Here is a 144179-nt window from a genome sequence, read left to right as displayed (position 1 = left end):
TGGGCTGTGTTCCGCACCTGCCACATTTCAAAGGATGATGGGCACTGTTTTATCTGACTTGAAGTGGCAGACGTGCTTGGTTTATCTCGACGATGTCATCGTGTTTGCACCCACATTTGAGGAACATTGGCGACGGCTATCTTCCGTTCTTCACGCTATTCGATCGGCCGGTCTCACGCTGAAATCGAAAAAATGTCATTTTGGATACCAGGAGCTACTTTTCTTGGGCCATGTTGTCAGCCACGCCGGTGTCAAACCCGATCCGGAGAAGATAGCAGCGGTGACCAAATTCCCGACCCCTGCGGACAAAAAGGCTGTTCGATGATTTCTAGGCCTTTGTTCCTATTACCGGAGGTTTATAGAAAACTTCTCAAACATCGCGGCCCCGTTAACCTCCCTCACCCGTAATGATGTCACCTTCCGTTCGACTAGGGAGCACCAGGCTGCCTTCGAAGAACTCAGGTTTCGCTTACAAATGCCGCCGGTACTCGCCCACTTTGACGACGAAGCTGTGACCAAGGTCCATACAGATGCTAGTAACGTCGGTCTTGGAGCTGTACCTGTACGCGTTTGCGTCGTTGTGTACGCTTTGATTCCTTTTCCTTGTTAGGCGCTCTGCGTTCCTGGGCTCCATTCGCTCAATTTTTCTTGTCTTTTGCTTAACTTTATTTCGAGTTTTTCCCTTGCACTACATTGCGTGCCATTTTTATTCAACTTTGTTTTCTCTCTATTGCTGCTTTCCCGATTTCTCACATTCACTTCACTGCATTGTAATCATCCCCATCTGGCGTAGCAAGCACTGCCGCTAGCAGAGCTGACCTCTCCAGCCCACATTAAAGAGCTCTCTCTCTCTCTCTCTCTTGTACAGTCGCAAGACAGTACGGACAGAGTCGTCGCGTATGCAAGCCGAAACCTTTCTCGGGCGGAGACCAACTATTCGGCAACAGAAAAAGAATGTCTGGCCGTTGTATGGGCGGTCACGAAATTTCGCCCCTACCTCTACGGCCGCCCTTTCCAAGTAGTAAGCGACCACCACTCCCTGTGTTGGATGGACAATTTAAAGAACCCCACGGGACGTTTAGCTCACTGGTGCCTCCGACTTCAGGAGTTCGACCTAACGGTGATTTATAAGTCCGGAAAGCAACACTCTGACGCTGACTGCCTTTCAGGAGCGCCAGTCGAGCACGCCGACAATGAAGATGATGATGACGACACGGCCTCCTCGGAGCGCTGGACGCTACCATCTTGTCTCAGCAACAGATGGAGGACGAGGAGTTGCGGCCCCTTTTAGACTTTTTACAAGGCCGGAATAGCAACGTTCCGAGGCCCTTCGCACGTGGGTTGAAGTTCTTCTGCTTGCGCAACAACATTCTTTACAAGCGAAACTTTGCTCCTTGCGGAAGGGACTACCTCCTAGTTGTCCCCCCGTGTCTTCAAACTGAAATACTACGGGCGTGCCACGACGACCCAGCGGCCGGCCACCTGTGTTACGCTCGGACGACGTCCAGGATAAAACAGAATTATTACTGGCCGAACCTTGCCGCCACCGTGAAGCAGTACATACGGACGTGCCGTGAATGCCAACGACGCAAGACTCCGCAGGGCCGACCAGCTGGATTACTACAGCCGATTCAAGTACCGAAAAGACCATTTGAGCAGATAGGCATGGATTTCTTGGGCACCTCTCCAACCTCTCACGCAGGCAACAAGTCGATAATTGTCGCCACCGACTATTTAACGCGATACGCAGAAACGAAAGCGCTTCGGCGCTGCACAGCACTCTCCGTGGCCCAGTTTTTCATTGAAAACATCGTTCTGCGCCACGGCGCCCCGTCGATTCTTATTACAGACAGGGGAGCCGCGTTTAATGCCGACCTTGTACGCGCCATAACGAACCTCACAGGTACCTCCCACCGGCAGTCAACCACTTACCACCCGCAAACTAACGGCCTGACCGAGCGATTGAACAAAACCCTTGCTGACATGCTGAGCATGTACGTTGATGTGGAACACAAATGCTGGGACGAAATTCTTCCTTATGTGACATTTTCTTATAATACCGCCCGGCAAGAAACAACGCGCATGACACCGTTTGCACTTGTCCATGGACGCGAGGCAGAAACCATGCTTGATGCAATGCTGCCTCACGATGACGGCGACGGCGACGAGGACGTCCAGAGTTTCATCCAGAAAGCCGAAGAAGCGCGGTAGCTAGCGTACCACCGAATCACAAATCAGCAGCTGCAGGATTCTCTCCAGTATAACGCCCGCCGCAGGCACGCCGCTTTCGAACCTGGCGACCGTGTATGGGTGTCGACCCCAATAAGACGTTGAGGGCTGTCGGAGAAACGTGTAAAGCGTTGCTTCGGTCCCTACCGTGTCCTTCAACAACTTAGCGACGTCACTTACACCGTGGTTCCCGAAGACTGCACTTCAACGAGACGGCGTCGCTTGCGCCCGGACGTAGTGCGCATGAAACCTTATTTTTCAAGGCCATAACACACCCGCGCCGGTTGTCGGTATGTTCACACAAGCATCGAGACGATGCTTCCTTTGGAAGGGGGGGGGGGGGTAAATGTCACGTGTTTCATCGGCGCCAAGAGACGACTGTGAGGAAGAAGTGCTCGAGTGCGCGTGCTCTCTTATCATTGTCATTCAGAGCTCTGGGGCTTGCGCTGGGAACCGTGTGCTCGAGCTATCCCACTGAAGAGGCTCTGGCTGCTTGTACTCACCCGGTCGTCTCCTTCAAGGACCCCGGCTCAGCATCTGCGTGTTTATAGTACGCGACAATATGCTAATGAAGTGGCTGAAGTCGCTGCCATATGGGTCCGTGCCCAAACCCCACGTAAGACATGGAAAGACAACTGCAGAACCAATAGCCAAGTCAAGTTTCGAGTATGTATTGTGTCCTAAGTTAAGGTACAGAGGCTGTTTTTCGTTGAAAAGGCATGCTCCAGAGGATGTTAGAAACTTCTCTATCAGGCGACCTCAGGCATTCGTTCGGGAGAAGCCCCAGAGTTCTGCGCATTAAGGTTGCCTGTGACTATGTATGCTCCGGTAGCCGGTCAACCAATGCCTCGAAATCGGAGCTCGGAAGTGCAAAATCGGCAGAGATGAAAATGAAGCATACCGTTATTAACCCATTAAAAATTATTGTACGGATTGCTACATCCTCAAGGACAGTGTTTAAAGAGAGAGGGTGGCATGCTAATGATTTCTGGGCGACTATGGCCACACCGCCCGAAGAGTGTGTGCAGCCAACCCTGACCTTTGATTACCATGTACCCATTTAAGAAATTTGTTTGTTTGTAATTGAGGTGAGTTTCTTGGAGACACATGATACTTGGCTCATTGGCATGCAGCATCTATTTATATCGTCAAGGAGGCCTCTGCAGTTCCACTGAATGATGTTTTCTGTTCCCATTTTTTACATTTTAGGATGACTGGAGTGCGTGCGTGCGTGCGTGCGTGCGTGCGTGCGTGCGCGTGCGTGTGCGTGTGCGTGTGCGTGTGCGTGTGCGTGTGCGTGCGTGCGTGCGTGCGTGCGTGCGTGCGTGCGTGCGTGCGTGCGTGCGTGCGTGCGTGCGTGCGTGCGTGCGTGCGTGCGTGCGTGCGTGCGTGCGTGCGTGCGTGCGTGCGTGCGTGCGTGCGTGCGTGCGTGCGTGCGTGCGTGCGTGTGTGCGTGTGTGTGTGTGTGTGTGTGTGTGTGTGTGTGTGTGTGTGTGTGTGTGTGTGTGTGTGTGTGTGTGTGTGTGTGTGTGTGTGTGTGTGTGTGTGTGTGTGTGTGTGTGTGTGTGTGTGTGTGTGTGTGTGTGTGTGTGTGTGTGTGTGTGTGTGTGTGTGTGTGTGTGTGTGTGTGTGTGTGTGTGTGTGTGTGTGTGTGTGTGTGTGTGTGTGTGTGTGTGTGTGTGTGTGTGTGTGTGTGTGTGTGTGTGTGTGTGTGTGTGTGTGTGTGTGTGTGTGTGTGTGTGTGTGTGTGTGTGTGTGTGTGTGTGTGTGTGTGTGTGTGTGTGTGTGTGTGTGTGTGTGTGTGTGTGTGTGTGTGTGTGTGTGTGTGTGTGTGTGTGTGTGTGTGTGTGTGTGTGTGTGTGTGTGTGTGTGTGTGTGTGTGTGTGTGTGTGTGTGTGTGTGTGTGTGTGTGTGTGTGTGTGTGTGTGTGTGTGTGTGTGTGTGTGTGTGTGTGTGTGTGTGTGTGTGTGTGTGTGTGTGTGTGTGTGTGTGTGTGTGTGTGTGTGTGTGTGTGTGTGTGTGTGTGTGTGTGTGTGTGTGTGTGTGTGTGTGTGTGTGTGTGTGTGTGTGTGTGTGTGTGTGTGTGTGTGTGTGTGTGTGTGTGTGTGTGTGTGTGTGTGTGTGTGTGTGTGTGTGTGTGTGTGTGTGTGTGTGTGTGTGTGTGTGTGTGTGTGTGTGTGTGTGTGTGTGTGTGTGTGTGTGTGTGTGTGTCGTCTTTCGGGGCTTGTACTCTGGGAAGGGGCTTTTTGGGCCTCTTTGTTGGCTTGGACGTCGGGGTCCGCTATTTGCGCTACATTGCAGGCAGGAACGGCCCGACATCCATTTCCTCGTCAGATATCAGAGGGGTGCCCGACGCACCGGGCCCACGGGAGTTCGCCCCCCTGCGGGGGCCCTTCGTTTCAGCCGCCAACGCCGCGGGTGTCGGGGTGCCAGAGGTGGCACAGGCGATGCGGTAACGGTGGCAGCCGATGCGGGGCCCCCGGTGTCCATCCCCTCGACACCCTTTAACGCACTGGAGGACGGGGAGGCAGGAGCGGCAGCGGCAGCGGCCCCAACGGAGGCGGTTGACACCACAACCGCTGCTGCCTCAGCAAGCGGCGTGCTGACGGGTTGGGCTACCTAAGGCAACCCATTGGGGGGCCGGAGAGGGACCAAGTCAGACTCCCTGAACTGCGTCCCTGCTGAAACCAGACGCCGATCCGCCTCCGGCGAGCTGCGTCGGCGTACATCCCCAGGGGGAAAGAGGCGACCCTCTTCCGCGCCTCTGGGAAGGTGATGTTCTCAGTGACCTTGATGTTTATAATCTGTTTTCAATTTGAAATTTTTCACATTTACGGGGGTGCGCTGCATGCGGCCCCCCGCAGTTCACACAAGTGAGTGTGGTGGATGTACAATTGTCGCTCGCATTATCTTGCGCCACGCATTTCGCACAGGTTGTTCACCACGGAAGAGGATTGTACCATGCCCGAACCACTGGCACTTAAAACAGTGCCGTGGCTTCGGTACGTACGGACGGATGGAGCATCGGATAAAGTCGGGAGTTATATGTTGCGGAAGCGTTGAGCGGTTAAAGGTCAAGATGATGTGCTTGGAGGGAATCTCCTTGTCATCTCTTCGGATGGTGATGCGCCCCACGGCTGTGATGCCGTGACCCTTCAAACCCGCAAGGAGATCCATATCCGTTTCATTCAAGAGATCTGGTTCAGAGATCACACCCTGGGAGCTGTTGAGGCTCCGGTGGGGTGTTACACTGATGTTCAGATCAGCCAGTCGAGTTTGAGCTAGAAGCTTTGTGGCCTGCTTCTTGTCGTTTACCTCGACAAGGACCTCACCAGTCCTTTTTTTTTAGACTTGTAAGATGTTCCAATTATGCCTTCAATATATTTTGCAATCAAGAACACTGACGGTGATGCAAGAGGTTGGGCTGGATTGAGGGATTCCCAGACAACAAATCAAGAAATATTTTCCGGTTCAGGAAATCTTAAGAATGGCAATGGTAGAAAAAATATTTCGGTGTGGCCCCTTTTCAGGAACCGATCACGTTTGGAGGGGGGGTTGAAAATATGATATGCTATAGTATAGAAGCAAGGGATGGGGGTACTTTTTTTGCTCAGGTTACCCTGATACCGAGAGAGGCCCCAGTACTCCCTGCATGGTAAGCAGATAGGCAGACCACCCGCCGGAGCTTGACCTGTGCTCCGACGGTCACCGTTTGAAGTTTCTACCCTACACCTTAAACACATCGCCATGGTTGGTTCCAGCTTATGTTTGCGGGCTCGGGGTCTGCGGTGTCGCCAATACCGTCATCAAGATTACTCAAGGTGCCCCGTGCAGGGTAATTGGAATGCTCAAATTACTCTCGTTATCCAGCGTACATGTCCTTTACGCAAGTTTCGAAGTCACGGACACAGCGCATTGACTCGTTCCACATTTAGTTAGCTTCGTAATTCGTAGATCCAAGGAATCGGCCCTGGTGCAGAGAGTGCATGTGGGACTCGCAATCCGCAGGCCCCGGATTTGATTACCAGACCCAAATCGGCAAAATTTTGTTTTCTAAATTACTTGTATTTTCTTTGCCCAGCCAGTCATTACTGGGACCATCCTGAGGCAACAACTAAGTTATAAGCTTGGGCGTGTTCGTATAGCATTCTCGGAACAGCGCAAAGGGACGAGGACGAGGTGTAGACGGCACACAGCGCACACTAACAACAGATGTTTATTGCACAAAATTGCGTAAATACAGAATTCTGTTGCAACAAATGTGAGAAAGAGGGAAGATGAAAGAAACACATTGAAATATCAAGCCGTCCCTGCAGCTCACGTGCTGTCACCAGATGGAAAGGCAATTTCTTTGTCAGTTAACAACACCGAAGGGTAGCTGACACACGTGTCTTTGTTAGAATATAGCTCGTACGCTTCAACAATCTCCCGCATCATTTATGTTGTTACCTTTATTAATTATGGAGCATTTTCTGAGCTCAGGATAACAACCACAATCTTTACACTGTGCGCCTAGATGTCCGTTATCTCCCTTTACCACGTTATTGCGATGCTCGCTCGATCTGTCATTGACACATCTTCCCGTCTGTCCGGTTAACTTTTTCTTGCACTTGTTCAGCGGTATCGAATAAACCACGCCATCCGAGCAGGCCACGAATGCGGCGCCACTTTCGTCCGCGAGATTCTCGGTGCTCCAACTTTTCACGGTCCCGGTTGTTGCGGGGCTCATCATGCGCATGCATCAGCGGTCCTCACGAACGCATCGCTTGTGACCATTACATTCGCCCGAGGAATGCGGCCTCTACCTGAACGGCTGCCTTCAGCCTTGAGGGTTTGCCACGCGGAGTGAAGGAAGAGTGCACCGACCCACTTAGCCATGTCTTCATCCATGTCTTCATCTTACTTTTCCGTCTCCGCCGCCGCAGTCGGATGCGACGTTATCGGTGGCAGAAACGGAGGAGGATCAGGAAGATGAGTAGGAAATACTTCTATTCCGATTTTTGAACCACCCAGAGTGTGACCCAGGGAAGTGGTTCTTTCTTAACAGGTCAAGCTCCATATGCAGCCCGCGCCGCCTGAGCTCTGACCACCAGCTGAAGATAGGTAGGCAGAGAGGGGCTGGACAGCAGCATCTCCCATTTCTTTTGTTGGGTAGTTGACGGAAAGAGAGGAGGGTGGTCAGGGCTACAGTCGCACACCCCGATTATGTGGCAGAGTGTTCCTACTTCTGAGCAAAATTTACTTTCAGAGTCGTAGCGATTCGGGTGCATCAGGTGAAGACGCGTCGGGTGAAGGAAGGAGCCGGATTGATAGTTTGTTGTTCTCTGTAAAGGTCAGGGTAAGGCAAAGGTAGTGTCTGTCGCTGAAGGCGATAATGCTGGGTTATGTCCTTCAACGAGACAAGCTGGTGACGGTCCTTATGCAGCTCCATAGTACGGGGGGGGGGGGTAAAAGTGCAGGTTTGGTGGGCGTATTCGTTGCCCTCTATAAAAGTGTGAGCGGATGTCCAGATGAGATGAATGGAACCGGTAGGGGAGTGGTTTTTTAGCCCACGCAGTGCAGGTCGGGACACGTAACCCGTCTGGTAATTCCAGTAAGCTTGTTGGGAATTGGTGACTACCTTCCGAACGCCTGGCTGAGTGATAACCAAGGCGATGGCTGCCTATTTTGCTGCCGTCATGCCTTGGGTCTTGAGTGAGGCACTTGTACGGAGGTTGGTTCTGGAGGTAGCCACGATGATGTGTACTGCTTCCTTCGATGTTGGGAGGCGTCTGTGTAGATAACTGCGTGATCCCGAGCGATAGTGGTGTTGAGTGCTTGAGCCCGTGCTTGTCGGCGACCCTCATGTGTGACAGGTTCATATTTCTAAGCAAAGGGTGCATCTTTAGTTCTTGTCCCCAAGACTCCAGGGGGTACATCAAGCGGAGTGACATATGGGCTTCCCGGGCAATCTGGTGAGGAATGCGGCGACCCGCCCCATTTCTGCTCAATCGGAGCTTCTCGTTAGAAAGATTGTGGAGCCCCGTGCTAAGCAGCCTCTCTGTGGACGCACTCATGGGATGACCAATGGCCGACTCAACCGCCTTTCTAACCATTATATAAAGCCTCTTAATTCGTCCTTTCTGAGAAGAAGACAGGGGGTTGACGTAAGTGATTCTTGAGAGGACAAAAGCTTGAATTAATCCAAAGGTTTCAGAATCCTTAAGGCCTCACTTCTTGGTGGCAACTCGCCTGATCATGTGTATGCTTTGATTGATGCTGTGTTTGTGGCGGTACAAGCATACGTCACACTTGGTGTTGGCCTGGAGCTGTAGGCCAAGGATCTTGGTTCTGGGGCGTGGAGTGATGGCCTGGCCATCAAGGAGTATCTGAATGTGTTCCTTAATGTGCCAATTGGCGCTTGGGGGGACGACAAGGAGCTGTGATTTTTGGCGTGAACACTGGAGGCCACAGGGTTTAGCCCACTGGCGTGCTAGAAGTGAGATCGCATGCGTTGGTAGAAGTTTACTTTAATGGTTGTCTCTCCTAGCTCATGCGCAAGGTGCGCACAGGGCAGCTGGACGTGCCGTGGGTGGAGCGCGCAGCGGCGCGAGAGGTCGCGTGACGCTATCACGTGGCATTCAGCCCGTAAACCCCTGGGTGTGCTTGGTGAGTGCACCACCTGTCTTCCCGTGTCCACGTGGACTTTTAGGTAAGTCGGTAAGACGACTGTTTCTCACTTTTTTACTCTAATAGTTCCTGGTTCGATTCCTGCGACGCCAGTAAATTCTTTTATTTGTTCACGGGAGTTTTCTGTTGACACCAACCGTCGCGAAAGAACCCTTGGAGGGCAGAGGTAAAAAGCTTTGCTTTAAAATAACTATTATTCCATAAATTCACACGCTTTCGCATAATATGAGGAAGATTTGAAAACGCGCTAATATCAACGTCCTGGTCTCTGCTCCTAAGCAGCTATCCAAGCTTTGCAACAAAGTTAGTGAGGGCCGCGTCAAGTGTGTTACGTGTAGCACTAAACATAGCACGCCGTTCGTGGCCTGCTCGGATGGCGTGGTTTATTCGATACCGCTGAACAAGTGCAAGAAAAAGTAAATCGGACAGACGGGAAGATGTGTCAATGACAGATTGCGCGAGCATCGCAATAACGTGGTAAAGGGAGATAACGAACATCTAGGCGCACAGTGTAAAGATTGTGGTTGTTATCCTGAGCTCAGAAAATGCTCCATAATTAATAAAGGTAACAATATAAATGATGCGGGAGATCGTTGAAGCGTACGAGCTATATTCTAACAAAGACACGTGTGTCAGCTACCCTTGGGTGTTGTTAACTGACAAAGAAATTGCCTTTTCATCTGGTGACAGCACGTCAGCTGCAGGGACGGCTTATTTCTATGTGTTTCTTTCATCTTCCCTCTTTCTTACATTTGTTGCAACAGAATTTTGTATTGACGCAATTTTGTGCAATAAACATCTGTTGTTAGTGTGCGCTGTGTGCTGTCTAGACCTCTTCTTCGTCCCTTTGCTCTGTTCCGAGACTGAAACAATCACCGAAGACACAGTACAACAGACGGAGCGCCCGTCTGTGGTACCGTGTTCCTTCGTCCAGTCTTTCGCGCTATTGTTTCTTCAGCGTGTTCCGCAGCTCGCCAACATCAAGCTTTTGTTGCTGGGACCATCGCTCGGTCACGCTCACACCGGACGCTCTAGACTTTCGCGTAATGGAGTATTTTGTGCTCATGCATTAGGAAAGTGATCATCCTCATCCCTGCGGACGTGCCAGGCCGGTGTAGCTGAGGTGCACCCCGCACCGTGACTCGATTCTGTGACCTGATGTTAATGGCAGGACGACAATATCACCGTGAACAGACGACACCACTTGGCGGTGGTGACGGCGCCACTCTCGTCCGCGAGATTCTCGGTGCTCCAACTTTTCACGGTCACGGTTGTTGCGGGGCTCATCATGCGCATCAGCTGTCCTCACGAACGCATCGCTTGTGACCATTGCATTCGCCCGAGGAATGCGGCCTCTACCTGAACGGCCGCCTTCAGCCTTGAGGGTTTGCCACGCGGAGTGAAGGAAGAGTGCACCGACCCACTTAGCCATGTCTTCATCCGACCCTGAAAAGGACGGACGGAATGTCGTCCAGCCTTGATGGCGTGTCCCTACAAATATTTTCGCTCGTTAAATCATCGCGTCATGAGCCATGGTTCGGCAAATTTGTCGAGCCGGAAAGTACCATGTATCAACCTCTCGCACTCCACATTTGCCGCGGCCTCAACCGGCGTGGTGGGCGTCGTCAGGCGGCGTATGTGACGCCATGGAGAAATAAACGGTGGAAGAAAACACTACGTTCAACCACATCCGAGCAAGATGAGCGCATTGTCGAGCAAAGTTTTTTGTCCACGGGTGGCTGACGGACAATGGCCTCTTAGGAGGGAAAGCATATACAGTGGCAATATCTGTCTGCATTGTTTTCGAAGTGTGATAATCAACTGCTGCTGCGATGAGGCAACTTCTGTCTACACTTTGTTTCCTCCAATTGTGGTTGGTGTGATTAGTTTGCGCCGTTTCCCCCCGTTGGTGGTGCCGTTGGGTGTAGCGCCGAGTTCCGAAGTTTCTGCGTAAGACTTTGTCTTGTTTGATTTGGGATGCTGTTGTGGCAACGAGTGTGCTTTCGGATTTCGCAAACATCGCCTTACTTTTGCGCGGAAATGTCGAGCGACAATATCGCAGTCCACCTCCAGGATGTACGCGTGGGAATACTCGTGCCAAGTGTGTCACTCCTGCACAGACAGCGGACTCGACACCATTTCCTTGTCTGTTCAAATGAATGCCCCCGCGCAAAGTGGCTTGCTGGGTGAGCAATAAGGTTTGCTCCCACACAAGCATTTTGAGACCCCATTAGACGCCTAGTAGTGGCGCTGCTGTAAGTAGGGGGAGGCAACAGCGACCCATTTATCGGAAAGACATAGAGTTGTGAAATGCAAGCTGCGGGCTGATACCCATTTTTCGGTTTCCGTATCACGTAAAAAACTGATGAAAATGCGCATGAACTGGATTGCCGCGAGTAGTTTGCTAATAAATTCCTTTTAACTGCGTGTTTGTAATGCAACACTGACCCACGGGCTCAGCATTTGTGAGTTGAAATGCTGCAGACTCACCTTCGGAAAATATTTTTTGACGACGCGTTTAGGGGCTGAGTATTTTGGAAACGCCTTGCCTGCTAGATTGAAGCACTTCAATTGTACTATCGGGGTTTCCGCTGGATGGCATGATCCCTACGCATTGAAATGGAAGTACAACACAGCCACTCAGACGTGGCACAGCGAGACGCTTCGATTTTTCCGAGGCTTACCGAATGCCCCTGGCCGCCCAGTCGTCGCCCTCTGTCTCGGCCATGCCGATGACGGGCGAGTCGGCCGTCAAGACGATGGCACCGAAGCCCAGCTGCTCGGCGCGCTCCACCTGTGTCCTTGTTATTTCGCGATTCTTGTACAGGTATACCTGTGAATGGTGCATCCCACAACCCCAACGTGATTTCAATGCCCGATGACTTGTTCGAGTGGTCTTCTCAAGTCGTGAAAACCGGACTTTCTTCGCAACTCTCGGAACAACACAAGTTGAAGGCCATCGTGAGTTCAGCTAACAAAATCTTCATCTGAAAGACACTATAAAGACGGAGCACACAGCAGTTCAAAGATTTTTTCTAATATGACCGCCAAAACAATGACAGCCTCAATAAAAACAAACGCGGAAATTCTTACCGTGAAATTGTGCCCGCAGAACTGCTTACTCGAGCCCAACTACCGCAGATCAAAATCCAAGTGCATTTCATAATTTAGTAGAGTATTTTCATTTAACACTTGCAAGCATAAAACGAAAATGTTGATGAAGTTTGTCTCACACAAAAAATTTTGGAATAAACTCAAGTGTTCATTATTTTCCCAAAGATACAACATATCAAATAGTCGTAAAGACAAAAAATACTGCTTATGCTTTTAGACTCCCTTGCTTCAAAACAACACCCACCGCCTCAAAATTTTATGAACGTGTTTGTAACGTCGCCACCTGACCGCCGGTAGCGCCCATGATCACGTTTGACCGTCCGGTAGGCCAAAAACAACATCTTAGTGGCCAACCGGACGGTCAGACTTGAACAACGTCTTCGTGGCCCAACCCTTCAAGATTTGAGGCGCCAGAACGCTGCTAACCCTAGCCTGCTACCAGGCCCGTTCGGGACGGGCCTCCGGGCCCGTCCCGAACCGCAGCTGCAGCATCCTCATCGGCTCCTCAATACTTGCTATGGATGAATCCAACCACCAGCGCACGATCCCGCCAGTGGAAGCACGCTCCCGCGCTGTGTCCCGTGTTATCAAGTACTCATGTGCACACCCGCCACCAACGCATGAGACTCGATCATCCACTTCCCGCGACTCTTGCCCGCACTCCCCAAGTTGCCTGCAGACGACTACCAAGATCATCGTTCGACCACGAGCCGGCCTGCGGGTCGGCGTTGGCCACCGGCGTGCGGGATGTTTCCCGCTAGTTGTACGCAGAAGTCATCCTCTTGCCACAACCCGTACACAACCTGATCACGGTCAGCGGACCCGACGAAGCCTGCGCGGGTGCACTCGGCAAGCTTACCAGCATTCACCTGGGCGCCAGCGACCGCGAAATCCAACGTATCTCAATCACCCTCCGCGCACTTGCCGATAGCGTCATACACGGCATCGATTCGACCGCTCTCCCGAGCAGCTCCTCACGCTTATCACAACCACAGGGCCTCCCACTCGCCTGCTCGGTATACCGGGCACAGCGACCGTGTACTTCCGACAGCCCCCACGTCTGCAAACCGTACCGCAACGCTGTTCAAGGGGACTGGGAGTTGAGCATTTTGGTGTATATTCACCTGTGACGATGAGCGCACAAAAAACTGGACATAAAAGGAAGAATTGGCGAGGCATCGCTGTCATGACAGTTACTGTCTGTGCCTCGTCTTTTGTGCGCTGGTCGGTAATGATGAACCTATCAACGTTGTGTGCGCCGAGATGAACTGAGGCGCCATTTCCCCGCCTCCATCCAGTGCCACACACTCGATCCTACTTCAACTACCCTTTCCGGTTCAGAGTAAGTTCTACGGACTATAGAACACCTCAATGCTAGCAGCAAAAAATGCCGCCGGAGAACCTCCGATCAACCCCACCCCTGCAGACATACGCCTCCTTCAACAAGTACAAAAAATTCGACACCCTGCCCTCTCTACCGCCAAAAGTCCGAAGCGGGACACTTGAGTGAATTTAGCTGAGCTGCATGCATGTCATCCGTCGCCAAACCACCGCCTTCTACTCCCGCCCCTCAGAACCCCACGAAAGCTCCACAAACAGACACTTTAACTCGTGTAAATGCCCAGTTGAAAGCGCACTTAGCTGCTGTTAGTAAGCTCCAAACAGCCTTCCTTCAAGAGAGTTGCTTACACTATACGACACAACATACACACAGGCCCCCTCGCCTGCCGACCCTCTGACAACCCTTACTTCTGCCAGTACCGACCTTGAAACCAGTGAGCTTGCAGCCAGAACCCATGCCTTCGAGGACAAAGCAACACACGGCGCCGTGTGCCTCTCCCACCTTTTCCTCTCTTCGTCTCTTTCGGTGTTGCACTGGTATTTAGTATGTGCCAACCAGCCCAAGTTACACTTTACTGCAACTGACTCCGCCAAGCTTAGAAAACGACGCAGTCCGGGCCGTAGTCTCACCACTGCCTCATTCGCCGCAATCATTATGGACGACGATGCTTCCCAAAGCCTCTCCACGAAAACACGCACTCTTGCTCAACCTCTGAAATTGTGGTACCCGACCTTTCCGTAGCAGGGCCTCTCCCCGACCATGTACGTCGCAACAACTTAAAGGGAGACAACCGATTTTTGTGGAGTGCATGCCATCTAGCGCAAATGAAAACCAGCGTTTCTATACTTGGGTAGCCGCAAGGAAGTTCCAAATAAAAAGCTGCAAATAAGTTTAATTCGGCACTGAACTTCCTAAAGTGGGAAAGGTGGAGCCGTATATTGTGTAAAAGTGGCCCTACCTACAAATCCATCGATTTGAACGCGTGCTCCATAAACCGCATGAAGGAATTGGAAAGGTTGCACAATATTGTCATTTTAGCCAAGGACAAGTTTTGAAATACCTCTTTTTATCTCACGTGCAGCTAAAAGCGTCTTGCCGCACGACTCGCTGTCATGGCGGCCAGAATTCCTCCTGCTGGTGAGATACGTACGGCTGGTACATCCAAAAATTCCAATTTCAAAATTCTGGGGCACTTGATTGAAACCGTTTAGGGTTAAGGTGTTTTAAGTGATGTTCTTTTATTTAATACAGAGAACATACTCGGCAAAAATTGGTTGTCCGTCCCTTTAATTCGACAGAGCACTAGTAACACGAGTAGCACTTCCAAGGCTAACCAGAGATTGTTATTTTTACGAAGGACTGTAAGACTTTCACCTACATATGTTCACATTCTTGCACACGAATCGATACTGCTGCCGCTGTCATCTTGGATCCTTTTACTCAAGCTGACATCCATAATTTAGAAAGAATACAACGAACAGCAGCTCGCTTCGCATATAACATGAGTGGACGAACTTCGGTAAGTGAAATGTTAGTCTAAGGTATCTATATCAATCAATTATTACAAGATGGATACTGTTAAACCTGGATGTGACGAAGTTGACAAAAGTTCACAATTTTTTCGTTAGATGCAGCTTTTCGTTCCATGGAGGTCTCGAGTTAAGTGTCGCAGGAATGAAGCAGAAACGAAGCCAAAGTGTTGAGTGAACCTCTGAACTCGCCCATGAAGGATTTATTTTATACTAAAAAACTCCATGAGTTGCGCCTGCTGCTTTCGCACGAGCTTTGTAACTACACGGCACTCCAGCGAAGCAAACTGACTTACCCCCTTATTAACAAACGTAACTTATGTATCACATTCGCGTTCTGACATTTTTTTTTCGGTGCCTTAAAGCGTTTCAAGAGCCAAACGTGTGCTTAAAGGGCGTCTTTTTGCGAACTTGATGCCATTTACCGCACTGAAAATTGATGACGGGGTGCTAGCTGGGATACTCTACCAGGCGTCGGCATTCTTTTTTCTCGCCGTCGGAGACGCCATTGAAAATTGTCAGCTTGTCTTGAAAAGACAACTTTTCGTTTTATGGCCGCAGAACTGATCACCGACGAGCGGATGCAATAGACAGCAGTAGATGTGCGACTATACGCCTCGAGCGCTGTCTGTAGGGGCGCCACTGAAATTGTCCTAGCGGCCTGTTTCGAAAGCAGCTGCCGGAGATACGGCCTGCTCCCCACTGTCACCGCTGCTTTTGCGGCACATTCACGATTGAGATTTACCGTTTGTAATCGTTGGCGCTGTATCCGCAAATATGGAGTATTTACGAGAGCATAAATATTTTTGACGCGAACTTAGTGCAGTTAATTCGGTCTGCATAAGCGTCAAGTGTATGTCATAGGCCGGCGTCGCGAAACCGGCATATGCATGGAGCTGATTGCAATTCCACGGCCCTAAAATTGACTAACAGTGTGTGCGCAAGCAGCGTTTCCTCGGATGGTCATGCTACGGCTATGTAAATCGGTGTTGTGAGCTTACATAACCTAGCGGAGCGCTCATAACTCATGCCAGTTACTTGTCGACACCTCAGATATTGATCACTACCCTTGACAAGCCAAGGTGGCCTAAATTTCACGAAAATTCTACGGAATACGTACTATGAACAATGCAAACTTATACGCGGGGATCCGCACACGACAAAGCATTTAATGCTGGGTCATTTGTTGTGAGGTGAGCGCCAGCAAACATCCATTATCTTTCTGGAACAGCGCGAAAAACGATATGGATGAAGGGAACAGACGGGACGAGCGCTCGTCCTGTCCGTTAGGAGTGGTGAGCTGCGCAAGTTGGTGTGGCGTCATTCTGGACAACGGCGCGAAAACAAAGTGGACGAAGGGAACGGAGAGGACGTGCTCGACCACTTTGATCCATTATTTGCTGAATATATTCTCCGCGACTCAACGCCTCTTCGAGACATAGTCTTATGACACAGGTAGTCTGCAGAATCTATAGCACAAACATAAATAACAGGACTTTATCAGACACCACACTCTTTCAACACCTTTTAACGCTTGGGAACTACCTGCCTTATCATCCGAATAATCAGCTATTAGTTTAAGTCGAAAATTTACACCATCTTCCCGCGAGGGGAACTATGGGGTAGATGCGACGCATCGGGGGTTGCCGTTGCGTTATTCAAATCATCGGACGATGTCATCGGAGCGCCGGCGGCGGAACGACTGAGCAGAGAGGCGCACTTACCGCGTTTATATGCAGCGGAATGAGAGAGAGCAGCGCATAGCAGCGGATAGCAGCGCATGCACATGTGTTAACCGAGAGCAAGCTGCGCGCTAACGCACAGCTGGTGCGGCGACGGGAGCGAGCTGACCGCGCTGACGCACAGATGGCGCTGCGGTGAGAGCGGCAATGCATTGAAATTGCGAAAGCACAGAATAGACCACTATGGATTACGTTCTTGGACATTAAAGGGGCATATGACATCGTAAACAGAGAACGGCTGTGGAGAATGTTGAAACTCCAGGGATTAGATGACGAGTTAGTACAGTTCCTTATAACAATCTATAAAGACAATAGAGTGCACCTTACTTGGGAAGGACAGAAATGCTCCCAGCAGGTCACCCTCCATCAGGGACTGAAACAGGGATGCCCCTTGAGCCCAATACTGTTCATGCTTTACATGGCGGGGTTAGAAAAGAAACTGGAAGGAAGTCAAGTAGGGTTTAGCCTAACCCATATGCTGAAAGGCGAAGTGGTACAACAGCATATTCCGGGAATGTTATACGCAGACGACATTGTTCTTTTAGCTGATAACCAAATCGATATGCAGCGGCTAATAAATATTTGCGGCCAGGAAGCCACTGACCTCGGGTTAAAAATTCAGTGCAGAAAAATCAGGAATAACGGTTTTCAATGACGCTGCCACCGACGTAGTGTCTATCCAGCAAGGCGAATTACCTAGAGTGAAGGAATATAAACATTTGGGAGTGTGGATAAACGAAGGGGATAACTTCTTAAGTACTCACGAGGAGCAACTTAAGGTTAAGGGAAAGCGAAACGCAGCTATAATGAAGCATAGAGCTCTGTGGGGGTATAACAAATATGAAGAAGTAAGAGGAATGTGGAAAGGAGTAATGGTTCCGGGTTTCACGTTTGCGAATGCTGTACTCTGCTTAAAATAAGACGTTCTATCAGGCCTTGAAGTAAACCAGAGAACGGTAGGACGTTTGGCCTTAGGCGCGCATGGAAAAACAACTAACGAAGCAGTTCAGGGAGATGGGCTGGGCGTCGTTTGAAGTTACAGAAGCTCAGAGTAAAATATGCCTTGAGATGAGGTTGAGGGCAATGGATCAACGAAGGTGGGCAGCTAAGGTTTTTAGGTACCTATACTTGAAAAGCGTGGACACGCAGTGGTTACGAAAGACTAGAAGGCTAACGATGAAATACGGAAAGAACAGTGGGGAATCCAAAAACAGCCAAGGTAACCAAAAAAGAGGCAAGGCAGATTGAAACGAATAAATGGAGGGGAAAAATGGAAGCTAAAACGTCATTAGAGATGTACAGGGCTGAGATGAACATCAGAAAGGGAAATTTCTACGATAATTCCCAGGGCAGTGCTTTGCTTTTTGAGGCTAGAGCAGGTTGCCTGCGAACTAAGAGTTTTGTGAGGAAGTATTCACAAAATGATGGCGTATGTGTGGTCTGCGGAAAAGAAACAGAAACTATGCGGCACATAGTGTTAGAATGTGAGGGTATCCATCCAAATATACATGATGGGAATATTGGGCTTTCAGAAGCCCTAGGATTTAAGGGTATCAGAGAGGAAGTTAACTTCAAGGCTGTCGAGGGGACGAAAAGAAGATTAGAATGCTGGTGGACGAAAAGCAGAGAGGGGAATATTGCCTAGGACAGTTACCACCTGTAACAGGGAAAAGAATGTATTTCGGGCCTAATAAGCTTCAGTGCCTGCCCTAAGCAGCGCTAGTATTAAACCAAGAGTGCAAAACATGGTTATATTAGTCCTCTTTGGTAAGATGACATGTCATCACCCCGCTTCAAAGGGGAAACCAATAGTAATCATCATCATCATCGGAGCGCACAGCTGCCGCGCCGAGGATGCGGACTACGCCGCGAAAATGACGCGGGACAAGGCGAGTTAAGGAGATTCGACGCATCTAAAAACCAAAATTAATTCAACGCGCAGCTTCTTTGTGTGATTACTAAAACGCTCATTTCTTGATTTCGCTGCACATTCGAACACGACGATAGTTAGATGTCCCCTCCTCCTCCTTCGTGTCCTCCTATAGAGCAGTGCATTTCGCATCTAATTGCTCTGGTTATTCCTACCTGGCTTACGTTTAGGCGAACTTCTTTAGCAGTTCCGAAGCCTCAGTACAAGCTATTCTGTTTCTTCCCGACTTGTTGATTTATTTTTACGTGGTTTCACTAGTGCTTGGCTCTTGCTTTACTTGGTTCTTGAACGTACTTAATTACGCAGAGCCTTAGAATTTACTTAAAATTTTTGTGTAGCTGATATTACCATAAAGGCTAGCACAAGATATTCTCAGGTTTTTGGTAATTACATAAACAAAACAGATTTTTATACGACGTATTTATTCGCAAGCAAACCAAATTTGTTCCGCGCTACAAAACAAAATCAACTTCTCACTGTGCCAGTATCAGGTCTAAACGAGGCGACAATAGAATCCACTTGTGCCTGGTGTGTTCGGAGGTGACACTGGTGATGTGGTGCTCCCGTCGCCGACGACCGTAATAAGGGCGGCCAAGTCACACGCAGCACCGCGTCCCCGGATAGTTCTTATTGGCCTTCGAGCACTCTACCAAGAGGCAGCTCTTTTTTTATGTGCCCTAAACATACTATTTCCTAAGAGACGTGGCCATATAGCAAGTTGCTTAGGGCGTGGAAAGGAGCGAAACGAAAAAGAAGCGAAACAGAACCTAAACACTGCATGAGCCCCTATCAGCCATGCAGCACCCATCCCGCAAACGCCGCGGAGAAGCGGCGGCAGGCGGCGCAGCGATCGCGAAGCTCGAGGCGTATACGCCGCACTCACATATCGAAACGCGCGGTAGTTCACGGTGCGGGCAAAAAAAAAACTGAAGTCGTACAGAAATGTGAAGTGCAGTTACTTTTGTTACCTGGTCTGGTGTCACGCTTCACAAGCAAAACCAGAAGAGGTTAGCCACGGGATAGTGTTAGCCGCTTCGTTCATTATCATCATCATGCCGAAGTCCAATTAGGCGATTTTAGACGTTGCCGATGCTGCTGGCTCCTTATAGTAGTTCTAGTACTCGCTGGATTCGTTCATTTCTACAGCCCATTTCTCAGTAACAGTACGAAAAACAATGACTGACTCTGCTAACAGACTTAGTTACATCGACGTTAACCGCCGCAACGCGTTACATAGAGGTCGCAAACAAATGAGCTTCAATGGGGGTGGCAATGGAGAGTTGAAAAACTTCGTTAAATTCAGGAATTTGTTGCATAGAAGTTTGTTACATCCAGGTTTAAGTGGATAGGAAAAATTATTTCCTTTTCTTTAGGTTACGCCACGTATACACAACTCAATTCCCGCGCAAGAACTCCGTTCCAACCCACAATTATTGCTTCAAATATTCTTTTTTCAGTAGAACCACACAGGATTGGAATAGTTTAAATAACCATCAAGATACAAAACAATCTTGAGCAACTTTTGCCTCAGGCCTGGATTAAAAGAGAAATAATTTTGTTTGTGAATTTGCTTTGTTTTCTTTCGTAAAACACGAGTGATGTTTCGTCTGTATGGTTTTGCTACGTTCGCTCAGTTTTTTAAAACGCAAGTAATGATTCTTTTTTGCGTATGGTTATATGGCTGCTTATTTATTTATTTATTTATTTATTTATTTATTTATTTATTTATTTATTTATTTATTTGTACCCTCAGGACCCTAAGGTACTACAGAGGGGAGTGTTTGTTTGTTTGTTTGTTTGTTTGTCTTTATTCGCATCTTGAACAAACGTACATGACGCTGGGAGCAAGCAGTAAAAGCTGTCAGAAATTGACAGCTTGACAGAGCTGCAAGCCCCCAAGTCGTTATAAACAGAAACAGAACAAAAGTAGTGCATTATACGATACAAAAAAAAAACTTTTCTTGCTCATACAATGTTAAATAAGGCGTTCTTAAATAACTGGGCCCGCTTGCACGAACACACGTTCTTATTGGCAGTCTTATTCCCAGTCTAGTCTTATTCACGGACTTCAATAAGACCGCGAATAAGATGCAGACTAGTGCGCTTGCCCGAAAGCACTCGGGCCAGGCTACAGAGCGGTCTTAATGAAGACTATAGGGACAGCGGGTACCTAGATGAGCACGAGAGAGGCCCCTAGGGAAAAGCGGGCAATACGCCGCAAAACTGCTTGTTGCCGTCGCCGTCATTGGGCAAGCGTTTATTTTGAAGCATGACTGGATAATTTCAAGGAATACTGATCATCAGACGGCGTATTTGGGCCTTGTCACAAATACGTTACAATGATCCGCCATCCTTGGTAAGCCAACTCACGCGGCCGGCCCTCGGCCGCGTAAATGAAGTCATACACAAAGATCGCCTGCTCGAAGCGTGGGCCCGAGAAACCCACTGCGCTGACGCAAAAAGCAGCGACGTTTCCTCGCGTTGTCGCAACACGAGTCGTGCTTTTCATCTCACCATGAATTAGAAAGTTGCGAATTGACTTGGGGTTCATCGTGGTAGACTCGGATGCAACGAGCACTCCAGCGGCTCCCGCCGCCTGTAACGGCGACACGATCGCCACAACCCACTGATCTCCACTAGAGTTACTAGATGGCGCTTCGAGCTCTACGGCGCGCGGCCACGGGAAGTTCGAGTGCTCGTCCCGGAAGTCGGGCAAATAGCCGCCGTTCCAGCATAGCGCATGCTACGTGTTGGCTGGTTTCGCGCACATTCCGCCAAAAATGCCAGCTTGTTGCGCCGTCAACTGCACAAGCAGACAAGAGAAATCGTCTGGGAAGACGTTCCACTTAGAAGTATTACAATATTCTGTACGACGTGCGTGATACGCAGCGAAACGCAAATGTCAAATCAGTGTCATTTTTAATGGATCTTGTTACGCAGATTCCCTCGCTCTAAGCCGGAGTTATACCGGCGCTGGGTGGCAAATTAAGAAGGGATAAATGGGCTCCATCCCCAGGCAGCAGGCTCTGCAGTGACCACTTTACTGACAACTGTTTTGACAGCACGGGCGCATGAACTCGGCTACGGTGGCTAGAGGGCCTGACGCCGTGCCCACGTTGTTTTCTTTCCCCAAGCATCTGGACAACGTATAGTGCGACATGGCTCGGCATTTTGGTATAGCGGCCCTGAAAAAAAAAGAAAAAGAATACTGTTCCGCCATCGCAGTTCGTTCGTTTAGCGTTCGTATAACTTCCCCTGCAGTTGATGCTACTTTTATTAGACACTTAAATCGCCTGCATGGGCGCTACCTTCTTTCGTAGTATATTTGCAGAGTCACTTTAAAAATGACGCCCTACAAATTAGCTCGGAGCACCATAAAATCTACATGGAGCTGTGAAAAGCTGTGGTTTGCTGCGCTTTGCACATCGCCACCTCCGGCCCGCGCCCCGGACGTCCGCCAGATTTCATAGCGAGGATGCAAGGATCACATCATGGCCCCCTGCTCCGATTCCTTCGCGAATCCGGAGTATATCTGTACATTTAATTTCCCCTTATGCTGACTAGCAAACTTCCGCAATAAAAAAAAGAATTGTTTTGCAAATTTACTTTAAAAACCGTGTACTGTAAGCAATGAAGCGTAATTGAAAAAACATCTCCATTACGTTACAAAGCGCGAGGTCTTAAACTTTAAGTACCCAATTTTTTCTTTCCAATTTTGAAATGCTGCTATCTCCGTTCTGTATCTCAGTGGTGCTATGATAGCTGTCTAAGATGCTAGTATTCCCAAACACACATATGCTTGAATTCATACTGTAAAGGGTCCGATGTACTGACCTTCCAAGGCAAAACAGGAGCAAGCTGCGCACAGTCATTTTCAGTTGTTTTTTTTTTTTTTTTTTTTGGCACGTAGCAAATCTCAAATCGGTTCTTCTGTTTCAGGCAGCTTCCTCCGTGTTGATATCGAACTCGCTTAGCTAGTTGATTTTCGTATAATCCAAGTCCTTTCACGGCTGTTAATTTATTGTTTTCGACTAATACAAGTCCCTTCACGACTGTTAATTTATTGCAAGATGTGCATCTTAAGACGAATCATAAAGTCCACTCGCTAGCATAAATCCCACTCGAGCTGCGTCGTCTCCTCTAAAACCAAGACCCAAGTGACATTTTCGTTCTCCTTCGCAATTAAATTCTACTTCATTATAACGTCGCATGTTTCGGTATAGCATAAGGTGCGATCTGAACGCGATGTGTATAGCCAAAATGCAATAAAGTGAGAACAAAATGCCAAAATGCGCCAATGGGGACGCTTATCAGTGGGTGAGAATCGTAGCAGACCCTCGACTTCCGGGACGAGCCGTTGAACTTCCGGTGGCCGTGTGCGCGCCCGGCCGCAACAGCGGCAAAGCGCCATCCAGCAACTAAGTGGAGATCAGTGCAACAACCCTCTGCCTAGTCGGCAGAAGGTTAGCGAGGGCTGCAGCTGTAAACCATCGCGCTGTAGAATATAGCCGAATGTTGATAATATGCATGCTGTTTTTACGTGCCGCCTCCGGATCCCAATTGCTCAAGCAGACTGCAGAATCAAACTACAAACCCAAACAATCAAGCTTCGTAACCACCACATTCGAAGAGAAGGACGGAAAGACGCGAAGTCTGCGCAGCTTCTCTTTGAAAACGCGATTTTATTTGACGCTCATGGGCAGAGGTACACACTCTGCTAGCGTTTTGCTGTTGCGTGTAATTTTGTTGTCACACTGCAGTTCTATTCTGACCGCCTATTTGTTGTTCCTGAGTTAATGGGCATGATTTTATAAAATAATACATTTGTTCTGTCCTTTCCGTGCCGCCTTTTCGTAGCTACTGTGGTGACAGCCGACATTGCAGACGATCACAAATTCAAACCGCACGCTCGGCCGCCCGATGCCTGCTCGGGACAAATATCAAGCTGCAGACTATCATTCCTGTCAATCTTTGCTTGACGTGAGGGAGAAAAAAAGCCGCCCTACCCCCCCAAAAAAAGCCCATGCCCATAGCGCGCAGCGCAAGTTGAAAACGGGGGTTGGCTGCAGCCATCGGGGCCATATCAAAGTAGGTAGGCCTTGCGGCTTCCGGCGCCGGCATTGTCTGTCCCTTTCACTCTCTCTCCCGACGGCGTTTCCAACGGCGTTGATCTCCTCGGAACAGGCATCTATTTGTTCCAAGCAGACGGTCGAACGGTCGCCGCTTGGTATCGTTCGCACTTCTACGGCTACTGCACTCGTTTTTCACGGTATGGAGGTCGATCTTTATGATGAAATGACCGACCACGTCAGCATAAGACTGTGAATAAGACTTCTCGGAGCAGGCTTATTCACAGTCTTGTTGCGTTATTATTTAGAGACTTATTCACTGTCATATAAGTTTCCAGAAAGCGTCTTATAGCCTAGGGAACATAAGACCCCGAATAAGACTGCCAATAAGATTAGACTGCGAATAAGACTGTCTTATTGGGCTTCGAGCAAGCGGACCCTAGTGATCTTGGATGGTGGCCGCAAGTGCGGGGAGGTGGATCCATTAAATGGTGGTGCGAGGTATATATGACTGAAAGAAACTGTTGGTTCGGCATGATGGCACTGCTACTTTATGAACATGATCTAAACGAGAAGATGTATACTGTGGAGGCTGAATGAGCTCGTCACGTAGAATTGGATGGGGAAATATTTTATGAAACAGGCTGAGGCGAAAGGTTTTGCGTCGAGATGCTAAAGATGGCAGGTTAAGACTAGATTTCATTGCCGTTATACTGGCTGTTAAAGGGACACTGAAGTGATATGTAAACATTGCGGGATTACTAGCGCAAATTGCAGTCCGGAGTCCCCAGGCCATGTTTCGACCACTCTCGGCGCGTTTACGCGATTTTATTTAGTAGAAAAATTAATTCGAAAATGCTGTCCTCCTCTCTTTACGCTCGCCCATTTTCTGTGACGTTTTCGTGTGACGTCGGGAGGAGCCGAGCTCGCAATTGGCTGCGCTACTGCACGGCTCCCCGGCCTTCAGACAGAGTCAGTCGGCCCAGCGTTTCGTCCGCCGGCCGCCGACGAGTCGTCGCAGTTCGTTCGCTCAGTTGAAACGAAGCCAGGACACGTTTGTGAATGGACGAATGTGCCTTTCTTTACTTGGTTAGTTTGTACACTGTATCTAGCTCCAAGTCAAGGTCGCTTCACACAAACGTTGCACAAGCGACGCTTCGCTGACTGGTACGCCAGTAGAAAAATATAAGGCCTTTTGAAGGCGGGAGAAGAATCAGCGAAGTCAATATAGGTACTAAGGAAATAAAATCAACTATTTTTACCGTACAGCGTAAAACTAGGGTGCGGGAAGCACTTTTTTTTGCGCTGGGAGAACAAGCACAGCGGCCAGCAGCACGACTACGCATGTGCGAATGCTTTTCCGTCTAAGAAATGCAATTGCTAGACGTGAGATATCGTGGAAACTTGGGGGAAGCTTACTGCACGAGCGCAAAACAACAAATAGTCACCTAAGCTGCTGGAAATGCTAAAACTAAATAAAAGTGTAAACTGGTTATACATTATATACCTTATATTTCCAAGGTCGGCAGCGCTCGCCTGTGGCCGAGTGGGACTCTGCTTCCGGTAGCGCTAGCGAGCAGACGCAAGATGTCGAGCTCCCCAGTTGGAGCGGTCGTTGCGGCTTCGGGCCGTGGAAACAGGACAACGGAAAACGAAGCACAGGGCTACCAGATAATTCTGCCTCAACTGCCGTCAGGTCGGTTCGTTTTGAACACAGTATTCTTGCACGCTGACGTCAAAGCGAGGCCTTATCGAGTGGAACATTTTCGAGACGCGCTCGCACGCTTGGAACTGCTCCCCGACGTGATAGCGTTGGGAGCGTTCCAAATGAATCACGCGTGGGCAGTAACATTCAAGGACGCCGAAAGTGCCAAAAAGTTGGTTGATTTTCGCGACGTAAAAGTAAAAGATCTACGCTGCATGGTCATCGACCCGAACAACCAGGTGCTGCGAGTGAAAGTGCACTGGGTTCTTTATGGTGTGCCCGACGACATGGTGCGAGCCGCGTTTGCGCCGTACGGCGTATAGTGACTGACGTCGCAAGAGACCGATGGCGTGTGTCTGGGTGCCGCGACAAGGGCTCGACAACGCGCCTTGTGTCGCTGAAACTCAAGGCTGGCGTCTCCCCCGACGACGTGCCCCACCAGCTCCGAATCGCCGGAGACAACGCACTCGTAGTCGTTCCGGGGCGTCTGCCGCTTTGCCTGCGGTGTCAGCGTTCTGGACACGTTCGACGGGAGTGTCGTGTTCCGCGCTGCACTCGTTGTGGTCGTTTTGGCCACGAGGCCTCACAGTGCGTGCAAACTTACGCCACTGTCGCCGGACCAGTGGGGTGTGACGACAAATCTGAGCACCTCATGGATGAAGCTGAAGCGGAAGAAGTCGCCGCTGGAGGAGGGGGAGACGAGCCAGCGCCGACGCATGAGCTCAAGGACCTGCCGACGTGCAAGTCACCCGCCGTACAAGCTGGCATGGGCCAGGGAAAAGATAATGACCGGCCGGGCCTCAACACAGACGACTTATCACTGCCACCAGTGAACCAAGCTGCCCAAGGAGGAGCTATCCTGGAAACCGACCAAGCGGACGGTGGGAAGGAGTCTGACGATGACACCATCGATATGGACACGAGCAAGGACCTCGCTAGCAGCACCTGCGGAAAGCGTGGACGCGAGAGCAACGCCGAAATGACAGAAGGCGACAACGCGGCTTCCGACGAGCCGCCTTGGAAGGCGGTGCTGGGGCGGCGTTCCACACAGAAGCCCAAGCGTAGCCCCCCGGACAGGAGGGAGACAGCGTCGACGCCGGCGAAGACGCCGACGTAGTCGCGCGAGTGGTGTTGCGCCGGTGGGCGAGTGAGCCAGCGTCGGTCATCCTTGTGTCTGAGACTCCTGGCCCGTAATGCAGTAGTGTATTCTGCGCTGCTTTTGAATCCACGCCCCGTACCCGTGGTGCTGTCTGTAGTGTATGGGGGGGGGGGGGGGGGGGCAGGACAACGTAAGGATATTGTCGAGGTCGAAACAGGCGCCATAAATTTGTATGGGGCACATGACAGCTTCTATGTCATTTCGACGGCGCATTTGGCTGACTACAGCGATTCGCTCCTCTTCCTGGCATTAATGAAAGCACCATCCTGTCCACACGCTCATTAATGTGAATGGCAACGCATCTCCTTTCAGCACTTAAGGTGGCAACAATCAACGTCAGGGGCCTGTCGTGAAAAAGGAGACAGTACCAGCTTAACCGCCTTTTTCTGGAATACGATATCGACATAATCGCCGTTCAAGAGACGAAAATTGAAAGTCAGGAGCAAACGGACCGGATGGTGCAAACTTTCAGAGCACGATATAACGTTTGCGTGTCCCACTCGGTAGGCGCGTCAGCTGGATGTGCGCTTTTTCTGCGTAATTCTGTGGGAATTTTTGAAGAAAGTGTCAGTGTTTGCGAACGCGGTCGCTTTATTGTGTGCGATTTTTTGTACTCGGAAATGACGTGGAGAGTGATTTGTGTATATGCGCCAAATAAGGAAGTGGATCGCCGCCTTTTTTTTTTGAAAGTTTGAAAGTGTATTTAAACTGCGAAAGGCACGTAATATTTCTTGGCAATTTCAACTGCGTCTGTTCGAGCGCTGATAGAGCAGAAAAACCGCCGACACATGATTTGAGTGCGATGGTTTTAAATAGCCTAGTGCATGAGTTTGGCCTGGAGGACGTCACGTGTGTTCTGTCGAACATGAATTCACCGCAGTACACACATTTTCAACGTGAAAGTCACGCAAGATTGGACAGAGTTTACGTATCACTGGGTCTTGTGCCTCTGTGCGAGGCCTACAACGTGAAACCGCTGTCCTTCAGCGACCACAGCATGGTGACGTTTACAATAGGTCAGAAGCAAAGAAAAACTCGCTTTAGCTGGGATACCTGAAAATTCAATGTAAAACTACTAAATGATGAACCATTCACAACTGGTGTAAAGAAAAGATTAGAGCAGGCAATCGGAACAGAAAGTGGGTCACTTATCACTGTCTGGGAACAGCTAAAAAGTGACGTTAAGATAAGTGCAATAGAAAGATCGTCCGTCATACGTCATAAAGAAAAGGAGGAGGAAACACAACTACAAAGCCAGTTGCACTTCTTTCTAGGCATTGAGGCTCAACAGCCTGGAACTTTTACAAAAGAAATAAGAGAAGTTAAAAATAAGTTGGAGGTCATTGACATCGAGAAGTACAGGGGTGCCATAGTGCGCGCACGCGCAGAGCGACTCTGGTTGGGCGAAACGCCAACCAAACGTTCCCTGAGTGACGAAAGGGGTTATGCGCAAAAGAATGAGATTAAAGCTATTCGATACAATAATGTGGTTTCTAGGGACTTTGAAGTCGTGGAGCGCGCGTTTTTTGAACATTATAAGGAACTGCTGGGAACTGAAAAGCAAGGCAGTAAAGATTACGAGCTAACTTTCTTGCCTTCAGTGCCAAAGTTAAGGGATGATGACAGAGCAAGCATAGAGGCGCCGATCAGTTTGCAGGAGATAAATAACGCCGTCGACGAATTATCCATAGGGAAGTCACCGGGGCCAGATGGATTGGGAACCGAGTTTTACAAGTTCTTCAAAGAAGATATAGCAGTGTTGCGACGCTCTAGGGGGCCACGTGGCGATGATCCAAATTGATTTGCAGAAGGCCTTTGACCGTGTTGCGCATAATATTCTTTTCTCAGTGTTAGAACACGTTAACGTAGGATCCGTCATCCTCGAAGGTGTGAAGATGTCGTACACTCAGTGCTCAGCTCGTGTTATTGTAAACAAAAAAGTGGGACGAAGTTTTGATATACTGTCGTCGGTGAAGCAGGGGTGCCCCTTGAGTCCCTTGTTGTTTGCGATTTATCTTGAACCCTTTTGTTTAAAGATTCTTCAAAATGAAAATATACACGGATTCCGTTTGCACTGCAGTGAAGTTAAAATTTTGTCATATGCCGATGACATCGCTGTTTTTTGTAGTGATAGGAAAAGTGTGAGGGAGGTGGTGAACGATCTAAAGCGATTTTGCGAGTTATCTGCCAGTGCTGTTAACTGGAACAAGTGCATAGGATTTTGGCACGGTGACTGGCAAAGTAAGCCAGTGTTTTTCGAGAACATGCCTTGGACGACAACTCCGGCCAGGTATCTGGGCATCCCCCTTGAAAACTACCAGGATGCTAGAGAGTACTGGCACGGAGAAACTGATAGAGTTAGAGAGAAATAACACAATGCCCCCCATTGTGTCAATGAAGGGATCTGTCAATGTTTGCCCGTGCATCAGTATGTAATGTGTTTGCTGTTGCCAAGGTATGGTACGTCCTACAGGCGATTTGTATGTCAAGAAGGAACATACAAAAGCTGCACAGTGTTTGCGGTGTTTTTGTGGGGCTCAAGTTGGGAGCGCTTGAGTCGAACTAATTTGTTCGCTCGGTGAAAAGTGGTGGATTGGGGCTGGCACATTTGTTTATCCGACAAATAGTTTCTAGGTTTATGTTTCTGAGAGATCAGAGAGATTGCTTTCTACGTACTGTGGTACAAGTCCGACTACGTGATGTCATTCCAGACTATGTAGTTTCAACTTCTGAAATGCGATGTGTACGTGTGCGTGGGTTCTTGCGCGAAGTTGTGGATGCTTTTAGGATTTTAAGGGTTAGGTTTTCCTCGGAGTATTTGAGTAGTGTACCGCGGAAACGTTTGTACAAAGATATTATTGATGTGTGTCTGCCTGTTCCGGTTTATCGTCAGTTATATGCAGTGGGTTCAGGAAAAGATGTTCTAAAAAGAGTGAAACGAATGCCAGTACGTTCATCTGTTAAATCTTTCTTCTTTAAACTTCATAGCGGCACGCCTCCGGTAAAACCCTGGCTGCAGGAAAAAGGACTATATGTACACCCATGGCCACTTAACTGTAGACTATGCCAAAAGCTGGAAACAATTGAGCGCATCTTTCTCGACTGTTGGGATGCGGTGTTTCACTGGGACATCCTCCAACGAACCCTGAAAAAAGACTTACCATTAACGCCTTATGGCATTCGCTTTTTGCCCGTAAACAATGATGGAGGCGTGCCCTATGATATGTTCATGGCACTTAGTCTGCATTCTATGTGGAAAACTCGCATGGCGGTTCAAAATGCCGAAGAGGATGCTCGCACAGTGCGAGAGTACTTCATTGAAAGCATGGTTATATAAGAGAAGTTTATCGAGTGATGCCGGAAGAGCCTGAGTGGTTACCCATTCTGGATGTTCTAGCGCAATTTAAGATGTTTTAAGCCACTCCCTTCAGCCGATTGGTGGCTTGAGCTAGTAATTCATGTACTGAACAGTGCGTGTTGTGTTGTCGTCAAGCAGGCAATAAAGAAAACAAAAAGCCTGTGGCCGAGTGGTTTAGAGCGCTAGGTATGTCATCGCAAGTGTTTTGCAAGTCACAAGTTCGAATCCCCGCGAATACGTGCTTTTTTTTATAAGTTAACTTTTTCGTTTTCCGCCGATGTTTTCTATACTGAGTTCACCTTTTTTGGGTCGCAACGTTCATTGCTCCACGAACTAGTTCACAGAACGCGCGCAGGCTGGCACTGGCGCGCTAGCGAATTCTCGTTGGCGTGCTGTTGCCATAACCACCGACTGCTTGCGGGCAGTGGGCACAGGCCAGAATCAACAGACCCTTGGCCTGGTGCGAACACGCTTTTTACGATACAGGCATGAGTGAGGCAAGCTCCGAATATGGGGGAAAAGCGCATGGCATTTGAGCGTCTGCGGGGACGCGGAGGGCGTTCATGCACTGCGTAGGCCTCGGCTAGAGAATGCTACGATTCCAAGCCGTCCTGAGAGGCTTATCTTATGCATTTTACAGCCGACAACATGGCAGAAGCGCGGTACGATGATTACTGAGATATTGAGAATGCCAATCTAACAACGCCATCGGTTATGTTTTACAGAACCGAAACCGAAGCTTGTTTGATTGCTAACCTTGGGTATCGTCCAATCATGGTGCCCCCTCCTCCCAACGTCACAGCCTTAGTTGGTGCGGCCGCCGCAAACCGTGCATTGTAGTTTTTATTCTTTCGCGCTTTGTAAAATAATTACCGATTTGTCAACAGGATAAACGATGAAAATTGTGCTAATTTGAGCCAGTCTACGCAGTGCAAGCAAAAACAGGAGCTTGACAAATTCACTTCAGTGTCCCTTTAAATTATAGTTAGTAAGTACAAAACGGACAGAGTTGTTTGAGATCATTTCAAGTGAATGTATTAGGTTATGTTGGGCTCGAACCCTAACAGAGGCGGCGTATTCCAGTTTCGGACGAATGAGACAAATAAGGGCCTTGGAAATATTACGGCGCAAAACCCAACATCCTGTTAGCATAAGCAGAATATCAGCTAGTTGGATCATAATTGATTAAATACTGGTCAGACTAAATTTAACGACAGAATGTGAAAACCCTAGGCCAGATTGGAGGTTATATGAACACCTAAATATTTATAACTGTTAACAGTACCTAAAGCAACAAAGGAAGTAACAAGGGAGAGTGTTACAAGTTCTCGATACTCTCATGAATTTACATTTGCTTGTGCTTAGTTGCATTGACCAATCAGTACACCATACAGAAATTGTATTAAGGTCTGCTTGGAAGGCGGCTACTTCATCGTTAGAGGTTATTTCATGAAAAAGAAGGAAATCATAAGCAAACAAATGTATGTGAGAAGACATTTCACAACGTGGGTCATTTATATAGATAAAAAAGGAGAGAGCCAAGTAAGGAACCTTGCGGCACCCCCAGAACAAACGAGTGTCTGCGGGGAACAAATGCATTGTTAGCTGACACGTACTGGAAACGATTGCTTAGAAATATTTCGAGCGAAGTAAGAAGTTTGGGGTCAAGATTTAGTTCGTGAAGTTTCAATATAACTTATGGCAAACTTTATCGAACAATTGCGAAAAATGAAGAAATATGCAGTCAGCTATTGAAGAACGGTCAAGGATGATGTTGAGTTTGTGTGTGAAAGATACCAGTTGTGTTTCGCATGAGTAAGTCTTACGGAAACCATTCTGCGTGTTAGTGAAAAAGGAAATGTGAAATGCGAGTTATCGTTTCATCGGTTTGCCTTCTGTTAAATGCCTATTTTTTATAAGTAGCCACCTGGAAAATTCCTCTAGGAAATGGAGTAGCCGTAAATAAAAGAATAAACATGTTTCCGGTATCATCTCCTCTGGAGAAGCTGACGCACCCCACCCGACCCTCTAACCTTGGTCACGCGTAGTGAAACACGCTCTTCAGAGTCGTAAACTGCGTTTTTAGCACCACGTGACTCAAAATACGCGTTGTTTTCTTCCATCCAAGCGTGAAGCGGGTCGAGAAGAACCACATTCGCTTTCTTTTACGCATGATGGAAAATTGTACGGAGCCGGAAAACTCCCGCTTAGGAAAATCCGGCGCCGCCGATCGCGCCTCTCTTCATCACGCATATACATTGACGGATATATATCCCCAAGGCTCCCGTGCGACGTGTTGCTGCATGCTGCTGTGGCTTGCGCTTCCTTTCTTTTTTGTCAGGCAAAGCTATTGAAAGGTGGCGCTCACGTCAGCGATTTTGTCGGGAAAATGGTGTTAGACTAGAGCCATTGGAGGCACCGGCCGAAGCACGCGCTTTGAGCGTCGTGTCTGCCTGCCCTTCAAGTGTGTATTTTGCGAAACGATCGCTTTCTTGTGGTACAAAGTGATGAATTAGGAACAACCTCGGCCGCGTGGAGAGCTGCGCGGTAGGTGCGAGAACAAAGACTGTCGGCTGCGGGTAATTCTCGCGCGACCCGGCGCCGTTCTTACGAATTCCACGTTTCCGGCCGGACGACGTTCTTACAGTGGGCAGTCAGCTGTCATGCACGATCGCTTGGAGTATCCGGGTAAGGAAAAATTATTTCCTTATGTCTTTGCTGATTGTATATTGTTGTACTATTTTCGAAATAACGACTTTTTTCTACTGTATTGTGTACATCTTACTATTGACCTCGGAACTTCGCATTATTATCAGGCCTGTTTCTCCATAGCTTCTGTTTGACACGGGTCATGTGGTCGACCGGGAAAGATGAGAAGAATGAAGGAAGGAGTGCGTTAATCGTTGTCATGGCTGTGGGTCCTTTTTCTCGTTCGCCGCCCGGTTTCCGCCGGTCTCGGCACCTTGCTCTCGGCATCTTTGGCTTGTTGGCAGTAAATGTCGTGGCCGCGCTCGCGGTTCGGATCGGTGGCCATTCTCGGGCGAGGAGGCGCAACAGCGTCGGTGAAGGAGTTGCTTGCTCTCTCCTTCCTCCGAGAGAACCTCCAAAACGACGAAAACTATAGTATACCGCCAATTCACACATTCGAGGCGAACATTACGAAGCGTCGAAAAATGGTGTCCTATTGTCCTAAGCTACCGCTTTAGGGTCACAATAAAAATATGTAGGTTTGTGCTGTACATCGCGGCAGAAGTTCGCGTGTTGTATGACAGAAAACGCATGAGTTTATAAATGTTATATTGAAGCCACTTTTTATCTTTCCACCCGTGGACATGTTTTGCCCGCGCACTGCATGATGCGACGTGAAGCAGCTGGTACGCGGCAGAACCCAGAGAATTCCTGAAGTTGCAAGTGGACACGCCACTGGAAAAAGCCTTGGTGCTGTGTTTGTGTGTGTGCTATACAAAAAGGACGTTAAAGGTGTTGTGCCACCAAATTTTAACTCTGTAAAAAGCCTGCGGTAAGCTTCCTCTGCATGTAAAGACCCTCAACACGAAGTGCTGGGTACAGCAAGCGCTTAATGTATATTTTAATTCGCTTCTAAAAATTACCTAAATGCTCTTCTGGAAATCGGGACCCATCGCTAGCGCCACTAACCATGACGTCAGTGAATTGCCAGCATAACAAAGTTTGTGACGTCATACAACGTTAGCGACTCGAGCGACGTCAACGTGAACTCCAGTTACCGCAGTTTGTTTGGTCGCTTGGTCGTATCAGACACACTATGCTGACACAACGGCGACGACGACGCGACGCCGACGAGTCGCCAAAGCATCGGCCAAATGCCGAATTGCCAGACCGCGTTGTCACACTACGCCGACGGCGACACAAACACGTCGGCCGATGGAAAGGCGCCGTAGTGTGACTGACTCGCCGACCGAAGACGCCAACGAAACCGGGCGCCTGACTGGTCGCCCGACGCGACGTCGGGAATCGACCGAGAAGCGAAAACTGCGCCCCCCAGACAACATTTGTGCCGCAATGAACGCGGCTCTATTTTGTTAGTTTCTGGAGTGTAATAAACTCAGTAAGTTCCATGAAGCCCATACAACTCAACACTAGCGCTAATGCGATCCGTATTTTGGCGTTCGACGCTTCGGCCGTGCTCTTCGGCGACGCCGCTACCCCGGAATGCGTGTGCGATTGGCTCGCCTGCAGAAAATATAAGGTCAGTTTCGTGCAGAAGAAGAGTTACGTGGGGTAATTTGGGTAATGAGAGATCAGTATCGGCAAAGGTTTTTAACGTAAAACGTAAAACCAAAGTACGGCAAGCACTATCCCTTCAGTGCAAAATCGCAGTCGCAGCCGGGCACACTTATTTTTGGGAGCGCTTTCGCAAAAGAGCAGAGTTGATGGCGATAACCTGTTGCGGAGGCTTCGCGGAACCTTGCTGCGCAAGCGCTATTTAGAAATGTGAGTTTTCAAGTCAGGAATTCTGTAAACTAGCTAGTAAACACCGACGTACAGCTCCAAGGATAGGCCTCCATCTAGTACACCGGCTATATCGCCGTGTGAAACCGTTTCTTTGGTGGTTCAGTGGTCTCGAGCGTTGCGCCTGCCCGGTCAACGTTACTGGTTCGATTCGCGGCGGGGGCAACTTTTTTTTTTTTTAGCGGTTTCTTTAGCGTTTTTATGGTTTGCATATCCATGGTTTTCATTTGTCTGCATCCGAGGATACAGACAAAGAATCCGTGTCGAAGCTGTCGAGGCTTCACGTGACGAGTCGGCGTGTTTACTTCCGTGGTGAAGCACGTATGTGGGGGAGCAGACGCCGCAGTAAAGTCGCAACGTACCGCAGCGCCGCATGGTAGACAAACGTGGCAGAGCGCCCTCGCAACACTGTGACGTCACTGCTTGAATCGGCGCCCAGAAACCGAAACCGAATCCTGTTCACATGAATCGTGCGATAATAATTGTTTTACTCAGAATATGTACATGTGAGAGCACGTATCGTGCTTTCTAACGAAATATAATACGTTTGCAGCAAAGAATGCACAAGCAACAAATTTGGTGGCACAACACCTTTAAGTACCGCCTACTTCCGTGCAGTTGCTAGCATTCGTTCGGGTAGTGCTTACACGTGACGGCATCGACGCGATCCCGCGGGCCCTCAAAATGTGCGCGATTCGTTGATGAAACTAAACTTCGTCTGAGTTACATTCATAGCAGAGTTCATGTATTTACAGTGGCATCATCATTCGGAGCCTATTTTATAGTTCCTGTCTTCCTCCGATTTCTCTGTATGAAAGCATTCTTCTTAGTTATAGTGAATAAAAAGTTTCAGACAAATTTAAAGCTTGTTTCGGTTTCTTGTCCTCAGCTTTGACTCACAATTTTAACCTTCGCAGTAATCCTCAGAGACTTACTTAATTTTCATCACAAACGTATAGGCAAAGGCGCCGTAAGAATGCACATCGCAGGTTTAATTGTATGGGATTCACTAGGTGCACTTTTTCTTCATGAAAGTTTGTAATGCACTGCCTTCGAAAGCGCTCGGGTTTATCACAAACGAAATCCTAAACCCCCTCATGATGGTAACACTTGTAAGTTTGCGGCCATGTCTAACGAAGAATAAACGCCGCAGTCGCAACGTGAGGCTTGTCGATTCGTGATTGGTGATCTTACTACCGCTTAGTGAAGGTGAAAAAGAGCATTTGCACTTACCTGTTGCGGCATTCTCCAGCTGCATATAAGACGCACAATTCTGACCGTCAGAATACATTTAAAGCTATCCAAGTCATACATACAACGTAGCAACTATTGCCTTCTTTTAGCTTTCTTTTTAAACGATTTCTAACGGCCAGAGAGGCTTCTTGTGCCCAGCTGGGGAACGCCGTATAAAATAAGTACAAATCCTCTTGTTCACATTCACTAAGCGTTAGGAAGGTCGCCAGTCACGGATGGCGAGCGTGAGCGCTTAGCGTGACAGTTACCACGCCTAAAACAAGCGTGCAAAAAATAATCTGTACTCACGCTTCGCCAGCGTTACGCATCCCGCGAATCACGTTTAGGAAACGTGATTTTTCAGCGTGAATGCACATCACGCTTGGAACAAGCGTGCAAAAAATCGCCGAGACTCACGATTGCAAAACGCGAAAAAGTTTAGAGTGTACGATTGATTGCAGGCTTTACGCGCCGATGCAACGCAGGCGATGAGGCGCGCCGTAGTGCAGGGCACCTGGTTAAATTTGGCCCTACGAAACTATAAGTATGCGCAACCTCCCTAAGCGAATCATCAAGCATATGCGCAGCTACGTGCAGAGCCGGTGTTCTGCTTAGCATCATGCCCGAACCTCCACCATCAATTGCATCCTCGTGGAAATATTAACGACTCGAAAGAGCGACCGGTATTTTTGTGCTTAACGTGTTTAGTCCCCCTGGCCCACCAAATACACAAGTACTTTCCCAAACTAAACAGCACAAATTTCTGATGCAACAGTGTATTACCACGCCAAACCTCACTTCTGTTCGCAACGTGACGAAATACACGTAGCAATGCCTCCCTGAGTTCTGTTAGCTATCATCATAGCATACCGATAACAATCCAAGGTAGGCCTAGACGGACTCACAGACCACAAATTCATCCGCGAACATCTACCGACGCAACAAATTCACCACCACGGCCAGCATTTCGAAAGCCCACACTAAATAATTCCCTCTGGTTGCCGACTGCCCTCCGTCAACCAACGCTTGAGCGACTTCCTCAATCGTTGGTAACGCAAGACTATGCAGAAACTGAAATTGCGTATTGCACACCGTACGCGACAAGCCGAAGAATATGCACAATCCTTAAAACACCACAACTGGGTACAATTGTGCGACCGCCCCTGAGCGCCCTTGAAATATGGCACCTCGTGTGCCATCGCTTACGGGCACGAAAGAGACGAAAGCGACCACTCAACTGCGCGCACGCCTCCTCATTAGCAAGCATCCAGGCAACGAGCAAGGATTAATTTATACCTCACAAAGAAACTCTCTCGTCACCCTGGCAAACCTTCGCCTACCAAAAAGCAACGCATGAGTCAGTGATTAGAGATAAGGCCGGCTCCCGTTAATACAAAGTCCACGGGTACCGCAGAAAACTTGGATTTAACCGAACTCTAAATTAAACAAAAAGAACAAGAACAGCATTGTTGTTCGTCCGCATCACGTGTCTCTCCTTGATTGCGTTCAAAATCTCCACTTTTGTCCCCAAGTCGAGTGTACGACACGGCTCGCCATGATAGCTGGCACTCATCACTAACACCGAAACCTCAAGCGTCCACTGCACAAAGCCCTCGCATGGCGCTGTGCGCAAAAAAAAATAATAATACGAAAAACTGGTGCGGCCTTTCGCTTCATCAACTGTGCGCTGACTGAGTTGACAAAAATTACAGTTAAGCGACTTCGAATTACCGAGATTCGACCGTACCATGTTGTATGTCTTCTAAAGCTCCGAAGATGCCGAAGAGCTGTTTCTTCAGCAAGACAATACGTGTCGGCAATCTGACGTGATATGCTCAGCACACGCGCAAGTACGCTCCAACAAAACGTCCGAGGGACCAACAACCGATTTTTGTTATATAGTGACATAACCCCGATTAATTCCTAAATAAATTAGTGGAAAAATTTTAGTTTAGCACTAAACTTGCTGAAATGACAAAGGTGGCGCCATGTAGTGTCTAAATGTGGCAGCACCGTACGCATACAACCCGCTTCTTAGGTTTCAGAGCGTGATTAAAAAATGGCATAACGGAATAGGAAAGGCTACGTTTTATTATTGTCGTAGCCGGGGTCAAGTTTTTAAATACTCTTTCCTTTTCTTAAACAGCTAAAAGTACATTGCTGCGTAGTTCACTGTCACGGTTGCCTGTTTTGGAAGCATACTTATGCATGGTAGATCTAAAAATTCCTCTTTCCCACATCCTCGCGCCCTATCAGGAAAACCCTTTCAGTTCGATGTGTTTCAAGAAATGCCATTTAATTTCATATAGAGAGCCTATAGTGCCCAAAAATCGATTATGTGTGTGTTCTTCCTTGCCTCTACCGCATGCATGCACCGCATGCACCCGCTCTGTAATCCTCGCCCCACTGGCCCGTTGTGGGGCGCTCCAGACCATGTATAAGCTCCTCTGGCAATGCCCCCACTCTGAGTGCTGTATGGTCTCCTCTATATTGTGCCGTCTTTACCGCGCTACTTAACCGTGTTTCACAGTTCGAAACAACTAACCCACATTTATGCGCTGACCACTCATTTCCCCCATCGAGACGGTGAGCTCTGGGCGAGGGCGCAGGGCAGCTCGGATCGCCACTCGGATCGGCGCTGGAGCCTCGGACAAGCCATCGTCGCACCGACAGCAGCCAGGTCATCGTGGGGACCTCCAGGCCTGGCCTTGGGGCAATAAAAGTTCTCTCTCTCTCTCTCTCTCTCTCTCTCTCTCTCTCTCTCTCTCTCTCTCTCTCTCTCTCTCTCTCTCTCTCTCTCGCGTTCTTTAGGGCGTGACAATATCATCTTAGGTTTGTTCGGGGTATACTTTCAAGACGATCCCTCTCGCCTTTCATAGGTGTATTAGAGCGAAATCCTTAAATTTGCTTTTTCGGATTTATATAGGTACCATTTGACCGAAAACAAAACCATTGGCTATATAACACGGCCAAACATGTATTGAGCAATCCGTAAAAGCAGCCAATTCACCCACAACTCCAAAATCGCTCATAGGGGTTGTTAAGGCGAAAACCCGCCGCGGTGGCTCAGTGGCTAAGGCGTTGCGCTGCTGAGCACGAGGTCGCGGGTTCGATTCCCGGCCGCGGCGGCCGCTTTTTTGATGGAGGCGAAAAGCAAAAACGCCCGTGTGTACGAGATTTCGGCGCACGTTAAAGATCCCCAGGTGGTCGAAATTAATCCGGAGCCCTCCACTACGGCGCGCCTCATCGCCTGCGTTGCGTCTGCGCGTTAAACCCTACAATCAATCAATCAATCAATTGTTAAGGCGAAACCGTGAAACCACATTTTATATATTTGTGCAATGTGTCTCATAGATAACAAGTACCCGAAATACCCAGTAATTCTTGTAGGCAACATCAGTTACCCAGGAATTGATTGCCGGTCAGACAGACCACGTGGCAGCACAAAAAGGCATCAATGTCAAGAATGTCTTGATCTTCGTTTAGGTTTAGGCAAATTTCCACCCTGCCTACACGTGTCTACACGATATTCGATCTTGTGCTGACTACAGAACCAAGCAATATGCTCGCACAGTCATAGGCAAATGAAACGCCAAAACGAAAATATGAACCCACACAAAAAAGGGCGATTTCTTTCCGTGCAAGGCAAAATTGTTGGATGGCTTATAATTACTGTAAGAAATTTTGGAAATGTGGCGTTGCAACTATAACAATAGCGTGCCATTAGTACCTGCCCGAACAATATTTTTCAATTTCACGTGTCTGGCTGTATTTTCGTGTTTGCATTTCAGTTGTCTATGACTACGTGTTTTAGATGGGCTCGGTGATCACAACGTAGTACACTGTGAGGTAACATTACAGGGCTACAAAACCAAGAACAAAAGAAAATTATTTTTGATTACAGACGCGCAAACCGTGACATGTAAAACCGAACTGTTATAATTTTCTGCGCAGTTATTTACTTCCTCTGTGCTCCGAAATGTAAATGATTACTGGCAAATTGTTCGCGATAAGTTTCTGAATCTAAAAAAAAAATACATCCCAAAAATGAGTATCCCGTCATTGACCAAAGCCCGTGATTTAAGACCGGCGTTAAACGTTGCAACAACAAGAAAAAACGGCTTCATTAAAAAGCCGAGTGATCTGATTCAGCCAATTAGTGGAAGCGCTATAACAAAGAATATAAACTGTTCAAAGTAGAAATCGAAGCGGTGAGGGAAAATGTTTTCATAAGCGATATATTAAACTTACTGCAGGCCAACACAAGAAAATTTTGGGGAGTGATAAATTCAAACTGCTCATGATCATCGCACATATCAGCGGAATTCAGTTGATTTTTTCTTCTGTGTTTACGAATGAAAGTTCATTACCTACGAATCTTAACATGCACTTCATAAATTCAGCACTGCATGACCTGCTCATCACTCATGAGGATATTGCCGCAGCCATTGATAAACTACCAACCAACTCTGCACCAGGACCAGACTACGCCAAGCTACCAAAAGTAACTAAAGTAGCCATATCCCCGGTTCTAATTGCTCTATTTCAGCAACCCCTAGACACAAGATGCGTATCATTTGCAAAGTCAGGCGACCCAGTGTGCCTCTTAAATACTGACTGATTTCCTTAACCAGAAAAGTTTGCAAACTTCCAGAACGCGTAATATTATCTGCCATCTAGCTACGCAGCAAAACACAGCGTTTTTTCCTAATCAACATGGGTTTTTTGAGAGATCGTTCCTGTAAAACTCTATTATTCCAATTAATTACTGATCTCCAAATGGTAAATATGCGTTCTACAAATATATGCTATTTTCATAAATGTCACCGAGGCCTTCGACAGAGTCCCAAACACCCGCCTGATAAAAAAGGTTGCTGCTCATAATATCAACACTCAGGTTAATAGGTGGATTAGTCACTTCCTAAGAAACCGGTATCAGAGTTTAGTTAAAAAGGCTAAAAAGCGTTTCGGCTTCCCCACGGAAGCCTTGTTCACTGCGCGGAAAGGCGCGAAGCTCGAAGCTTTTAAGAAGTGCGTCGAATCAATCGCCCCAGGCATCTTGCATACGTATGCGGGAGATTGCGTACATTGTGGTTCAGGTTTTTTTTCTGTAGTCTGAACCATCAGCGACTCAAGATATTGGCGGGACAGCCATTCCCTTTCTCTCGCGATAACTGACGCTGCGTCCCAGCCTATCTTGTGAGTCGTGGCTTCCACCTGTTCTGCAAGCGGATTCGACGCAATCTTCTTGTTTTTCACGCCATTTCACTTCATTTCACGTCATTTCATAGTTTACGCAATCTTCTTTCGAAGTTGCCGCTCTCGCCAATGTAGCAATAGTCGCAGTCGGCGCAGGGAATTTTGTACATCACCGCAGGGAACTTCTATTTCTTGATTCCGTCCTTGACAGCCACCAGCTCGTTCCTCAGCTTACGCGCGAGGACGTGAGCGACGTGCACATCGTACGAGCGCAGAACCCTAGCCAACCCTGTACCCATTGTACCCATTGAAGAACGCCCGGCACGTAATGGATCGCCGCTCGGCTACGGAAAGGAGGACCAGCGGGTTCTGATGGGCGTGATGACTGTCGTAGCACGGAGTCCACGAAATGCTTGGGGTAGCCGCAATTGCCGAGTTCTCTGCGCACTTGGCGTAGATCAGCAGCCTCGTCTTCTGGCCGTGAGCAGAGGTTCTTGGCGCGTTGGGTGAGGGAAGCCACGACAGAGCGCTTATGACAGGCTGGATGAACGGAATTAAAATGGAGGTACCGTACAGTGTGGGTTTCTTTTCCAGAGCCGGAGCTTTACTTTGTAGCCGTATGGCTGCATTTCGGTGGATGTCCAACTTTTTTTCGCAGAATCTTTCACGACCTTGGGTATTTCCCCTAAATCTGGTGAGCAACAAACTAGAAAAAGCTCCTGCGATTTTGCAGCCGCCCCTTCCCATAGGGGTGACTTCCCGTGCAAGCCGGGTGAACTTTCCAAGCGTTGTATTCCCACACAAGGGCCGAGCGCCAGGCCGGGGAGTCGCTTGTACCTATTTTAACGGTAGGTGCCCGGCGTCACCAAGGCACACAAATGCACATGGTGCCTTCCACAGCCACGGTGGACGCTCAACTCGCAACCGCCTGTGGCAGTCCATGCCGCTAGACTCTTTCACCCCCGCCAATGGCGCAGCGCGGCATGATGCCCGGGGGCCCCGCCAGATGGACAAGGGTAAGGGGCCCCTCGCAAGGGTAAAGTCACCTTTCCAGGCGTGGATTCCCCTTTCAAGGGTCCGCACTCGACCAGGAATGCCTGTACCCGTTAAAGAAACCGGTGGGTGCCCGACAGTACCGGGATTCGAACCCAGTACCTACGGCATACGAGGCGAGGGCTGTACCTCCGAGCCATCCCTGTGGTTAAAAGTGCCTGGGTTTTTGCAGCCGGCTTGTACCGCCGGCTTGTTTCCCCCGCTTGTACGGGGTTTTTACAGCCGGCTTGTACCCCCGGCTTGTTTCCCCCGCTTGTACGGGAAATCGCCCCTTTGGGCGATTTCCCGTACAAGCCGGGGAACTTCCCAAGCGTTGTAGTCCCACACAAGGGCCGAGCCTCAGGCCGGGGAGTCGCTTGTACCTATTTTACCGGCAGGTGCCCGGTGCCACCAAGCCACACGAATGCACATGGCGCCTTCCACAGCCACAGTGGACGCTCAACTCGCAACCACCTGTGGCCGGACATGCCGCCAGACTCTTTCAGCCCCGGCAATGGCGCAACGCGGCCTGATGGCCGGGGGGACTGCCAAATGGACAAGGGTCGCGGGCCTCTCGCAAGGGTAAAGGCAGCTTTCCAGACGTGAATTTCCCTTTCGAGGGTCCGCATTAGACCAGGGGCGCTTGTACCCATTAAAGAAACCGGTGGGTGCCCGGCGGTACGCGGATTAGAACCCGGTACCTCCCGCATGCGAGGAGAGTGCTGTACCTCTGCGCCATGGCTGCGGTGAAAGTTCCTGCTTTTTTGCACGCTCCCCGTTCTATAGGGGTGCTTTTCCGTGGAAGCCGAGTGAACTTCAAAAACGTTGTATTTCCACACAAGGGCCGAGCGCCAGGCAGGGGAGTCACTTGAACCTATTTTACCGGTAGGTGCCCAGCGCCACCAAGGCACACGAATACACATTGTGCCTTCCACAGCCACGGTGGACGCTCAACTCGCAACCGCCTGTGGCAGGACATGCCGCCAGACAAGCCTCGGCAATGGCGCAACGCGGCCTGATGGCCGGGGGGCCTGCCCAATGGACAAGGGTCAGGGGCCCCTTGCAAGGTTGGTAATGGCAGCTTTCCAGACGTGAATTTCCTTTCGAAGGTCCGAACTCGACCAGGGGCGCCTGTACCCATTGAATAAATCGGTGGGTGCCCGGTGGTACGCGGATTCGATCTCGGTACCTCCCGCATACGAGGAGAGTGCTGTACCTCTGCGCCATGGCTGCGGTATAGGTTCCTGCGTTTTTGCAGCCTCCCCGTTCCATAAAGGTGATTTCCCGTGGAAGCCGAGTGAACTTCCCAAGAGTTTTATTTGCAGAAAACTGCCGCGCACCAAGCAGGGGAGGCGCTTGTACCTATTTTACCGGTAGGTGCCCGGTGCCACCAAGGCACACGAATGCACATGGTGCCCTTCCACAGTCATGGTGGACGCTCAACTCGCAACCGCCTGTGGCAGGCGGTTGCGATACTTGAGTGAAAGAAGTAATAATACCGTGAGACGTTTGCGGCGTCAGCAACAACTAACAGCAGTGACGCGCTTACGAGGTGCGATGTACGATGTCCAAGATTACAATTCAAACCGGTTTCATTTTCGGTTCTGCGAAACAACATGCTTGACATACGACGTTATTGTTGGCTGGGTGTTCTCGATATCTCAGTAACAGGCAAGCCTCAGTAAAATTCGACAGGTAGGCCTGCCACCACGCCTTGGATTCGTAACGATCACTTGCCGAGGCGTACGAAGTGGATGAACGCCATTCGCTTCACCGAAGACGCTCAAATGCGATTCGCTTTGCCTCCAATTTTCGATCTTGCGGAGCTCGTGCCAGTATCGTAAAATGCGTTTTCGCATCACGCCAAGGGTTGGCGGTTTGAGCAGTGTGCCCGCAAGCAGTCGGTGCTTATGGCACCAGCACGCCAACGAGAACTCAGAAGCGCTTCAGTGTCTCTCTGCACGCGTTCTACACCCTCGCTCGTAGAGCAATGAACGTTACAGCGAAAATGGTGAATTTAGTATAAAAAAACATTGCCTAAAAGCGATAAATCATCACAAAAACATGCGCTGTTGGGGATTCAAGCTTTCCATTTGCAAAACAATGGGCCTGATGTTCCATACCATTCGGGCATACCCCAGCGCTGTCAGGGAGGGAAATATTTTTTTTTATTTGCGATAGAATGCCCGTTGGCGTAAAAAAAAAACTATTTACAGGTAGAGATAGGCACCAGTCTCTCAAAGGGAGGCAACAAGGCAGCGGTGATGGGTCCTTAGAGCCACCGCTGGACGTCGGGGGGTCTTCCAGGATGGAGGCCTGTGACTCTCAGGTGTAGTATTCTAGCTAAGAAAGCGACACCTGAGAAGCGCAGGCCTCCATCCGGGAAGACCCAAGTATATATTGTTTAGCCTATTTACATTTTTATTTAGTTTTAGCATTCCAAGCAGCTTACATAACTATTTCTTGAATAACGCTCCTGCAGGAAGCGTCCCTTAAATTTCCACACATCTCTCATCTTTAGCGACTGCATTGCTTATCCAGAAAAGCGATCGCAAATATGCGGTCGTGCTGCTGACCGCTGTGCTAGCTTGTAGCGCCACCATCATCATCTTCGTCAGCGCCACCATCATCATCGGTAGATGGGCCAACGGGGCACGAAGGACACGCAGCACTCAGCCCCGGGTCTCGGAAGGGCCCCCTCGTTCTATGCGCCTCGTTCCGACCATGGCACAGCCAACTCAACCACAATAAACGTGGGCTCGGCCTCACCGCCTCATCGGCCGCCTACAATTTGGTGACCCGGACGAGCGGCTTCGCCATGGCTTCGCAACGCTGCTTCCCCAGCCAGAACGCGGACGACGGCCCACGAAGAACGTTCCCCGCCCTCCCAGACCTTCCTTTGCTGATTCCGTTTGGCGCCATCAGAAACCACGCTGCATGGTTCGTCATCCTGGAGAGCTATTTTTATGTTCACGACATCCAGTCCCAGGAAAGCAGGTACCGCGTCACTTTAGAGAAGTTACCTGCTGACCTCACTGGGCGCATCCAGCTGCCGGCCACAGGCCCACGTGCATACGACGATCTGAAGGCTGCGGTCCTAAACCACTATGGTATAGCACCGCCTTCGTCCACACCACCACGCCTTTCAACGGCATCACTGGATTGCACGTCGCCGGTCTGTCCACCCTCGCATGACCAACAAACGCGAGCCCCGACTTCGACTTGCGGCGCTTCCGAGTTGGCGTTGCACTTAGTCAACTCGACTCCACACCATGGCGCAGTCCCACACGTTGTTGCGACTCTTGCCCAAACCCACCCGGGTGTGGACTGCTTTGCCGCTAACAACTGGGACACTTCACCGCCTTCTCCGCACGGCACGGCTGAGAATGAACTTTCAGACCCTTCTCCTCCCCGCACATGCGAGCCCTCTCCCCCGTCAGTGGTGGAACAGCTTCCAGCAGTCGACAACAGCTCGAGATCCGCACTCGAAACTGATCAGACTGCCTCCGACAGTCCTGACACCCTGGCTACGACGGAGACACCGGAGAAGCAATTGCGGGACAAACGTCCCAACAAATGTCACCGAAAGAACAATCTCGTGTCCCCATGCAGTCAGACGCGCCTCAAACTGCTAACCCCAATAAAACGGATTGTTGGGCGAGTTGGTTCATGGCTTCAAGAAAATTAAAAAGAGCGCAAAGGACGAGGACAAAGAAACACAGTAGACGGGACGCGCGCTCAGTAGACGGGAGTAGAAAAACACAGTAGACGGGAGCGCGCGTCCCGTCTACTGTGTTTCTTTGTCCTCGTCCTTTGCGCTCTTTTTAATTTTCTTGATGCTAACCCCACCTCGGCCGATTCCCTGCTACAGGAGCGCATTCGGTTTACGGTGTGACAGGCGCTCTGCTCTGCGACCCCGGTTGAAATCAGCGCGAGTGCACTGCACGACAAGAACCCGACCCACCGCTAGTTCGAGAGACGCTTGTCGTTGGCGCCCTCCGCTGCTCCGTCTCGCACGGCGCATGCGCACGTTGCCCAGACAGCAATACATCCCCAGAGCTCACACGACAGCACAGTCAAGCCCGCACTCCGCTCGTCATTCTGCTGCACCACGCTTCACCTTGTCGCTGTCCTTCCAGGTACGCCTGCCGTTCGCGTCACCATCAATTGCAGCAGCCGCTTCGCATCCCGCAATGCGTCCGCGGCTGCACTCCCAGCCTCGTCCACCAGAGGTTCCCCACATCCCGGACGCTACCTCGCCGACGACCAGGACCGTGCCGTTTAGTCAACCCCTGCCACTTGACCACTGACTGCCCACGGATTCTCCTTGACTACGGCCAAAATTGTACATACCTGTACATAGTGCATAGTGTATTTTCGCGCATTGTCATTTACAATCGTCACTTTACCGCGCTCCACGCTAGGGGGGGAGCCCTGTAGCGCCACCATCATCATCTTCGTCAGCGCCACCATCATCATCGGTAGATGGGCCAACGGGGCACGAAGGACACGCAGCACTCAGCCCCGGGTCTCGGAAGGGCCCCCTCGTTCTATGCGCCTCGTTCCGACCATGGCACAGCCAACTCAACCACAATAAACGTGGGCTCGGCCGCACCGCCTCATCGGCCGCCTACAAGCTCAACCAGCACAAAAAGTGCTTCCCGTACCCTGGGTTTACGCTGTGCTATAAACTTTTTGGTTGATTTTAATTGCTCAGTACTTATATCAACTTCGCCGACTCTTCTCCCACCTTTAACTGCCCTTAGATTTTTCTACTGGTGTACCTGCAGTCAGCGTAGCGTCGCATGTCCGCTTGTGTGCAGCTACCCGGTGTTACAGCTTGACACAGTTTACTAACTAACAAACTAAAGGAACATTCTTCCAGGCACAAATTGTGCCTTGATTAGCATCAACTGAGCGAACGAATTGCGACGATCCGCCGGCGGTCGGCGGACTAAACACTGGGCCGCGTATTCTGTCGGAGGGTCGGCGAGCAGCCAAACCAAGCCAGCTCGAGCGAATAACATACGAAACGTCAAAGAAAATCGGCAAGGAGAATGCAGAGAGGAGGAGAGCATTTTTAAATGAAGTCCCGTAAACGCAGCTAGGGCGGGATGAAGCATGGTCTAGAGGCTACAGACCACCGATTTATTCGGACTTTAAAAAAATACACAAATGAAGAGGCTCCTTCGTCCTTTGTGCGAGGTTTTGCGCTTTACTCGTCAGCCATGCAGACTACAATTTCAGCAAGTTATTCCGCAGTGTTTACAAATCACTTCAGGGTATCTTTAATGGTGAGTGCTCGTAAATGTGCCAGATTTGGCAAGCAGTCCTCCGAAATTTTACTCGCCTGCAGCCAAAGGGGACATTCGGGAGCCGCTCCTCGCACTTCAGCCATTGACGCCGAGCTGAAGCTGCTCAGGACCATCAGGCTGCCAGCAGAAGCAGCGGCTGAAACAAGACATGAAGCAGCAGTGGATCAATGGAATTAACAAATGCTGTAGTGATAACAACATCATTGCTTTTACTTCCTTTTACACCTGCGCATGCTTGTGCCCTTGGGAGCAAAAACTGACTCCATATACAGTTTAGTTCTTTCTATTAATAGGTGCGCCGAATGTTAATGTAGGCTATTCGGTTGCCGCTTATGATTACTGTTTGTAATCATAAACATGCTAAGACTTGAAGTATTGTCCTTTCATGCACGAACCGTAAAATAAATGCCTAGTGAAAAACAACGGGGAAGCGCGGGTTGCCAAGTTATTTGTAAAGTATAGGCTGTTGCGACCGAGTGGGGGCACCCGATCCGAGCTCCGTGGCCTCCGACATACGAGTGGTAGCGTGTATGATGCGAGCGGCCAGCCGCTGTTGCAGCCGTGAAGAAGTCCAGAAGCCGTAGGCTGACGTAACTGTTTACTTCATAGCGAGAGGTGAACCGAAGCCAAAGAACAATGCCCCGACGGGCGAGGTTACAATACAGGACTCGAGCAGAGCGACAGCATCGATTCGCTGCTCTAACAGGAATGAGTTACAACGCTTGGGCAGCTCTATTTATACCCAAAAGCGATAACGGTCAAACGCTACAAGTGCGCCTGTTTTCGAAGGAGCACGCAGGGGCTTCGCCGCACAGCCGAGGAGTGATGCGGGACAGTACGGCGGCGCTGGCAGATTCGTAACAAGGCGTGAAGCAATTGCGGGAGGAGTGGCAGAAGACTACTTTAAAATGCAGGGAGTGATGAAAAATGTGTAACGTTGGTTGGATGAAATTACATAATACCAGAGAGGCAATGTAAGCAGCGTCTTTTCAGTAGCTGGTGGCAATACTCAAACACGGTGGCAATACTCTTTTCAGTAGCTGGATACTCAAACACGTTTTGTATGGTACACCAGATCTTGATAACAAAGATGTCTTTCGTGTTTTGCGCTTGCCCGATTTTACCTTGTTGTTTAAACAAACAATTGTACTTGAGTATATTTGGTCTCTGCAATTTTGCCAGCCGTACACTCCTGTGCGGAATTTACGGCCTCGCGATCGTTTTCTTTTGCCACGAACTAGAACTATATTTGGTGAACATGTTCGCGAATACTATGTCCCGATGTTCCTTAATTTTTGCCAGACGACTTCTTTTCGATGAATAGTCGAAGGAAAATTAAAAACAGTCTCATAGAACCTCACTATCGCCTTTAACAGTGCTGCTTTATTTTTTTTGTTCTTTTTTTTTCTCTAAATTATCATTTTTTTACAACTTTTGCCTGTTTGTTGGTTTGAGACGTGTTGCGTGCTGCCGGGAACAGCCCTTCAAGCCCTTGTTGCCTTGGCAGACCCGCATTTGTATTCTGTTTTTATGGAATCAATAAACACTATTATTATTATTATTCACGTGCCTCCAATGTTTTGCTGGCCGGGTGTCATGGCTTCTAACACTACGCTTCCTTTTTTTTTTTTGCTGTTTTGCTTTCTGGGATCTCTGTAACTATTTTTATCTTATTGTTTCTTTCATATATATGGTTTTCTGTGTTGTGTTGTCTTGATTTTAGTTTGTTTTTATGAATGCTTGTATATGGTGTACCAGTACCAAGACCCTAGGGTTGTTCCTGGGCACCAAAAATAAAGGTTGATTGATTGATTGATTGATTATTATTATTCTGGCCGGGTGTCATGGCTTCTAACACTAGGCTTCTTTTTTTTTTTGCTGTTTTGCTTTCTGGGATCTCTGTAACTATTTTTACTTTATTGTTTCTTTCATATATATGGTTTTATGTGTTGTGTTGTCTCGATTTTAGTTTGTTTTTATGAATGCTTGTATATGGTGTACCAGTACCAAGACCCTAGGGTTGTTCCTGGGCACCAAAAATAAAGGTTGATTGATTGATTGATTGATTGATTGATTATTATTATTATTATTATTATTATTATTATTATTATTATTATTATTATTATTATTATTATTATTATTAATAGCAAAATGTGAACTAAGGCATTCCACAGGAAATGAGGACAATACCAGGCTACAGAGGCGTAAAACTAATTATTTAATTTCGGCATTCAGCAGTATCGTTTACCTTGTAAGAGAAAAAGAAACATTTTTTCATTGTTCAATTCCGAATATAGCAGTAACAATAAATAAATTGCGGCCACTGCAGAATTATATTAGGTGAAGGAAGTTTCTCACTCACGAAGCATGCCCACCAAATATAAAAGCGAGCTGAATGTTTTCTATGTGGACACGTTCGCACTACCCGGCCCATGTAGCCTGTGTGTGAGTAAATGTACGGACAGGAAATAACAGTTAAGGCATAATCACCATCGCTGCACCGATGACATCATCAGTATGGGTGACTGTACTCGCGTGAGCAGCTCTAGCTTGAGCTACTTCGTCTTCCTCATACCGTCATTTTGTAAATAGAACCAACACCACATCACCGGGACGTCGCAGTCCTTGGTGTCTCCTACTATTTTTAATTTTGGTGCCGAAGCCCCGGATGAAGGCCCTCCTTTCTGCGATTCGGAGTCTTCCGAACTTCGTCCTTTTGAAGGACGACCCCTACGATGCCGAAAACAGATCCACGGCGGTGCTACCGAAATTCGACCGACGCGTGATGGACAGAGCAGACGATGCACACACTCACCTCCGACAACTTCTCTCTCGATCGGTTGTGGCAGTGATTCCAGAAAGAGCGAGCAGAATTTCGCGGAGGATCGCGCGACGAAAGACGTGCTACCTTTTGAGCATGTGCAGAGTACCAATCCGTCTATGGTGCGCCGTCATAAACGAAATACCGAAAAAGAACAAGAGAGCATAATCGCTCAAAGACTGTTGCACAGACCACAAGCAACATTAGGCTTGCCCCTGGCGACCAGTGATGCTAGCGATGTGCAACGAACTTTCTGCAGGAGTTACGAAAAACAGAAGTTAGATTGAAATTGCTGAAAGCAGAAATCAAACCGTTTATTGGCATTGAACAGTCAAACTATGAATTTGCTACCAGCATTGATTACGAAGACAAAATTCATGTCATGTGCCTAATATATTATCAATTGAAAGGCCAAACATGTGACACCCTGCAGTTGTTTCACATCTTCGAGACATTGAATTTGTCTACAAACTTGGGAGTTTTTGACACTGACTTCGAATAAAGAAGTCTTCTTGCAGGAATCTTCGCCACCATCAGATTTCTTACCAGAAGGAGAACGTGATATATGTCGTCTTCATTGGCTGTAATTGAACTTCAAACAGAAGATGCCTTGCTCTTGTGTGCTTTCCATTAATCCATCGACATGACCACGCGCACGTCAGGCTCCCGTGACGTCGGCACAAGCTACGTCCAGGGAATGTCTCAAGCACGAGGCCATCAATGTTCTGTCAGCAATGTTGAGAGGGCCAGATGAGGCGCACATATAATTGACCGACAGACAAGCGATTCATGAAACTGAACAGCGGGGTCCTGACGGTTCGCTGAGGCATGTAAAGAAGATTGCAGCCGCACATGCACACAAAGTGCACAAAGAAGGCACTTACGAGGCAACGAGGCAGGCAACGTTCAAGAACAAGGAGGCACCTGACAGACAGTCAAATTATCAAAGCGCGAAGCTGGATAAATGGGCGGAAGGTCCGAAGAAACTGTTTTCGGGACGCAGTATATACATTTCAAGAACTCACATCCGTGTAGTGATGACGTGCCTCGCATGGGCCCGCAGATTTCCATTTAGAGACGCGGAATTCCCAACGTATGGACGTTTACAACCAATCCATCGTGTCCGTGAAGTTATTGTGCGTGCGAATATACGAAGTGTTTAACCATAAGTGAATATTACACTAATTCACGCTCAACTTTCCTCATCGGCGAGCTAGGCCTACTTCCACTGGGGTCGGCTTAGCGACGAGTGCGCACAATGTCGAGCTCCGCCGCGTGCTTGGCGCTTTCGCCGAGCCACCTGGACGAAAACTCAAGCGATGCCGAGGACGTCATGGCTTACCAGACATCCGATGAAGGGGATTACACCGCGGAGAACCCGTCTACGGGCGATGCAAGCTCGAAATGGATCGACGTCGTGAGTCGGGCCCAACGATGCCGCATGAAGAAACCACTCAGCAGCCAGACCTAACCCCGACCAAGCTGGCAATGAAGCCTACCGTTCAACCCACCGGGAAGCCGAAACCACCTCCCCTGCCTTTCAACGACTACAAGCTCGTCATAAGACCCCAGGGCGGCCTGAATCTCGTCAAAGTTAGTCAAACGGAGCTCTCAGAAGTCATACTCCGGGCAACAAAGCTCACGTGGCGCAAGGCAGAGTTCCGTCTTCGCATCGACGGTGTTCAAAATACGGCATCGGTGAGCACATCCCACCGCGAGGCAGCGGCAGCGCTCCACCGCCTGAAACAAGTTATGTTTGGAGGGACCATCTACCCAGTACAACTTTACGGTATCGCCCCGGACGATTCAGTCAAGGGGGTCATCCACGACATCCCCCTGCACTACTCAAGCCAAGAAATTCTCGAGAACATCTTCCTCCCTGGATTTGAGTTCATCGCCTGTAGAAGGCTCGGCAATTCAACTACAGTAATCATAACAATCCTGGGAAAAAAGGTGCCGTTGTAAGTGTACCACCTGGGAGCTGAACACCATTGCTACTTGTATAGGAAGACGGTTCCTGCCTGCACCATCTGCCACGAACTGGGCCATCGATCCACGGCCTGTCCATGCCCCAACGTGCAGGCGTGCCCCACCTGTGGAACCAGAGACCCTGTTGATGTCCACGTGTGCGAGCACTGCTCTGCTCCCTGTGCAAGGGGGAGCACCTCACGGCATCTAAGGGCTGCCCACAACGGTTCTGCGAACCGTAGTCAAGCGACAGAAGGAGCTGGTGCGACAACGTGCAGCATCCCAGGCTCCGGTGGACCAACTGCAGCCTGCACCACCGCGTGGCCGCCGTCGAGGGAGACCCGGGATCACCCCGGTCCGCCGGGGCTCCTCCTCTTCATCGCGAAGGAACTCTCGATCGCGGTCCCGGTCCCAGTCAAGATCCCGCAGCCGTTCTTCAAGTGGCGGCAGCACCACTAGGCAGGTGAGCTGGGCTAACATCGCTTCTCCCACTGCTTGCACCTTTCCTATTGCCAATCTAAATCAGCCCGTACATATTAAGCAGCCGTCATGCCAAAACTGTGAGCGCTTAGAGAGAAAAGTTGACGAGATATGTGCCGAGTTAGCCGAGCTTCGTAGGAAATGTGAGCAACCCAATACCGAGAAACGCAAAAGGCCGGGGAAGCGTTTGGCAGAAAGTAGCTCTGCCATGGACACTTCGCCCCAAGCCCCAACGATAACTCCCCCTCCTGTTGCTCAGGAGGCCAGTGCTTGCTCAAGCACGGCGACAACACCCGCAATCCAAGGACAGGCAAAGCCAGTTCCTCCTGAGTCAAATGCAAATCCCAGCCCAAGCCCGACAGAACAAGAAGCCGAGCCCAACTCCATCGAATCTGTTGCAACTCTGCTGAACCAAATTAGTGCACAACTCGCCGAACAATGTCGGCAGATCGCTCACTTTAAGGAACTCGTCACACAACAAGGAGCGCAGATTGACGGACAATAAGCCCGTATAGACCTGCAATCGGCAAAAATAGAACAACTCCAGGCCCGAGTAGAGAATATAGAAAGCAGCTCACTCCGCAAGAGGCAATCGCCATATTCCCGAGCATCGATAGTTGAAAACCAAGACCCTACTTCTGTTAACGATGGGCGCACAAACAATCGGCAGTGTGATACTACAGTCCTGCAATGGAACTGTAGAGGGTTCAAAAACAAGGCCGGTACGCTCCAGCAATACCTGTCAACTTGGAACCCACTCCCGGGCGTGCTCGTAATTCAAGAAACTAATGTCCCCGCAAAATTACCGGAGTATGTATCACATATAGATCCCACAGGCAAATCTACAGCAACTTTAATTCGAAAATCCATCTCGCCCACGCAGCACCTTCTCCCTCAAAAGGAGTGTCACCACACGCTCGCCGAGCTTATCCCTCGTTCCTCCCAAAACAAGAAGAGCCTGTTCATACTTAACATGTACTGCAGGCCAACAAAAATTGAAGACACAATCAAAGCCGCGCTTCAAATCGCTGGCGGTTCCCCAGTCCTCATACTAGGAGACTTTAACGCTGCTCATCAGCCATGGGGCTATTGCTACAGCACTAAAAGAGGTTTGGAGCTTGTAACAGCCATAGAAGATCAAGACCTTTTAATTATCAACGACATAAATACTCCCACAAGGACTGGGAACAGTGTGACGAGGGACACATGCCCTGACCTGTCAATCACTCACAACGTCCAAGAAGCCCCCTGGATCAACACAACAGAATCTTTAGGGTCGTATCATGACATTATCAAAATACAAGTTAAGGGTATGGACTACAATACCCCTATTGGTTCGGCGCATATCACTGATTGGCACACTTTCCGCAAAATCCGGAGGGAGCGCGAGATTCCATCACAGGACCTCACTTATGACCAGTGGGCCCATGAACTCATTCAAGACATGAAGACCTCCACAAAGACTATAACCTCTTCTTACCAAATCCCGTACGTCGACTCCAAGCTGTTGCATATTTGGGAAGCACGACACAGCCTTACGCGTAGGTGGAAAAAGCAGCGACATAACACAAAACTTAAGCTGCGTATAGCACAACTTAACAAGGAAGCGGCGGATTATGCAAATTCGCTATGCAAGGAAAACTGGTTGACAATGTGTGACAGTCTTCGAGGAACATTGTCCACCCGGAAGACATGGCGGTTGCTTCGATACCTAATTGACCCGCTGAAAAGGAAGAGTGAAAGCAGGTGCACTTTAACTGAAACTCTCAATTCTTACCAAGGCACGACGGAAGACCTCATTAGAGATCTTACAACCAAGTACCTCAAGGCCGGGAATGGATCTCCATCTTTACCGTACACTGGGACCCCCAATCCCTTGCTCGACCGGGACATCCAACTGCACGAGGTTCGAGCAGCCATCGCCGAAAGCAAGCGAGCCAGCACACCTGGGCAAGATAAAATCACCTATCTCCTGTTAAACCTTGACGACAGAGCCATGCAAAGCCTCACAGACCATTTTAACTCCTGTTGGCGCTCTGGCAAACTCCCTATCGCCTGGAAAACAGCGGAAGTCCGGATGATCCCTAAACCGGGCAAACCTCCTCACATAGACAACCCGAGGCCGATATCTCTCACTTCTTGTGTGGGCAAAAGTTTAGAACGCATCATACTCGTGAGGCTTCAAAAACACTTGGACCACACAGGTCAGATGACAAACACTATGTACGGATTCCGCCAGCACCTTGGAACACAAGACGTGCTAATACAGCTTAAGGAAGACATCGTAGCTCCAGCCTCCCGCCACTCCCCAAGAGCCATCCTCGCCCTGGACCTCAAGGGGGCATTCGACAACGTGGCACATACTGCAGTCCTACAGCGCCTGGCCGGAACGGGATGTGGACAACGAACATACGACTACATCGCGGACTTCCTCTCGAACCGCGTGGCAGTACTGAGAGCTGGAGACGTCTCCTCAGCCCCTATCCACCTCGGAGACAGGGGGAACCCTCAGGGATCAGTGTTATCCCCCCTGCTTTTCAACCTAGCACTACTCGATCTTCCGAGGCGACTCAACGAGGTTCCCGATATAAAACACGCCTTGTACGCAGGCGACATAACAATTTGGACTGGCTCTGATTCACTGGGTGGCCTTCAACACAGCCTTCAACAGGCAGGCGAAATTGTTAACCAATATGCCCAGGAATGTGGCCTTTCCTGCTCCCCGCAAAAATCAGAGCTACGACTAGTCAGGAAAAAAGGCACCGCCAAGGACTGCAATGACATTCAGATCAAACTGGACGGCCACACTATAAACCCTTGCAAACACCTCAAAATTCTCGGGCTAATAATCCAAGCGGATGCCAAGAACACTATCCTGGTGAACCACCTTAAGCACTCAGCAGAACAAGTAACGCACATGATTCGCCGAATCTCCAACAGACAGCGCGGCATGAAGGAGCAGGACATAATACGACTCGTGCAAGCCTTTGTCATCTCCCGGATATTTAAGGCAGAACTCTAAAAAGTAAACATAATCATCCGAAAAGCCTACAAGCAAGCTTTGCGATTACCCGTGAGTACCTCCACGGCCGGCCTGCTCAGTCTCGGCCTTCACAACACTGCCGAAGAACTTATTGAGGCCCACCCCGCAAACCACAAACTGCGATTAGCCTTCTCCACTGCGGGGCGACTAATGTTGGCTACATATAAATGGCAGGCTCAGGAGAAACAGCAACCGCAGATGCTTCCATCAGAAATCAGAAAGAATGTCTACATCGCCAACCTCCCAAAGAATATGCACCCGGACCATCATGAGGGGAGGAGAAAAGCCAGAGCAGCGGCCCTCGACAAGCGGTATTCCAAAGACTCCTCAGCAGTGTACACTGATGCCGCCCGATACTAGCGTTACCGGGGAGCAGCGGTTGCAGTGGTCACCTCAAGGGATCAACCACTCACCAGTCTCACAATCAAGGCCGGTTCTAACCAGGAAGCGGAAGAAGTGGCGATTGCCTTGGCCATAACAGAAACCACCGCGATTACGATAATCACCGATTGTCAAGCGGCATGCAGAAGCTACGCGACTGGAGCAGTTTCTTCAACAGAATTGCGCCTCCTGAGCAAAACCCTTCCCTCTCGCACGGTCAGAATCGTCTGTACCCCTGCCCACTCCGATCTCCCGGGCAAGGAGGAGGAGGAACAACTTTAATTGCACAGCATGTCAGCGCAAAACGCGCTGGATGAGAGTGGATCCCTCTTCACAGGATTCCATATGCTGTCTTCGCCACCTGGCCCCTGGTAACCAGCCGTAGCTGATCGTCCAAGGCGGGGCTGGACAGCAAGATCTCCCATCGCTCGCTAGGGGTAAGGGTGGGGTTCTTAGTGGAGGAGTTGCTGATGAGGGGTGGGTGTTTTGGGCTGACGTCGCACTCTCCTATCATGTGGCGAAGAGTACCGAGCTGCTTGCATAACGGGCAAGTCTTGTCGTACTGATTTGGGAACATGCTGTTCAGTAAGCGAGGGTGAGGGAAAGATCCTGACTGAATCTGTCGATACAGTACTTGCTGCTCCCGCGTGAGTTCTGGGTGCGGGGCAGGAAGTTTCTGCCTATCCTGTCGATAGTGCCGCACTATCTCTCTGTAGGTCACTATAGCTTCACCTCTGGCCTCCTCCTCAGCCGTTGCCCGGTACGTTAACGCGCGGGCCTGTCGGTGGGCAAACTCATTGCCCTCCACCAAGGAGTGGGCTGGAACCCATACTAATTCAACATGGCTCTCTGGAGGTGTTTTGTCCCTCAGGATGCGAAGTACCCGCCGGGACACCCAGCCTGACTGGAAGTTCCTGTACGCCTGCTGGGAGTCGGTGACAACCTTGGAAATTCCCGGAAGGGTCAGGGCTAGGGCAATTGCCAACTCTTCCGTTTCTTCCACATCTCTGACTTGAAACGATGCGCTTGTAAGCAGCTCGCCCCTAGTTGTCACCACCGCCACTGCTCTAGTCGTCCCCTTGTTTTTCGAGGCGTCCGTGAAGACGACACCGTTTTCGCTCTCCAGTAGCCTGTTGAGGGCACGAGCCCTAGCCTCACGCCTGCCGCCATGGTGAGCCGGATTCATGTTCTTTGGGAGAGGCTTGGTCTTGATTGCGTCTAGCCATTTGTCCGCAAGCTGTTCTCGATCGGTCAGCTCTGCCACGCTCCAGCCGATTCTACCCAGGATACGGCGGCCCGCCTTAGTGTGACTCAGCCTCTGTTTTTGGCTGGATAGGTGGCCCTCAACCAGCTCGTCCACTGTATTGTGTAGAGCCATCTGGAGGAGCTTGTCCGTCGACGCACTTATGGGAACTCCGATGGCTTGTTTCACCGCCTTGCGTATTACTGTGTCCACCTGGCTCTTTTCTCCTTTGTTCATCAGGAGGTAAGGTGTGGCGTACACCACAAAGGCTTGTACCAGCCTCAGGGTGTCGTTCTCCTTCAGTCGTCTCCACCTTGTTGCCACCCGCCGAAGCATGTGCAGGATCTGTCCTGAGGAGTGCATAAGCTTGCGCACAGACGTAGTGGCCTTGTTGTCTGCCTGGATGGTGAGCCCCAGAATCTTAACACTGGGCCCTGGAACGATGTCTTCTCCCTCTATGACCACCTTCACGTCTTCCTTCTGTGTCTTGGGCGCCCGAGGGCGGACAACCACCAGTTCAGATTTTTGAGGCGAACATCGCAGTCCACACTCCTTCGCGTATTTACTAACCACATCTGCGCCTGCTTGCAGCGTATCTTGAATCCACCCTGAGGAGCCCGCCTTCGTCGTCCAGAGCGAAATGTCGTAGGCGTAGAGCGCGTGCCCCAAACCATCGACTACCCCGAGCGCCTTGGGCAGGCCTAATAGTGCCATATTAAAGAGAAGAGGCGACAGGACGGATCCCTGTGGGGTCCCCTTACTTCCCAACACTATGGGTGCAGATACCTTTTCCCCCACCTTGATTCGAGCGCTGCGGCCTGTCAGGAAATCCCGCACATAGTTGTATGCCCGCTCTCCGCAGCCTGTGTCCTGAAGGTTGGCTAGGATGCTAGCGTGGGAGACGTTGTCAAACGCTCCTTTGAGGTCCAACGCCAAGATTGCTCTAGGCGATTGCTTGGTGGCTTGTTTCATGACCTCTTCCTTCAGTTGCAGCAGTACGTCCTGCGTGCTTAGGTGCCTCCGAAATCCGAACATAGAGTCCGGCATCTGATCAGTACTGTCCAGATGTTTTTGCAGCCTATTCAACACTATTCTTTCCATAACCTTGCCCACGCAGGACGTAAGGGAGATCGGCCGTAAGTTATCTATGTGTGGTGACTTCCCAGCCTTGGGGATGAACCGGACTTCCGCCTCCTTCCAGCTGCCTGGCAAAACGCCGCTTTCCCAGGCACTGTTCATGTGTCCAAGGAGCTCTTGTCTGGATTTGTCGCTCAGGTTGTTGAGGAGTCTGTAAGTAATAGTGTCCGGCCCTGGGGAACTGCGTCTATTACTTTCAGAAATGGCCGTTCGTAATTCTGAGTCGATGAAAGGCCTGTCCAAGACTTCATTAGAGGTGCCTCTGTACGGCCCAGGTTGCTCCACACTCTTCTCCGTATTCAGGTACCTGTCTTTGAGGTCTTCCATTAGTTTCTTCGCACCTCCTGCGTAGTTGCTTAATGTGCGCGCCAGGCTTCGGTTGGTAGCGCTTTTGCTGCACCTCCTGCGTAGTTGCTTAATGTGCGCGCCAGGCTTCGGTTGGTAGCGCTTTTGCTGGCCAGTGGGTCTATGAGATGGCGGAGCAATTGCCAAGTCTTACGGGTAGACAGTGTCCCGCGCAGATCGTCACAGAGGCTGAGCCAACTCTCTTTACACAGCTCGGCGGCATACTCAGCTGTTTTCCTGCTAATTTCATTAATCTTCTTCCGCAATTTCCTATTATGTCGCTGCCGCTTCCAACGCTTCGTGAGGCTGCGTCTGGCTTCCCACAGGTGCGCCAGTCGTGCGTCGATGCATGGATTCTGGTGCGTCGTGGCAATCTTCTGCGTGTGCTTGTCCACCAGCGCCAAATGACACAGCCCATGCATTGGCCCGCGCTCTCATCAACCGGGCCCCAGAGGAGGAGCACAGTCCAAGGCCGATTGAGACCTTCCAGGAAATAACCGAATATTATAGATTAGGTAGAAGGACCTTTCCCTCCTGTCCAACGCAGTTTGTCTAAAATGCAGAAAAACACATTCAGACGAATTCGAACAAACACGTTCCCAAATTCAGTACGATTAAATCATCTATTCCCCACACAATACTCCCCGGAGTGTGCTTTTTGCGGCAATTCAGGCACCCTCTACCACATCGTCTGGGAGTGCGACCAAAACCCCCACCTTCCCCCCATTCCCAACCCTTCCCGTGATCGGTGGGAGAGCATGTTGTCCAGCTTGATCTTGGTTGACCGAGCGGACAGAGCCAGGACAGCCCATGGACTTCCGGACTTGGAAGCCACCCGACAATTTATTTTTGCTCATTAAAGTTTCTTCTCTCTCTCTCTCTCTCTCTCTCTCTCTCTCTCTCTCTCTCTCTCTCTCTCTCTCTCCGTGTAGAAGACCGTTCAAAACTGGCTACGAATTTCAGCGTGGCTACGTGCGCTAAGCACACTCTTCGCGTATGTTCAAAACACAGGGCCTGCGGCAGCTTCCCTAACTGATGGCCTCACTGCGTCCAACAGGAATGAACACAATGTCGTTACGGAGGCGGACTGACAACGGCTTCATTTTGGCCGGGGAAGATGGTGAAACTTTATGCACCATCATCATCGCCGCACCGATGAGATCATCATCGTCGGTGTCGAGCTGCTTCGTCTTCCTGATATCGCCATTTTTTAATTGGAACCACCACCGTATCACTGGGGCGTCGCGGCCATTGGCCTCTCCTATTATTATACACCGGGCAGTCAAGACTGCAGCCATCGATACTGCCGAAGAAGCAGCCATAGTTCACATAACAGTGTTAACAAGGACACAGTCATCACAACATCGACGGACTCTCAGGAAGTTTGCAGAGATTATCAACAAGGTCGCATCTACAAAACGGCAGTTCCCCTCCTTCAAGCCAGCGTGGGCGCGGTTCGTGTGCGCAACGAATGTCCAGTGCCTGTCGAAGACGAATTCCAGTAGCTTCAATTCCGTGACGCGTGACCTGCCGCCTAGTTTGATTGTCGGCTCCCGCTGCGCTCCGCTTCTTCACTGGAAATCAGGAGGCTTGCACATTTCGACACTCACTCAAGGGTCTCATTGGCCAGATGGTTGATCGTCCGCCACCTCTTGCCCTCGACTACAACGACCGAGTCGTCAGTGAATGCTTGAATGTGTACATCCGGCGACATGGAGGTGGTGGATGCGGTACTATCTGGATCACAATCTTCCAAACTAGGGGCCGCGCTGCGAGCCTTGAGGGCTGCCTCGTGTGGTCTGCACCCGCACACAACCAGTATGACTGTTATAGTGGACCGTGCGATCTACCCTCTGGGGCAAAAATGATTGGGGCAGGCTGTAAAAGTTCAAAGGGCACCCGTTTGTACGCAAAAGGTGCAACAAGTACGGGTGCCTCCGGTATCAAATGCCCACTAAGAATCCAAAGATATGAGGAGGACCAACGACACTACGTCGCGGCAGGCCTTAAGGCGCCAGCGTGAGGAGCGCAGCGCTGAGGAGTTGCTCTCCAATGCTTGAAGCACGGCGTACTGGTTTACGTGCAGCAGACCCGACGTGTGAGAGGCGTCCATCGACCATGCGCCATAGAAGCTTGACGCGCAGCGATGAAGCACAGATGGTCCTGTGAGATGACAAGTCATGCGGTGATCGTTTCGGCTTTATCGCAAAAGGCCTCGGCCAAGACTGAGGCAAGCAGTGAAAAGGTAAGAAGAAATGAAGAAAAAGCTGGTCCCACCCTAGACGGCCAACATGTTACCAGCTGCACCGGTGCGTGCGAGCTGCCGTTCGAAGTTTATACCAAGTTAAACGACGATCTGGAGTAGTTCGGGCATGCGTAATTTGTCCGGTGAGTGCAATCAAAGCTCGATGAGCGGCAGTTTCATGTTCGTGGTAGTAAGGAGACAGCATCACCGCCGACTTCGAGGTGTATGAGGCAGTTGGCTGGTGAGGGGAAGGGAGAGGGGGCAACACGGAAGAAGTGAATTTTTGAAAAGCAGTTTTGAACGGCATGCGAAATAAGTGCTTCCAGGAGGCCGGGATGAACGTTCTCCCACCGAGTTTCCCCAGTGCACCGCCTGCACTGATCTATCAACGAAGTAGCGAATCGGGACACGTTTGATACCACCGCAAAAATCTTACGGACGAACTCTCCCGCGTAAAATTACCCGACCACCTTGCAATATTGCCCTGGTGTGGCTCAGGAACTTTCCAACCTGTTGTGCAGTCACGCGTCCGTAGTCATAAAGGAATTAAGGAAACTCATAAAGGAAAGGTACAGCCGCCGAGTCCTCCTACTGCGCTCGTCCCTCTCCGCAGCTTTGACAGAGTTTCGGGACGACAACAATTGAGGCATCTCCTGCCGAAGGAGTTTCGAGGTATCCATAAATCGGCAACTGTGCAAGCGGTGCTGTAGTATGGAAGGCCACGGCAGGCAAAGGTATCCTAACACATATCTCCAGCCACTAAAAAGCCGGCAGTCCGGAAGTTTGCACTAGCAGTAGCTCACCCACTTTACTGAAGACTTTCATATTCTTGAGGCGATGGTCGGAAAAAACTGGGAACGGGTGAAATTTCCAAAAGAAGTTGTATCGGCCCAGAGCACAAAATGTCTTACTTTCCTCGCCCGCGTGGGCAGATTCCCAACGCTGCAGCTTCAACTCGTGAAGGGGGCCCGAGCAGCCAGCAAGAACCAGGGTATCCCCGGTCGCGGATTTGACAACCCTGTCTCCTAGACACACCCCACGTTCGCCCCTTTTTCGCGTCGTACCAGAAGACTCGAACAACCATTAAACGTGTCGACAGGCTGAAATAACCTAATATATAGCAAACTATCCTTATTTTCAACACGAATCCCTATAATTCACGAAGGAGCACATGTTGCAGCTAAAAGAAAGGCTCGAACCCAGGCCACTGGCGTAAAAACCCCCGACTCTACCCCTAAGCCAAAGGGACCCAACAGAAAAACAGCAAAGCTGTTGCTTAAAGGGATACTCAAGTGATTTGTAAATATTGTGGAATTACTAGCCAAATTGTAGTCCGGAGTCCATAGGCCATGTTTTGACCACTCTGAGTGCGCTTACGCGAATTTATTTAGTAGAAAAATCAAATAGAAAATGCTGTCCTCCTCGCTGCATCCTCGCCCATTTTCTGTGGTGTTTTCGTGTGGCGTCAAGAGGAGATGTCTTGGCTTGACTGCGCTACTGCACGGCTCACCGACCTTCCGACAGAGTCCGTCGACCCAGCGTTTAGTCCGCCGGCCGCCGACGAGTCGTCGCAATTCGTTCGCTCAGTTGAAACTAAGCCACGACACGTTTGTGGATGGAAGAATGTGCCTTTCTTTACTTTGTTAGTTTGTACACTGTATCAAGCTCCAGGTCCAGATCGCTCCACGCAAGCGCTGCACAAGCGCACCTGCGACGCTTCGCTGGCTGGTACCCTAGTAGAAAATCTGAGGCCACTCGAAAGCAGGAGAAGAGTCAGCGAAGTAAATATAGGTTGCAAGTTGAGCTAGTTGGAAAGACATTCTTGGATAAAACCAGCGCGAACTCAAAGACGAAGGAAGTGCAACCAGCGGCTATCCTTGTGTTGCACTTCCTTCGTCTTTGTCTGAGTTCGCGATGGTTTTATCCAGAAATATAGGTTCTAAGGAAATAAAATCAACTGAAACCTTTACCGTACAGCGTAAAACTAGGGTGCAGTAAGCACTTTTTGCGCTGCGTGAACAAGCACAGCGGTGAGCAGCACGACCACACATCTGCGAACGCTTTTCCGTCTAAGAAATGGAATTGCTATACGTGAGATATTGTGGAAATTTTGGGGACGCTTACTGCAGGAGCGATATACAAAAAATAGTAACCTAAGCTGCTTCAAATGCTAAAACTAAAGTGTAAACTGGTTATGCATTATATACCTTATATTTCCAACGCTGGCTGCGCTGGCCCGTTGCCGAGTGGTCCTCAGCGGTAGGTATGTTATTTTGCAAGTCACAAGTTCGAGTCTCCGAGGGTACATTCTTTTTTTTTTGTAGGTTGACTTTTTTGTTTTCGGCCGAAGTTTTCTACCGTGAGTTCCCCATTTTTTGGCCGTAACGTTCACTGCTCCACGAAATAGTTCACAGAACGCGCGCAGGCTGGCACTGGCGCGCTAGCGAGTTCTCGTTGGCGTGCTGTTGCCATAAGCACCGACTGCTTGCGGGCAGTGGGCACAGGCCAGAACCAGCAGACTCTTGGCCTGGTGCGAACACGCTTTTTACGATACAGGCATGAGTGAGGCAAGCTTCATGTATGGGTAAAAGCGCATGGCATTTGAGCGTCTGCGGGGACGCGGAGGGCGTTCATCCACTGCGTAAGCCTCGGCTAGTGATTGCTACGATTCTAAGCCGTCCTGGGAGGCTTATGGTAAGTCATTTTACAGCCTACAAAATGGCAGAAGCGCGGTACGACGATTACTGAGATATCGAGAATGCCCATCCAGCGATGCCGTCGGATGTCAAGCATGTTGTTTTACAGAACCGAAACCTCAACTTGTTTGAATGCTAATCGTGGACACCGTCCAATCACGGTTCATTGATTGATTTGATTGATTGTCGGGTTTAACGTGCCGACGCAACGCAGGCGATGAGGCGCGCCGTAGTGGAGGGCTCCGGATTAATTTTGACCACCTGGGGATCTTTATCGTGCGCCGAAATCTCGTACACACGGGCGTTTTTGCTTTTCGCCTCCATCAGAAAAGCGACCGCCGCGGCCGGGAATCGAACCCGCGACCTCGTGCTCAGCAGCGCAACGCCTTAGCCACTGAGCCACCGCGGTGGGTCCAATCACGGTTCATCTCCTCCCGTCGTCACCATAGGGTTTCATACTAATATATACTAGAGGGAAATCTGGCGCTGCATTCGTGGGCCGCCTTGGGCGGCGCCATTGTAACTAGCGACGTTCCTCGCCTCCTTGGCTTGGTTAGCCACATGGCTTCTTTTTCGTCTTGAAGCCAAAATCAATAAAAAGGGGTAACATTGTTTTTTTTTGTTCATCTTGCATGAAGCTTGTAAATTATCCCGGACAAATACATATTTATGGAGCTTTATTTTATATTAATAAAACAAAGTGGATTAATCTTTTGCAGTAATATTGTTCTATTTTAGCAGCCAGAGGCAACTTTTCAGCCTGTTCGTGAGCCATGCCAAGGACAAGTGGAATGTGCCTGCCCGGTACATGACGGAACACTCGCTGAAGCGCGGCTCCCCTAGACTGTGGCGCCAGATTTCCCTCTAGTGTATATTAGTATGAAACTCTATGGTCGTCACAGCCTATTGATGCGGCCGCCGCAGACCGCGCATGGTAGTCTTTCTTCTTTCGCGCTTCATAAAATTAATACCCACTTATCAACCGGATAAACCAAGAAAACTGTGTTAATTTCAGCCAGTCTACTCAGTGCAAGTAAAAACGGGAGCTTGGCAAATTCACTTCAGTGTCCCTTCAATAGAATAAAAGTGTTCCAAGTGAACCAGTGGGGGTAAGCGCTAGTGGGGCTGTTCGTCAAGGTAGCAATTTTCTCAATCACGCATCCCGGACTAGGGACTCCTGCACCAGGCTTTATTCACTCACTCACTCACTCACTCACTCACTCACTCACTCACTCACTCACTCACTCACTCACTCACTCACTCACTCACTCACTCACTCACTCACTCACTCACTCACTCACTCACTCACTCACTCACTGTCTAAATTGCACGAAAGCAGCGCTAGTAGAGCAACAGGAAACGAGCGACACACCAGCGCAGAAGTTCTCTACAAATTAATCATTCCACATTGTTTCCTCCCCCATTTCGCTTTATTTCTTAGGGACGATCGAAATCGCTTCACGAGCCGACAAAACCGAGTGCGACCCACGGGCTAGCATAGATGATGACAATTTCGTTGATAGATAAATGATTCAACTTTTTGACACTGGCCAATTCCATTTCAGCTGCCAGCTGAAAACCGTGAGTAGCTTAGCTGCTCACAAAACGCCGTTTTATCACAGCACACCATGAGATACACGCTGATCGGGCCCTTTTTCTGTTAAAACAAAATCGCAAGACAAGTTTGCTCTTAGCGAAATTTGAACGAATTCGCCTTCTTCAATTCTGGTCGCCCTTCAATTGGGACAATTAATTGCGTAACAATCGCCCAGCATAAGCGGTCTGAGCATGTTTGCAGTGCAAATATCCTACCCGGCTGATTGCTGGATGCACAGAGTTCCTCAGGTTGGAGCACTTAAAGGCCAACTGCCTCGAATTTCACATAGGCCAAATTTACTTTGAACGTACAGTATACGTACCACCAAACCAAAGACCTTATGCAAAAACTGGCGCCCTCTCGCGGGAACCGCGTGCGCTTCCGCCATATTGGGGGATTCCCGGATCTCCGGATACCGCAGTATGCATGATAGTCCGGGGTTAGCAACGCACACGTCGGCATTTATCGTTGTCCAAGATGCTTAAGCACTGCCGTGTACAAAGATGATACGATCACGACCACGGAAAAAGCGTACACATCTTTTTTTTTATTTCTCAACGGAAGCGTTCTTCGAGCCCTGCGTGAAGTCGCTTGCGAGTGTCGACTTCTTAGCGCAGTAATATATCTAGATCGCATGAATAGTCACGAAACAAATAATATGTGCAGGACTAAAAATGTGACAAAGTCGGCTATTTTCGAGCCCTGTATTTGCCGCCGAGCACTCCTGCCTGCTGGTAGTTAAGACGCACTGTATCGGTCAGCTCGTACTTTATCGAGATGAGTTTTGAGTCTGCCGTTCGTGCTTTGCGCACCCGTGTTTTCTTTTTATTCTGGACGTTCGCTGGGCTTTTATGGAAGTACTCTGCATTCTTTCATTTGCCAAACGTTACAGGAAATAAGGGATCCGCGAGAGGTGAAACCTTCACGTAGCGCCATGAGTAGCGCAAGTAGCGTACGTAGTAAACCGTGTATCGGTCATTTACCGCTCGTCGCCTGCTGTTCGACCGTAGCCTATTTTCCCAAGATCAAATTCTTCGAGCCTAATTTTCTAAGCGGTAGTGTGCACCCAGTTTTGTTGTCCAGGGCGCGAGCAGAAGACGCTCAGCTGTCGCCGCAAGGCACCCGCTCACGACCGCTCGGAATTTTCTCGCTCTCTAAGGTTTTCGCAGTTTTTTTTTTTTTTGCTAAACCTTTGCGTGTGCTGGGGATGCCCGGCGGTCACCGCGAGGCACGCGCTCACCAGTGCTCGGCAATGTATTGGTAGATTAATTATTCATTGGCAATTTATTGGTAATATATGGGCAATGTTTAACGCGTTACACGCCACACAGGTTACGTGCTACACATTACGGCCAGCTACAACAGCTCCGCTGTTAAAAATGCAAGGTATGCAGTTTATTTCATTTTATTTTTTTTTGTAGGTGTCCTCTGCGTCCCAGAGGACCCTTAGCGTATAGCTATATCGTGGAGTGCCCCCCTCCCCATTTCAACCTCGGGGCAGCCCGCAACGGCTCGAAGCGTTTCAGGAATGACCTCCTGAGAAACGCGCAGGATGCGAACCAACACGGATGTACTTTCCATTTTCGCGTTCTCACATCAAAAAAAAAAAAAAGGAGAACAAACGCGACAGCCTCCAAAAGCTTCCCTGCCGGTGCCTGCCAGACTGTTTTTTCGATGTATAATGCGTATTTACGAAGTCGCTCGCAAATGTGGGCAACAGAGAAAGGTCCACAGATAACTCGTCGCTCATTTTGCTGCGTCTAAATCTGAATATAAAAGGATCGCCAAGCCCAGGAAACCCCTCACACACTCCGTACCAAGCAATCCCACGACCGCCATCCCCCAACATGGCGTCGCGGGCTCGTTTCGTGTTTCTCTCGGTAGATGGCGGCACTTTTGCATAAGGGGAGCTACGAACAGATCCGTTCCGAACAGAGCTACGAACATCGGTACCCCACAAGGATCTATCATATCCCCCCTCTTATTCAACGTCACCATGATTAAAATCGCCAAACAACTACAGGGACTCCAAAATGTCGGACACGGGATCTACGCAGACGACATTACACTCTGGGCAAACCGAGGCTCCCTACAAGAAAAGGCGCAAAATCTTCAAAATGCAGTGAATTGGATATCTAAGCTTGCTTTGGAGAACGGCCTAAAATGCGCTCCAGAAAAGTCGGAATTCCTACGAATCCACTGCACCACAGAAATGTCCAAAAACACCCCAGTTCAACTATATATAGGAACAGCGCCCATACCAGAGAGGAGGCAAATAAGAATACTCGGGATGCACCTGCAAGGAAATGCTCGAGCGGACACCACCATAACGCAACTGCGCGCTAAATCTTCCCAACTGGCACGCATAATCAAGCGGCTAACAAACAACCGGAATGGAATGAGGGAATAAGACACCGTCCGAATAGTACAAGCAATGATTATCCCTCGTATCGGCTACAGTCTACCATTTCAAAATCTCACGAAGTCGGACGAAGAGCACATCAACGCCATAATACGCACAGCGTTCAAAGCTGCCCTCAACATACCCCAGTTCACCTCCAATGAGAAGCTCACTCACCTTGGGCTCACGAACACCATGGAAGAGATAAAACACGCCACCCTTCAAGCACAACGAATACGACTAGAAAAGTCCCGCACGGGGAGGGCGATCCTATGGCAAGTAGGCGATCCACCCGATCGCAGACGCCAAGAGCAGGAAACAGACCTAAACCCTGCACAACGATCCCACATCAAAGCGCTGCCCCTTCCAAAAAACATGCATCCTAATATCCACGTAGAAAGAAGAAAGGCCAGGGTCAATTTCCTGAACAAAAAATTTGAACATCACGATAATACGGTGTACGTCGATGCAGCGAAGTATGACGAAGAAACGGCGGCATTAGTGGTGACCACCCGTGAAGGGGACATCATAGACTGCATCACCATGCGAAACACCACCACAAAGCACGCGGAGACCGGAGCACTCCTTCTCGCGATTCGCTGGGGAGAACGAAATGGCCGCGGCCTCAACATCATCACCGATTCGCCAGCGGCTGTGCGAATGCTAGCGGCAGGAAGAATACCACTTGCACTTAGAAAGGTACTTCCGGAATCCCTCGAGAAAGTTCACAACATTACGTGGACCCCCGGACACGAGGGACTGCCGGGTAACGAGGCGGCGAACAGGCGAGCGTGCGATTTCACTCACCATTCCCCTGTGACTGACGCCTTACGATACCCAAGCACCACAACGTACGGGGAATACCTACAGAATACCAGAAAAGAGCGGGCTACATATCCAATCCCGCATCGCGAACAGCAAGTGAAGCCCAGATGCTACGTAGGATTCAAACAAACACCTTCATACATAAATCTCGCTGGGCGAAGATTTTCCAACAACGGCACCCTGACTACACGGAAGACTGCAGGCTATGCGGAGAGACTGCTACCCTCTTCCATGCCACGTAGGCCTGCCCACACCTCTGGGCAGGGGCCTAACACCAAAAGAACCCGCCACTGACTTCCCGTAAATCATGGGAGGCCGCCCTCGCCAGCCCCGACTTACAGATCCAAAAGGACCTAATCAGCCGGGCGAAGACGGGAGCAGAAGCCACTGGAGCCCTGGACAAAGGGTTCCACCTATGATTCTTTCATCTTTTTCTCCCCTTCCCCTTTCCTCCATCTTTCCTTCAATAAAGTTTATTCAGTCAGTCAGTCTATTGCGACATGACTGGTAAGCTCGTGAAATGCGTGGTTAATGAATTAGAAGCGTTTAATTAGCTCCGTCGCGCTCGACGCTGCACCTGCCGGCAGATCGCCTAAACAATTATTTTCTTGTCCAATATTTCCATCGATTATGGGCATTCTCCTCCTCTTCTAGTCCCGTCTCTCGGCGTTACCACGATGCGGAAGTGACACTGCGGCTGGCCCTGCACCTTTTCCTACGGCCAGACAGGATCTCCGCTGGGCGCATTTCACCCCGGATTGCGGCGAGGGCGAAGCGTTGCCCGCAGGTTTGCCCCGCCCGTCCAGCCGGCCCAGCTCGCCCGGCGGCAGGGCCGGCTGGAACAACACTTCATCCTGGCCATAATGGACGCGCTCTGCTCAATTTCGCTTTCGAAATCTCATATTTTCGATGGTCGTTTGCGCCGCGGATACGCGTAATTCAGGTGTCATAATTTGCACATTACAGTATTTTTAAGCATACTTTACGAAAATAACGTTTTTAAGAGGTTAAACTTTTGAGTGCACTTGGCCTTTAACCAGAAGAGCGACGATGCGTATGGTGCGGACGCAATGGACTGCAGTGTGGGTTATTGTTTGAGACCTCTGGCGGTGGCCAATTCGCCGCCCGGGTTCGCCAGGCTGTGAAGGGCAGTGGGCGCGATGCACACCGGCATGGACACTGGCTGGCCCTGCAGGCTGGTGTTCAGGCGGCACTTCATCACGCTCCTCGGCACCCTCGGCACGAGGCGCCACCTGCGGGGCGGTACGTGCACAGTTGTCGCCGTTTCAGGTGTAGCGGGAGAAAATGCGGCTGAAGCGGCAAGACCTTGCTTGAATTCTGCAGTCATTAGCTTTATTGACGGGATTCATTTGCCCGATCAGAGCTGGCACAAAAAGTCACAAAACTAACAGCAAGCTAGTTTTTTTCTGTTTTTATATTCGTAGCGATTATTAACCATTCACAGCGCAGACACACGGCGGATGAAGGAAGGGCGGCGCACCACGAGCGCCGTTCTTCCTTCGTCCGTCGTGTGCATGGAGGAAAGAAGAGGTTAGGAGAGGCCCTGACGTCACATTTGTGAAGCCGAGTCGCGCCATGACTTGAGCCCACTGAGCCGAGCACTCTATCCTATCATCCTTTGCTGTCTCCGGTTCGATTGGACTAACATGTCGTCGCCCTGCCCTCCTGCTTCGAAGCGAAAACAGCTTTGATTTGTTGATTTCGCCTTCAATTTGCCCATTCTAACCCTCACCCAAAGTTTCAATCGCAAAACGGCATTCGTTTTTGAGATAGAAGGACGATTTTTCAGCTCTTAAGCCTGGCAAAGTAGCGTTTGTCGTCGTCATAGCAACAGGCTGGCGGGATGGCGAACGCAGACGACGGGAGCATTGTTTGGGGTCGTACAGCACTGCGGCCTTTGCGCGCTACGTCTCAGCAGCGATAAATTTCACTTCACTTCACAACGAAGAAACGCAAAGTGAGCAAAGAACGAACTGTGGCTCTCGCCAACGCTGAGCGAAGGGGATTTTCCCGACAGGTCGCCGGCGGCGGCAGGGGCTTGCTCCGCCGATCTCGACGCGACGTAAGCGCCGCTGCGGCCGGGGTACGAGTTAAGGCCGCCTCCGACGGCGGAGTTTTCAAACTGGCCTAATCTAAAAACGTTTGTCGTAGCGACTTCGCTGGTTTGCAAGCGTAGCGAGCCAGCCACATACCAAGCGCCTTAAAAATTTGTCCGTTCTATTCGCCAAAATTCGGCCGCCGCAGTTGTAAACAAGTAAGCAACATTGTCCATGGGCTCAAGAAAATTGACGTCACTTCCTCCACACTTTTCGCAATGCATTGGGATGCTAGGGACCTCTCCTGAGTATTCTTTCCTCCATGGTCGTGTGTCTGCGCTGTGAATTGTTGACATGAACCAAGAAGCCTTAGTGACGAATAGTCCTTAGTGATGAATAATTTATCTCATAAAGGCTCTAACCCAATACGCATTTATCTAGCGATCCCCACAATACTAACCAAGGTATCGGGACAGGACTGGGCAATCAACATTTCGTGGTGAAGAAAACTTGATGTGCGAAACGCAACGAAACAAAAGTGACGGTAACGAATTTGAACTGCGGAGTTTAGTCTAAAACACATCATCAAACATAAAAAAAATGGGATCACAAACTGTACTGACTGCGTATACAAGTACACAAGCAGTAGCGGCAAAAATCCGTGGCTAACAAGGCTGACGTGTTGGTCAGTTGAACAGGCCAGGTGCGATCAGATCTCCACCCTCCTCACATGTGGAGCTCCACCCACTTCACATGTACGCCTCCCCCCCCCACCCCCTTCAGACCGTGGCAACGTGAACGATACCTGTCGGCGATTGACATTGCCCCGCTCCAGTCTGCCTCGAGTCAGCCGAGTGGAGGGAGACTGGAGAGGAGCAATTTCTTACGCCAGGTCTGTCCCTCGGCGCAAAATCTTGTATGGGCATGGCGCAGCAGCACCACCGCTTTCGCGAGAGGCTCATGTGATAACATGGCGATCAGAGGAGCGCAAGGATGCCTGGGACACTGCCGGCGTCACTTGTCGCAGCGGGTTTTCGGCGTGTCTGGGAAGGCGTGTGCGGGCCAACTGGCGTGGGCGGTCAGCAGGAGTAGCAGACGAACAAGGCAATACTGTGTCCAACGCAAGGTTAGTTCCCGTGATTATAATAGGTATTGTCAGGCATTGAAGAACGAAGCAAGGTGGTTGTGGAAATTAATGTCCATTGAAACGAACTTATGCTCCGCAAAAAAAAAAAAAACAAGAAAACAAAGCGGCATACAGGAAATATGGCATGCGCATTCGAGCGCCGGTAAATTGAATATGGCGGTGTTTTCTCGGCATTCATTTATCTTGGAACACTCTTAGAGAACCATCGAATTAAATCAATAACATGGTCTAGGTTAGTGAAGGCAAGGGGACGCCCTCTCCCTCTCTCCCTATACTATACGTGACTTGTAAGGCGCGGCCTTACAAGTCACGACACAAGAAGTCAACGGCCGCATCACTGGAAGCACAGGATAACTTAACCGGGCGCCGCTATGCGCTGGTAACAAAACAAACACTACGAATCCCAAAGCATATGCTGTGGAAATGTTTTGCGTTGTCATGACGGCACGGATTGTGCGTCCAGAATTAGGGTGCCTCGATGCCAGCACCACCGTACAGGATGGAGACACTCTTTGAACAGTCCCGTGCCGCCACTCCTTCCCAGGGTCCCGTTGACCCTGGAAAGGAGGGGCCCGTTAAAACGTAGTTGGCCGCGATTCTTACTGTCCGAGGCCGCTTCTGGTACGCTGTTCTCGCGTGAGCTATACTTTCAACGTGCACTACATGCCCAACGAGCAGTTCCTTATGGGCTGTAGCAACTACAGCAAGGACGACCGGCATTGCATTCCGCTGTGCAGCGGCTCGACAAACAGCTGAGCTGTTTTCGTTTCTCACCAGGCCCAGAAGCGCCAAATGAATAGGAGGATTGACACCTCGCAAGCAAAGGGCATTGCTGAAAAAACTCCCAAGCATTTCCCCGAGGGTGAACATGGTTAAGTGCGAATGCACGGGGTGATGCTATGAGGGGGAGTAAAGTTAAAATGCGTTGGCATTCGCCCGTGAGCGCGCGCGAGCCGACCCACGGAGGTCTGGCAGTTTATCGCTGCATATATAGGGGGGTACGCCGCGCCGAGCGCGCCGAGCCAGGTGGCTGAGAGAGGAGGCGAGCGCTAGGGGAGAGGGACAGCGGCGCACGGCAGCTGCAGCCGAGCGAGGGGGAGAGGAGAGAGTGTGACGTCACGGTGGAGAGAGAGGCGCGCGGCAGCTGCTGGGGAGAGGAGGCGCGCTGTGACGTCATAAAATGACGTCACGGCGCGAGGAGCGGTGCGGGGAGCGGCGCGCACCCGCGCAGCCACGGCGAGGAGGCGGAGCGAGCGCGGTCACGTGGTGAAGTGACGTCACCGCGCCGTTGCTACCGACGCTCCTCTCCGCTCCACGCCGTTGCTAGGGAGAGGAGGACTGCGGACGCCGCCGCCGCCGCCGGCGGTGAAAGGTTTGGGGTCGCTTATAAAGTGCATTCGCACTTAAAAAATTATCGCGTGTGGTCTTGCTGCAGTGTCTTGCTCCGGTGGGTAGCGAGCGACCCAAAAGGGCGACGCCAAGGTATGTACCAATCTCCAGTCAATTCGCCTCGCAAAGGGAGAGGCACGAAGCGGTTTTCATGGATACGTCAACGTGAGATCGTGTGCAGTGCTCTCGAATATTAAATATACCTGGCTTTCCACAAGATTCTGTGATCATCAAAAGACAACAAAATACGGCTCGGACCAAAAAACCCCTTCCGATATTTAAATGAAAACGAAAGCTGCGCTGCTGTTTTGTTTCCTTTACTTTTGTGTAATATCAACGTAAATATAGCGTGAAATAGCGAAGAAAAGCCGTCAAAGAAAAACTATTGGTAAAAAAAGAATTGGTCGCCGTCAAAACTAACAGAAAAATAACAGGAGAATTGTAATATTTCTTAATGGAATACAAAGCAAATAACAGAGTGAATATGCCATAGTCAATCTAATTATAGGAATAATGCATAAAAAAGAAAAAGAAAATTGTGCGAAAAAATAAAACAAAATGAAATTAACATTGCATACGCAACACTAGAAGCAACTAGATGGGAAATTCTGCTATTTCGGCAAGTTATTCGATGCTGCTTGGCTGGCGGACCGAATGCTGGCCTGCTGCTGCTGACCCGAAGGTGCTTGGGTGCTGATAATATTAAAGGGCAAGAACTCAAGTATCGAGAGAGGAAAGCAGATGGAGCGGTCGCTACGCCTTTTAGTGGCGGGTCATGGCCCCTTGCACGGCAATCACGTGCTGCATTCTCGACGGGAGTGACACGTACAGATTCTCAATGAAACTGCTCATTGTTGATGTGCGTCCATTCTTCTTCTACAGCACTCCATAGCTCATCAGCGGATGAACTGTGCAATCCTCTTTTGCATAGACTGACCTTTATTCTGCCCCTAACGGGCTCAATGATGTTAAGGTCTGCCCCTTTGGCGACCCACCTGAGGCACCGCTCCCCTTGCATGTTGAGCAGCTTAATTCTCAACAACCTCTGCAGGTGACAGGATTTGTTGGTGACAGGACAGGTGACAGGTCTTGTTCGATCAGGACGTCCCCGTCAGGGAAAGGGCCGTCCAACGCACAAGGAATCATGACATAATCAAAGATGTCGCAATACTTTGCCGATGTCAGCGGTCTCTCAATGCGGTGCAGAACGCGAAGCCCATCTCGGGATATAGCACCCCAAACATTGACAGCAGTGCAGCCGCTCGATGCCACTTCTTGGACGTAGAGGGGGCCGCTGCGGGCGTTTACAGGGCGTCACACGCGTTGCTTTTCGTCTCACCGTGTTGTTAACCTAGACTCATCGGAGAAAAGCCGTTTTCCAATTGTCCGTGGTCCAGGAGACGTGTTCCCCCGCAAAGTTAAGCCGCGCCGTCTCGCTTGACACGCAGAGGCGCGGCCGCTGGGCCGCAACGTGGCTCTTGATTTCACCGTCCGCTAGCCGTCGTTTTATTCTCGACACACTTGCAGACACACCAGCGGCCACACGGATCTGTTTGGCAGAGCTGAAGGGGCTTGCCTTGGCGGCGTCGAGGAAAGCGACGCCCTGAGCACCAGACGTTGCGCGAGGGTGCCGTCCAGGGGGGTAAAGCGAGCTCCGAGACATGTCCGAGACCGTACGAATCGTGGGCGCTGACATGATACAATTTCCATGGTTGCCAGATCAATTGTATTCAGCCCTCTGAAAAGGTGTTCCATAATTATTTAACTAAAACAAACAACTGAAGCAAAATCGTTACAAATTGTTGCTTCAGTAATTGCAACAAGCTCTATAAAAAACTTTTCGTGTAATTAAGCTCTAATTAGCGAACAAAGATTAAGTGCGTAGTTCAGTTTTGGTTTCGATTTTCTTTATTTGTGCTAGCAAGTGGCGAGGCCCTTGCGCCTGACTTGCGCAGTGTGTGTGTGTGCAGTCTCCAGCTCAGATCTGCGTGCGTGCAAAACGTGTACAACTGGTATAACTCGGATGCACGCGCTGAGCAAGTGCCTCCCCGGGCGCTTGCGAGGCTGTCATTCGTTTCTTCACGTTAATCCCCATATGTATTCATTGCCCCTGAACTGACGCCGGAACAGCGATTCCCATCGACCTTGACTACCGCAAGTTCACTACAGGCTACGGAGTTGCAGCCAGCGATCGTTCCCGTTGGAAGAAAAATAAAAGGAGCTTTTATAATCGTTCGGTTAAGGTTGTTTTATTGAAGGAACTTCTTACAGCTCTCCGTGCTTCGAACTTTCGCCCAAACGTTCCTGAAGGTAGAAGGAAAAATGAAGGTAGAACGAAATGCGGTTTCTTTTTTAATCAGTCACAATAAGTCAATAAGTCAATGTTCTCTCCTTGCGCGCTCTGTGCGGCAAATTACTGCCCATTCAATACTTCCCATTCAGTCCCGCAAGCTTTCCCTTTGAAGTGGCGCAAAGCAGCTAGAACTTGACGAATACAGACAGAAAGGGAAACGGGACAAGCCGCTGACTGTATTTCGCTTATTCCCTTGGCATGCATTATGCCACTCCGTTGGCCTGTGATCGACCGCGCCCTTTCGTTCCTGTGCTTCAAAGGGCCGCGACTCACGGGCAATATCAGCGTTGGCCCATGCGATAACGTTTTTTTTGTGTGTCAATAAAGGTTTTACATAAAGCCACAGTTCACTTCGTTTGAAAAGCATTGAGCGACTTGCAAAATGTCACGGAATGACAAATAAAGCGGCACAGCACGAAAATGTACGGAGGTCATGACGGAGATTCATTTTTCTGTGCGCCCCAGTACGAATCAGGTGAGTACTTGGCGTCCTCGCGCATGCGATCAGTCGCATTCGAGCTTGCGCGCAAGTGTTGAGTGAGCGTTGCCACATCGTGCTCAAATAGTCTCAGTACACATAAGTCCCACGCTAAACCGAAAGCACGTCGGATACCTACCCACATAAGATAAACTACGCAATGCTGTCGACGCCGCCTACACAAAATCCGCCTGGCTAGCGGTCCGCTATGTTACAATTAATCCCGGCATGCTTTGCTAGCCGGAAGCGAAAACGCCACAGTAGCACGTTGCCAGATTACAACCCATCGCTTTCGCCATTTTTAGTAAGCAAAAGCTCAGCTAGCAACCTTGAAATCGTTGTATCATGTCTGGCACTGTTTGTCGTACGGCGCGCTTTCCCTCTAGAGTCAGTATATTGTCTCTATGGTGCCGTCTATGAGGAGTGTCGCTGATGCGGCCTTCATCCGAAGTGACTCTTCTGTAGGACGCTGGTTCTTTCGTCTGCGACAATTTGTGGTATTTTTTGCTCTCAACCCGCGGTACAACGCTTTTTTCTGAGCTGTGATGGACGGGGATCCCCCGGAGGAGCCGTGCGACGTCGATCCACCGGCAGGCGCCGCCTACAGAAAGCGCGCCGGCCTCCCAACGGACACGGACACCGAGGACACTGAGCTGTACTCAGCGCCCAGCGACGGTGATTCCGACGATGGCTTTCAAGTGTACCTTGGGAAAAAGGCGAAAAGAAGGCTCCTCACGGCATCTTCGCGGTCGAGCACCTCGACAGTGAAGCCCGTGCCTAGACACCCTGTGCACACTATACTGTTCGTGCCAGAGGCCAAGACAAATAACTTGAGGATGCTGAACAAACAGGCAGTCTCCGCGTTCCTCGTGGCCGCTGTACCTGGAGAAGTCAAAGGCGCCAGGATTAATTCCCGGCGAAATATCTTTGCTATCGACGTGGAGCACCGGAGTGCGCTGGAGGTCTTGCGGAAGATTACGTCACTGCAAGACATAAAGGTGCGAGCTAATGGCACTCCGTATAGAGACACGATGGTAGGCGTCATTTATGACGTCGATGCGTCTATCCCCGAGAAGGACCCGCCAATACTAATCAAACCTGCACATGAAGGTATTGTCATCCGACGCGTGAGCCGCATTGGTACGTCCAGGTGCCTGAAGATAGTTTTCAAGGGCGACAGCCTTTTTGCCCATGTTAAGGTGGGACATTTCCGTCACCCTGTCCGACCATATCTGCCATAACCCCTCCAGTGCCACAAGTGCATGAAGATTGGCCATGTCGCTGCTGTCTGTGGGAGCGCCACTGTATGTTCCAAATGTGCTGGGCCGCACAAGGCTAGCGACTGCAGTGAAGGCACCCTGAAGTGAGCCAACTGTGAGGGACCTCATGGTGCCTCATCGAAGAAGTGCCCACGCATGAAGAGGGAGGTCGCTGTCTTGAAACAGATGGTGAGGGATCACTCCACGCACAAGGAGGCTGCTGCGACGGTACGACAGCGGCCGCGCCACCGATCTCGACGCCGGTGGCCTTCAAGAAAGCCTGACCATTTTCCACCCAACGCCTCTATGCAAGCGGATCCTCCACCAGTGCAACAAATACTTCCCCCACCACTACCACCGCGGCGCCCGCTTCCGCCGCCTCCGCCACCCCCGGTCCAGCAGGAGTCGCCTAGCAGGCATCGGAAGGAGTTTCAACCCTCGTCAGTTGACACGTGGCCCCAACTGCCACCGATTGTACCTCCGACTGAGCCCCAACGCTCAGGGCAGAAGACAGTCATGCGATCTCCCGCCCCGGCTTCAGGCCTAGATATGCAAGTCGTAGCGGTCTTGAGGTCCCTCATGAATGCCATCCGCACGTTACTCACTAACATAAACACTCCATCTTCGTTGAGTGCGCTGTGCGAGGGCTAATGACCTCCGTGCAACAGCGCTCCCCATTCAAGGCTCTGGCGCTTCACCAGAAACGCGGGGAGCTTGAAGTAGCAGAGGACTACTGCGTTCGGATCGCCAGTGGAACACGCCCTGCTAGTTCATCACTTGCCACTGACATTCCCGCTTCGCGGGATTCTCGAATGGACGTGCCGTTTTTAATGGAAGAGCTCGAGGCGGCATTGGCTCTCTGCACCTGATCGTCATCGCCTGGGCCAGCTGGAGCCACCTATGCTGCCATCTGTCACCTTGGCAATGGCGCCCGGCACGCCCTTTTGAAATACATCAACGACCTATGGCGTGATGGCATAGTCCCTGAAAAATGGAGGTCTAGCCACCTTGTTCCGCTCCTGAAACATGGAAAATCTCTGCTGGACCCGGCGGCATCCCGACCCATTGCACTTGCCAGTTGCGTTGGCAAGCTTATGGAGCGAGTTATCCTTGCACGCCTGGAGTGGTTCCTGGAACACTACAACGTCTACCCTAGAGTCATGGCTGGTTTCCGTCGTGGCCGTTCTTCTATGGACTGCGTTATCGACCTGGTGACCTTTGTGCAGCAGCAGAGACGCATCAAGCGCATATGCGCTGCACTGTTTCTGGACGTGAAAGGGGCGCATGACAACGTGGAGCATGATGCCATTCTTAAAACGCTGCAAGCAGTGGGGCTTGTTGGCCGCGTCTACCAGTGGGTGCGAAGTTACCTCTCGGGGAGGTCATTCTTTGTAATGACTCAAGATGGCCCAACGTCAATACTCTACACCCAACGCGGTGTCCCCCAGGGAGGCGTCTTGAGCCCCACGTTGTTCAACCTGACTCTCATCGGCCTCGCAAGCTCCCTCCCAAGAACAGCTCATCTGTCGATTTACGCGGATGATATTTGCATCTGGGCAGATGGAGTGACTCGACGGCACGTGCGCGCGCGCCTGCAAAAGGCTGCAGATTTGACAAACACCTATTTGCAAAAGCAAGGGTTGGAAGTGTCTTCCAGCAAATGCGCAGTGCTGGCGTTCTCACGGAAGCCTATGTACGCATACCCTTTGACAGTTACAGGGGCCCTGAAAGGCGTTTTGAGCACACTAAACGAACTAGCGCAACCGTTAGATTGGGTCGTCAACGTCCTCTGTGCCAAGTATTACTCTTTTACGCACAGCGGAAAGCTCACACTTTTGTTGCAAAGTTTGTCGTTTTTTTCTCACCCTTCCCTTCGTGTTTTTGGACGCCGCCATCTTCACATGTCTACATCATCGATTCCCAGATGTTCGTCATGAGCGAGACATCCTGCTATTGGGCGGCTTTTTCACGCACTTCCGGCAAAGAGATCAGTCGTCTTCTCAGCGTCGGCTCGCCGGCTGATCTGCCAGCGGAGTGCCGAAGTGCTTGGGCATTTTACGACAAACGAAACAAGTGTAAAACAAACGCTTAACCGTTTGTATTGAATGCAACACGGCCATAACACGACATGGATATTCTGTTACCTGAGTACGTTCCATAAAGAAAACGTTGAAGCCCCGTGGCACTTCTTTCGTGCAATCGCAGAGAACGCCCTGAGCCGTATGCCCGGGTTTGACGCATACATTTTATTCAACTTCAAAACAATCCAGAGATGCGTTTCTAACGAACACAACGTCACAACATGCGTTGAAAGTCTGAACCACGATTGACAGAGGATGGGTTGCCTCCTGCCCGTCGTAAATTCGGTACTCACCTCACGCGCGGTTTGCGGGGACGAACAGCAAGTCACTTAAAGGGACACTGAAGTGATATGTAAACATTGCGGGATTACTTGCGCAAATTGTAGTCCGGAGTCCCCAGGCCATGTTACGACCACTCTGGGCGCGTTTACGCGATTTTATTTAGTAGAAAAATTAATTCGAAAATGCGTTCCTCCTCTCTTTACGCTCGCCCATTTTCTGCGGCGTTTTCGTGTGACGTCGAGAGGAGCCGAGCTCGCAATTGGCTGCGCTAGGCGCTACTGCACGGCTCCCCGGCCTTTCAGACAGAGTCAGTCGGCCCAGCGTTCCGTCCGCCGGCCGCCGACGGGTCGTCGCAATTCGTTCGCTCAGTTAAAACGAAGCCAGGACACGTTTGTGAATGGAAGAATGGGCCTTTCTTTACTTGGTTAGTTTGTACACTGTATCTAGCTCCAAGTCAAGGTCGCTTGACACAAGCGCTGCACAAGCGCACATGCGACGCTTCTCTGACTGGTACGCCAGTAGGAAAATATAAGGCCTCTTGAAGGCGGGAGAAGAGTCAGCGAAGTCAATATAGGTACTAAGGAAATAAAATCAACTGATATTTTTACCGTACAGCGTAAAAATAGGGTGCGGGAAGCACTTTATTGCGCTGGGCGAACAAGCACAGCGGTCAGTAGCACGACTACGCATCTGCGAACGCTTTTCCGTCTACGAAATGCAATTGCTAGACCTGAGCTATTGTGGAAACTCGGGGGACGCTTACTGCACGAGCGCAATACAACAAATAGTCACCTAAGCTGCTTGAAATGCCAAAACTAAATAAAAGTGTAAACTTGTTGTACAATATATACCTTATATTACAAAGAACAGAAGAGCCCGTTCCGTAGCCGAGTGCTCTGAGGCGCTAGGTATGTTGCCGCAAGTGTTTTGCAAGCCACGAGTTCGAGTCCCCGCGGGTACGTGCTTTTCTTTTTTTGTGAGTTAACTTTTTCGTTTTCTGCCAATGTTTTCTACATTGAGTTCACCTTTTTTTGGGCCGCAACGTTCATGGCTCCACGAACTAGTTCACAGAACGCGCGCAGGCTGGCACTGGCGCGCTAGCGAGTTCTCGTTGGCGTGCTGTTGCCATAAGCACCGACTGCTTGCGGGCAGTGGGCACAGGCCAGAATGAACAGACCCTTGGCCTGGTGCGAACACGCTTTTTACGGTATAGGCATGAGTGAGGCAAGCTCCAAATATGGGGGAAACGCGCATGACATTTGGGCGTCTGCGGGTACGCGGAGGGCGTCCATGCACTGCGTAGGCCTCGGCTAGTGAATGCTACGATTCCAAGCCGTCCTGGGAGGCTTATCTTTATGCATTTTTACAGCTGACAACGTGGTAGAAGCGCGGTACGATGATTACTGAGTTATTGAGCATGCCCATGCAACAACGCCACCGCTTGTGTTTTACAGAACCGAAACCGAAACCGAAACTTGTTTGGTTGCTCACCTTGGGCATCGTCCAATCACGGTGCGGCTCCTCCTAACGTCACAGCTTTAGTTGGTGCGGCCGCCGCGAACCGCGCATGATAGTTTTTCTTCTTTCGCGCTTTGTAAAATAATTACCGATTTGTCAACCGGATAAACGATGAAAAGTGTGCTAATTTGAGCCAGTCTACGCAGTGCAAGCAAAAACGGGTGCTTGACAAATTCACTTCAGTGTCCCTTTAACTGTGGCGCACAAGCCGATGTCTTTTAGCCACGCACACTGCACATACCCCATACGAGGTTGAGTCGTACGTCGCTCGAGAAATATAATCCAGACCATGGGAAGCACTATCCACCCGCAGAAGCACAACGTCGCATTTCATCGCGAAACAAAGGCGTCCACAACACACACACCATCGCCTCCTGTAATGCCAAACGCATCTCGCACTTCCCTGCAGTGCCCACATGCCGCGTACGCCTGCAGTGCCCACATGCCGCGAGGTGGGGCCCCGAGCTGAACCGGGATCACGAAACCGTAACTGACTTCTAGAGCGGTTTGTGCCTTGTTGCCAAGGCAACCGATGCTCGAGATTGTCAAAGAAATGGCGCTCGCTCCAGCGCTAGAAAGCTCAGAGCCGTGGCGGAGCATGTTTTGCCAACGTTGCCGCTCTCCACCACGCGTCGCCCCAAGCTGAACTGGTCACATGATTGAAGCGTTTTGTGCACGGTTTCTGTATCGGTTTAGTATGACTTTTTCACATGCCGCCGGCAGGAATTACCACCGCCGCAAAATAAGACCCGGCACCAGCGGGGCCACATCTGATACGGCGCTTTTTGGATAAACAGTGCGCGGTGCATCAAGGGAACGAGCGCACGACCCTCCCCATGCGGCTGCGAGTTCGCCGCCGATAAAAAGTCATGTGCCGCCAGCAACGTACACCGCGAAAGGGCAAGGCCAGGCCGCCGCGTACATGCGGCCAGATTTGTCGTTCGCTTTTCCAGCCTTGAGCGGAGTGCGGGATTCATGGTGTCAACAAAGCTTGCCCGTAGCAGACGACAGTCTGAGCAGCGCAATAGCGGAAGTACGTCACCGCTGCAAAGCGCATCATCATGGGAGGCAAGGCTCGCGCGCCGCAAACAGCGGAGAGTAAGTCGAAAGGAGGAGGAAACGCGGAGCGATGATAATGCGCGGTTTTTGATTTACGATTTCTCAGCTAATACTCATCGCTTTAACAAAATTCTTGCGGGAGGAGATTGCAAATACATTGCTTTATTTGGGTACATGTACATCCATGCATCGGCGGAAGGTATTTTAGGACCCCTTTAATGGCGAAAGGGTATCTAATGTGAAGCATCACAAGTTTCTCGGCGTGGTCGTCGACAGAGACCTTTCTTGGGGCCCCCATGTTCGTTTTTTGAAGAAGAGGCTGTCTGCAGGTGGGGAGCATCTATGAAGTCAATGTTTCAGCTGTACGACGCACTATTCTTGGGCTCCCTACGGTACAGCCTGCCTGTACTTTCGGGTACGTGCCGTACCAATATTCAGCAACTGCAAGGCATACAAGCGCAGGCCCTCCGAACTTGCCTTGGCCTACCACGGTGCACGTCAACAGCTGCAACCATTGCTGTGGCTCGTGATCACCCCTTACCCACTTACGTGACAATTGAAACACTCAGGGCGCATATTAGGCACCTAACCAGTCTGCCGGATCGTCACCTTGCTAGCCTACCATCTAAACGCCCCCATGCGTCTTTCGCAAAGGTTGTAGCTTCCAACATCACCAGCATGCCATCCAACTACACGCCTGCGATGAGGCCGCCACTCCCACTTTGGTGTACGACGCAGCCTCGAGCATGCCTCAGTATCCCAGGCTTAACAAACTAGTAAGATTTTCCAACGCTGGCAGTACAGCAGCTAAGTCTCATTTATTTACACGAGAGATACAGTGACTGCACCCATATTTACACCGATGGCTCCGTAGCAACATCTAGTTCTGCCGGCGCCGCTGTTATACCACGAATGTCTATATCCACAGAATTCAAAATAGCCCATCTTACCACTTCCACCGCTGCAGAACTTACCGCCATCCGTTGTGCCCTTCATACCGTTGAACAAACTTCATGCCGAAGATGGACGATCTTCTGTGACTCAAAACGTGCGCTTCAATCGCTCCAGTCAGCCCTGTGCCGTGGACCTCATGAACAGCTGCTGGCCGAGATAAGACTACTGTACGACCGTGCCACCCAAGCGGGTCATGACATTGCCTTTCAGTGGCTTCCCAGTCATTGCGGCATTGTCGGAAACGAAAGTGCGGACGCTGCCGCACGCTTGGCACACCAAAAAACGGAGACCATATCTATTCCGTTATCCAGGACGGACGCCGCTAGGACTCTCCGAAAACTTGCTCGGGAGACCACGCTATCGAAATGGAGCACCCAAGAGTTCACGAGCGCTTGTATCCATGCCCTGGACCCCCATCTTCAGCGCCCCCTCCCATTAGGCCTCCCACGATTTGATGCAACCATTCTTTGTCGCCTCTGGCTTGGAGTCGCATTCACAAATGCTTACTCCTATTTGATTGGAATGACAGCCAGTGAGGCGTGCGAAGTCTGCGACACACCAGAGACCATACGACATGTCCTCTGCGATTGTCCACGGTTTTCATCCGAACCCAGCCAGCTCTCTGCGACTCTACGAAAGACTCCCGGCGCCCGTTCTCTGAGGAGACAATCCTGGGCCACTGGCCTTCTCCGTCGTCTGCGGACAAGGCGACAAAAGCGCTCCTGTGTTTCCTCAAAACGACGGAATTGCACAAAAGACTGTAGGGCAAGACTACTCTCTACGAACTGTCTGAACTTTTTTGTCTATAGTGTCCTACCGCTGGGCACACCCCTCCACGCTCTGTCCGTACCTTTCCCCTTCTTTTTCTATTTTCCTCTTTTTCCTCATTGTTCCCCTTTCCCCCGTGCAGGATAGCATACTAGGCCGTAGCCTGGTTAACATTCCTGCCTTTCCTTTACTTTTTCTCTCTCTCTCTCTCATCCGTATAAGCTTGGATGATACGATTTACGGTTTTATTCGACCTCCTCGTCATCTCTGCTATTTGGCATTGCTTCTGGCACAGTTAAACTATTCGCAGGCGCTCAGTGTTTGTCACTCAGCATTCTTGCAAAGGAAGGAACGGGTCAATGTTTCAAAGTGCGCGCTACATGTAGCCACTTTCACGCGATAGGGTGCACTGCACGTCAGTCTGGAATTCCCCATTGAATAAAATGGCGACAAAAGAGCAAGGCTAGATATCACCTGCTTTGTGAAGCTCGACTTGTCGAGCACGATGTTTGGGCGTCAAGACATGGCTGTAGTTATCATTTTCGACGCTGATATAGCCAGAAAGTAAAATCAGGGCGAGCGTGAAAAAAAGTGGAGGCGGTGCGCTATCGCAGGAACAGCCAAACCATCCGCGATAACTCCAAAATATGCAACGAAGCTTGAAGCACGCTCTGCCGCGGGCTCGCGTATGCTCCCGTGGTGTAGCCATAGAGAAATAAAAAATTAGAAGAGTGGACACGCGGGCTTATCGCGGCCGAGTGGCCTGACTCGCGCACCATCCGGCAGTCGGCGCAAGTGGTAAAAAACTATATATTTAAAATTAAGCTAACACACAATATTATACTTTTAAAATTTTGTTACACATTAGACTACACATTTTTATTTGTGTAATAAGTTGAATGGCTGTGAATGTAAATTTTTGTGGCTTCTTTGCGCCAAGCCTGGCCAAGCCGCAAGCGCAAGCCGCCATTTGGATCTTTCGGCAGCTTTTGCACGTGCGTTTCTGCAGCCTCATGCTAACCTCTGTTTGTTGATTAGGAAACGCCTAGCGCTTTCTTTGCGACATCGGTTTTGCATCCTGAACGAAAGGTGAGACTTTCTTTTTTAAAGTGCTGGTGTGGCGTATCATATTTACGTTTCCTTGTACTGCAAACGCTGCGAGCACTGCGTAACCTCAGGGAATCAGGCATAGCTAGTGCTGCGTCTTTAGGATAAGCACTTTGGAAACGCCCCGGAAAGGCGTAAGACACCCTTTTTTAAGTGCGAATGCACTTTATAAGCGACCCCAAACCATCCACCGCCGGCGGCGGCGGCGTCCGCAGTGCTCCTCTATATTTAAAAAAGAAACAGCATCCGGCGCCAGGTTTCGATCCGAGGACTTTGCGGCCGCAGCGCGACGCTCTACCGACCAAGCCACGGACGCGACGCTGATATCAGTGTTAGTGACGCGCCTTATATATTTAACGCATTCAAACTACGTCGTCAGCGGCGTGCGTTGGCGACTCAGCGGCGTTATAGCGGCTTGATAACTGCGTGGTGTACACGTGATACTACAAACCCGATGGAAGAGATGGAAGAGAAGGCGGCGAGGCGGTGGGCTGCGGCGGCCGAGCGCAAGCGCCGCAAGCGGGCCGACAACCGTGCATTCGCACTTTCACATTCTCCCCCTCGGGGAAATGCGGGGGAATTTTTTAGCCGGACGTAATGGTATTTTAGGCTGGTTGTGCCGTTTTATCTATCGCTGAGGGATGCCAGCGGTACGCGCCCGTCGTCGCACGTTGCGTTTACGTGCCGCAAACGACGGCGGTGAGTTGCGGAAGTGGCCGTCCGTCCGGCGGTCCGTAGGCGAAGCAGGCGTTGTGCGCTGTCGCTGCACTGAATTACGTGAGCCGCAGGCTGCGTTGTATTATACGAGCTAGCCATTGCTAGCTTGGCCAACTGTTACTGATAGTATGTATTATGGCCGTGATGCACTGCAAAGCCGTCCGGGCTAACGTACACGGCGAAGTAGCCGTATCTGCATTAATTTGGCTTCATCATCATCATCATCATCATCATCATCACCAGCCTATCTACGCCCACTGCAGGGCAAAGGCCTCTTCCATTATTCTCCAATTACCTCGGTCCTGTGCCAACTGTGACCAATTTATTCCCGCAAACTTCTTGATCTCATCTGCCCACCTAACTTTCTGCCGCCCCCTGCAACGCTTGCCTTCTCTAGGGATCCACTCTGTTACCCTTAATGACCAGCGGTTATCTTGCCTTCGCATTACATGCCCTGCCCACGTCCATTTCTTCTTCTTAATTTCTACTAATATGTCTTTAACACCAGTTTGCTCCCTGACCCACTCCGCTCTCTTCTTATCCCTTAATGTTACACCTATCATTTTCCGCTCCATTGCCCGCTGAGTCGTTCTCAATTTAAGTTGAACCCTCTTAGTGAGCCTCCAAGTTTCTGCCCCGTAGGTGAGTACCGGTAAGATGCAGCTTTCTTACACTTTCTTCTTCATACACTTTCTTCTTCAGCGACAATGGTAGTCTGCTATTCATTATCTGAGAATGTCTGCCATATACACCCCACCCCATTCTGATCCTTCTAATTATCTCTGCCTCATGGTTGGGATCTGGGGTCACAACTTGGCCTAAGTAGATATATTCGCTTACCACTTCCACTGCCTCGCCACCTATCTCAAACCGCTGTACTGACCCGAGGTTATTGATCATTACTTTAGTTTTCTGCATATTAATTTTCAGGCCCACGGTTCTGCTCTGTTCGCCCAGTGCGGAAAGCATGCTTTGCAATTCGTCCCCCGAGTTACTTAGCACCCGAGTTAATTTGGCTTATCTGGGCATAACTAGCAGCTGTACACTCATCGTAAGTTTTACACATGGGTACATACCAAGCTGCCTGCGTACAAAGCGAACCCGCTCGCCGACGCCGATAACGCGCGCTCGTCGCTTCGCTTTGGCGCGTCAGGTACGGTAAAAACGAGTCTTTCGTCAGCAGATAACAGCTTTGCTCGAGGCGGGGTGAGTGCGCAGTGCATTGAAACCTTCAAATTTGGTCTTCTTTCTACATCGTATATCAATTCCGGTATCGCAGGCATTGCATAGAACTGTTCCACACTTGCCGTTTTTTCAAGCGTTTGCTCTCTTTTCTCTAGTCGTATTTTGGCTAGTTTCATTAAACACGTATTGCGCAGATTGCAGCTATTCAGTCGGAGCTGTGTGTGTTCTTGTCATATCTTTTTAAGGCATGGCCTTTGGCGGTCAGTACTACTCAGTACGACGTTCACTGCTGCTTGCCATGGTGCCCACATAGCGCCCAAATATACTTTCGCCAGGTGCCCGTTCTCGGGATGCGTTTCTTTCGCGAGCCCGTGGGGCAACAGGTTTGTTTAAGCTTTGTATTACGTTGAGCTCGCTCTCGCTCTTCGTCTTGATTTTACAAAAAAAGACAAAGGGATTCAGGCTATGTGAGCAGCGTTATCATTTTTGTTAACCCAAGCAATAGCTGAATGGCATTAAGAATGTGCCTAACCAGTGTTGCGAAATTACAAAGACCCATATTTTTAGTGTTGCTAATAGCTTTACCGCATGATTGCTGAATAGAATAAGAGAACTTGTGTTTTGAATAGGTGGCATGCACTGGAGGCAATACTTGAGTACTAGTTGCAGTGAAATTTACAGACTATTCGCAGGTCATCTGTCATTGCAAGCAGTTTGTGTACTATATCACCTATCACCTGTGCAGGTCTACAGGTCCCCTCAAGACAGAGCCAACCAACCAGCTGCATTCGTCATACCAAACATGGTGTAAGTACTTCATTGATCCTGCCCTCACAGGACTCACAAAAGTGGCCGTGCGAACTGTTCTCCCAGAGTTATTAAGTTGTATTTATGACTGCCTGCAATGCTTCTTGCTGCCTTATTGATGCTTCTGATGGATACCGCAACTGTATTCCATCTATTGAGCCTTGCTATTAGCACCTAAAATCTAACGCGAGTCTCGGCACTCAATAAGGCGTGACCACTGAAAAGACTACAGTTGACTGAAGGAACAAACTGTTTTTTATCACTGACATGCCTCATCTCATTAAAACCACTAACAACAGCGTATACAGTCTCCAAACTCCACTCGCAAATTGTTGTTGCTGCTAGTTGTAATATTGTGAAAACCGTACATCCACAAAAACCCTTTTGCACTATGAAGACTGCCAGGGTAAGAGGTCATGCTAAGTGTCGTTTGTCACCGTACGTGCTGCGTGTTGTCGGACTGGCCTAAATGAAAAGAACCATGTTGGGACCTACGTTGTCAAATGCTTATGGGACTCTGTAATGTGCCACCATTGTCTCATACACGAGAAGCATATACTCCTTCCCTGTTTCTTATATTAGACTGTTCGTATTGACAGCGGAAGGCATGAATTTGTGTGCCTTAATCGAGCCTGGAACCTGTCGGTTGACTACGTGCACGTACCTAAAATATCCCCGCCTGGCCCTTTGCCTTTACTGGGAAGGCGACGCTTTCGGAAGGTAACCCGGCTTCTTGGGAAAATGCACCCTTGCAAGGAACCAATAAGAAGTTGATTTTTTTTCCTCTTAACCTTTTGCATGTGCATCTCCACATAAATGTGATTTCTGTTCAATTACTGCTACTGATTTGAAGTTGCCCCGAGGCAATAGACCTCATTAGAGTTCATCAAATAAGCGAGGCCATCAAAGCCGAAGTTTTTCCCTTCTTTCACATCCTAACTGGAGAAATTGCCAGACTAAAAACATTATCTGCGGAGATAGTGGTTGTAAACAGTGGCAAGTAGCCCAGTGTCTAGATTATGTTATGATTGATATTTTTGTATGACTGCAACAGCGCACGGAGTCTGAGGGTGTCGTAGATACGAGTAAACCTGTGGATGGCTGAGTCTTCTGGGTTTTCCGCATTTTTAATTGTGTAGAAAAAATCCTTTGTGTGGTTGTGATACCTTTACTTGTGCTTTTTTTTCATTCCTGGAAGCGTATTTTCCTTTCACTACTGTGTATTGTATCTGTTGTGTATTACTCACTGTTTATTATTATATGTGTCTTGCAAAGAATGATGATAATTTGAACTTGTTGTTCCGTTTGGTGCCATGCAATAAATATTTCTTCATTTATGATGTGTCTCTTTTATGTGGCTTGGCAACATGTGAACACACGACAGAATTCTTAACCAAGTGTGAATGGTACTGTAAATTGCAATTTCACATTTTCAGAAAAAGGTTTTTTTTTGTAAAAGCATGCGGGCACTGAGCCTGAAAATGATATGTTCAAATAAACACAAATTATTGCATGAAAGCGTCCGAATACCGTACCGATGCCCGTCACCGTGAGCAGCGCTTTCCAGTCCTTCAAACTACCCGCCAAAATCGGTGTCCGCGAAACCGAAACCGAAAGTGAACGTAAGTATGGTTAGTAGTTTGGCTACCCGGCCGCTCGGTTCGCTACACTACAGTACAGTCATTCGGCCGCAGGGCTCTATGGGAGTGTCCACTATTACCAGTATTTCTTTCTCTATGGTGTAGCTCATAGTGAGCGCGATAGCACATGGCGGCCCTAAGATAGTCCGAGCAAGGACACAGCCAGTCCGTTTTCCTCGTCGTCTTTTGTTTTGAGCAAGGGCAGTATGGAACATTGCCCGCCTATGTGTCCCGTGACATCACCCCGGGGCGAGGGCGACCGTCCCGGTCGAAGCCGTGGCAAGATGACGATTGTGATGCGGTTGGGCAATGCGATGGAAATATACAGTGAGGAATCACTTGCCGCCACGAATGACGATGACGCACTGACGATGACGAATGACGATGACGAAGCGGTTGCCTTGCTTGTTGTATGTGCAGGCAGAAGCGCGTCGCATTTTGTATCCCTTGGGAGCTGCTTCAGTCCGAGGTCTGGTGAAGGTGGCTCACACTCCGATTGTTCAGGGACGTTCGCCGTTCTCTCCGAGAGGTGCTGCTGACAATTGGGTTCGGGCTCCGCTGTTCGAAGATGGTCTGGGGAAGCTTCGCCTGAACTGTCTCTATTGGCGATGGGTGTGACCAAATAGGGCGGCGTCAGAACTGTATGAAGTGGAGCTCGATGTTCCAACAGTCCCTTCGCAGCCTCCTTTACGACGGAAGAGTCGGCGATGCCGGATAATACAACTACAGTAGGCTGCGATTGTGTTTTGATTCCTTGGTTTACTGCGCATTGCAGTCTGGTTTTGGTATCCCATTCAAAGCTTGTGGTATATTCTTCCTCGATACATTCGGGGCTACGTACGGCTCAAGCTTTTTGTCTAACCGTTTCAGTTTCGCTTCGTGTTCTTGGTGTCGGTAAAGCAGTCTTTTCAGTGCTAGGTAACTGTGCTGAGGCAGTCAACTGCGGATGAGCTTCATCTCGAATTTTCTGTATTAATGCACGGAGTGCCTGTCGTTTTACGGTAGAGACTCTGATAAAACGGACCTTCAATAAACTGTCTTTTAAGTGCGAATGCACTTCTTAAAGGGACACTGAAGTGAATTTGTCAAGCTCCCGTTTTTGCTTGCACTGCGTAGACTGGCTCAAATTAGCCCACTTTTCATCATTTATCCGGTTGACAAATCGGTAATTATTTTACAAAGCGCCAAAGAAGAAAAACTACCATGCGCGGTTTGCGGCGGCCGCACCAACTAAAGCTGTGACGTTGGGAGGAGCGGGACCGTGATTGGACGATGCCCAAGGTGAGCAACCAAACAAGTTTCGGTTTCGGCTCTGTAAAACACAACCTGTGCGTTGTTGGATGGGCATTCTCAATAACTCAGTAATCATCGTACCGCGCTTCTGCCATGTTGTCAGCTGTAAAAATGCATAAAGATAAGCCTCCCAGGACGGCTTGGAATCGTAGCATTCACTAGCCGAGGCCTACGCAGTGCATGGACGCCCTCCGCGTGCCCGCAGACGCACAAATGTCATGCGCTTACCCCCCCCCCCCCCCCCCGCCCTATTTGGAGCTTGCCTCACTCATGCCTGTACCGTAAAATGCGTGTTCGCACCAGGCCACCAGGCCAAGGGTCTGTTCATTCTGGCCTGTGCCCACTGCCCGCAAGCAGTCGGTGCTTATGGACAGCACGCCAACGAGAACTCGCTAGCGCGCCAGTGCCAGCATGCGCGCGTTCTGTGAACTAGTTCGTGGAGCCATGAACGTTGCGGCCCAAACAAAGGTGAACTCAATGTAGAAAACATCGTCAGAAAACAAAAAAGTTAACTTACAAAAAAAAAAAAGCACGTACCCGCGGGGACTCGAACTCGTGACCTGCAAAACACTAAGCGGCGACATACCTGCAGCCTTAGACAATTCGGCTACGAGACGGGCTCCGCCGACCATGGTAATATAAGGTATATATTGTACAATAAGTTTACATTTTTATTTAGCTTTGGCATTTCAAGCAGCTTAGGTGACTATTTGTTGTATTGTGCTCGTGCAATAAGCGTCCCCCGAGTTTCCGCAATAGCTCACGTCTAGCAATTGCATTTCGTAGACGGAAAAGCGTTCGCAGATGCGTAGTCGTGCTGCTGACCGCTGTGCTTGTTCGCCCAGCGCAAAAAAGTGCTTCCCGCACCCTATTTTTACTCTGTACGGTAAAAATATCAGTTGATTTTATTTCCTTAGTACCTATATTGACTTCGCTGACTCTTCTCCCGCCTTCAAGAGGCCTTATATTTTCCTACGGGCGTACCAGTCAGCGAAGCGTCGCATGTGCGTTTGCGCAGCGCTTGTGTGAAGCGATCTTGACTTGGAGCTAGATACAGTGTACAAACTAACCAAGTAAAGAAAGGCCCATTCTTCCATTCACAAACGTGTCCTGGCCCTGGCTTCGTTTCAACTGAGCGAACGAATTGCGACGACCCGTCGGCGTCCGGCGGACGAAACGCTGGGCCGACTGACTCTGTCTGAAGGCCGGGGAGCCGTGCAGATAGCTCAGCCAATTGCGAGCTCGGCTCCTCTCGACGTCACACGAAAACGCCGCAGAAAATGGGCGAGCGTAAAGAGAGGAGGACAGCATTTTCGAATTAAGTTTTCTACTAAATAAAAGCGCGTAAACGCGCCCAGAGTGGTCGTAACATGGCCTGGGGACCCCGGACTACAATTTGCGCAAGTAATCCCGCAATGTTTACATATCACTTCAGTGTCCCTTTAAGCTAGCCTGAATCGTCCGCCGCCGTCGTCCGCATAGCAACAGCTGCGGGTGCGCGCGCTCCTCGTCTTCCTCCTCGTCTTCCCTAGCAATGGGGGGAGATGCGCGCGCGCTACTCTCCTCCTCCTCTCTCCGCTCAGTCACTGCGGGTGTTGGGCGCCTCCTCTCCACTTCGGGCGGGAGAGCTCTCGCTCGCGTAGCGGGCGCTCCGCATTCCGACGCGTGAGGGCGCTCGTGTAGCCCTCGCCGTAACGGCGGGCGCTACTCTCCTCCTCCTCTCTCCGCTCAGTGACTGCGGGTATTGGGCGCCTCCTCTCTACTCCAAGATCACGATATCCACCGTAATCGCGCAATCAACAACCGTGCATTCGCACTTACACACTCTCCCCCTCGGGGAAGTGCGAGGGAATTTTTTCCACGTCAGCCATCATATTTTTTTCAAGTGAAATGCGGCTCTCAGTTTGCTCACCCAGATTCCACCACGCGCGGAGAGCTTCCGCTGTGATCTCTTCTCATGGGCCGTTCGGTTCCCTCGGCACCAATGTTATGGTCAACCAGAACACAAAGGGCCGGGACGTGAAGAGGGAACCATGAATTCTATCTACATAATGACGATGACTGTGTCAGCATGCACGGGAATCGGGGAACTTCTTCTTTCACAACAGTCGGGCTGTCATCGCGACGGGGCTGGGGCTGCCAGACAAGGCCCACGTACCATCGACGATCGCGCCCAGGGCGAGATTGCGCGAAGCCGTAGCCAGTATGGGGATGATGGACCCGCACGCTCCACAAAAATGTTTCGTGGCGGCAGAAGGGAAGAGGCTTGAAGGGAAGCGGTCCATCTGGGAAGGGGTCCATCATGGTTGATTGGGAGTGGTCCATTTAAAAAGAGGTGTGATGGACGTACTTACATAACGTACATGGCGGCCATGTACATTCCCTGGCTGCCAGTCACCCATTTTAAGGACAAAGCCTCCCACAGCGTGTGCAAGACATCTGTCATGCGAAGGAATCGTATGACAGGAAAGGCCAATACCACAAGAAACGCCCGAAGCAGACGACACGCGCAAAATGCTCCGCCAAGTTGATGGACACCAGCTACGGCGCAGAGTGCTCGCGACCATGGCACGAGCTCGCGCCGGCCACCAGCCAATGGGAAGCGGCCAGCGACAGCAGCTGGCGGCAGAAGCGGCCGAAGAAGAACGCCGAGTGTGAAGAGAGACCGGAACGCTGGCGGCCGGGTGCCCTGACCCGGACCACGTCCAAGAGGTCCTTCACAACGGAACTCCTGACGCCCTCTCCCGCAAGCAAGTTGTCTCGTCGGACATCGGCATAAGGCAGCGACGTTCCAAGAGAGCTGCGTCGGCACCTCAGCGACGGGAGCTCGGAGCGCGTTGCCCTACCTCCAGCCACGAGATGTCACGCCCTGACTGTGCTACCGGGAAGTGAGGTGCGGTGGACCATTTTCGGTGACAAACCACGTACTTTCTCTACTTTTGTTTGGACTGTAACGTTTTGCCAATTGTTAGCCACGCTCATCTTTTGTTATTCTCTCATCACTGTATCTGTTTCTGTTGTGTTCATTTTAGGTGGTTTGGAGCAATAAAACTTAGTCTCGTCGGAAGTTTTTCATTCTCTTGTTATTATTGTCCCGAACCTGACAATAATTGGCGTCTGCGACAGGACAAGGATAGTTCATTTTTGTTTACTCCTAAACACCCGAGATGGAACTTGCAGAGCTAATTGATTTGGGGAAGCGATTGGGATTAAGCGGCGACGAGCTGACGGAGTGGGCTCTCGAGGAGCAAAGGCTCTGGCCTGAGGAAATAGCTCTAGATATCGAGGCGGCCAAAAGGCTAGCCGAGATAGAAAAGGAGCGCGCCGAAATTGAAAAAGAAACTTTGAAGCTGCGGCAACGACTCGCGGAGCTTGAGGCTTCGCTAACAGAGCCCCGTAAATCTAAGGATGGCGAGGAAAGCTTTGATAAAGTACACGCTTTCTCAACACAGCGCTCTAGTGCAGATCAACTGTCGCCCCCTCTTGAAGTGGCACGAGATGCCAATGAACGCAGGGAACTTGATGTAACTGTGGAACACCAGGCGGCCCTTCCCTCACCTGACAAAGTAACTTCACTTAGTCCGCAAGCGGAGGCATTGCACTTGACCCTTTCAGGGTTGGCCGAGGTTAATGTTGACCTCAAACCATGTTTGCAGGACAGCACGTCTCAAAAACGGAGCACTGTACCAAAAGAAGTCCGTATCAGAGACAGGGACTTTCCGCCGCCCCATATTTAAATTCACAGTGTCCATGGGTCGAGCAGCAAGCACGGGCCCCATAAGCTCCGAAGGAGATACTTCGGCTGGCGTAAGTTGCGAGACAAGAGAACCAAGAGAAAAACCGGTCGGGCAGAAAAAGAACCAAGATAAAACTCAGTTGTTCACGCAAAGAATCGGCCAGTGGGAATAAAAACTACACCTCACCGCGTTTGCACACTTCCTTTGAATGCATATATAAGATTTCAGCCGGTAAGAGTGAGAAGGAACCCAATCACCACCAGGCCAGTAATGTGTATGGAAAAGGCAGGGGGTGGCACCGTAGTCACTGTAGAAAACGGGACAAACTGCGCCAGCCTGACCAGTCGATTGATTCCTGTCCGTGTTTTCCCAGTTAGTTCGTGCTCTTGTAAATATAGGCAATGCGTTGTTTTCGGGTCCTTGATGAACCACGTGCTCTCTTCGTGCTGTTGTTGAAGTAGGTTTTCGTCGATGTTAAATTCATGAAGTATTAGTGTGCTCTGCTACTGGTGGACTGCGAACATTTTTGTGAAGTGCTGTTAAACTGTGCGTGGGGTGTGAACATTTTTCAGTGAAAAATGCTTAAGTGGGGGGATGGGTCATGCGAAGAAATCGCAACGACATAAAAGAAACGCCCAAAGAAGACGAAAACAACGAAGACGCAAGGCACGCGGCGCGAAGGTCATCGACACCGGCTACGACGCCGAAGGCTCGCGACCACGGCACGAGCTTGCACCGGCGACCAGCCAATGGGAAACGGCCAGCGATGGCGGCAGAAGGGGCCGAAGAAGAACACCGAGTGTGAAGAGAGACCGGAACGCTGGCGGCCGGGTGCCCTGACCCGGGCCACGTCCAAGAGGTCCTTCACAACGAAGCACCTGACGCCCTCTCCCGCAAGCAAGTTGTCTCGTCGGACATCGGCAGCGACGTTCCAAGAGAGCTGCGTCGGCTCTTCAGCGACGGGAGCTCGGAGCGCGTTGCCCTACCTTCAGCCACGAGATGTCCCGCCTTGACTGTGCTACCGGGAAGTGAGGTGCGGTGGACCATTCACGGTGACAAACCACGTACTTTCTCTACTTTTGTTTGAACTGTAACGTTGTGCCAACAGTTAGCCACGCTCACCTTTTGTTATTTCCTCATCACTGTATCTGTTTCTGTTGTGTTTATTTTGGGTGGTTTGGAGCAATAGAACTTAGTCTTGTCGAAAGTTTTTCGTTCTGTTATTATTATTGTCCCGAACCTGACAATAATTGAAAAGGGCCTACATTTGCTATTCCTCTGGCCACGAAGCCCGTCGGTGTACTGGCAATGGCACACTGTCCAGCGCATACTGCGAACGAAAGTGAACAAGAATCGTGCACGTCAGAGGCACGTGAATGCATGACGTCAGAAAAATGCCAGGGTAACAGGAAAGAAAGGGCCTTTAAATGGGCACAAAAGTTTTTCGAGAACGCAACTTGCGTTCTTGCTCAACTTGCGAAAAAACTGCGTTTTTTAAGACCGGGGACTTTGCCGTATTAAATGATGGACTACACCAAGCGAAGGGTTATGATGCTCTGTCGAAGAATTTCCAGAGTGGGAGATATCCCGCAGAAAACTTTTAAAGTGGTCCGCACTTGAGCAGGCAAGTTCTGTGAGGAGGTAGTGCATGAGAGATTGGCTTAAAGAATCAAGTCCGCTAAGGAACTGTGCCGGCACCCTTTCTTCCCTCTGGAAAGCCACCAAAGAACGCATACATCGGGGTTATCGTCGAAGATAATGGTGCGTGGCTGCACTCCACAGCTCGATATCTGCAGTTCCACCTGAAGAAGCTACATGTGAGCGACACCTTCCTCATCCGCAAACCCGTGGACATCATTAGGTTTCTGTACGACTTCGCCCCCCCCCCAGTGTCTTGCTTTTCAGTAGGCGTGTAAGACCTGTTTGACAGTGTTCCGCAAGGACGTCTTTTACTGGAAGTATAGGACTGTATACTTGCTTATGGAGCAATCAAGTTCGAGATTGAAACGTGCGTTTCCTTTACTGATTTCTTGGATCTGCTTAGGACTTATTTCCGATCAGTATATATTGAATTCTAAGGGACTGTCTATTCCGAAATAGACGGTATCATGATTGGTTCCTGCATAGCGCCGGTGTTAGTATTCAAAGCAAGTCACACATAAAAAACCAGAAAAAAAAATGGCTGCAATTTACTGAACTATTTCAAAAGAAGAATCGCACGCATGTTGGTCCCATCGCACGAGAGAGGAAAGGGGAAAGCTGACTTACGACTCTTCGCCCACCAAACTGATAAAGCCCAGAATCTCAGCTTCCTGCATTGCGCAAGTAATAAAAAAATCTTGCTCGCACACGGTGAGGGACATCCTAGATCGCCAAAGTACGAGGCTAAAAAAAGGTGTTTACCCGACATATCTTAATGGTGGCAGACCAAGTGCTGAAAAAGGTGAAAACAACGAACAGCCCTGAGAGAAGTAAGAAAAGACCTGTGAATCGGCCAGTTGTCATGAACTATGTTCACAGGGTTTCACACCGGGTAAACAAGTGGGCGCTCGATATAATATTCTGGCGGTGCTTTCTGCTCCGGTGAAACTCAGGAGTTCGTGCAAGACTGCAAATAATAAGAAGAAACAAGATTTCGAATGTGGCACGTACACGGCACAGGCGCAAGTTGGCCAGCTGCGCAGCGGGTGTTGTATACAAGATCGCTCTCACTTGTGGTAGGACTTACGTGGGGCAATCAGCCCACTGTCTCTACGACAGATTGCGGGAACATCGCAACGCTTGTGCGAGACTTGCGATAAATGTAAAGGTGGCCACGCGTGTTAAGAGATGTGTTAAAGGTTGTTCGCCAGATTTTCTGAGGAGAGACAGGGAGAGAGAAAATTTTATTTAGAACCACATAGGTCGTCTTCACGGAACGCCGAACTTTGCTCTAGTGCGTTTTTGTTGTACCGCACTAGAGCTAGCTGTTCCTCAAAAGTGGAGGCGAGAGTCAGCCAGGTTGGGTCAATGGGATATGGAAGCTTCGTCGGTGTGCGTAAGTCAGAAATGGTTGGTGTCATGTGTCAGGCACCCCCCCGACAGGGGATGCATGAAAACCCCGAAGAATAGAAGAAAAGAACAAAGGAACGGCCATTTGAAGTGCGCGCTAGGAGCGCGCCAATCAGCAAGCGCCAGCGCCGACGCACCGAGGAATCATGGGCAAAGGTGGCGGCGCACTGGTCGGCAAATCAGGGAAGCCCGCGCATGGGACAAGTGGCGAGATGGCCATATAAGGACAGGGAAGAAGCGAGAGCCAATGAGAGTGCGCCACGGGAGAACCCAGAGGGTATAAAAGCAGGGCGCACAAAAAAATTCACAGCATATCCACGGGGTGAATGATGATGAGTGGGCGAAGCTCCCGAGGGGAAATCATCGGTAAAACCGTGACTCTTCAGTGAAAGTTCGCCCACTACATCTGTGTCCGAACGCAACGTTTAGAAAGTCTCGCTTAAACCGCGCGTCGGCACCTTGGGGCTGAGCTCGCCTGATGCGTTTTGCAGACCCCTCACGAGCTCTCACTGCATCGGGGTCTGCCTGCCGATATGCGCGCTTTCTCGCCGCTTCCCGTTCTCTGACGTTTTGGAGATCCTCTTCGCGCCGCAGCCGTGCCGCTTCGCGTACGGCAGGGTCCTCGCGCCGTTGCCGTGACGCTTGGGCCTCTCGTTCTCGAACGCTGGGATCTTGGCGGCGTCGTCGCGCAGCCAGACGACACGCTTCGGCCTCGCGCTCTGGTACGGCAGGATCTTGGCGGCGGCGTCGCGCAGCTTCACGGAGCGCTTCTGCCTCGCGGGCTCGCACATCTGCAGCCTTATCCATCGGGCGACTCCGAGCGCGCGCCAACAGCGAACGGATTTTATTACAACGCTCCCCGCCATCTAGTAAACAATCCAAGAACTAAACTAGAGGTAGCCACGCCATCTAGTAAACAATCCAAGCGCATCTTTTCATCATATACAAGTACCGCCATCTAGTAAACAATCAAAGAACTAAACTAGAGGTAGCCACGCCATCTAGTAAACAATCCAAGAACTAAACTAGAGTTGGCTACATACATACGTCGAGGATGGACAGACCCACGCCCTAAGGAGCTTCGCCCCTAAAAGAAAGGGGAGGCAAGACAACGGGAGGCAAGAAACCGAAGAAACCAGGAGGCGGCCGGAGCACGTGAGCTTCACGGAACGAGCCAGGGGGACGCGGCCAGGCCATCGACCACGCCATCCGAGCCTCGGCGGGAGCGGGCCGACTTCGCATCGGCACCGTCATCCTAGGTGCACCACGAACCTGTGTCTTCGTGGCCCCAGCGGCATCGGTCGGGCACCAGCGGCCAGCGTCCACGCTCCGTCGACGTTTGTCTCGACGGCCCCGAAAGGGTATACGTTCGGGCCAAGCCTACCTGGAACCTCCAGCGGCAGTGGCTACCAGGGGGTAGCCACCGAGGAAGCACGCCGCCGAAGGGATGACCACGCGCATCGAACGCCGGCATCAAGGACCTCCAGCGAGAGCGGCTACCAGGGCGTAGCCACCAAGGAAACAAGTCGGGACGCGCGGAGCCCACGCCGTCCAACGAGTGACCGCGCGCATCGAACGCCGGCACCGACGAAGCGAGACGACGACGGTTACCACCGAGTCGCGGCCACGCAAGAGTGCGACACTTCAGCGCCGACAACGGGATAGGCCAGTCCAATAGGGACGCAGTCTTAGGACACAACTAGGGAGTTGTGATTAAGTGAGATCACCTTGAGGGTGATAGAATAAGTTGATTTGGACGAGTTGTGTAAACTTTATATTGTAGAGACCTTTGGGTTAGTAGTAGTAGTAGTAGTAGTAAGTATTGTTGAATAAGGCGGACTTAGCCTTGCATAGCTGCCGGCAATTGCTCCGCCTAATCGTCCCCAATACCATATCAAATCTCTCAAAGTCATAACACATCACTTAGTCCTAAAATAACAGACCCGCTATGTCACCACACCTCACTTAGTCCTGTGGACTGCAAGAATCCGAGTAGGAGATGAGACACCTCTCTTCGCACAATCCAGTGGTCCCTAGGAAAAATAATGTTCTCTGATGTAGCATGGGGCACTCCTAACTTCTGGAGATCACGAAAAAAGTTCGTCCGCTCAGGGTTGGTTTTGGAGCAGTTCATAATGAAGTGATCAATGTCACCAGTCACACTGCACGAGGGGCACAAAGGGGATGAAACAATGTTGATTTTATGTAGCCAAGCTGGTGTACGGGCTGAGTCTGTTCTTACGCGGTGGAGCAGACAGGCTTCGGCTCTTTTCAGGCCCTTCGTCACGACTGGTTGATGTACTGGTCGCCACAGCTGCCTAAAGTGCTCGCGAACGGTCTGTTTCTGTATGCGTTGGAAATCGCACCGCGTTTGCACCGTCCTTGTAGAAGATAAGGAAACGAACATGCTGACCTTTGGGTTAGAGTTGAATTGTATGTTGGGATTGTTAGTTAGAGATGTGAGTGTTTATCGTTTGTGTGTAGTTTAAATATTGAGTGCTTTGCGTTAGGATTTTTTTCAAGTGTACATTAAATGGCGTTATGTCAAACACGTCAACGGCTTCCCTGTGCCCATTGCTCCAAGCTGGTAAAGACAACCTCACCATCGGTTCACGTGACAGTTGGAGTATTGCAAGGACATTTCCAAAGGACCCGTTGCTGTTTAGGATATCCACCACAGTGCTTGCACGCTGGTAGTTCTTCTGCCCTTCATTTAGAGAAAAGATGTCGTCTAGCTGGGGTGCATGTAGTGTTAGTCTGCGCTTGTCTCAGTAATACTGATTGCTGCATGTCTAGGTTAGGGTGATATTCCCTTCTCTTCAGTTTGTGTCTCTTAGTGTTTGTTCGCGATGTCCTCTTCCGTTCCAAAGACAAGATTACCGGTCAAGCCTTTGAAGCATTCAAAATGTTGCCAGGAGTGGAAGGAGATTACGCGGTTAAAATCCGGCTTTCGACGCGTGAAATAGGTTTCATGCTTCAGGAGTAGATACCATGTCCCGTCTTGCGTTTATTATTTAGTTATTCATATTTAGGTTATTCATATGTACCTCCATTCTCATTGTTGTTAGTTTGTGCCTCACGTCGTCGGTTCCAGTGTTGTTTCATTTTTCCTGTTCGTCGCACGTTTCATGTCAGCCGGTGCACCTGTGCGCTTTAAGGATATTAAAATACCACCGACTAGCCCCCTTCCAAGCATTGCTCAACTTTGACTCAAAACGTTGACTCAAAAGCAGCCAAAAGGAGGCGATTATTTGTATCGTCTCGAGAAGGAGGTGAGATACGATGTGATGATGATCACTTGAGAAACAGCATATGTTCAACAGAATGACTCGACTAATGCAGTGGATTCAGTGTTAATGGCAGTCATTGTGCCCGATGTTCGGCCTCGAAACCAACATGTAGGCTCTTATTAACTGATTTTATAAATATTGTGTTGTGACAGTGCCTTCATGTGGGCCGTGCCTCTACGTCAGCCGTGAAATGGCCTGTGGCATATGTCTTGGTGCGTTCCTAATGAGATCCACCCCCATAACTTATACAAGACCGAAACTTTATTTTCATTGTGCAAAAAAACGTATTGTTTTCCGGCGCGGACAATTTCCGCCGCTGTCAAAAGTAAGCAAGACACACGTTGAAGTTCGTACGCAAATTGAGCCCGCGGGTCTTCAAAAGAAGATCCGAATGCGTCGCCACCGCGGTACTTGAGCGCGTTGCCGGTGCTGTAACAGCAGTTAGCTCACTGCGTGCACGGCCGTGAGTGGGAATGACCAGGTATTTAGCGCCAGAAGACAATATAGTGCTCCGAAGTATTTTCGCGCCCTCAAACCACCCCGAAGGCTTAGCACTAGAACGACCGTTATGGGGGCGGAAGACAGCCTTTAAGCGACCAAAAGCGGTATCCACCAATTTATTTTCCTTCGCATTTGTCCCTTTTTTCCGCTGTATTTGTTTTCTTTTTTCTCTACACCTGTACGACTGCGTAATTGGTCATATCATTATCGTTGTACTACCTCCCACTCCTACTTGGGCCATTTTTATGGCCTGCAGTATGTTATAAATAAATAAATAAATTTGCAAACAGCAGAGGTAATCGTTCTACGAGCTCCCCTTGTCCCGTCCACAAATCATACCGGCGAGTAGAACCTGTGCGTCACTCACGTGCGAAATGCTTTTTCACTCTCCCGCATCATCCGACCACTTCCTGCGCTGAGCTCGAAGTAGCGCCGTGCGCTTGGATCCATCTTGATGGCAGCAGATGCACGAACATCATCCAACGTTGCCGGCGCGTCGTAGGTCTCCATCTGCACAAAGAGCAGGTGAGGGGCTGCTGTTAAAGGGATACCGAAGTGAATTTGTCACCTTCTGTTTTTGTGTGCATTGCGCTGCAGACGGGCTCAAATCGTTCATCCGCTCGCTAAAGCGGAATTTTAATTTATAAAGCATGAAAGAAGAAAAATGCCGCGCGAGGTCTGCGGGAGCCTCAACACAGCCAGAAATAACGAGAACAGTTCTCACGATGTCATTGGACGATATCCAAACTTAAAAGTTCATGCATGGGGGCTTGCGTGGGTGTCAATGTTATTTTAATGCGTAGCATTCTTTGCCGAGGACCCCAACAGCCAGGAACGTGTAACGCCCTGCATTTCCACAAAAATGCAGATATCGCGGACGTTCCACCTGTAATAGCTATATTGGCTTAAATGGAGATAATTGTTCGAGAAAAATTTTGAAAAAATAACAAAATAAAAAAAAGTTACGGAAAATGGCTAAACTTGTAACGCTTTGCATTTCCACAATAATGCAGATTTCAGAAAAGTTTTAAATGTGATCGTTGTAATAAGGTAAATGGAGATAAGTGGTCGGACGAAATTTCGAAAAGCTAAGAAAATAAGAAAAATATTTAAAAAATACGGAAAATGTCAAAACGTATACACCGCATGACGCTTCCACAATGATGCAGATATCGCGGAAGTTCCACCTGAAATCATTATTATGGACCTGGTTGGTCTAACGAAAGTTTGAAAAGCTGAAAAAAATAAGAAAAATATAAAATAATTACGGAAAACGGCGAACCTTGTAACGCGCTGCATTTCCGCATTACTGCAGATGTCGCAAAAGTTCCAAATGTAATGGTTATAATAACGTGATTAGCAGCATTAGCAGCATTAGCAGATAATTAGTAGCACGAAATTGTGAAAAACCAGATAAAAACAGACAAATATTAAAACATTACGGAAAATGCCAAACCGTGTAACGCATGGCATTTCCGCAATAATGCAGAATTCGCGAAAGTTTCCACTGTAATCGTTATGATAGCGTAAACGGAGATGAATGATCGGACAGGATTTAGAAAACACAAGAAATCTCACTTGACTTCTGTCATAGGAAACAGTAAAACACGAAAGTAAAATGTGCCGCGAAATGTGAAGCTGAGCAAGATTTGCGGGTCAGCGGCTGTCTTGCGGGTATGCTTGGCGAGCGATGTCCTGCTGGCGGGCCGCTTTAGCAAAGGTGTACTTGTGTCATTTCCGTGACGGATATGACCTCAGCGAAATCTTGGTGTATACCGCATAAAACTCGAAAACGATGATTTTGATTGTAGAGTTTAACGCGCCGACGCAACGCAGGCGATGAGGCGCTCCGTAGTGGAGGGCTCCGGATTAATTTTGACCACCTGGGGATCTTTAACGTGCTCCGAAATCTCGTACACACGGTCGTATTTGCTTTTCGCCTCCATCAGAAAAGCGGCCCCGCCGCGGCTGGGAATCGAACCCGCGACCTCCCGAAAACGAACAACCCTAAGTATAAGTATGACGTTATCTTTAGTACTAAATGCTGCTTCCCAGCAAGAAGACCCTGTCTGCAGGTGTGCCCCTTTTACAGGCCGCTTGCTTCGTTGTACAGGCGTCACTTCGTAACGGATAGGACGTCGGCGAAATCTTCGTGTATCCGGGAATAAAACTCGTTCGTGTCAAAAATTCGCTAGAAAAACTCACACTCAAGACAGGTGACTTAAGAATGCTACGCATATAATTCTCTGAATTTCTGCAGAATTTTTTTCTTTACAAAAAACTTTAGCACAATTGACGACAAGCATGTATGTCGGAATGTAGCCCTTTTGGTTTATTTTTCCGGTTTGGTTTGAATCAGAAACTGGTTTGAACCAGTTTCATTCAACTTGTGCTTTGTGTTCAAAACACGAGTTTGGTTCGTTCGAAAGATTGCCTCGTTAGAATCATACTGACACCACTTTTAACGCAGACTTCGCTGAAATAAGCTATATAACTATGAAAAAGGGAATGGCCATGCGACCCACTAGCTCATTCCCCGCAACAGAACCTATGATGTCACACCAGCCAGCTCTGCGATTGGCGGCGGCCGGCGAAAGCAAACGCAAATTAGACAGAGCTTGCCCATTTCGGCAGAGGTAGCCTAACAAGCTTTTGCGCTTAAGTTTAGGACACATTCATTGTATAAAAGTAAGAATGGCGGGATAAACAGTGGAAGTTACTGAAGCACACGTAAACATAGAAGTACCCATGCGTACTGTTGTTGGTACCGCGCGCACTATGCGTGTTTTAGCCGCACAGCAGTCCGCCACTTTCGAGTTGTCTTACACCCACTGGCCGATTGGCGTAAGCGACGTCTTAAGTGACCCTCTTTGTGTAGGATATTCCATGTTTCACGAAACGATTACTTTCTACAGTATTAAAAGCAAGCCAGGTGCAAAAAGAGCCAAAATATCGAAACAACAGCAGACAGAAGTCCGTGCATGAGTATGGTAGCGCCATCTGGGAAGACTGACGGAAAGCAGTGCTGCAGCCGAATCACGCAGCGCAAGTTCGTTTGTATACGCGCGCTTATGACTTCATTTTTGACGTCCCGAAAGCGCACGGTTTGGCGGGAGAATCGAAATTTTAACCTACATTCATTAATTTCTCAGTGAATACGGCATCATTTGCTGCCAGGCAAGGAGCACTATAAAACACCACATCTTTCGAATAAAACAAGCTTTTATTTTGTCCTCATGGCCCTTTTAAGCAAGGCACCAGACTAAGTAGGTGCTGAACTGCTCAGGGCGCAGTGCACATGTGCGACGTGCTTTTTTCGCGCTCCGACAATAGCGTCTTTCTGCAGTGAAGGACAGCGGAACGTCAGAGACGGCGGAAGACAGCCGAAGCTCAGAAATTTACCTGCATCGTTCTTTCTCGTTGTATAGGGTTTACAGCCGAGGTGACGAACAGGCGTAGAAAGCCGGTACAGTGTGGTAGCTGTCCGCGGCAGGTAGATGCAGGGGAGCTTCAGCTGGGTGGCGGCGAGGCAGACGAAGGGGCAGCTACGAGCAGTCTTGTACACGTTCCTCTAAAATAGGAACGAAACCTCGTTCCTCGTTCCTTCCGAATTTTGAAACGAGTTACCGTTACAAGTTCCTTTATTTCGAAAGGAACGCGTTCCAGTTTCAGTTAAAAAATTGGAACGTTTCGTTACTTTAACGTTACATTCGATTTTTTAAATTAAAATATAGGGTCTGATAGGTAAAATAGAGTTGGAATTTTAAAACTATAATCGAACTACGTATATTATACGAATATGAACACCGCCGGCAGCAGATTATCTAGAAATAAAAAGAATCCAAAGGAACGCTCCCTGACAAATTTTTTTTTCAGGAAGCACCGCACAAACCCCAGACATGTCTAACTGCGTTTTTGGTGCTCGTCTATTATAGGTGCAACACATATAATAGACGCAGTAAGGTTCCTGCGCGTCAGATGTGCAAATACAAAGTTACTCACGTGCAGGAAGATAATTAAATTTCTTGCATTAGATTCAATATTACAGTTTATTTAAAATACTTTACAGGACCCTTTGCAGGATTTGGTTAAGGGGGTTACAAAAGTGAAGCGTTGCTGATCGTACAGCACAAATTTGCGAGTAAGAAAACACATTGCAGCAGGCGACAGAATCCAGGTTGGTGCCGGAGCAGGCAAGATGGCGTTCGATGATTCTCAAATGTCCGGTACACCCACGAAGACCCAACTTGCTACTTGCTCAAACAAAACGAAAACAAAACCAGCTATCTCTCTCTCTCTCGTATGGTCAGTCTCGGCGCCGCGCGATTCCTGCGCCCCCGATAAACGAAGTTCACATAAAAAACAGAGAAATGCCTAAATTATCTCAGCTAAACCAGAGTCTTCTCTGGCTAAACCTAGCTAACTCACGAGGGGCTCCGCGTTCGCTCTGGTTCTGTCAACCGACAGGACTCAAGCTTCTGTGAATGGAGTTTATAGTTCTCGCTCTGACTGTCCAAGAACACCAAGCACTTCGGTTTTATTACACTAAAGCCAAGCCTCGAGGACCTACTAAGTTTTAACTAACACACACTGGGCCGCTGATTGGCCAGGTCAACAAAACCCAAATATTTGTGCACAAACAATCACGTGATTCACACTAACACTCTCACTCAAACTTCCAGGTATTCATCAAGGCACGAGTATAACACAGGTTTAACTTGAAACCGACCAACTACAGCAACTCTGAGCGCTGGAAGTTGACCTTCGGGCGGCCTCTCTCAGCTATTGTCCATACGGCGCGCGACTAAAATATGCCCAACAGTGACAGAATTACTGCCCTTTGTCAACACGACGCATGCAATACAAAAGCACCTTGCACTCACGTCGGCCCATTCCCGCCAGATCGGCGACAGACCGCGCCGTGACGAAATGCGCGTGTACTCTGTAACTTCGAGCAGTACAACATCCCGAGACACTGCGGTGCGCCCAGCAATTTTGAGAGCCGGCGACCCTTTGAATGGCCTCACAGCGAGCGCAACTGCCCCGACAACAATGCACCCGCGCCTCGCGAGCACTAATGCTGTAATTACCCCTGACAATATACAGAAGGGGCGGTTTCACAAGGAACCTGCGGCGCCAACAAATCTAACGGCCAAACGTGCATTTCGGCCACCCCAGACAAACGATGAAAGGTGAAAAGCATTCTTGCGGCAGCGCTGTTCACCCGTCGAACGCCGCGTAAGCTCAACCGGCATGAAAGCAAGCCTAAGCTGCGAACCACTGCGTGGTTATTTTTCTGCCTTTAACCTTCTAGGAAGCACAATGCTCTGAAGGGCGGGCAAAATGGGCAGCTTATAGGAAGAGAAACACGACGACTTGTGATTTTAAATGCATAGCATTTTAGTAACTCACAATGTCACGCGGCGTTGGCGTGCCTTGTCGTAGTCCGCATGCGCGCCTTGTCGTAGTCCGCATGCGCGCCTTGTCGTAGTCCGCAGCCAAAGAAATAACAGTTTCCGGCGCCCGGTTTCGAACCCATGACGCCGCGGGCGGAGCGCAGGGTGCCCGGCGCACTACCGACCGAGCTACGAAACCGACACAGATTTCGATGCACCGAACGCGCCTTATATCCTTCACTCATTTCTCATTTGTTTCGAAAGCGCCACAAGTTGTCCCGCGCCTCCAAAACATGGCGACACGGGTCCCGCGATCGAGAGATAGGACTTGCCGGCGCACCCCCTCGGAAATACTGTGCATTTGATCGTGCCCCTCGCGAGGGGGATGTCTTTTTGTAGACGACGCTCTACTACAGTATTGTTGCGAATTTCTTTTTGCTGTGTCTAAATTGTGCATTCCAATTTGGTATCATTGTTAACGCGGAATGCCCATTCACCATCGTACTTTTATTCCACCTCTGATGCGAATAATGTAATCCCCCCCTCTCATCTTACAATATTTTCACTAATGCGAGCTCAGCCAACACTTCCTAGTGAGGGGAATGACCCGTAGTCACCCATTCACATCGAGTTTCCCCTAATTTCATTGGATTGGTTGAACGTATGCTCACTGAGACAAGCAAGCCCTGACCCGCCCAAATACCACATCGACATGTAAATTCCGTGTGGCTGTGCCATGCAATGAAGTAAAGCAGCTAACTGTGCATCATCATCAACAACATTAACAACAACAACAACAACAAATAGTGCCAGCTCTATGGCTTTATCTCGTTTCTGATTCTCCCGCCGAGTTTTTAAATTGTCGCACTTGCGTGAAAACAATGTACATGAGTCAATAAAAAAACTTTCCTCGATAGCTCGTAAATTGTGCTAAGTTTGCGACTAAGAACTTTGTTAGCAAAGTTACATTCTGATTATTACATGTCTACAATACATTACAAGTTACATGTCTATTTGCACTCGAGCTTTGGCATCAAAAACAGCCAAATCCTGGCGATGTAACGGCAGGAACGCCGTTCCTGCCGTTCCTTCAAAAATCTAACGAGTTACCGTTACAGTTCCACCGATCCTTAATGGAACAGTGGCGTGCCTTCGTTCCTCCAAAAAGGAACTAGTTTCAGGAACGCCGTTCCTTGGAACGCCGTTACGTACAACACTGGCTACGAGTCGTTTATGCTTAGTGGTGTCGCGGCTAGAACGCGTAGAAGCGGATAACTCGATGTTAACTAAGATAACTAGCTAAGCGGGTTGCAGAACTGGAGGCAGCGCTAAGTAACGAGCGCGACGAACGAAGGGCCGTTGAGGGAAAGTTAGAAGCAGCTGAGAGGAAGCTAAGAAGCTAGAGAGAAGGCTTTCGCCACAAAATGACGAACACCTCGGCCCATGCAGCGGAGAGGAGGCAGGCACCCAGGTGACACATAGGGCGGAAGATAAGAAAGGCGACAGCTGCTCCCACCTGCTGCAAGATAGACCAGCAAAACCCGTTGGTAAGCAGGGTAAGCACGTGGCAGAAGACAGCCTGGTAATCATTGCTGGAGATGCTAACAGGAAAAGGAGCAGGGCTGTCATAGGGGGGGATAAGCATGTGAAGGTGGGGTGCTCTCTTGGTCAAACGATGCAGACGGGGATGACAAGAGCAAATGGGCAGCTGGCCTTGTGCAGTAAAGCTAGAAGCCTTGTGGCGATTGCCGCGGGGCTTAAAGGAGCCATGAAGACACAACACTTTTTTGGTGCATTCAAAAGATTGCCTCGTTAGAATAATACTGACACCACTTTTAACGTAAACTTCGCTCAAATAAGCTATATAATTAGAAAAAAAAGAGAATGGCCATGCGACGGACTAGTTAATTTCCCGCAACAGAACCTATGACGTCATACCAGCCTGCTCTGCGATCGGTGGAGGCTGGCAAAAGCAAACGCAAATTAGGTAGAGCTTATAAGCTTGCCGAACGACCTATCTGCACCTAAATGGCGTTGTCAACAACAAAAGTTACGAAAATGCACGTAAACAAATAAGTACCGATGCGCACTGCTTTGGTACTGGACGCAACTGTGCTTGTTTTAGATGCACAGCAGTCCAGCGCTTTGGAGTTGTCTTATACGACGCTGGCCGACTGGCTTAAGCGACGTTTCCTTACGTGATCCTGTTTGTCAAGCATACCCCATGTTTCACAAAACGACTACTTTCTACCGTAACAAAAACTAGCCAGGGGTAAATACGGCCAAAAACAAAGTAACGGTGGAGTGCTGAGTATGCTAGCGCCATCTGGGAGGTTGGACGGCAAGCAAGGCTGCAGAGCCGAATGGTGCAGTGGAAGTTCATCTGTATACGCGCCGTTACGGCTTCATTTTAGACGTAACCAAAACACACGATTTGGCGGGAGAATCCAAATTTTAACGTAAATAATGAATACGGCATCATTTGCTGCCGCGCAAGCGCTGGGTACGCTATAAAACACGAAATAGAGTAGACTCTCGATAAACGGAACTTCAAGGGACCGAAAAAATTGGTTGCGTTTAACAGGAGTTCCGTTTACTGAGAGAGATGTTCTAAGGTGCAAATTTGTGTGCGTACACACTTCTAAGGGCATTTCATGGAACTCTAACCACTAGAAAGTGACTGTAGCTGATAGTTTCCAGAAATCAAGAAAACTACAAGAAGCGTAGGCACAGCATTCACAAAGTTAATTTGGCCACAATGAGTCGCTGTGCAGTACAAAATGCGTCAATTATTTTTGTTTGAGTCCTTGCAACTGCATCTTCACGGAAGCTAGAGGCCTCAACTTCGCGAGTGCTTACGAGCCACCGAATTTAGAAGACGGCAACGTGGTAATGAAGGACGATTAGCACAACGATGGCACGAACGAGGCGACAGGAGGTGAGCCCTGTAGCCTCGGCATCTAGAATCGAGACCTAACGACTGGAACAAGAACTGCGATGTTGCATTCGTCGCGCTAACACGGCTAACCACTTACGAGACGAGGCTTACGAGGCCAACATGGTAAAAAGCATGGAGGAAGAAAAAAAACACGAACGAAACAGCTGGAACCGTAAAAGGCTGATTCTCCTGCTAGTGGATTTCGCAAGAAGTTCCATTTCTGGTTCCGTTTACACGGTGATGCGGAAATTTTAGTTCCGATTGCCGAGAGTTTTTTTACGTTATCTGAATACAAAACCAACCAAATTCCAGGCAACTGTTCCACTTAAGCGGCAATTCCGTTTAAGCGATTTCCGTTTATCGAGATTCTACTGTAATTCGAATAAAACGAACTTGTATTCTGTCTTCATGGCTCCTTTAAGGAGTACTGACACGAAATTTTCGTGTTTCGTTTTTTCGCTGCTGTGTGTGCCTACCAGCCCACTGATCATAGAATGACAGATTAGACGGTCGAGCGCAGCGAAAACATTTATTTACGGCGTCGTTTATTCGTGTAAGTTTCGGTTTCGGCAAAACTAACGCCGAGTTCCGCCATGACAGGAGGTATCACGTGACGTCACCAGTCTTGCCGTATCGCTGCCGCTCTGGACGCGCGTGAGAGCGAGCGCACGCGCGCGCCCAGACCGGCCGAGGTCTTCGCCGTCCCCACAGGCCCGGGCAGCATGACGTCAGTCCCAAAACCATGACGTGTACGCACGCCCGAGCAGCGCGCGCCAACCACAGCCAGCGCGTCGGCTTCGTCACGGGAGCCCCGACGTCGGCAGTTTGGGGCAAGTAGCAGATGATGTCATGTCGGTCCGCTCTGGGCTTTCTCGTGCGGGCGAAGATTAAAATGGATTTTAGAGAAAGAGAGAAACAACCTTTATTAGAGCCTGCTGTGAAGACGCGGCTAGTACGTCGCAATAGCTGATCCCCTGCCAGGCCTGCTCACACAACCTCCATGGAGGCGGCGCTTGCAGGCCGTTGGCGTTCGAGGCCAGCCATTGCCAGCTGGACAGCCTGGAGTTGGTCTTCGTAGTTTCCATTCTTCATGGCGTCCATGAATCTTGGCGGAATTGTAGTGTTTCTGGCTTCTTGCGGGTGATTTTCACAATCCCATAGGATATGGGCCATGGTGGCTCTCTCTCTGTTGCATAGTGTACACATATCACTAACATACACCTCTGGGCAGATATGTTTGGCTACCACTGGAGTCATTAATGAACAAGTCTGTAATTGTCTATAAATCACTGCTTCTTGTCTAGTTAGGTTAGGGTGTGGTGGTGGGAAAGTTCGGCGATTGATGCGGTACCACTCGAGAATGTCTCTATATGCAGTGAGTGGCTCCGTTTCTTCGGGAACTTGCGTAGCAAATCGGGGGCTTGGACTCTCAGGAGCGCCGCGGCTGGTGAGCGCGTGCGCTGCCCGGTCCGCCTCCTCATTGCGGTTGCCGTGTCCATCGCGTGAGTCCAGTTGGCCCACGTGTGCCGGAAACCATCTTAAAGTCACTGGTGTCGTTCTGGGGGGTAGGGACCCGCACACCCTCTCAACACTGGGGGAGACACAGTTTGTAGCGTAATGCATGATCGCCGTCTTCGAGTCACTAAGCACAGTGGTGCATCTTGGATTGGTGATTGCAAGTGCAATGGCCATTTCTTCGGCGTGGTGTGCGCTTCTGGCTTTGATGCTGCTCGCAGTGTATACGTCACCAGAGACGGTGGCTATTACAACTGCGACGTACGCGTTTGGTCGGTCCGGGTATTGGGCTACATCGACGTAGAAAGCGCCCTTATCCGTGGCGTGCGTTGCTGTGAGTGTCTTTGCTCTTGCGAGTCTCCTTTCCTGGTTGTGTTCTGGGTTCATGTGCCGGGGAACTGGAGGCACGTGGAGGCTGTGCAGCAGATCTTGTGGGAGCGATGTTGGGACCTTGTTGTCCTGCATCTCCTGTCTTCGGAGGCCGAGTCGTCGTAGGATGTAGCATCCCGTTCTTGTTTGTGACAATCTTTCAAGCTGCGCCGTACGTTGGGCCTCAGCTATTTCGTCCAGCGTGTTGTGGACGCCAAGTTCGAAAAGCCTGTCCGTATTGGTGTGCACGTATAGTCCAAGTGCTGCCTTGTATGTCCTGCGGATGATGGCATCAATCTTCTGTCGTTCGGCTGATTTCCAATTATGGAATGCCGCGACGTAGGCAATGTGGCTTATCGCGAAAGATTGTACAAGTCGGAGGAGGCTCGTCTCTTTCGTGCCCGCGTGGCGGTTGGAAACTCTTCGGATGAGTCGGGTAGCTGCAGACACCTTAGCGTCCAGCTTGCTGATGGTGAGACCATTTTGCCTGAGCGCGTCTAGGTGGAGGCCAAGGACACGCAGGGTTTTGACGTGCGGGATTGTAGTTCCGTCCTTCGTCCGAAGGGTGATGCTTGGGGTGGTAGAGGCACTTGTGCGTCTTCCACGAGGTGGTAGGATGAGCAGCTCCGACTTTGTAGGAGATCAGATTAGTCCTGTTCCCTGCAGTTGGTCCTCTATTACCTCGATCGCTTGCTGTAACGAGGTCTCAATGTGGCCGTCGCTGCCTCCCGTCATCCACAGGGTAATGTCGTCAGCGTAGATGGTGTGCTTGACGTCCGGAAGGTTGGCGAGCTTGTTGGCCACATCGATCATTACCAAGTTGAATAGCATGGGAGATATCACCGACCCCTGTGGCGTCCCAGTGCTGCCCAGTGATTTGTGGGGAGTTGTATGTCCCCAACAGTGATCGTTGTCGATCGGTCGGTTAGGAAGTCTTTGATGTATGTAAAGGTTCTCTGTCCCATATTGAGGCGGGATACTTGCTTGAGAATGGCCGAGTGATGGATTCGGTCGAATGCACTCTGTAGATCTAGGCCCAGAACCGCTCTATTGTCAAGGGAGTGAGTTGTCTGGTCTATTACTTGATGTTTGAGGAGCAGCATGGCGTCTTGGGTGCTTAGCTTTGCTCGGAAGCCAAGGATCGTGTTCGGATATAGCTCCTCGCTTTCCAGGTATGATTGCCACCGGTTGAGCAGTACATGCTCAAGGATTTTGCCTACGCAAGATTAAATGTGTTTCACTGAACCGTTGCTGTTGAGATATCTCCTGATAAAAAGGAAGCGTTTTACATAGTTATCTCAGCTTTGAAATTTCGTGTCAGTACTCCTTTAAGGATGTTCTCAGGGGGAAGAAGGGAAAACTTGGCACCTAAGGAGGAAAATGAGGAAATAGTAGACCGTTTGAGAAGATATATAAAAGAGTTCAAAGATTACGTGAAATCATCTTATTTGGGAATATGAATGCCCACATAGAAGATCTGGATGGATACACAGGTCACAATGGTTTCTAGTGATAGATCAATGTCAGGAAAACCGGATTGTAATAGTAAACACAGAAAACAAGTGTGGCGAACAAATAACGTTGGAAGCGATAACAAACAGCCCAGCATACACTATAGTCAAGTCTCTGGAGCAGTATAGGAAAGGTTGCGGGAAATGAAGATAAGTGAAAACGGAACAAACAGCTTAGGAAACGACCACAAGCGGCTTACATTGCACTTTGGAGGCGCAATTTGGACAAATATAGAAATCGGCACAACCGGAGGAACTACTTTGAGCGATGAACAGTTAAAGAGCATCGCTGATATGATGGAAGAGGAAATCAATAAGTACCCAGGCAAAGATTGCGAGCACGACGACATGATCGCGTTCATAAAGCATAAGATGAATGAAGCCAACCAACGAAACCGGTGGAAAGTCAAGAGAAAGCCTAAAAACTGGTGGAGCAAGAAAATAAAAGAGGCTATTGGCCATCGAAAAAAGGCGTTGAGATAACATAGAGGCAAAAAGAACTGGTATGGAACCGGAGGTAGTGAAGGAAAATATGATATCTACCGGGAAAAGAAACTAGAAGAGCAGAAATTGGTGCAAGCAAAGATCAAGCAGAAAGCGATCAATGGATGGTAGAAATACGGAAGGACAAAAGCTCTTCCAAGAAGTTATGGAACCATGTAAAATTACTAAGCTCAAGAAACGATACCGATCAAAAAATTCCCTCGCACTTCCCCGAGGGGGAGAGTGTGTAAGTGCGAATGCACGGTTGTTGATTGCGCGATTATGGTGAATATCGTGATCTTGGAGTGGAGAGGAGGCGCCCAACACCCGCAGTCACTGAGCGGAGAGAGGAGGAGGAGAGTAGCGCCCGCCGTTACGGCGAGGGCTACACGAGCGCCCTCACGCGTCGGAATGCGGAGCGCCCGCTACGCGAGCGAGAGCTCTCCCGCCCGAAGTGGAGAGGAGGCGCCCAACACCCGCAGTCACTGAGCGGAGAGAGGAGGAGGAGAGTAGCGCGCGCCCATCTCCCCCCGTTGCTAGGGAAGACGAGGAGGAAGACGAGGAGCGCGCGCACCCGCAGCTGTTGCTATGCGGACGACGGCGGCGGACGATTCAGGCTCGCTTAAGAAGTGCATTCGCATTTAAAATTCTTGATTGATGATGAGGAGAAAGAATTAAAAGGAGAGCACGCGTTAGCGCATATTCACCGAGTGATTAGTGAGATGTTTAAGGAAATAAAAGTAGGGAAGCCTGCACCGATAACATCAGTGCCACACGAGACAGCGGAAAGGGAATTAAGTTGAGCAACCTTGATTGGAAAAAAGCACAGGAAAAGGTTTCGCCCCAAACAGCAGTGTGCCCTGACGGAATACCTATGCAGCTGATAAACCTGCTAGGACCTAAAAGTAAGGCATCGTTTATGAGGACAATAGATAAGGTAATACAAACCAAACAAATACTGGAGGATTGGCTAGAAAGTAGCATGAATTAAGTATATGAAGGTAGAGGCAACAAAGCCAGTATTGATTCATACAGATCACTCGGAGTAACGTCACGTGGTGTATAGATTCGTAATGCAGGTGATAAAATCAGATATGCAAGCATGGCTGAAAAAAAAATGAAATCTTTGGGGAACTGGAGAATGGACATGCGATGGGGTGCAATTTGCTAGTGATAACACAGTGCAATTGAAATTGCGAAAGCGCAGAATAGACCATTAGGAATTACGTTCCTGTACATTTAACGGGCATTTGACAACGTAAACAGAGAACTGCTGTGGAGAATGCTGAAACTCCAAGGATTAGATGGCGAGTTAATACAGTTCCGTCAGTGATCTATAAAGATAATAGAGTGCAGCTCACATGACAAGGGCAGAATTATGCAGAGCAGGTCAACACCCATCGTGGACTGAAATAAGGATGCCAATACTGTTTATGCTTTACATGGCAGTGTTAGAAAATAAACTAGAAGTCAATTAGGGTTCAACCTAACGCATATCTTGCAAGGCGAAGTGGTACAACAGCGTATTCCGGGAATGCTATACGCAGACGATATTGGTCTTTCAACTGGATAACCAGACCAATACGCAATGGCTCATAAATATTGGCGGCCAGGAAGCCACCGACCTCGGGATAACTTTTAGCGCAGAAAAATCGGAAATTATGGTTTTCAATGACAACGGAAATTATGGTTTTCAATGTACTCCCGGACCCTTGGCGACAAGAACTAAAGATTCTCACTTTGTTTAAAAATATGAACCCCTCACCCGACGGGGGTGGCCGACAAGGACGGGCTCAAGCGCTCGACCCCATCCTCGGTGGCGATCATGAAGTCGTCTACACAGACGCCTCCCAACATCGAGAGCAGCAGTACGCCATCATCGTGGCTACCTCCAGAACTAACGTATTTGCGTGTGCCTCACTCAAGACTCAAGACATGACGGCAGCAGAAGAGGCAGCCATCGCCTTGGCTCTCACTCAACCAGTGATTCGGAAAATAGTCACCGCTTCCCAAAGCCTACCAAAATTACCAGTTGGGTTGGGTGTCCCGACCTGCACTGCGTGTGCTAGAAAAACACTCTCCAAACGGTTCCATTCAGCTCATCTGGACACCCGCTCACGCTTCAATGGAGGGCACCGAACACGCCCACCAACAAGCCTGCGCTTTTACACCCCCCCTCCTCCAAGGCTATGGAGCTGCACGAGGGCAGTCACCCGCTCGTCACGTTCAGGGACATAACCTAGCATTATCGCCTTCAGAGACAGACCCTACCTGCGGTTTACCCTGCTCTTTCCAGAGAACAACAAACTACCCTGTGGCTCATACAATCCGGCTCCTTCCCACACCCGACGTGTCTTCATTTAATGCCTCCGATTCGCTACGACGCTGAATGTTAATTTTGCTCAGAAGTAGGAACACTCTGCCACATACGCGACTTTAGGCCTGAGCACCCTCCTCTCTTTCCGTCAACTACCCAACAAAAATTTACACCATGTTCCCGCGAGGGGAAACATGGGGTAGATGCGACGCATCGGGGGTTGCCGTTGCGTTTCCGTTATGTTAGCGATGTCAGCGTGTGGATTGCTGTTGTTGTGTATCCTATTTACGCAGCATGTTCACCCCCGATGCGTCACATCTACCCCATGGTTCCCCTCGCGGGAAGATGGTGTAAATTTTTTAACTGAGCGCAAACTGCGCGCTAACGCACAGCTGGCACGGCGACGGGAGCGAGCGCAGCCGATGGCAAGCCGCGCTGACCGCGCTGACGAACAGATGGCGCTGCGGTGAGAGCGGCGGAGCGCGCAGCTGCCGAGAATGGGGGAGGGATGCGGACTACGCCGCGACAACGCGGGACAAGGCGAGTTAAAGAGATGCGTGGCATCTAAAAACAATGGGAGATGCTGCCGCCCAGCCCCTCTCCGCCTACCCAGCTTCACCTGGTGGACAGGCGGGGCGCACTCTGGAGAAGGAACCACTCCCCTGGGCCGCACTCAGGCCGTTCAGAAATCTGAGTACAAGGATTTCCTCCTCCTCATCCTGCTCCTCCTTCCGTCTATGCCGCCGATCTCGTCGCCTCCGTCCGCCTCGGCAGAAACGAAGTCAGATCGTATAACACTGGGTTTGAGCTTCCTTTAATTTCGCAAAAAAAGTTCCCACTCATGTGCTACACCACTACAACTCAACCAAGCACCGTTCATACATATCATGCATTGATTTAATACTTACAAATAATATCTCTTTGAAGTAACAACGGGTGTGGTTGATGCATTTCACTTCTCTCTGGTTTTACTATTTGTAGAGCGACGTGAGGGAATTTAAGTGACGCCTCATGGGTAATCGCTGTGGGTGCCATTTACAGCTTTGCTTTCCAACCACATACACATGGTGGATTGGCCTGAATTTTTTTTATTTTGAAAGAACCTTTTTAAAGGTTATTTATTTTTGTTGTCTTTTCTGTTTTCAAGTGCCGTTCAATTATAGTTAGCTCGATTTACGCTATTTTGAAGATATTAAACATGTTATCTTCTATGCAAAAAAGGGGTTTCGTTCTCACAATATTTTTATACGCGCTTCCGTAGTTCTTTTCAGCGCTTTTTTTATCCTTCCATTTTTGGAAGTTTTATTTTGTAAGGTAGCCTTTATAATTTATTTTTATTTTTGGCTCTTTTATGATTCTGTACGACCAATTCGCTCCATTCACGCTACTATAACGATTAATTAAACGTGTTAACTCCGCCAATCACACGTTTTTCAGCAAATGCGTAGGGTGTTACACTGTGGTCAGTTTTTATGATTTTTTTATTCGTGTGTCGGTCGTTATTTTTGCCAGGGCTTTTTATTCTTGTCTTCGCTTTGGGCGGGAGATGTATAGAACTCATAGTTTTAAATTCCTAAGTTTATGTTTATAAATTCTTTGTAGCTTTTCTTGTTCTTAATATCTCGTCCGATCAATTACCTCTATTCGCGCTATTATAACGATTAAATCTGTTAATTCCGACAATTATGAATTCCTGTTCAAATGCAGGGCGTCACAGGGTACCTGTTCGCGCGTTTTTTTATTCACGCTTTTGTCATTGTTTTCGCTGATCCTTTATTTTTGTCCTTGTTTTGTCAAGCAGCTGTACAAAATTTTTGTATTTGTTAATATCACTTCTATATTTCTTATTTTTGTATAATTTCTGTACTTGTATTTTCTAAATTACGCTTGACTAATTATCTTTACCCCACGCTTCGTAGCGATAAATTTTATGAACTCCGCCAATTTACATTTCTGTGGAAATGCATGGCTGCACATTTGGTGCCATACGTGGGGCAGTTGTGGGTTGGGTACGTTCGCTTCAGAATCAGCCAACAACGATAAGCTGCTCTTATTATAAATGCGATTGTATAACTCATGGCATAAATCGCATATTACAGTTAAATGTGGACTTCCGCTCCGCGGAAGAGCGCAAGTGAAGGGTGGTGGGGTCCCTTTATGCACCAATCGACCTGCAGGGGCGGAGGCCTGTGCCTGGAAGGGGTCGAGTTCTTGCCTGTTCCAATGTAGGACACGTCCATTACAGGAGTTCTGTGCCAGCATCTTTGGCAGGAACTGAGAATAAATGCGGCAAATAAAGTAGCCGATTCACTCGTGCCAATACGAGAAAAACTGCAGCGTTGATATGCCGCGAAACGCGGCATAAACTGCGGCCCAACGGGCTGAACGATGCATTCGATGCATAGGTGCGCACTGCCGCCTGACGGAGCGTGGGGAAACCAGCACGCTTACAAAATTTGGCTGGGGGACGCGGCGATTGGGATGGCTGGGACGGCCGGAGCAAACCACGCGCGGGGGAATCTCGGAGGCCATGCCTGGATGTTTGCAGTTGCCGTGTTGGCGGCGTAGGTCGGCGTACTCACTCGTGAGTACACTCATTTGTACTCATTTGTACTCAAACTCACGAGTGAGTACGATGATGAGTGATCACACACCCAGAAAAAAACAGTGACTACGATGACGAGTGAGTACAGGGGTAAGTCCACTACTCGTGAGTACAGTACTCATGAGTACACTACTCATGAGTGTGAGTACTCATGAGTACAGTATTCATGAGTATGAGTACTCATGAGTTTGAGTACTAATGAGTATGAGTACTCATGAGTACACGGTACTCATGAATACACAGTACTCATGTACACAGTACTCATGAGTACACGGTACTCATGAATACACAGTACTCATGAGTACACAGTACTCATGAGTATACAGTACTCATGAGTACACAGCACTCATGAGTACAATACTCATGAATACTTTGTACTCATGAGTACTGTGTATTCATGAGTATATACACTCCTGAGTACAGTAGTGCAAACAAGTTTTATCACGAGCTCGAGTCTGGACGCGCGTGTACCAGTCGCAAACATTTAGCGGTGCCGCTGTGCACCTTAACTGTCAAGCATGGTAAAATTACTCAACGAAAACTGCACATTTCTCCTTTCCCGGTCCCTGTTTGGCGCTGTAAGCGTTTTTCGGAGGTCGCTCACAAAGGGTTCACGGTGAAGAGGGAAAAAGGAGGGGGTGAGGGCCCGGCGGGAAACGCGGCCGCAGTTGCTCTTCTCTGATGGGACTTGTTGACTGCCGCAGTTATTTTTGTTGACATGGCCTCTGAACGCGTGGCGGCTTCATTGCGCTTGCTCCCTTCTAATTGTTTTAGGGGAGAGGCGGTGGAGGCTGCTAACAACGCACGAACTGGGCGTACTGAAGTCTCTCTTTTTCGGTGTTCAGAAGTTTCCGTAGACGCATGTCACGCTGTGCAGTCGTTTCGTGAGCCGAACCACTCATTTCAACAGTCGCAATTAATTTAGGTAACTCGCGTCAAACCGACTGCGTGGTTTGTAACGTTAGCTGTGCGCATTCAAGCGACAGTTTGGCTGATGTACGTGCGCCCATATGGTTTTATTAGGTTCCCGTTTTGAAACATTTTGCTCAGGTTCGCTAGTAATATCGTCTCGTGTAGTGCCATTTACAAGTGAGCATATAGCCCCACCGTGCACCACGGCGTGCAGGCGCGGCGGTGGAATTTGCCCCAGCAATGGAAATAAAATATCCGAGTACACCTAAGCACGTTTGTGAGTTGTGAATCGGACATCATAATATCCAGTTCAACGCGTGCGGCGCCTTGTTTAGCCTCGCATATTTTGTCGAAGAGCTCTGTTATCTTGCCGCTGGAGGAGCGTTTTGCTTTCGAATGGCTTTACTTTCGAGTGGAAACCCGATTCGCCGCTTCTCGTTTATGCCACCGTGTAATGAGGGAACTGACGATGATGGTGAATTTCGGTGGTTGTTATTCCCCTACCTTACTACTGTTTACAGGCGGGGCGACCACCCCTCGCTAGCAACTATACCGCGGAGTTTAAGCTCGCACTGTGAGTGGCCTCGTGAAGGAATTGTTTTGAATTGATGAACGCCAACGCCAGACGCCGGGATTGTCGCTTAAGCTCCTATCTTGGAACGTCTCGTAAAACATGTGGATTGCACATAACGACGTCACCGCACTTTTTGATCGATCGCTGTCAGCTTCATCCGCGTTGCTTGAGAGAAGAGCTGCAGATTTCCACTGTGCAACCAACCCACCAACACGGCAATACAGTGACGTCAGTGCAAGCTATCACGCCTCCGAAAAACGCGTCTACAAACTTTGTTCTCGAGTACACACAGCACGGCAGAGCAGTTCTACGCTGGTGTAACGGCTGCCAAGTACCGGCAGCAACTGGGTGCACTGCGGGCCTCGACTGCGACCGATACCCTCTCCACCCCCCCCCCCTCCCCGAACACACACACACACACACACACACACACACACACTGTTGGGACTGGGACATTCTAGCTCAGTCAGCACTGTTCGATTCACTTCACTTTATTTCCTTAAAGACCCCACAGGGGGTGTTACATAAGGGGCGCGTTGTACAACATAGATACAAAAGCCACAGGTTAACACTACAGATGCATAGATGTTGCGACGTTGCCCTGCTCAGTCCGCCATCGACGCGGCGCAGAGGAGAGCGATGAAGTTGTCGAGCCGACGGTGATTTTAAGCTGCATTCATATACAATATATACAAAGGTAGCAAGAGCGTTACATGGCTCGCACAAAGGCACTTCTCAACTCAGTGCCTCCGATGAAATGCCGCCGCACAGCCGCTGCTTCAGGGCTGGTTTTATACCCCCGGGGTTCCGCCGCAGCCGCGTGCAGTTCGAATCTTTCCAATCAGGACTATCACTGGCCGCAGTTTGAATCCGGCGAATGCAGGCGAAGTGATTGCGTCAGCCGAGCCACGAATGGGAAAGGGGAGGCGACTCAGCGGCGCCTTCTCCAGAGTCTAGTCGTCGCTGCGTGTCTTTTGCGGGCCGGTCGTCCCAAGCATGATTTGGTGCGGCCGTCTCGATGGGAAAAGGAGAGTAGACTCGGCGGCGCCGTGTGCCGCCAGTTGCGGCACGTCTGCCGCGGGCTGGCTGACCTAGGCGCGAATCGGGCCCACCGTCGGCGCGTCGCCAGGTGCAGCAAATTTGTGTCGGGCGCTCTGGCTAACCGCACACACACGCATAAAAAAATTAGTAAGATCAGACCCGTGTGGGTTTTGGCCTAGCTGTTAACGGAAATAGACACAACGACGCGTAGTGCCCGTCCTGTCCCTTTTTCGCGGCGGGACCTCCCTCTTTGGCTTTTCGCGCGCTAGCCTGTTTTCGTCTGTTTAACTCTTACTTTGCGGGCTGGCGGCGGTTGCGAGGGGTATGGTTGCGCAATGTTCGCAGAATTCGGAACAGCGGCGGCAGCGTCTCTTTCCAGATGGTTTTAAAGACGATAGTCTTTCTTTGGCCACTTGAGCGCGACAATGTTGGCCTGTCAGTCTGTCTGTCTGTGTCCGTCATAAAGATAATTCATTATTGCAACTTAATATCACGACCCGCTGTACACATGGGAGCTACTGGGGTCGCCGTTAAGTAGCTTCACGTACATAATACGCCCTCTCTACAACTGGCCAACTGCCCCGCGATTCAGCCGCGATTCAGCCGCGATTCAAAACGCGAGTGCGTACGTCCCGTTTCGCTCTCTCCCGTGTACGTGCCTTCGCGCAGTGGGAAGCCCTACGACAATGCATCGTGTAAGACGTTTTCTTCTCGGGCTCCTCTGTCCTGATGTATATGTAATCTCAGTATTTCTAATTAGTTAAACATTTTATTTTTTTCTGTTTAGCCTTTCATTCGAGCCACGACCTAGCTAAGATGCTGCAGTCGACAGGATCATGATTTAAGGCCACGGGAGGACGAACGGACGAACAACCTGGACGGACCGCACCACGACTACGAGAGTGCAGCACGCAGACATAGGGCACCGATGCACTCCACGCCAGCGGTGGTCGACACAGTGCTGACTTCAACGGAACGCTACATCCTATGCTCTACGAAGAAACAGCAGTTCGTGAGCGCACTACAATTACGAGGGATACCCTGCTCTGGCCGTAAGGACATCATCTTGCGTCTTCTAGAGGACAACGAAGAACGTCACCATCTCTCCAAACGAACGAATGTGCCAACGCTACTTCAGGCTGCCTCCGACAACAAACGGCAGATGACCCTGCAAGCGGCGCTGTTTGAGAGCAGAAGGCTGCGTGATGAACGAGAAAGTTTTCTGAGACAACTGGCGAGAGTCGGCCGCACGTTTTCCCCGGTACCTGGACTGCACGAGATCCGAGCCCAGGCAGAATCCACGACGGCACGCACATGAACGAGACGACGCATGCAAAATTGTGATTGCGCGCTCACCGCGGACCTTTCCCAGGTAATCGCCACGATTACGGAGACGCATCGAAGGTCAGTGCATTTCCGGCGAGATCACAAACACACGTTGCTCTGCTACATCGCCCACGCGCAGGTCATTCCAACAACGAGCAACGAGACGCGCAACGTACGCAGCCCGCACGAGCCAGAAGCACCACGTTCCTGGCACCCGCGCTCTTCCGCTACAGACGTACACGAACGGAACGCTGAGAGCACGGAACGCAACGGAGCCGGTACGTACATTTTCCGCACGTGCTGTCCCGGCGCGGGTCCACGCAACCAACGACATCGCATCCGGATTGGTGGATATGGCCACGACAAGCGAGCAAGACGCACGGCGCCCGAAATGCACCATACGTGGCGAACGACCACACCCCAATTATAGGGGAGTTTCATAGATAAAACGAGACGCACAGCGCACGAAATGCACCAGAAGTGACGAACGACATCCAACTTGAACCAGTGGAGCTCACCACGGAGAACGAAATGCACAACGCACGAAACGCCACGAAGCCGCAGCACACACGGAGGAAACTGCTGTTCGCGACATCCTCCGCTCCCACTGCAGGTGCTATCCGGACTTGGCCAGCGAATGTTACAACCGCAGAAATCACCTGGCCACAAGCAACAAAAGACCCAGCGCACGCGGTTCAACCCTACCGGAAAGTACGAGCTCTCCGACACCCGCTGCTCCCGCCCGAGTCCAGCGGACGAAAGACATGACACTCGTGCAAGTAGGTCCGTCAACGAGCAAAGACACGGCCAGCGCACGCTGCATGTCCGAGCCAGAATTAACAAGATCACCGGCACCCGCGCTCCGATCGAGACTCGCACGACAAACACCATTTCGTACAAGAGGACGCAACCGCGAGCAAGCGGACTCGCGGTAAACGGATCCTGCTTGTATGGGAGAGATAGCGATTATAGCATTCTCGAAACAACGGGCAAAAGACGAGGTCTTGAGCGACGACACGGACACGGCAAGAACGGCAACGAATGAACCCGATCCAGACGAAGCATCGTATGCCCTGACGATGAAGTCACGCTTGCGACGCCGAGGAATGTGGCACCGAACGGACGGCACGAACTACACCCGCTTCCCCACCACAACGGTTTCACTTCCGAAACAACCACGGCGACTGCGAGCACGGAGCCGCAACGACTTTGACCGATCAGCCATGCCACCCTACGAAAACGCCCCGCTACCGCACACTAAACGAAAAGCCAAACGGCTCCCGCACCATACGCAACGCACGCGTCAATTCAAGCAACGTTCTCAACTCGCCGAACTATGCCATCCCTACACAGCGCAGCTCGCCACCGGACAAACCAGATGACTACGCCCCCACATGCATCAAGCACGCGACGAGCTACACGAACACAATCGCTGACGGAAGCAGCGCAACCAACGCAACGCCGTAAACACTGTCAAGTTCAGGTCTAACGAAGTGAATCCCACGGCACACACACAATAAAATCAAGCAGATTTGAAATTCACCGAAACTCAACGAGACGAACACCCTCTTAACGAAGTTTCTAGTATCTAGAACAACAAAAAACAAACGCCAGCATCGAGCATCGGTGAACAAGCGGACAGTGATCTGGATACGAACGGACGTCAATCTACGCGAACGCTTCATTGTGCCTCGGGGCAGGCGCATTTCGGATTTAGAGCACGATTAGGATACGCCGGAAACGAAAACGGATGACAAAAGCTGCCACCCGAAGACACGCAGAAAAATTCCCCCGCATTTCCCCGAGGGGGAGAATGTGAAAGTGCGAATGCACGGTTGTCGGCCCGCTTGCGGCGCTTGCGCTCGGCCCCCGCAGCCCACCGCCTCGCCGCCTTCTCTTCCATCTCTTCCATCGGGTTTGTAGTATCACGTGTACACCACGCAGTTATCAAGCCGCTATAACGCCGCTGAGTCGCCAACGCACGCCGCTGACGACGTAGTTTGAATGCGTTAAAGATATAAGGCGCGTCAACACTGATATCACCGTCGCGTCCGTGGCTTGATCGGTAGCGCGTCGCGCTGCGGCCGCAAAGTCCGCGGATCGAAACCTGGCGCCGGATGCTGTTTCTTTATAGAGGAGCACTGCGGACGCCGACGCCGCCGGCGGTGGATGGTTTGGGGTCGCTTATAAAGTGCATTCGCACTTACAACGCAGTTTACGGCCACGGCCGCACCGACAAACCCCGAGCTCTCCTGAGCCCGACCCGGCCTGAGAACAAGACGAGACGCCGGGCGCAACGCGAATGCTTACGTTCCGTTTCGCTTTCTCACATGTACAGTGTACTTGCCTTCGGACAGTAAGTCGCCCAACGACAGTGCACTGCGTCAGACGTTTTCTTCCTCTGTCCTGATTTATATGTAACCTGTGTTTTTCTAATCAATTAAACAATTTATTTTTTCTACTTAGTCTTTCATTCGAGCTACGACCTAGCTAACAGTGCAGTTAAGTTGATTATTCTTGAGTAATACATTGAGTACTCATGAGTACTGATTGAGTACTCATGAGTGCAGAATGAGTAGTACTCGTGAGTGCAGAATGAGTAGTACTCGCGAGTGCAGAATGAGTAGTACTCATTGAGTACTCATGAGTACAGAGTGAGTACTCATGAGTACAGATTCAGTACTCATGAGTACAGATTCAGTACGAATACTCGTGAGGACAAATGAGTTTGAGTACAAGTGAGTACGATTACAAATGAGTATTTGATGAGTGAGTACGAGTGATTTTGTGAACAGACGAACTTTTTGAGTCTGAGTTTGATTGAGTGCAGCGTAAATAAAAAAAATGTGATTGAGTTTGAGTGAGTTCTTTCTGTTTTGCCGACCTATGGTTGGCGGCGCCGCTGCGCCATGGTCGTGTGCTGCTCGATGATCGGGTACGCCTTCGGTTGGAAAGCGGTGACACTTGTTCGGATTGGGGGAAGGGGTGCATCGGCGTACTCAGGGTCTGAGTATCAGAGCGGCCACCGAATACAGCATAATAAACTCCATGGTTTGATAAGGAAAGGTTTGATATGGAAATGCTGTTTCCTTGTCACTAACTTGATTTCTTGTTTTTTCGACAATGTTCTCGATCCTATTTCCATGGATCTGAAATTAAAAAGTTGCATAGACATCTACATTTGTATCGTAAGAGGTAAGGCGCGATAGCCATACTTCGACGCCCACGGAGCGTGTTCGTACCCAGCTGCTGTATTTCCGATCTATTCTTCACGAGCACGAAAGGTTAACGAGAAGAGAAAGACTAGCAACGAGGGTTTCTAATCACCGTGTCCTAAAGATACAAAAGTTCTCTGCGCTTCTGTGGCTTAAAATGGGAGCGTGAAAGCTTTCAAATGCGAGTAGTTGGTCAGTTTGAGCGAGGGGGAGCCAGTGTCAGTGTATCAAAATGTTTATTCTGGGATGTGTAGGCCTGACTAAACAATTTTGCTTTTTTTTTTCAAAGTGAGCTTGAGAGAGAAAGCGAGAGAAATAAAGAGAGAGAGAGGGACAAGATCTTTGTCTAGGAAGAAATAGTTGTGGTTTAGAAAAATGGAGAAAAGAGATGGCAGGGAGCTCAAAGGTGGAACCTGAGTCTACAACATCAGGTGTAGCAGCAGCTCCTTCCCTTGCCCTCTCAATTACCTCGCGCTGATCTTGATGTAACTAGCTCGACAAATCTGCCTCCCGTGCCTCGAAGTGGAATATGCTATGTTTAAGTTGTTCTCCCCAGGCCATAACCTTGGACATTGCTAGGTTGCGCACAGGACGGTGGATGTTTCCCATATTTTAGCAGAGTTCTGACTTAATGTCTGATGTTCCCACCAAACACCTTAATGCACATGAGTTTTCAGATAACTGTTCGTTTTCCGTACACATAGTTTGTGATTCTTCGGCATTGAGACCTCGTTGTAGCAAGGGGAAAGATTGGGTTCCTAAGCATAGGAGGAGGATTCGTTCTTAACGTTTTTTTAGAGAGGGTAGTGTCGTAGTATTCGTCACAAGGAGCCCGGTACATGAGTTCGTGTAACTCTTACATAGGGCGTCCCTTCCTTCCAGACCATTGGATCCGGCTTTCAGGTGTAGTTTTTAACTTTCTGCATTATGGATGGGACTACTTACCGAAGCGCTTGTTATTGTGCGTCAAGAAATTTGTATAATGTTCTTTGTGAATCTGTAATGATGCTACGCTTCTATTTGATACTTCCTCCATTCGTATTGCCAAGAGGATAACTTCATCTTCCATTTCTTCGTTCCTGTATGTTATAGGGGTCATGCAGTCACAAAGATTGCAAGAGTAGTCAACTGCGACAATTGGGGCCTTGTACTTTCGTACAACCCGGATTCGATGTATACGGTGGTCTCATGATCCTGATACTTTCCCCGAATGAACTTGAGTATACCCTACCGCCGCCTATTTGGTAGGATTGTATACGATATTTTCGGTAGAGTGTTTTTTATCGGGGTGTCTGGATCGGTGCCATGTCTATCATGGATACAGTAGTTTCCTTTCAAAAGGAGGGGTTGCGCGTCGTTTCTTTTCTGTTTTGGGGATTGTGTTTCTTTTCAAAGCAGGTATGATGGGCCCTCCCGATTTTGTTTTTACATCTGCTTTCTTGGTGCAAGGAGAGTGACTTCTCCGGTTTCTTGAAATACGTTACGACCTATTGAGTTCCGGACCTATTCATCGTCATTATCCCCAACATCCTATTTAGGACGACTACAGCGTGAAGGCCTCTCCCATTGGGCTTCACCCGCTTTTGTGTTGCGCTTCCCGAATCCATCCTTTGCTCCGAATATTGTTATTTCATCCCTCCATCGAGTAAACGGCCGTCCCCTTCTTCTAGACCCGTGTATGCATGTTCATTCTGTTACCCTGGTGGTCAACTCTTTGTTAGTTCATCTCATGGTAAAAATTCCGAGGTTGAGGACCGCCTCACAATCTGTCCTAATTGTGGGGTTTATTTCACTTTCTTTGGTGCGGGTAAACTTGTGGTACGGCAGGCTCTACAATGCTCTGGTCATGACCAGTGGTTGCATGAGACTTATAATTTTTTTTTTTACTTGATCTTCTCTTGTGTAGACGTTTTACTTGTAGCCAATAATTGTTTGAAGATTTTCTGTTTTTGGCTATTGTAAGTTGGCAACCATCCGCTTGTCTAAAACCCCGCATAGCATTCTTACGTGCCTGTTCTCTGGGAGGCTATTCGTACCTACCTTTCGGGTGAATTTTAACTTGGCCGCGTAACGCCATCTGTCGTTTACCAAAACAGAGCTTGCAGCGGGGACATAACCATCGGAATAGTGAAATGTATTTTGAAAGCCTATGTGATTAGACACTATATAGTAGTCTTCATATTAGCTCTTTTCGGCTTATAATCTATGACTTCCTTTGTCCCCTGTTTAATTAGGTCACCCACTCTTAATGCCGGCAAGTGCCGGTACGCCTTCCACACCGGAGTGACTCAGTGGGTAAGGCGTTTCTCTGCTGAGCCCAAGCACGCTGGTTCAATTCCCAGCCGGGATGGCCGTTTTTATCATGGAAGCAGAAAACAAAAAGCATTTGTGCCCTTACACTGCTTACACTCTGTGAAGAAGGATGACGTGCAAACTTGGACGCAGTCCAGGGAGTGCACGAAACAAAACACTTTTGTTGAAATTTGCGGTGGAGCACACTTCCCATTAGCTGAATGAACCTCTGAAGGATCCAAGCTTTGTTTTGCAGACAAATATGGAGCTGCCTGTGTCCCTCCCGCGTCGTAAGCATCTTACTGTTTGTGTAACACACAAACCCAATCCGCTCTACCACTAAGGACTCCGGACAGATCCCATTGGGCCGTTTAACGTGCTCGTTTAAACCTCGCACCAGCACAACGGACATGCCATCCATCAGTACGGACATGAAACCCATAGCTGCGCGTGCACGCCCCTCCTACTTCTTCCCACTATTCTCCACTACAAACCTGCGCACGCATAAACCGGCAACGGGTCGTGTGCGTGTGCTTAGAAGTGACAGACGCGGTCGACAATATCCCCTAAAGGCCTCTGAAGAATTGATATTGGCTCACGCCGGCGTTACAAGCGGGCATGTTGCTGTTCATCCATGTTGCTGCATGTTGCTGCCGCTACTCGACGAGATGAACTTGAGGCGGTAACGGCGGCGCCTGCAGCTTTTCGTTGTTTTTGCGCCCGTTGGTGCTTGTGTTCGGGCCAACGCTTCAATTGTTGCTCTTCCCCCAAACGAGCGGCGCACATCCGTCCCATAACGATTAAAAACCTTGAAGCCCTTGAGCTCTATTCTCGCATACAAACATGTGGCTGTCCGTTTCCCTCCCCCCCCTCGTAGGCATCTTATTGTCTGTGTAAGAACACATCAACCTACACCCGAACCGCTCGATTAAGGAGAACAGCCGATAAGCGCATTGAGCCATGTAAATTCGACATCTAGATCTCCCACCAGCACAACCGGCATTTCAATAGTAGCGGCGTGAAGCCTAGCTGTGTGCACGCCCCCCTTTTTCCACCCGCAAACCGTGCACGCATAAACGGGCAACCGGCTACTTGGCGAAGTGGAATTTGAGCGGAAACCGCGACCGCGGGTTTCGGTAGTTTTAGGAGGCAGCCCTTTCGCGGCCGTTACCTGGGCTTCGCGGGAGCGGTGTCTATTAATGTCCGCGTAGCCTATTCAGCGAACGCAGCAGCGACGAAAGAAAGAAAACGGAAAGGAGCGTCTAGCGAAGGGTAAAGGCGAGTACGACACGCGAAGCTAAGGTGTCATCTCTCTCGTAGCCTCTCCTTCGCACGTCTCAAGCGTAGCCACCATGTAGCGCCCTCCACCTGACACTTTACCCAGGCGCTGTTCCATTTCCCGCTAATCCAAACCACGTGACATTTGCGCGGGAGGTTCAAAAACGATTTGCAACATGCTGGCCGGCGGCGGCGGCGCGCTGCTAGGTAGCAGCTGAGTAGCGCACGCCGCTGTGCCTTCGCTGATGACGCAAACATTTCCTGAGACGCACCAGAAATGCGCCGTTACAGAGAATACTGCAGCTCGCGCTACGCACAAATTTCTGATTAGGGAGTATAGTAATCGTCAGTGCATTTTTACGCCCGTCCGGGCTTCTGTTTATTTTTCGCAATCATCTGATAACAACACTACCGCGTTTAGCAGCCGACTGCGCAAGTTGTCTAGCTGGAGGCGAGGGGAAAAAAAGCCGCCCGCCCGCATCTTCCCTTCTACCTCGACAGAGGAGTTCCTCAAGGCTCGATCCTCAGTCCCACACTCTTTAATCTAGCCATGACTACGATCGCCCGGAACCTTCAAAGAGACACTAGTGCGAGATTTACTATTTATGCGGACGATATCACAATATGGACCGAGTCAAGGGACTACCCGAATGAACGAACTATGATTACGGCCCTGCAAAATGCAGTAGAAAGCATTGAATCTACCCTACCGGATCTCGGGCTTTCCTTAGCTCCTAATAAAACCGAATTTCTGTCAGTTTTTGGCCGCAACCCAGCTCCTGACTTTAGTCCGCCTTGAATCATCGTTGGCACCACACCTATCCCCGCCAAACTCGACCACATTCGCCTACTAGGCATCCCCGTCGGTTACAAAAGTAGCCCGACTATATGGCTGAACCAATTAAAACAGAAATGGAATTCGACTCAACATGCCATACGAAGACTATCTAATAAGCATGGAGGAGCAAAGCAAAAAGCAGTGCAGACACTTGCCCGCGCCGTTGCAGTCGGTATTCTTACATATGGAGCCCAATCTTACACATTGAATTGTACCCAACGACGCTCTCTTAATGTCCTTCACAATGCGACTCTTCGTACAATCACTGGCTTACCACGCCATACAAAAATCTCTAACCTCCAATCTGCGGCTGCCCTTCCACCAATTGAAAAAATTATTCAAGAGCAAACCGACCAATGCAACTTCAAGCGTAAACTTACCCATCAAGGTGCTATACTAACGGCCTGGGATAAGCAAGATCACATCCCCTTACCTGACTTCCCGATACCTATTCCTCCGTGGCAACGACCTCTCCTGACCGAACCAACAACAAATCACCCCATCACCCGCACAACGGCCATTCCTAGACAAAAACGTTGTCAGAGGCTATTCAGCACAAAACAACCCGACGAAATCGACATTTATACTGATGCCAGCCTGACACCACCAAATGTTGGAACTGCCTGGGTTTCCCCAGATGACCGAACCATTATAGGAACCCGACACTCCAAAATTCCTATAACACCCACGGAAGCGGAACTACTTGCCATTACCCATGCTCTTGACTAGTTGATGTACGACCACCATCAACCTTTACCAACAAAGATCAGAATATTAACCGATTGCTACGAAGCATTTCAAGAACTTCGACGACCATTTTCAACGCACCCTTCCGTAAACCAAATTATCCGGCAAACAATGACCCTACAACTGCATGGCATTCAAGTCCGCATAGACTGGACTCCTGACCATAATTTGGCGGCACCGGGGAATCAGGCAGCCCACGAAGCTGCGCAGGAGGCTTGCTCTTTCCTATCCTCCGCTGACCTCGCCATCGCCCAGCCTTCAGACCTTCCTGAATGCTTGGACACGACCGAAAATATCAGCGTACCCCCCGCCATTCGCATACACCGGTACAAACACGAAAAGAAACTCCGACTCAAGCAACTTACGCCGAAGGATCACGTTTCCAACAGGCCTTCCCTTACAAGAACCCAAGAAATATTTATTAACAAATTCTATACAGATGCATCATTTTCACCGGAAATAATTCGCAAATGGTACTACCCCCCCATCAACCCAAAGTGTCCATACTGTCAGCGAGCCGTCACGGCTGATTTGCACCACCTAGTCTGGATATGCCCCAAATTCTCTCAATACCGGAATTTCACTTCCCCAAACCCAGATCCCTCAACCCGTATCGATCCCCTCACATTAGATGAACACACCCTTAACCTTATAATACGGTTCGCCACTAAGAGCGGTCTAGCGCGAGTTATATAGCGATGGCCTACACCAGTGAATGGACCATTCAATGCTGAACAATTGTCCTGTGGAAAACTGATGCCGCCTCCCGAAGACCACGAACTCATACGAGCCCCCTTCAACCATAAATCCTCCCCTCCCAACTCCCCCCCAAGTCCTCCGGCCTTCCCTTTTTGAATAAAAGATTTAACAACAACAACCACGGGGGGAACTCGAGTAAATGCGTCGCATAGGGGTGGTTGTATTGCGTGAAAGTTGTGTAATTGGGTAGTTTGTGGTTACCCTTTGGATGTGGGGAGGGTTTGGAATGCTTAATTATTTCTTTCGTCTTTATTATTCTTATTTAATGTTTCGTGATTTTCGGGCACAGGAAGGACAGGTGAAGGTATTGTCATCATTATTTTCTTTTATTACGTGGTGCTGTCGTTGTACTGGACGGAGAGAACGACTGCTTTATGGTCGCTAAAGTGGACTGTCAAGGGATCTTTGAACAGCGGTCGTGCGTTGGAGTAACTGGTGAGGATGAGGTCGATGAAACTGTCGTGGATGGTGGTGGATTGCTTGTTGTTGTTGCTGGTGGAGACGCAGTGCAGGCCGTGGCGGGTCCCCATGTACGGTGGGGTAACGTTGCCTTCAACGAGTAGAGTGACGCTGCTGTTGCATTGTGTCGCACTACTTGTTGACGGTACTGTTGCTTCCATCGCTTATACTTCACCTGGAGCCAAACGAAAGGCAAGCAAGACGCACTTGACTGAAGTTCGAACGCGCGCTCCGCCGCTTATATACACTGCGCGCGCTGTCGAGGGAGAGGAGTATGGGGGAGAGACGTGCATGCGCGCACTTCCGTCCTTTCCACGCCCCCCACCACGCTGTTGTCACGCAGCTGTCACGCCGCTAGCACGCCGCTATCACGTGTACACCTGCCGCTGTTGCTGCTGAGCGCGACGGAGCGCGCGGGGTAAGTACTGCGCATGCGCGCGCAGACGCGTTCCCCCAGCACCGCCGCAGCTGTTGTTGAGAGCGACAAGGCGCAATGGGCAGCTACGGCGCATGCGCGCGCAGACGCGCTCCTGCCGCATTGCCGCAGCTGTTGTTGAGAGCGAGGAGGGTACGGGGGAGAGGCGCGGACCTGCGCCTCGACGTGACGTCATGAGCTGCGGACGCCTATGGACGGAGGAATTGGCGAGCCTAAGAAATGCTCCGCATTTAAAATAGTTGTGAAGGCGGTGTCAGCGGCGGTGAGGAGGAGCTCGGGAGTGGCGCCGAGTAAATCGGTGACACCGGAATAAAATCTGGGGGGTTAGACATATGCTGCTGTGCAGTAAACGCCAGTGTGTCGAGATTTCGGCGGACGTTAAAGATACTAGGCAGTTTTAGCATATCGTTACCGTGTTTACGTTACCGTTTACCGTGTTTGCGGGAGTAGACTGCGCAGCGCGAGAGTTATCGCGAACGGTAACTTACCGGCACAGGCTTCACCGTCGCCAGCGGTTCCGGTAACATGGTAAACGGTAACGCAAACACGGTAACGATATGCTAAAACTGCCTACTAAGGCGGTCAAAATTCTTCCGGAGACTTCAACTACGACATGCCTTCTGGCCCACGAGTAGCTTCAGGGCATGAATGGCCGGAAATGTATATTTTTCATCTTCTGGTAGAAACACGCCTTGGTATGATGGTGTAAGTTGCGGGCATGGCTGGAGACCATGTCTGCCGAGCATGCTACCACCGACTCGGCATAGAACAAACTTTACCGCACAGGCGTGGCACCTGGAGGCAACGCGTCTTTTACATTGTATCCTTGTCCTCCTTTCCAACCTTCTGTTGCCGTAGCGCCACCATATAGATTCAGCGGAGCCCTGTGACGTATTTCCGTGGACGCCTGATGAGTACGGCTGATAGCGGACGGCTAGCAGCCACGGGGAAATCGAAAAATGAGCATAATAACGCTATCGCGTTAATAATTCATCCGTAGCAAACGCCGCGTGAATCACTTTGTCGACTCACTTTCCCAAGCGGCACAGAAAGTGTGCCCCAAGACCGCCCGTCTATGGCCGCTTTCTGGCATGTCCGGCCAGCATCCAGGTTCTGGCAGCCACTGATCATGCGTTGAACGGCCAACATTCGGCAACCAGCGCTTCGGTATTTTTCCGTCCGCCCGTGTACGGACGCACACCGGCAGCTAACCGGCTGCCAGATATTCATTTCTCTTACGGCTGCTGATGTTGAGAAAGAGAACGGCCGAAGTGCGGCCTTAGGGCATCCGTTTTTTCTTCGGGAAGCGGTAATCGGCCGAAGCACGGCAAGCGGCGGGCCACAGAATATGCGTATTCTTGCGGCAGTTGGTGTTCGAAAGGAGACCGGCCGGAGCGCGGCTGCCGTGCATTCGTTGTTTCAACGGTGAACCGCGCGTCCGACGGTAGAATATTCGTTTTCTTCGGGTAACCAGTGTTATGAAGGATACCGGCCGACGTACGGCCCCAGAATATACGTTTTTCATTCGGTTAGCTGTCCTCGGCCGAATTACGGCAAGCGAATGGCCACAGAATATTTGGTCACCGGTGTTCAAGAGGAGACCGGCCTACGTAAGGTATCTGGTTATACGTCATTTTTTCGGCAAACGGCATACAGCCGAACAACGGCACGCGCCTTGCCGCCGAGAATTAATGCACAGACGTGTTTGGAAGGAGACCGACCGGTTTTTCCCTGGGGGTAGAAAAAGCCGTTAGGGAGCCGAACGACGGGGACGCGTTTTTCATCGGCTCCATGTTTCTATGTTTTAAATGAACGAACATCGTTTGTCAAACAGTAATGAGTGTCCTCGGTGAACGGGCAAGGTGCAAGGACTCACTGGACATTAGCAGGGAACCTTTTAGGCCATCGAAATGTCATTTATTGCCACAAGAAGACTGTGCCGCTCTGCCGCCGGCTTCGTCGACGCATCAGCTCGAGGCTATTCGCTCCCTCAAGAAATGGAGAGCATTGGAGACACCGACCCGGCAGAGATGTCCGATCCGAAATGGACATGGTTCACCAAAATAACTGGCCTTCAAGGGCGTCGAGCAAGCGGTCACCACGCAGGAGCTAAACCGCCACCATGTCAAGGACTCCCCACCAAAGAAAGGCAAGTGCGAGCAAAAGCGCAAGTTATTCTGCTTACAATTAAACTGCGACAAGCAATGTTGCACTATGTTGTTGGTGATAAACGTAGAAGAGACTCGCTCGTGCATTGGTAGGATCAACTTCATGCCCTGCATGGGATTTTACGACTGCCCATTTAGAAAAAAAAATTATTTTAAATTTACGATAACAACAGAGCCTTGTCACTGACGAAGCCTAGCTGTTAATTTAGTTCCGATGTTGGAAGGTAAGCTTAGCTACTCTTGGGATATGACTCATTTGGTTAAACATAATCGCCAGAATCCTAGCAAACACGGATCTTGTCAGGATTTTCTTGTTCAACGCAGATTGTTGAGTTCACGCACGATTTGGCTCTTGCAATAGATAAGCTTAAAGTGGTTGACTGTACATTCTTGGACTGCAAAAAAGCAAATGATGGTGTTCCATATCACCTTCTGCGTAGTACATTTCATCCTATGAACTGAAATCGTTTTTTGCATTGTTATTACTATTGGCCCTAAGCTTTGTTCAAAAGTACTGTGTAGTTTACCGGACTATAGCGAATGAACGTGGCTCCGTATACCTGCAGCTTTATTCGGATTTAATAACATCCTGGTGTGCTGATTCAGAAAGGTTTTTGGATGTTAAACAGTGTGTTAACCGCACCTTTACAAGAAAACCTGCATTCAAATTGAATACGTATAGCGTAAATTATGCTGCTGTGACAACGGCCGAGGAATATAAATACCTAGGAGTTTATTTAGGGAGTGGATAGAGGTTAAATAGGCAGGTTCACACCATAAAACTTACGGCTGCGTATGTTTTTGGCTTTCTGAGACGAAATTTCAGTGAACCTCCATCTAACTAAAAAGAACAACCGTATTTCACTCATGTGCGCTCAATCTTGGAGTGCGCATGTGTTTTCGTGGATCCCTACACCAAAGAGCTGCTTGATACGCTCGAAAACATACAGAATATGTGAGTGCGATTCGTATTAGGTAATTGGCACGCTCAACTTAGCATGAGAGAAAGTAAAAGTAAACTGAAATGGCAGGACGTGAAAGATCACAGACGAAACCACAGGTTGAACTTTTTTCGTAATATCTATCATTCGAAAACTGGAGTAGAAGGGGAGAAGTATGTCCAAGCGCCATTCTACATATCGCAAAGTGGGACCGCTAGCTTAAAGCAAATTATTAACTTTGCTTTAAAGGTGACGCCTTGCGCGATTCATTTTATTTTACATCAATACTGCTGTGTAATTATCTTCTACGTATGATTGCATTAACTGTTTATATTGACGATTTTCAGCGTGCTTTGTAGAATTATTTTGTGATTTTGTCTCATATTTAATGCTTAGTGTTATGTATCTCCCTTCTGTAATGCATGGAAAGGCAAGCAGGCATCAAATAAATAAATAAATAAATAAAACAATGAATAAATAAATAAAAATAAATAAATAAATAAATAAACTTCCAGAGGCGCAAGTTTGCCTCTGACGGGTTGAGAACCCTACGCATTCAACCTTGACCAATAAAATATTTATTGCCCTATTCGTTGCAGTATGCAAGGTTTCCTGTATGCATGCTACCATTGCTATGTTATTGGTTTGAAACAAATTATGTAACTCTAATTTTACGCCTTTCCTTGCGTGAACACAGAGGGATAGAACTGCAGCCACCTGAAGCATGGCGTCATTCGCAACGCGTCTACAATTTTTTGAACGTAGTATAGGCCTCCTGCGCTGGAGTTTTGGCGTCATGCAGCGCCCCTAGCGGCCGACGCCTCTGGGTAGTACAAAAGCAGACGACCCTCGCCGCCCTCCATGTGTTTTCAATTACAAGCCAGAGTGAAAGTTGGTTGTGGCGCTTTGTGGGGTGTTTAAACGACTGCATACTGTATGAAATAGCCCTTAAAGTAGCTGCAGAGGCTAGACAAAATAATATCCGCTAAAAGAAGCCGATTTGTCGGCTTTCTTTTGAGCGAGCTGTCGCGGTGGTCGCGGCGTGGGACAGTATCGTCAGGTCGGGTGGTTTAACTGTTTGACGACCGTTACAGTTTTTTCTTCTTGCGTGCGGTCGACAAAGCAAAGTTCACGAGTAGCATAAACACGGAACGCTGCTCATCTTACATCCTGAGGTAACTGCAAAAGGTTGCTTCATCGGGAGCATGCAAGCGAACGCAAGAATTGCGCAGCCGACTCAGCTGACACTGCTGGCCTGGCACCGCCTTTGAAACGAGTGGAAACTTTCTTTCGTATTTTCGCAAACTAAATTATTCTTGCGTAACGTTTTACGCCGCACGATTTACGAACGGCAGGGTACATGTATACTAGCGAGTAGGTGGGGCAATACCGCCAATTAAATAAACAAATTAAGCGCTATTGAAGCACGCAAAACACGTACCAAATCACACGCCCGCTGCCTGCAGAGATGTGTACTTTTATAACATCACATAACACAGCCGCATACACGGCGCGGGGCCCCGAATATTTATATACGATCATGACTGACTGTGTTGGTTTTGGTCGTCGAATCTGAACGCCGAAACGCCAGTTTTGACTTCCTCCAGTTGAATTCCCCCCCCCCCCCCCCCTCATCTTCACAACGTTTATAGATATCTATAAACGTTGCATCTTCACACTTCGCCAGATTATTGTCAAATATTATTAGAAATTCGCTGAATTTTTTCTCTTTGCATTCAAAGCCCCCCTCCTCCTACACCCCCCCCCCCCCCCCCCTTGATTTGCCGTCCAGCCCTCCGCCGTGTCGGCTGCATGGAACTCGGCCGTTGCTGACCCTCATTCTAGGCTATTAAGTGCGAACTGGGAATGTATGCTGCAAGAGAGTAATTAAGAAAAGTGAGAGCAAACAATGCAAGCGAGTGGCCTCTTAGTTCGCCCGACCACTTTGTTTTACGCAATTTCGGAATCGCAAAACAGATTTCACGCTTCTGACGGTCGCGGCATTTTGTCACTGAGACACGCAACAAAACGGCAAGCTAACGCTGCACCATGTATTCGTAACGGCGACGCAAACGAGCACTGTTTAATGAAAGTGCACGCCTAGTGTGCAGGTACGCAAAAGAGCGGCGCACCGCAGCAGGCGAGCCTGCGGTCCGCCGGACTCGCTGACTTTTGAAAGCGCGATCATAGCCGATTGCGTCACTCTTCTTTTTTGATCGGCTGTTTTTGACAAGTCTTTGCCACCTAGAGTATTAGTTTAAACTAGAAATTTTACTTAAAATTTCACTTCGTACGACCATCGATCGGTGAACCTGCGAGTAGCAGACGCCGTCACGGTCCCGGCACTTTCGTCGGTGCTGTAAACGTGTTTAGCGCTGCAAAGCTTTTTTCCCTAATGCCAAGTTGATCGCTGAAATAGATCGGACGCGTCGGGGATGAGCTGGTGACCACGTCGCAAAATAATCGGGAGCGTCGAGCTCATTTTGCTTCTGTCAACACGGGATCCTATGGGACCCGCGCAGCTTTGTACTACCCGGAAGTACTGCCCGGAAGCCGCTTGCGCAGCGCCCCCTGGGCAGCGCAGGAGGCCTATGACATTAGAAGAAAATTAAGTTCTTTTGGACTATTAAGTGGTGTGGACGTATACTCATGAAAACAACATTAAAATAGATTGAAAATGAAAGTACCTGTTCGCTCCTTCTTAGATCAGCCCTGCGCAAGATCATCAGAAAAGTTGATCGAGTAGAAAATGTCTTTTCAAAAAAAATGGGCAAAAACTGGACATACATTTTTGTGAAGGAGTTATATTAAATGCTCCTGAGTGTTTTGTTGAGAACCAAAACGCTTCGTAAAGGCATTCACGCCGGTTTTATATACAGCAAAATTGGTCAAGCAACTGTTATAAAAATAGTTTATGTAGTCATAGCATGAAAGTGTTCCGGAATATTGCCCTAAAAGAAATTGGCTAAAAGCGGCGCAATTTATCTCTCTGAAATCCAACCCACTAAAGTATGCGCCCTCCGCCGCCCCCCCCCCCCCCCTCCTCTTTCCCGTTTATTACAGGTAAGCCGCCCCACAGAGGATATCAGGACGGACAATACATCTGTTCAAGCTCTACAAAGAACTGATTATTTTCTGTGTTCGGCAGTAAAAGAGGCACAGCAATTAAAGGAACGACAATTTGTGAACACTGTTTAATAAATGAATTTTCCTGTCAACTGAGGCTGGTAATTAAGCAGGGCTGCGCTGAAAGCTTGACGGCTGGTGGTTGCGCGCGAGCTCACTTTGATGTGGCTGCACTGGACCCAAAATGCTGGGTTTGTGCTGCTTCTGCACTGCGCGAACGAGTCATCTGCTTGCGCGACATGCAGTGACCGGCCTCATTACAATTAACGTACTGTGGCTGAACTCCAATGCCCGTAGCACGGCCGTATTTTTAGTCCGGCTGGAGTCCGACGACCGCATCTCGGCTGTCCTCCGGCGGCCGTCCTTCGGCCGTACACGGGTGTGCCCGTCAGGCTGCGGACTGCTTCTTCGACGTTTGTGTTTCATTCTAGCCTTTTGTAGAGCAGGAGTTCGCTTTTATAAACTTCATTCAGTAGAACTTCGCGTCGTTCTTGGCAGCGTGGCAATATTCCGTCTCCTCCGTGTGCTACACATCACAGCGCAAACAATAAATATTTGTACGCTGGACCACGCTCTGTTGTCTCCCTTTGTAATATTGAAATTGTTTTGTAGCATGTGATAAAATCAGTTCTATTCTTCTTTTTGCTCTTCGTTTTTTGCAAGGAATGGGGAGGGTGTTCGCGGACAGGCCCACGGTGCAACATATATCTTTTCGTGTTTTGATCATTTTTAAATCCGCTTTTAAATATTTGCAAGTATGTACGAACTCATCCAAACCACAATATTATTTGGTCATCTCCTTTAGTGTCCTGCGCATTCCAGAGCAATCAATAGATTCATTAATAGCGTAGTCTGAAGGACGCGTACTTGCTTCCTTTCAGTTTTTTTTTTGGGGGGGGGGGTGGTATCGAAAGGCCCGCAGCAGTCCGTGAATACGGAGCTACCCTATGTATTCTGGCTACAACGTTTTATTTAAGGAAACGACGTTTTAAAATTCGTAAACACGACGGCGCAGCGCTTGCGCCCGACGACACGGGAGCAGTTGGCGTTCGCGGCCACAGTGTGCGGCGATTTATTTGGAAAAATAAAACCCCATTGAAGGCAGGTGGTATACATTATGATTGTGCGATTCATCGCTAACTACTGCTAAAACAGAAACACTCAATGAGCGCGCAGAGACAGAAATCAGCGAGTGTTTTTACGCCACGAGCTGGCAAATATGCGGCACGCGCGGCGGTGGAGCCAGTCTTTATATGAAACAAGCGCCAAAGTTTCCTGAGCAGTAAAGCATTGAAGGCTGGCTGCACTAAGACTCTCCGCTAGGTGCCGACGTAGTGCGCCGCAGAAATTTAACGTTTAGCTTGCGCAAAGGCAGAAACCGCTATAATAAAGCTTTTTATGGTTATGTTTGCGCCCGTAGGCTGTTGCAGCCATCCAGAGTCCACCACGGGTTCACGGGTTCCACGGGTATCCGTGCCTGATGTCGCCAGTTGTGGCGAATGAAGGAAGAGGTTGGCATTAGGCGAGGTGTCAACAGCGGTTCGTTGTTCGCACTAAGCAGAAGCGAAGCACGGCTAGCCACCCCAACTAAGAGCGGGAGCTGAACTTGTACAACACGTGGTGGCACGACCAACGTCTGTCTCGGTCGGCTGCCTGCGGTTCACTACGCCCCTGGAGCAAATAATTAGGCCAACGTGGTAGGACATGCATTCAGTGTGTGTCACAGTACCCGGTCTGCTTCAAGACATGCATGGTACGCGTACAGACTCACCTGAATATCAGGCCGGCGATGTCGACCCGGTTGGCTTGGCTTCTAAGCGTTTGCGGAAGAGCTCCAGTAAACCTGAGCATGCAGCAGCTGTTGGCGCAGTAATGCAAACGGCTGGCGCTGCAGCTGTGCCCTGAAAATGAGGAAGATAGAGCAAAGTGTCATCGACTTTGCGACCTCATTTTCAGAACCACAGCTGGCTGACTACAGATTTAAGGCGAACGCCTTAAGTGCGCCATTCGGGTAACAACTGACGTTGTTGCTTTACAGCGGAGCGTCTCGCTTGTGGGAAAATTTTGTTTCGTTGTAGGCAAAAAACCTAGGCGTGACCCAGCAGTTGTTCCCCAAGACGCCAAGCGCATTTGTCAGGCTAAGCAGGCAGACAGCCAAGAGCTCAGTATTCGCGTACAAAACCCACAAAACAAGCATCAAAACCGCATGGTGGATGATGAGGCGCCTGAAATTCCCCATTGCACTGGCTGACTAATTAGTCGGGTGGTATCTACAAGGGGTTGATGGTCAGACACCGCCGAGAAGAAGAGACCACGCAGGTGCTGGTCGAACCGCGTTATAACCCATGTTATCGCCCGTGTTTCCTTCTCTGTCTGGCTGCAGTGCGCTTCTGCTGGAGTCAAAGATGTTGAAGCGAAGCCGACAGTGCGGCGAGCACCGAAGGGTTCACTTTATACGGTATATAGTGAAAGCTATGCGGAATCGGCGCGGTGCCGATTCCGTATGAACTCGCATCCGCTGAGACCACGGTAGGAAATGACGGGTCATATAGAGCTATGCAACAGTCTGAGCTGAGCATCTCCTTGACCATCTTAAAGGCCAATTCGCACGTCGGACAAAATCCCTGATTCGGATCACGCAATGCCTTCCAACGTGCTATGACGTCACCGATTCGTGACCCCCAGCGGACGGGGGACGACGCGAGCTGACAATGTGAGGCTTCTTTTCCGTTCGGAATTCTGAGGGGGGGGGGGGAATACAGCAGAATACTTTTGTCACGCACAAGGCCGGATAGTCTAGTAATTATTCCTGTCTGCTCTGAACAGTGGGGGGCGTATCGAGATCGTCGAGATCGCCACTTGTTCCACATCGCGTGCTTGTTTCGGAGCGGTTGCACGGCGGTACAGGGCTTTCGCGCCACTTGCCAGCCACAAGCACGCATGAGTGACACACTGATCGGAGCGTTCGTCAAGTGCCCGCAACAACGTCTGGAGCTACGTCGGAGAGCGAAGAAAGGTAGAGCGGCTGAAGCGACAGCAAAGGAAGCAGGAGTTCAAGAAAAATTGGGCCCATCTCCCCGCGAGGGGGACTCGAGTAAATGCGTCGCATAGGGGTGGGTGTATTGCGTTAACGTTTAGTGTTTGGGGAGTTGGTGGTAGTGAATGCGTTGTATCAGCAGCTTCTTGACGTAGTTTGAATGAGTCAAGGATATAAGACGCGTTCGTAGCCTCCCATTCTGTGTCGGCTTTGTGGCGCAGTGGGTACATTGTGGGTACCAGTGGGTACCATGGGTACCATGGGTACCAGTGGGTACCATGTACATTACGTTCCGCCCGCAGGGCCGAGGGATCGAAACCAGGCACTGGATAGTATTTTTTTTATGTAGTGTAGGGGGAGGGGTGGGCACTACGACTACGGATGTCAACGTGGGTGACATCGTGAGTTACTGAAATGCTCTGCATTTAAAACAGAACGAGAAAATGCGGGCGCTACATCTTTCCTGCGTATATATGCGTTCTCACTCACCGCGTACGTGATATTACGCGGCTCATTCTGTGGCCAACGCTATGGCCATCGTCACGCAACGACGCTTCCGGTCGGTGTCCAACTTTGCCGCTACCCTCAACCACTCGAACCTGTTGCGCTTTTCGCAGCGCGTAGACGGTCCACGCGTCGTGAGTATGCTCTGTGCGTCCATTGCCTCCTGGTCCGTCCGCGCTGTCGTCTGCACGCTTTATTATCCTTCCTGTGAATGCTTCCTTCCGCGACGTCACCGGTCCGACTGCGGACATGTCCGTCGTGTGAATCCCCCTAAAACGCTGTATCTTGATCAACACCCCAGGTCCAGTCACTGTTTTTAAGTGAAGTTAGGATGGGCGCAATCACGCTTGCGATGTGCGGAAGGAAGCGACCAACATGACTGCAACCCCGCCTGCGCACTCCGCTGGCATTCGTTGGTGTCGGAAGACTTTGGACGGCCTTGACTTTGACACTCCGCTCTCGTTGACGACAACACTGAATAAGCGGAGAGACTTGACTCCGAACTCGCATTTCTTCCTGTAGAGCCTGACCTCGTCTAGGCGTTTCATAGTGGCTTCAAGTCATGTTCCTGACGATCTTTCCTGAATACCAAAATGTCGTAGATCCTGTTGGCGACTGCCGGAAGACCCTCCAGGATTTGAGACACCAGGCGCTGGAAGAAATCCGGAGCGGAAGTGATACAGAAAGGAAGGTGAACATAGCAATACCGGCCGAAGGCTTCGATGAAGGTAGTCAGCCCTTCACTTTCAGGGCAAAGCATTACCTGATGGAATCCCGATGTGGCCTCTGACTGAGAAAAGACATCTGCCTTCCACAGCTAATCTCGCAGAGAGACCACAGTTGGAAGAACGTAGCGTTCCCGTTGGACATACTGGTTTAGCTTGGTGACGTCTGCACATCCTTCAGCCACCTGTCGACTTTGAAACAACAACGGAACCTGGCAGCAGAAACCGACACAACATAGGGTACGGCAGCTCACCCGGAATGCGGAACCTGAACCCGTTTGTTTACTTCTTGCAGGTGAGCAAACGTTACGGCAAATGTATTCGATCAAACAACCTTTGTTTAGTTGTGCCGCCGCCCCCTCGGATGCTTTTCCAAGGTTGTGTGATGTGTGTGCCTATTTCAAGGAATTACTCATACTAGCTGGGGATGTTAAGACCAACCCGGGACCCGATATCAACGAACTTTTTAAGCAACTTCAGATAACCACCGGGGGCCTAAAGTAAATCAGATAACAGCGATTTATAGCCATCGACAATAAACTGGAACGGTTAACCTCCCTGGATAACAAAGTTTCTTCTTGCATGGCTCAGGTAGTCGAACGACAGATAACAGTATCAGCCTTAGAAATGAAGCTGGTCGACTTGGAAAATCGGTCAAGGAGGTCAAGTGTATGGCGTGCCTGAGGAAGCAGAAGAAAATCAGAAAATTGTCAAAGAAAGCCTAAAAGTTCAGCCGGTTGACATCGAACGTATTCACGGAGTTGGAAAACCTGACAGAAAAAAAGTGACACCCTAAAGTACTGGACTTCCAAAATAAGAATCTGATCCTAAAGAATTGCACGAAACTAAAAGGAGCAAATTCCTCGATAGGTGAGGATTTTTCCACAAGGGTACGTGATATCCGAAAAAGTTGGGGAAAGTTGGAGAACCAAGAAAAGAATCTGGAGATAAAGTATCCTTGATTTACGACAAACTACGGGTAAATGACGACTTATACGGGTGGGATAAAGAAACAAATCACGAGCTGTGCTAGTCAACACGAGGCTTCGAGCATCTCAAGAGGAAAAACATGAGGGTACAGCAACGCGATCCCAACGTCTACGTCGCGTACCACCGCGAAAGAAATAACTTTTGTAAATGTGAACAAATTAACATCGTTAGAATTTTCGGTGCTAAGCATCGAGCCCGACTTTTTAGCGCTGACTGAAACTTGGCTAACAAAGGATATCAAAGATTTTGAGATGGCGCTTCCGAACTATGCAATAGTACGTAAAGATCGACCGTCTCGAGGTGGTGGTGTCGCCATTCTAATAAAACGCGATATCCCATTTGTAGCCCTGCCAGAAGTGATTGGGGTCGAGGTAACGTTCTGTAGGCTACTTTATGCTCCTCGTATAATTTTTGTGGGCTGTGTTTATCGTAGTCCCTCATCCGACCGTGAATCCCTGCAGTCTCTGTATGCCTACATGCACCAGCACGTTCTAGGGACGAAACTTGTACTACTCGGTGAATTTAATCTAGCTGATTTAAAATGGCAGACCATTCCACGAGTTCCGACATGCTTATCGACACGATGTTAACGTTTAATCTCTCCCAAATTGTCACTCAACCTACCCACGTGCAAAAGAAGCTGTTCAAGCTGTTCATCCTTGATCTGGTATTTTTAAGGGAACTAGCGTTAAGTACAAAAGAAATG

At 49.7% G+C, this 144179-nt stretch overlaps 1 protein-coding gene across 1 annotated transcript; it reads right to left on the bottom strand.

Annotated features, from left to right (window-relative positions):
* Positions 1–47036: 47036 nt before the first annotated feature.
* On the bottom strand, positions 47037–140087 carry LOC144166984 (2-Hydroxyacid oxidase 1-like). The gene is made up of 4 exons (XM_077696407.1): positions 139989–140087; positions 101339–101481; positions 69400–69551; positions 47037–47252 (listed from the first exon to the last, which is right to left on the bottom strand). Exons 2-4 carry the CDS (start codon positions 101479–101481, stop codon positions 47074–47076), a joined length of 474 nt encoding a protein of 157 aa, XP_077552533.1. The 5' UTR covers positions 139989–140087; the 3' UTR covers positions 47037–47073.
* Between the last annotated feature and the right edge of the window lie 4092 nt (positions 140088–144179).

Source organism: Haemaphysalis longicornis, unplaced genomic scaffold (genome assembly GCF_048455015.1).
Source record: "Haemaphysalis longicornis isolate Haplotype H1 unplaced genomic scaffold, Haemaphysalis longicornis Haplotype H1 scaffold_2, whole genome shotgun sequence".
Taxonomy (NCBI): domain Eukaryota; kingdom Metazoa; phylum Arthropoda; class Arachnida; order Ixodida; family Ixodidae; genus Haemaphysalis; species Haemaphysalis longicornis.
Note: the sequence above shows the minus strand (reverse complement) of the source record. Positions and strands in the feature narration are given on the sequence as shown.

Coding starts and splice junctions, on each gene's coding strand:
- LOC144166984 (XM_077696407.1), bottom strand. CDS start 101,481: ATGGAGACCTACGACGCGCCGGCAACGTTGGATGATGTTCGTGCATCT. Junction 69,552..101,338: donor AGTGAAAAAGCATTTCGCAC/GTGAGTGACGCA, acceptor ACCGCCCCGCAG/GTGGCGCCTCGTGCCGAGGG. Junction 47,253..69,399: donor CGAATTGGCCACCGCCAGAG/GTCTCAAACAAT, acceptor GTCTTGTTTCAG/CCGCTGCTTCTGCTGGCAGC.